Raw genomic sequence first — 144179 nt, 5'->3', positions numbered from 1 at the left:
CGTGGGTATATTTACTATCTATTTAATTTATTCAAATTATAATAAATATTTGCAGTTAAATTTAGATAGGTATCAAATATTGACCCCAAAATTTGAATGTGTTATGTTATTCAACTAACAATTATTAGATACGAGGGTAATTATTCGGAATCGCTGGACAAGGATTATATGAAATATTTTTAAATAAAGCCTTCTGATTTACCTTAATTACTATTAAAGGAATCTGACTGCATTTGGGATATTTTTAATTTTAGCATTTTACTTTTTAATTACGTAAATCGAAAATTCACTCTCGTTGTATGGGATGACAGCTGGAATGGTTTCTGTTGATAAAATTTTCTTTTGTTGATATTCCTGATACGAGTGGCTATATTTTTTACCATGTGCAAATACTAGGTAGGTACTATTTTAGCCAAACTCGAAAAATAAAATAAAGATATTTAGGTATGTTTTATAAAATAGAAAAATTAAAAAAAGGTGAGGTTACTATAGGTTAGGTTGGATTATTATAGGTTAGGTTGGTTTATTATTAGGATTTAGGTTGGGTTAGGATAGATTGGATATTATAGGTTAGGTAGGATTATTATTAGGATATAGGTTAGGTTGGATTATTATAGGTTAGGTTAGGTTGGATTATTGTAGGTTAGGTTCGATTATTATAGGTTAGGTTGGATTATTTTTAGGATATAGGTTAGGTTAGGTTGGATTATTATAGGTTAGGTTGGATTATTATAGGTTAGGTTGGATTATTATTAGGATATAGGTTAGGTTAGGTTAGGTTGGATTATTATTAGGATATAGGTTAGGTTAGGTTAGGTTGGATTATTATTAGGATATAGGTTAGGTTAGGTTAGGTTGGATTATTATTAGGATATAGGTTAGGTTAGGTTAGGTTGGATTATTATTAGGATATAGGTGAGGTTAGGTTGAATTATTATTAGGATATAGGTTAGGTTGGATTATTATTAGGATATAGGTTAGGTTAGGTTAGGTTGGATTATTATTACGATATAGGTTAGGTTGGATTATTATAGGTTAGGTTGGATTATTATAGGTTAGGTAGGATTATTATTAGGATATACGTTAGGTTAGGTTGGATTATTGTAGGTTAGGTTCGATTATTATAGGTTAGGTTCGATTATTATTAGGATATAGGTTATGTTAGGTAAGGTTGGATTATTATAGGTTAGGTTAGGTTGGATTATTATGGGTTAGGTTAGGATATAGGTTAGGTTAGGATTTAGGTTAGGTTAGTTTAGGTTTGATTATTATAGGTTAGGTTACTATAGTTTAGGTTAAATAAAACAATAATTATTATAATACCTAAATATAAATAATTTAAGTTTTTTAAGTAGCAAAAAATATTTTATTTTTCGAGTTTGGCCAAAACAGTACCTAACTAGAATTTGCATTCTGAAATGATTCAAATTCTAGCTACTCGTATCAGGAATACTAACCAGAGAAAATTTCATCAACAGAAACCATTCCAGCTGTCATCCCATACAACGAAAATGAATTTTCGATTTACGTAATTAAAAATTAAAATGCTAAAATTAAAAATATCCCAAATGCAGTCAGATTCCTTTTATAGTAATTGAGGTAAATCAGAAGGTTTTATTTAAAAATATTTCATATAATCCTTGTCCAGCGATTCCGAATATTTACCGATACGAGTAGTTTATCATTTTTCTTTTATGTACTAGCAGGTTAGTTAGTTGCTACCCGGCTTCACTCGTGATTTTTTATTCATTGCAGGCAACGTTGGCTTCGATTCTCCACGAAGTCAGAGTTTTAACTTTGACGTATGTAAGTATGTACCTTCGACGAGACACAAGAATAAGAACGTCGACCAATGTATGTACTTTCAACGGCGATTGCGAGCGGCCTGGATTGGAAAATTAATATTCAGGGCTATCGGTAATACATTATGATGCATATGTATATCCCCACCTCCTAGACCAGAGGTTCCCAAACTTATTTGCCCCGTAGACCGCTTGCCAATTTTTTTTTCCGTAGACCCCCTGCCTGCCAAATATTGAATTTTCCTAAAACTATTAACGTCCCATGTGATAATCATTTCTCTTTATCGTAAGAAGATTCCTTTCCCTTGCCTGCCCAACAACCGGGTGGCGGTATGGTTACTCTGTCTTTGCATTGTGCAGACAGGTGCGCCATTGTGAGGGATTACACCAAATGAAAATGAAGCAGGATAAGCAACGGGAATTTCTTGCTGCTCCTTTAGTTCTTTGTTAGTGCTTATTCCGGACATTTCTTCTTGTCACATGATTTCCGATTCTTTAACGTTTCATTTCCATAGTTCATTAAAATGTCCTCAAACTTAGTTTTGAAGTCTGTGTGAAGTGCATTTAAATGTTGAATGTCATTATTACCCTGGACGTTTTTCAAAAACAAATTGGGGAACTAGGAAAATTCGCGGCTTCCAATGTGCAATGTTTTGGTTCAATATAGTACTTCTGACGAGAAAAGAAAAGTAGACTCTATTTATATATCTCAATAAACCACTTTACGATACAAATATCAAATAAGTAATTTCTCAGTCTATTATTAGTATTACGTAAACTGTGTTATTTGTGTTAGGTGTATTTTGTCATTTACGGAACTCCTAAATATTGAGTTGAGGTAAATGGGGGTCCGCTCGTATGTACCCCCATTTGAATCTCGTGGACCCCCAAATTTTTTTCTCGCTGACATAGACCCCCAGCAAGCCGATATCGACCCCTGGGGGTCCATATAGACCACTTTGGGAACCTCTGTCCTAGACGATGTCTGTTCTGTAATGAGGACAAGTATTGGGCGTTTACTGATTAATTATTTTTACGATACATATGCATATATGTTTCCCGCCTCACTAGGCGATGTCTGTTTTGAAACTGAGACGAGAATACTAGTTTGTTGAAAAGCTTTTTATAAAAAAATTGACTGAAAACTTTCTTTTTCACTCAATTGTAGTTGAGTGCATTTATGGAAACGATGCTGAAAACAGTCGTAACACGAACATTTGCGTCCTGAAATTAGCACATGCTTTTTCTGTCTGGAATTTCCTGGTCGACAGTTATTTTCTGCTCACAAACAACATCATTCGCATCAAGAGCAAGGCCGACTAGAGTACATGCCTAAACGCTAATTTACGAAGTCAGTGCTATTGCTAAACAAACTTTACTAATTAAACAACACACAAATCAGTAGTAACAACAATCGCCACCATTTGCAAAATAATGTTGCTCGATGGCACTGACTTGATCACGTGACACGTTAATCTTTCAAAATATCTAAATACCTGTGTACGTATTTTATTCCAGATTTGATGGAATGGTTCCAGGGTACCAGCTGCGAAAAGAGATTTTAAAAAGGAGTGACAGAAGTTACAAAGTGAAATCGAATAAGAAGCTCGAAGATCCGATATCAGCTAAATATCCAATCCATGTGACTTGGTCATGTATAAATAAAATTTAGAGAAAAAATAGTATTACTGATTTATTAAATTTCTGTTAAAAACGGGATTGCAGGCCGTTTCCTTTTAGTACATTCATAATATGTCCGAAAACGTATTCATGCACCTGTGTTTATCCTGACAATATACAATGACGAAATGCGAAATACGTATTCCGACGTCGCGACGTCAACACGTGTTTTAGTGAAAGGTTATTAGGAAACCCATCAATTCATTCGTTAAAGGTCTGCAATCCCGTTTTTAACCGTATTATGAATAATTTGAAGAGATTCTCAATAAATTAGCAATATTTTATATCGGTAAGTTTTCTCCGTGTTGGGAGAGACAACTCCTGAGACTGTGCAAGGAGATGCTTCATCTGCTATAGACGAAGGCGCATCCAGGCGTCCTTGTCGTTGTGAAGAATACCTGAATTATATTATTACAATTGTACAATGAGGAAAAATTGTTTTGTAACTCGGGCGAAACCAGCTAGCATCTATTGGTACACCAAAGTAATTGACAATATTTAATCCTCCAAGCGTATCATTAGAAAACAAGGCTGCATGATTTCACAATTTGTGCAGATATTGCAGTAGACTGCGGTACGACGAACTGAGGACCTCGTGGCCATTTGGTATCTCCAGAAATACCGCGAAAAGTGGTGCAATAGAGACCAACTTTTTCTCTCGTTGGAGTTCAATGACATCTATTAACCTACCTACTGAGTACTGAGCAGGTGTCGGTAACATTGTGCTTTTGACAGTCGTGATGATCGATACAAACTCAAAATCCCGCCTGGGGCGCGGCGCACCTTCTACTCTATAAATAATATATAAATATTTATATTTTTTCTAACTATGACGATTATTAATCTGCTCACTCTGACACTCTTAACATCTGGGAAGATAATTATAAAAATAATCTTGAGGCTACTTAAAGAGGAATTTCATTCAACAGCACCATTCTTCGTTTCGTGCCGTGTTGTGCTAGAGCATTTGTTCTGATAAAGGGTATTTTGAATAAATCATGGCGACGACTACGGTTGAAGTAATCGGGCACGTATAAGCCATGGCATTCCAAGAGGATTTTTTATTTATTTATTATTTTTTTTATATTAACTCCACATAGGAGGCCCTGAAGAAAGGACCAGAGCGAGAGCTTTTCAATCACACTAAGAGCGTCAGAATCTTTTGTTGATCTGTTGATCTGATGATTTTGTTGATCTTCCCCTGAATAATGAGGAGTAATTTTTGTGTTTGGTCAATTTGGGCATTTTGAGAATACGACTAGGTATTATCATACCTAACAAATATAATTTTCTTTTTCAACTTCTGGGAGAGAAGTATATGTAGGTATATTACATTTCGTAGTTAATGGATTGCTTGCTGTGTACAGTATCGTGTTTGTATGGTTTTTAAATGTACGTAATATCATCATGTTTTTTGTAAGGTGTGTGTAACTTTTCTTGCTGAATACTGTGTGTTTTAATTGAATACCCCACAAGAGTCCCTACTGCTCCCGACCGTTTGGACCCAGTGAACGATTCCGAATATGGTGTTTCACGAGGGTGATACTGAAAGTATCTAACACTCTGGAAGTGCCGCAAAAATAAAAAAATATTACATTTATGTGTCCCTTTCAATACTTCGTTTTGTATCCAGGAGGCGGATTCCAGTTCTTCATCCTTAGCTAAGGAACATACCTATCTCACTAGCTCTAGTTTATGCCAAAGCTAAAATAAGGGGGATAGGTACATTCCTTAGTTAAGGATAAGGAACGTGAATCCGCCTACAGATTTTAGCGCCACATTTAAATAGAGGATTGCTTTTATAATTAGTTAAATGTATAAGTTCAGTTGTTGCGGACCCCTGATATGTATTATGTACACGTTTTTAATGGCTAGCATTTGATTTATAAATTATACAACTCTACACTTCGGTTGGCAGTTTTTTGAGTCACGATTTTACAACGGCGAGACGCGAGACAGGCCGCATGCAAAACTACGTTGGTATTCGGAGAACCGAAATAATTATTGGCCTGGAAATAATAATGCCTTCATATGGTTAAATTTGTGTTTCACTTGTTCATCTGGACACAATGGCGTCCTCTGTTTAGAAGCAGAGCAAAGAAATGCTTTAGAAATAAATAATTAAGTAGGTACTTTATTTTGGCTTTGGGACTTCTGTTAAAATTGTATTTAGACTTGTGATTTATGGACATCACGAACTTTGGACAAATTCAATATGCGTTACGTCGTTATTAAGTATGCTGACCAACTGCTCCCAATCGTCTGGAGTCAGTGAGACTATGGCATCTCCAATTGGGGTATATTGTGAGGCTGAAGGTTGTGGGGGGGGGGGGGAGAGGAAGGTGGGAGAGTACCTGGCTCTTTTTAATTCTGAATGGTGGGTTTACACCATGGCGATACTGAGAGTATCTTCCACACTGGAACGTACCGCAAGTATACTAGTAAATTATGAAATAACAAAAATTAATCAAATGAATTATAATTATAATAATAAAAAAACTGTTTAAGACTAAACTAACTAACGGTTCCATGACAAAGAACTCAAGAAAGTGGGAATTCAACACACCAATAAAAGTAATATAAAGTCATAAAAGTTATGAAAAAAAACCTAATATACAACCTAACCTAACCTAACGAACCTATCAAACCTAGTTTTCTCAAAACTTTGTATCACTTTTCAAAAGCGTATTGAATTGCCAATTTCCTGAATTGTCTAACTAACTAATCATAATACAATAAACAAAAGAATGATGAAAAATAATCCATGATATTTTGTGTAATTTTCAAATAGAATTTGTATAAATTTTATATTGATCTAGGTAGGTACCAAGTTGAAAAGACACTATTAATTTATGATATATTAAAGCATTCATAAAACCCTTAGATTTTTTGTCCATATCTGACGGAATTCTTAAACGTCACAATTTTTGTTGCATCGACTTCTCATAATAGGATTATTTTGATTTATAAATGATAAACCATATAGTACGAGAGCCCACGACCAAAACCATCTCTCATAGCAATACGGCAAAAACCCTATAAAATCGTTAGATTGTATGATTCTGAACCCGACTAGGTGTGTAGTAACGGTCGAAAGTGTAGCAACTGCGTGGGAGGCCATTTCTGCTGTGTCAAAAAAAGAGACAGTCGGTATTATAGCAATACGTCTGATAGTGAAAATGTACATAGATTTTATAATTGTATTACGAAAAAGTTTGTTTTCAGACATTTTGCGCGTAGCATATAGCCTGAGCGCATTTTTGAAAATGTCAACAAATTTAGCCGACCTGTATCATAGCAATACGGATAATTTTTTTTTTCAACTTTTCGTATTGCTGCCATGATTACCAAAAACCTGTTTTCAGACACTTTAAGTGTAGCATATACTCCCAAAAACGAAAATAACGTTTTGGAGTCGCCTGGCCGACGCCTCTGTTAAATGTTTTTTTAAATTTACAGCCTTCATAGATATTCAAGAATCTCCCTTGTCTATTATATGTACCTACTTTGACAGATGACAGATGTCATTACTTATTTCTTTTGTAAAAGTTACTCAAGTGTGCTTTAAATAAAACCAAAACTATCAAATCAATCAGTATTTAATTTCAACAGCCTCAGAAAATTCAAGATGCCTCAATACGATTTTTAAATGATATCTGAGTATCGAAAAGTTGTCTGATAGAGAAGGTGCTACACTTAATTTGTCTGATATAAATTTTTTGCACATGTGGACAACTTATTTTATCATGTCCAACAATTTTCAGACATATTGCTATGATACCGATCGGTAAAATTTGTTAACATTTTCAAAACGGTCTCAAAATTTAATGCGTTCACATTTCCGTCTGAAAATTGTTTTGTTCGCATCAAATAACCAAAATTTACTAATAAAAAAGATTTTCAGACGTATTGCTATGAGACATTTTTTTTGTCTCATTTTTAATTTTTTTAAGTGATTTTACGGGTTTCCGCTACACCACTAACGTCTGAAAAATATGTTTCCGGTATCTCAGAACTATCATTCAACTACAGTCTGCAAATCAGACATATTGCTATGATGCAGTTCGGTAAAATTCTTTGACAATTTTGAAAATTCGGTCAGATCAAACGCTACGCGGAAAATGTCTGATATTGGTATTTTCGAGTTCAGGATAATCGTATCTATCGATTTGATGCGGTTTTGGCCGTATTGCTATAAGACAAAAATTTTGGTCGCGGGCTCTCGTACTAATAGACTAGAATGTCAATACCCCACATTGGAATCAGTTTTATAAAGAGTTCCCACTATCGAGATCCATGTGGTAAGTGGAAGGCCCACACTTCCAGGGTCCAATTAGGGACTTATTGCATTCATTTGTCAATTTATGTAAAAAAACGATATACGAAAAAGTCGGTGTAAAAACTTCTAAAATTCGTAATACCTGTTCGCAGTAAAAAGCCAAGCGTTGTTTATTGTTTTGTGTTTATTTTGACGAATATAATAACTTAATCAAATACTGTAAGTTTTATATTTTTTCTAACCTTATTTTCTATTCGTTATCCGTGTCCAAACCAGGAACGCCTCCCCTTCTAACTCAAATTGATTAGGCTAACATGGACCTTTCGTGTTTTTGTTTGTTCCACAGTTGTTCTCCTGTCTTCAAACCTGTTTAAGGCCCCGTAGTAAGCATTCAAAGATGGTTTGAAAGGGGATATGTAAATATGAATGTTGGAGTTAAAACACGGCTCATTTGAAATATAGTTGGATTTAAAGATGCACTATGAATTTTTCATGCCCATAACATAATAAACAACAGAATAAAACGTGTTTTAAATAATTTTCGGAGCGTACCGTGCGATTTTTTTTTATCGAGGGAATCATATATTTAAATATTCGGCATAACAAATAATAATATTTTCTTCAAAAATAACTAATTTTTTTAGAACTTAAAAACTTAAGGAGTTAACGAGAAACTTGTTATAAATCGGTAGAAATTGGGTATGCAGGAGCTTAAGGGAGAGCGACTTAACGGACGTAAATATTAATTTATTTATATATTTAGAATTAATAGCGCTAGAGCCATTTGCATTCATGGTAGATATCGACAAAAGAAAATATGGAAAGAAGAAAGAAGAAAGAAAGTAAAAATTATAAAATTTTATAAGTGAACAAGAACAAAGTTAGTGAAAGAAATGAAGAAGACAAAAAAACAAAAACACCTGTTATTCAGCGACCTCGTTAAATGTTTAATTCGTATAGCCTTATATTTCAACAGAAGCATTATTAAAAACATCAGCTAACATAGCGTACGAGTTACTAATCGTGTGAATTTAAAAAAGAATTGTAGGCTGAAACCGTAGTATAATTGTTACAATAATACATATTAGGTAACCTTTATCTGATGAAAGTGAATTAACATTAATATATCGGGGCTACATAAATATCTCTCCTAGATAGCATAAAGAGTAATTGATTTTATTATACCGGCCCATAAAGTTGTATCAATCGTAAATATTAATAAAATAGCAACTTCAAAAATTATGCAATGTACAGAGATTTTAATATTGTATCTCTTGCGTGCAAAATCGTATCTCCTCCAAGCTTAGGGCCCCGTAGTAAGCGTTCAAAGATGGTTTGAAAGGGTGGTTGCATTTAAAGATAGACTGTGATTTTTTCACGTCTATAACATATTAAATAACAAAATAAATTGTGTTCAAAATAATTTTCGGAGCTTTTTTTCTAGCGGGGGCTTAAAATTTCTAATAAAAAGGGTTCAAAGCAATGTTTGTACAGTGACCTTGAGGTGATTTTTCAAGTCGTCCTATTATTATTAATATTATTATATAAAAGCACAAACCCACCCTGAACAGCGCAGGCCTTTAGCCTTATAGCCTACGTGCGCAGAGAGGCGTAGCGTATCTGTGAACCTGAAATGCAACTTGGGACTGGGGGTACATCGTACATTGTGTCCCATTTCAAAGCCGCCACTAATTCCAAGAATGCACTGCTCTATTGTGCCCCCGGTAGGACCGGTAGAAGTCATAAAAAAATGGTTTGATTTTACGAATGTGTACGTGCCTACCATTTTTGAGAGTTTTAGAAGAAATGGAGCAAAGGACCTTTACCGAACTGGATAATAATATACATATATTAAAACATCACTAAACGCTGATTTTTCAATTGCTTTAAACTCGCCCTGATAGATATTATTTTTATAATCGGAGACTAAATATATTGCAGTCTAATGATTGCTAATTGTGTATCTGTTGTTTCAATCCTAATAAGAAATTTAATTAATCCTAGTAAGACATATTTGTACAGCGCCCTTGAAGTGATTTTTCAATAATAAATGGCGCTGTATAAAATATGTATTTATCGAAATATGATCAGGATCAGGACTCTAAAAAAAGCGTACTACAGATGACCGCGAAAACTGTTGGGAAGGCTGTGATGAAGGTATACCTTAGTATGCATTAGTATACCTTAATATGCTTGTTAGCATACTATAGTATGCAAACAATTTCAACTGTCAGACTAGTTCTAGTTATTATTTTTTTATTTATAAGTTAGAGTTAGAAAGGAAAGAGAATTGAATCTTATCACTTAGGGCACTTAACGTTCTAAGTTTTCGTCTGATAATGATGGTAACTTATGAGGCCTTACTGTCTTTTTCATAGAAAATTTATTTTGGGATTTGAGGCCAAAATACTAGATCAAACTAAATAATATATTTTTTAATCAAAAGGAGTAGCAAATACCTAGTAAGGATATGTGCTATTTAATTAATTTGTATTTCAAATTATAAAATATAGGCCGTTAAAGAAATCTATTTTTCATGATTTTGGAGGCATTTTTGACAATTGAGTGAGTTAATGGTAATAACTTAAAAAAATTCCTTTTACCTTAGCTTAGACGGCAAATATAATTGAATATATATTATTAATTTTAGAAGCATCTTGATGGGCTTAAATTTAAATTACAAACGACCGATTTTCGTTGGAACACCAATTATTCGTCGTAGGTACATAAAAATTTTGACCCAAAGAACTCTTTTAGAAAATATTTAATTTTTGTATTTCATTATACATATTTACATACTAGGTTGTGCAGGATTTTTCTTTAATAATTGCTGTTAACTCAAAAAATTGTCAAATTTACCCCTGAACTCATAAAAAAATATTTATAACAATAGTATTTCGATGATTTGTATCGCGCCGTTTTTGTGCAAAATCACCTCAAGGGCGCTGTACAAATATATAATACATTTCTACAATGATTTATGTTATTACTAACTATATATGGAGATAATATACAATACCATACTTACCTGGTGGGTCACTTAATATTAACACTTAATTAAAATTAACTAATTGTTTATCAACGGTATATTTAATTTAAGGGTATGACAGCTTAAAAAGGTATGTTTTTAGTTTAGCCCTGAATTCTGTTGGACTTGTTATAGTTCCGGAGGGAGTTTATTCCAAGCCTTCGGCCCAGATACTCCGAAAGCGAATCACCAAGCTTAGTATTTGGCTTGCGCTTAGGTTACATCAGTCTGTATATTTCTTAATGGATTTTATAATTTCAAAAACTAATAATTAAAATAGCACACATTCGTACTAGATATCTGCTACACCCTTTATTAAAAAATAATTATTCATTAAATAAAAAAAAATGCTTTGTTTAAAAACCACGAGTTGTAGTACCTAAATTTTATTAATACCGACCGGTTTCGCTTCGTAGAAGCATCTTCAGGGTTCAAATTTTAACTAATCAAAAATACAATGGGTGTTCTTATAATATATACACAGCATAGAGTGAGACAAAACATTAAACAAAGTATTTTATTTTTATTTAATAATTTATTTATTTATTATTTATTTATTTTTCATGTTCTCCGTAAAACGGTTATTCACCAATACATTATGGAGAAGATTACAAATTAGACAAAAAGTATAGCAAAACACATAAAAAGGTCAGTTTCACTACTTTGTGACATACGTCAAAAGATAATTGTTAAACTGCCTGTAGGTTACGTTAAAAATGTCGATGGTCAATGCAGACTCGTTGAGCAGTTCAGTCGCTCTGTTGACTGGGGCGTTCTGATAGGCAGAAGTCCTCGCTTTTGGAGCATAAAAAAGGGTATGGGACCTTCCACGAGTATACTTGTCTGGGACATATAAGTTAATCTCTTTCAAAATAGATGGATTATGTATAGTTCCAGAGATTATCTTAAAAAAATGTTTTCCTAAAAATATTTTTCGGCGGGCTTCTAATGTATTAAGATCGAGCATTCCTGCTAAGAATAAGGATGGATACAGGAAAGGGTAGTACATATATTCCCTCATATATAGGTAACGCATGAATCTCTTTTGTACTTTTTCTATTTCGAGAATATGGTTTTGCTCAGAAGGGGCCCAAATAATGGAGCTATATTCCAAGATACTGCGAACAAGTGCTTCATACGTTCTTCGGATTGCGATTCCGTTGGTAAATGATCTTGAATTACGAAGAACAAATCCAAGCATTTTGTTGGCACGGGAGATATGTCAAACCACAAAGTAAGATTGTTTTTTACCAAAATATAAAAAAAATAGAGTTTATTCAAGTATTTTGACCTCAAAACCAAATTTAAGTTTTGTATGAAAAAAGCCGCACAGGCGTTCTTCTCATGCTTTATGTATTCTCGAATTGATGATTGGCCGCATTCTTAACAGTGCAATTTAATACTTATAATAATTTTGTATGAAAAAAGCCGCACAGGCGTTCTTCTCATGCTTTATGTATTCTCGAATTGATGATTGGCCGCATTCTTAACAGTGCAATTTAATACTTATAATAATTTTCGGGTAGTCCCCTGTATTCGTTATGGTATTGACCTTGCTGTATGACATTCCCCTTAGCCGATAACAGTACTGACATTATAATATTATTAGACACGCCATGTGTTGCTAATAAAATTTTGAATGTAATATGATCTACTGATATATTATACAGAAGAGACAAAAGAGTAACCAAATGCTGGACATAATATCGAATGTCGTTTCGTCATTTGATGTCCCCAGTGACAGAAAGTGAAAAAAAATCTAACCATTTTAGGCTATCCATAGTTAATTGTTGTACCTACCTACTTGGTGTTCGATACTAATTGGATTAAAAATATATAAATCGTATTTGTTGTATTAGATACTAATAATACAATTACAGAATAATTAAGCTTTGACTGTCGAACTGGGAAGGTTTCCCGTTTCAGGACAGACAAATTTATTTATTTACTAACGCCGATTATAGCGGCTTTTACTAAAGAATAACAATTGTTTTACATATGAATACAGAATATAAATAGATAAAAAATAAATAAATATAAAATACATAAAAGAGAACAATAGAAATAGTAGTATCAACATAAAAAAGTACAATGATTAGGTTAGTATAAATACAATACAACCTATTATAAATCCTGGATATTATGTGGTGAGTGTTAAGAAATTAATACTTTAAAACTGTATTTGATTATAGTCAATCTGAGAAGCGCTGACAGAGAGTTTTGATTAAGTAGTGTTTGTATGAGGTTAAACTAGCAATGTTTATAGGTTCATCCAAAACATATTTATTTCCAAGTACATGCAGGATAGGATCCCAATTGATAGGTTTAATTCATATCAGGTAAGTAATAACTTAGTAAAGTTAAAGTAAACTTAGTCAGTAAATTAAGTAAGTAATGTAACACAAATACATTACAATAATAGTTATTTTTCGGAATAACTTTATTGAGTAAAACCTCAAACTGTAATATTTAATTATTGGAGACAATATTAGCGATTTCTGGGGGTCCTGGGTTCGAGTCCTAGATGTGACCGTATCCTTTTCTGATTTTTCTGTTTCAGATTTTCGTTTAGAAATCGCTAATATTGTCTTCAATAATTAAACATTACAATAAATTCATAAAATTGGAGAAATTACTTTTTACATAAGATTAAATTCATAAAGTTGTGGAAATTACTTTCATGTTTACAATATAAAAAATAAGTTAGGTAAGCACCTTAATTTTTTTCACTGTTCTATGATGTGTATAATATAATGTGTAAGAATTATTATTTTAACTGATTTAAGACGTGTTTATAGTACATATTATTTGAGTTTGTGAGAATTTTAGTTCTAGAGGCTAAAAATATGAAATAATTATATGAACGAACTAAACATTTTCTTCTTACTAATAATGGATAATACATAGGAATAAGAACAGGTTAGTAGTTACTGCGTATAACGGCCGTAATACCGCAATATTAGTGGCTGACATATTTTTAAACCGCCCGACCCTCAGGATTGGGGATGTATTACTATCGTATTAAGACTTTGTTAACAATCTGGATGATTTGTCAAATTTGACAGCACTATCATATGAATATTTTAAATCGATATATCGAAACGTGAAGTTAGCAACTAAATGCGAAGTGCAAAAATTACCGTGTGTTTTGAGGATTGGAATAAAGATTGTCTCAAATTGATTGTCTCAAAAAATTTACATGATTATTATCATGGAATCTTAAGTTGGCATATGTTCGCTCTCGACTCTTTCAAGCATAGACATATGAATATTAGTAGACCTGCCCTAAGTGATTAAAAGCGTATTATCCCCACTCCCCATACCGGTTCCATTGAGCCGGCTGGGCTCGCATATGGCCTCAAGTGAAATTTGAAAACGTGACGTCATCATTCTTGTGCGAACTATGGTCGAGGAATCATCGGTTCATTTTACGAAATAACACGGCAAAATGTTGACTTGTGATATGAAAACTTGTAAAAATAGATGTGAAAAAGAGAATAAACCCAATTGTCGTATTACATTCCATAAGTAAGCATTATTTTACTTTATTTTAAGCTTATTCACACCGCATTATATGGATCAGTTTTAGAAACATATACTATCACATCACAATGTAGCGATTCTCAAGTGTGCTCATCGTTGTTTACTGGGGTAAGTAAATTATGAGACATTTGTAAAAGTGTCTTAACTAAATACTCTGAAACTAACTACGACTCTGAAAATAGAAGCTGCCTTACTTTGCCGAATTTGGACTTCGCAAATTAGTTCATAACGTGGCGAGTAATTTGCGCTCCCATGTAGAAATGTCTATTCATTCAAAAGCAGATTTTACTTTTAAGAACTAAATGGTGATATTATAATGCGAGATGCCTATTTACTGTCAGATTGATTTATTGACGAATCACAGTCAGCCTTACTCCCTTCGTTCTTCAACAGTTGATTTTACCCCTCGCCATTATCTTCTCGTCTATTAATTCCTATGTCTGTGCTTTCAAGCCAATTGTTATCCAATTTACGCAGTATGCGTGGACTTTTACATTTCCATGTATCGAGTATAAGGTTAAACATTTTTGGCCGTAAGTAACAGTATTGTTTTTGAGCAAAGGATGCCTCAGTAGTATGTGGAACTACTGGATTCCTCCTTGCATGACGGGTGTCGTGAAGATGGTCGATGGAAGGGTAGTGGTGACCATGTTTTCGTGTATGTAATATAATTTTTCTGATGTATACTTGCCTTACATCAAGAACTCGCATCTCCTCGAATCTCTGGGGTACCTAAATGGTTTTTAAGGATGACTCTTAGAAGAGATTTTTTTCTAAGACATCTAGTATTATTTTGGTACATCCGACCCAATCTAAGGATGCATATATTGCATATTCTAGTAAAGAGTTACATGTGGCACAGTATATTTGTTTCAGATCTTTTACGCCCAGAATATTTAGCCATGAATAGGTGAGTAAGATTTCTGATCGTCGTGGAAATGAATATGTAAAGCTGGCTCTACACTCGCGCGCGAAGTCGCGCCGTGAATTCACGCCGTGAATATACGCCGCGATCCGCGCGTGAACTGTGTCCATCCACACTCGCAAAGCTTCAGTCTTGTTCGCCGCAAACCCTTTGTCGCGGGCCAAAAAACCGACAAAAATCGGGGAATGGCGCGAAGCGCGAATGCGAAGATTGCGAAGGCGTGAACAAGATCCACACTCGCGTTTCGCGGCCTTCGCGGCCGTTCGCGCCGCGAGTGTAGAGCGCGCTTAACAAGTTTAACAAATGATACACATCGTGGTGTTGATGACGTCATTACAAATCATCATCCAGATGCTCATTCAAGTAATTGCCAATAAATTCTCCCGGCCAGAGGTACGAATAACAAACAGTTCTCAATTGGCTGCTCGTGGCTGAAGCGAATGACACAACCATTATCCTCGGCAGATTCACAGATTTGTCAAACTACTGAGCCCGAATTGCAGACTTGTCGCCACTCGAACTTTATCTGGGACGATGAATTGAAAAGTGATCTGCAACTGGGTTCTGGACTAGAGAAATTACTATTACCAAAAGTAGTCATTTAGGTCGTTCTGTCTGTGAGTGATTGCAAATACCCTATAGTGATTGTAACTCTGTTTCGTTTCAATGAACACGGATTTGTTTTTAAATTAAGGCGACATAAGACTCAAATAACGGAGGTTTTCTAGACGCTCACATATAAATTATTTCTGATGAACGTATTACTAAATTCTCAAATATTTCTAGAGAGTTCCCTGAGGATGTAAGTTATTTATATTCAAGATTAATAAAAACAGGACCTTACGATTAAAATATTTTATGTACTTTCCAAAAAAATAGTTTCAAAAAATTATAAAACGCTTTTTAAGTATAAAATTAACGATAAGCACTTGATTTTATTTTTCTAGACGATGAATCAGTAACTTCCCGAGGGATCCCTCAAGAAACATTTGAGAATTTAGTAATACGTTCATCATAAATAATGAAAATAAACCTCACGGAAATATTGATTTTCTAGGCCTGCTGGGGCAAAGTCGACCATAGATCTGAACATTACGCCGGGCCGCGCGCTAAATATTCTTTTTACTCGACTTTATCACTTATGTCGTTAAGATTCCAACATTATTTTATAGATTTGATGGGGCAAATTAAACCCCAGGTCTGTCCAATACACCAGGACAGCGCGTCGCATATTTTTGTCCACGGCTGTTTCACTTACGTCGTTAAGATTCTGGGTTTATTTTAGGGTATTGTCTCGTCTTAAGTGTCATTTGCAAAATTACAACTGTTTGCGCCGAGAATTCAGACGATCAATAAAGTAGGTACCTACCTTGTGTGCCTAGATACCTATAGTATAATAAAGTAGGTACCTACCTTGTGTGCCTAGATACCTATAGTATAATAAAGTAGGTACCTACCTTGTGTGCCTAGATACCTATAGTATAATAAAGTAGGTACCTACCTTGTGTGCCTAGATACCTATAGTATAATAAAGTAGGTACCTACCTTGTGTGCCTAGATACCTATAGTATAATAAAGTAGGTACCTACCTTGTGTGCCTAGATACCTATAGTATAATAAAGTAGGTACCTACCTTGTGTGCCTAGATACCTATAGTATAATAAAGTAGGTACCTACCTTGTGTGCCTAGATACCTATAGTATAATAAAGTAGGTACCTACCTTGTGTGCCTAGATACCTATAGTATAATAAATTATTTTTATTGTCATTTTCAAAATTGAAACTGATGTGTCCAGAATTCAGATATAATTTTATACCTTTAGATAATAACATAGCAAATATTTTTTCTTGATCATTCTACAGCAATTGTCCTTCCTGTGTATATAAAGTTTCGGCTTCACGGTAACCGGATAAATCATCACAATGATAAGTCATCACAGCTTTAAAAAGTTATATAAAGTCATGGAAAGTGATGAAACAAAAACTATTAACTGGGTTATGTAGGTTAGGTTAGGTTAGGTTGAAAAATAATTTTTTTCATCGTTTCTAATGACTTTATATCACTTTTTAAAAGTGTGTTGAATTGTCACTGTGTTGAGTTATCATGGAACCGTTCTGTATTTATTTTTATTTACGTTTAGAACATATCATATTTTCTGTATTTATTTTTATTTAAATTTAGAACATATGATATTTTCCGTATTTATTTTTATTTATATTTAGATTATATCATATTGTGTGTATTTATTATTACTTATATTTAGAACATATTATATTTTCTGTATTTATGTTTAGAAAATATCATATTTTCTGTATTTATTTTTATTTATATTTAGAACAAATCATATTTCTATATTTATTTTTAGAACATATCATATTTTTTGTATTTTATTTTCGATCATTAAGCATTTGTGATTTCAGTCTTTCTATTTTAAAACTTATTTGTGCTTAAAGTCAAAATAGATTTTTTTAACTAATTTTACTATTCGAAGCGAGACAAACTTTAACAAATGGCATTAAAATCTTATTTTACAAAAAAATCGGAGATACGTTGTCTAATTATGTCATTAAAGAAGAAGATAATATTAATAAATCCAAAGAAAACATGAAATAGAGCAAGGCACAGAAAAATAAAACGGTCACAACTGGGAATCGAACCCAGGATATCTGTCTTACCGGGACAACGTCTCAACCAACTCGGCCATAGGGACTTAATTATTTTTACTTAATTTTTGTCGATTTCATATTTACCTTTTATCTTCTCCTTTTTATTTTTCTGTGACTTGTTCTGGCTCATGTTTTTGTTCAGATTTATTGGTTATTATCTTATTCTTCAATAACTGAAGAGTCGTTCGATTCAATGGAATGGTAGAATGTGTTTAGGACGCCCGAGAAAGACATGGCACCATCAAGTGAATCAGATACGCCATGTCAAGAGTCAGAATAATAGAAATATATGTATGAGACTGACTGCAAAAACAGAGTTGAATGTGGTGTGATCCAGTATAGTGTCTAGTATCCGGTGCATCGAACTAATGTAAGGCAATGGTGTTGTGTTCAAAATTGAATTGCCCGGAGTTAGGTTTTATTATCGTTTGGGCACACACGAGTACGAGTATAATGTATTATATGGGTCTATGAATTTATTCCACAGTGTTTGTTAGCGCTGGAATGCCGTTACGTGTACAATCACTAATCATAATGGCACCAATAACACGCACATCTTGTGACAATCTAAATCTCTCACCAAGGCGACACTGAGAGTATTTTACACTATATATTCTATAATATATGTAGGGTTTGCTCTGAAATACATTTGACCGGTTAGTGGCTGAGTTAACAAATGCGTCTGGTTCCCATCCCGGTGTCGTGGTTTCAATTCCTCTTCTAGCTAAGTCCTCCATCATTGGACTGACATTGGATGGGAGTAGGAGGAAGTTAAATATTGTCAGCATTATTCGTAACACGGAATGTTTTTCAATTGATCTTAAAAATAACCTACTTCTCATTCAAATAATTATAAGCAATAATTAGTCATCCAAAATACTAATACATATTGAAAATATCTCCCTAGTAAAAATAAATGCCACCAACGGGAATTTATTTTAAATCAGGAGATATTTTCAATATGTATTAGTATTTCTTATGACTAATTATTATTGATTATAATTATTTGTTATCCTTTATGCCATGCGTAAAACCTTGTCTTATAAACTTTAGTTTATCATTAAAAAATAATACATCTCATTCATTTTCCATGTGACAATATCTTCTCTAAATATGTATATATATAATATTGTGTTTTATGTACTTATTGTATTATTTTAGATACTTTGTAAATACTAGTAGTACACTATTTACATTTATACCACATTTACCAAACATGTAATATAAATATATTTTTTTACTTTCTCACTGCAATGTACTTACTACACCACATAACCTGACACATGTAACTATTATATTATTAATAACCAATAAATAACTAAGTACAGTAATGTATACTGGACACTTCTCTTCAAACAACAAGCTAGCTCTTCCATAGAATAGTGTCAATTTAGATTCGGAATTTTCGTTTAAACGTCAAATAAATAGGACTGTAAGCACCGGTTTTTTTCATCTAGGGCCCGTTCCCACTTCCGTTTTCAAATCGGGGGCGGGTCCCGTTTTAAAATCGGATGCCCTAGTGGCTGTAGTGGATGTATGGAGCTGTTCACACTTGTCCGACACGATTTGAAAACGGATCCGACATTTTTTGTCGGATGGCTCGCCTACGCAGCGCGTCCGTTTTCAAATCGTGTCGGCACACGCTCGCTCATAGTGTTGTATGGAGCTGTTCACACTTGTCGTCCAGTCGTTCCGGCAGAGTCCCCGCCAAACCCCGACCCCTCCCCGCCCGCTCCCTGTCGCAAGGAAGCAGGCACGCTGCGTGCTTGTATTTGGTTATTTTGTTAAGTAAATAAATCAAAACTACAATAATGGATAAGGAAATAAATCCCGAAAATTTAATACCACTGGTCGAAGAAAGAGTATGGTAATATTTTATCTTTAACTAAATAAAAACAAAACACTTGGTGTACACAACTTTTGTACATCAAAATTTTTATTTTATTTTATTTAAGTTTACTTTTTTTTAAATTTTAAAGCTTTAATGAGATGCACGGAAGAGCGTATTAGTTAAATAAACACATAATAAAAAATATTTGAGTGTTTATTGTTTTCTTACTTTAAAATATCGATAGCCTTTCTTCAGGACAAATGCACTTTCTCAATTTTGTATTTTGATATGTTAAGCTCTCTGAAACTCATTCCAGTAGATGGTTAAAGGAAGTGATAGACATTCTCTTAAGCCATTAAGCGCCCTTGAGGTGATTTTTCATGGTGAAAACGGCGCTATATAAATAATCCATTCATTATTATTCTAAAATAATTAAAGAACTTTAGTTCATCACTTCTTAACTCACCAATTAACACTTGGAAAATTCCTACAGAAAATCATTCGGCTATGATTGGGTGTACTCAAAATTTTCTTTTCACTTTTTTCCTTCTATTTAATAAGTACCACATGACAACAAGAGCTTCATCGTCGTCCATTGCGCACCATTACAGAATAATGAGCAAATAACATGTTTTTGTTGAATCGACAATTATTTTTTTTCGTAGAGTATGGTCCGTTTTTAAAACGGATCCGTTTTTAAAACGGTAGTGTGAACAGGGCCATTGGCCGTCCGTTTTTAAAACGGGACCCGCCTCCGATTTGAAAACGGAAGTGGGAACGGGCCCTAAGGGCCCGTTCCCACTTCCGTTTTCAAATCGGAGGCGGGTCCCGTTTTAAAAACGGATGGCCAATGGCCCTGTTCACACTACCGTTTTAAAAACGGACCATACTCTACGAAAAAAAATAATTGTCGATTCAACAAAAACATGTTATTTGCTCATTCTTCAGTAATGGTGCGCAATGAACGACGATGAAGCTCTTGTTGTCATGTTGTACTTATTAAAAAGAAGGAAAAAAGTGAAAAGAAAATTTTGGGTACACCCAATCATAGCCGAATGATTTTCTGTAGGAATTTTCCAAGTGTTAATTGGTGAGTTGAGAAGTGATGAACTAAAGTTCTTTAATTATTTTAGAATAATAATGATTGGATTATTTATATAGCGCCGTTTTCACCATGAAAAATCACCTCAAGGGCGCTTAATGGCTTAAGAGAATGTCTATCACTTCCTTTAACCATCTACTGGAATGAGTTTCAGAGAACTTAACATATCAAAATACAAAATTGAGAAAGTGCATTTGTCCTGAAGAAAGGCTATCGATATTTTAAAGTAAGAAAACAATAACAACTCAAATATTTTTTATAATGTGTTTATTAAAATAATAAGCTCTTCCGTGCATCTCATTAAAGCTTTAAAATTTAAAAAAAGTAAACTTAAAAAAATAAAAATAAAAATTTTGATGTACAAAAGTTGTGTACACCGAGTGTTTTGTTTTTATTTGGTTAAAGATAAAATATTACCATACTCTTTCTTCGACCAGCGGTATTAAATTTTCGGGATTTATTTCCTTATCCATTATTGTAGTTTTGATTTATTTACTTAACAAAATAACCAAATACAAGCACGCAGCGTGCCTGCTTCCTTGCGACAGGGAGCGGGCGGGGAGGGGTCGGGGTTTGGCGGGGACTCTGCCGGAACGACTGGACGACAAGTGTGAACAGCTCCATACAACACTATGAGCGAGCGTGTTCCGACACGATTTGAAAACGGACGCGCTGCGTAGGCGAGCCATCCGACAAAAAATGTCGGATCCGTTTTCAAATCGTGTCGGACAAGTGTGAACAGCTCCATACATCCACTACGGCCACTAGGGCATCCGTTTTTAAAACGGGACCCGCCTCCGATTTGAAAACGGTAGTGGGAACGGGCCCTAAGACAATTCAAGTCTGTCCCAAGAAACCTTCCCACAGAAGCAACAAAACTACTTATCAACTCTTACGTAGTCTCACGTCTCGATTACTGCAACGGCATTTATGCCAGCCTTCCAAAATATCAAATTGAAAAACTTCAATCAGTGTTTAATGCAGCAGCACGGCTCATAAACGGGGTTTCTAAATATTCGCACATTTCAGACCACCTTCGTAACCTTCACTGGCTCAAGTGCCCTGAAAGAATCCAGTACAAACTGTGCTAGATGGTGTTTAAATCCATCAATGAAATGGCCACACCCTACATCTCTGAACTATGCGTCCCGTAAAACACTGGTCTGAGGCAGTCAACTCTTAGATCAGCAACATCATCAGCTGTAGGCAGACTGATAGAACAAAACCTAAGCGCAAGCCAAATACTAAGTTTGGTGATCGCACTTTTGGAGTATCTGGGCCGAAGGCTTGGAATAAACTTCCTCCGGAACTAAGATCCATGACAAGTCCAACAGAATTCAGGTCTAAACTAAAAACTTACCTTTTTAAGCTGTCATACCCATAAATTAAATTTACCATTCCTGAGAGAAAGTCCAATTATATCCAATTATGTCCTAAATCCTGTATCTAAATTTCGCTAATAAACAATTAATTAATGTTAATTAAGTGTTAATCTCTAGTGACCTACCAGGTAAGTATTGTACTGTATATTATCTCCATATATAGTTAGTAATAACATAGATCATTGTAGAAATCATCAAAAATTATTATTATTATTAATAGTAGTATTCAAATGTCATAATATATGTAGAAACCTAACATAAATACTTAAAATATAGATAAATATAGCCATCAATTCTGTTTTGGCTAGGTATTTTATCAGACTAGTATTATAATATCTATAGAAGCAAGTTCTTGCATTCTACAACCAAGATCATCGACTTGTAAAATGGCTGTCTTTCTCTATGAGATAAAAATATTAACATTTCCCAAAACTGGAGCACTGTTCTATTCATGATAATCAAATATTCCATGTATAGACTTAATCATGCAAAGCCAGAAACAGATTTATTACATCCATTGTGTTTGTCCGACCTAGAAAGTGGCCTACATTCGGTAACTAACTACAAATAATATTATTTCTCAGTCTCCATTATCCTGATAAATCTGGCAACACCGTATATCAAATGATTACAGCACGGTAGCCAACAAATTAAAACATAAACTGTTCAACAAGCAAAAATCTAACACTTCTCCAAAATGTACTACTAAACTCATGTAGTTTATTACATGCAAATACATTTGATATGAACTTTTTTAAAATTTTATAATGGAACATGTTTTACGAGGCTTGCTACTGAGATAGATCCCTCCTTTCAAATTCAAAGTAGGTACATTTCGTGCAGCTGTCCCAGAATGCATCAGTTGAAAAGGCCTATAGTCTTAAACGCCGCATACCATTTTAACACTTCATGCAAATACAAATAATGTTTACAATTGCTTGAATAAAATTTACTGTTGGTAGGTTTTGTTCATTGTTTAGTGAAACGATTTAGGTTATAATTACAATTATAAGACCTAAAATTGCTTGCACGTATGGTGGAGTTATGCTGTGCTTTAGATATATCAGAAAAGTACATAACTAAATTCCATAAATTTGGAGGGAAACGAATATAATGGCGATACCTTCAAATTAAATCATTTTGCAAAGGGCCGAAAAGGGCGTTTCGTTCTTTTATTATTTAATCAAAATTTCATCATAGAAGCATATATCATTATAAATCGGCTTTATTTAAAAAAAGTGCATAAGAAAAAAAATCTCTGTATATACTTATTTCGGTAATTTCAAATCTTCGAGAAGACCTAATAATTTAATGGGATCCCGCCAGATCTATTCTACGGTCTATTTCACACAATCTATGAAATAAATCAGTGAGGACAGGCTTTCCATGCGATAGAAACTCAAAATTGACGAACTTCAACTTTCATTCCATGAAATAGAAAAATAATCAGGAGGTATTTCAGCATCACCCCATCTCAATCTGGTAGCTAACAAATAAAATTACGATTGGTGGCAATGTAAAAGTAAATAATTATAATAAATATATTTTTTTAGAGATGTTAATTTTAAATTATCGCTCTGGGCGTCTAAATATTACAATTCACTATAATAATATATTATGTGTGTAAGCACTTATATAATTAAACTTGTCTAGACGAAAAATAATTGCATCATGCTTTGTGATCTTCTAGCATAATACATTATATCTTTAATTCTGGTACTTATTTATGTCAAAACCATTAGATATATCATTATAGCGTAAAATACTCAGATATTGCCGGAGAAAGTCAGAAACAAATCAAATAAAAGTTTTTTTTTTCAAATCTCACCATTACCCCACGTAGTGGCGCTAGTATCGAGCGGCCAAATTCCAAAGCATACTATTCAACATGGCTGTCATTTTTAGTACACAATTTTAGTTTGCGTTCGTGCGGACGGGGCTCGCTCGCTTCCGAGATTACAAAATATAAACGGTTTAATAAAAATTATATTCTATGTCGGACTACGGCTAATTAATCTGTAAACATTTTCCAATTGTTTAAAAGCTTCTGTGGTAATCCGTATGCATTTATTGGCTGTGCTAAAAATAATCCAAATTCGCCGCGAAATATTAGATACAATAAATTCTTCGTGCATTTTGTGTTGTGATTTTGTGACAAAAGTTGGTTAATGTGTGAAGGATATTGAAGATTTATCGTAAATTCGGATGAAAAACGATTCATCCTTGGATTTTAAATGAAAAGGTAAGGTTCTTTCATTCATTTCTGTCGAGGACATTTACTTTTAAGAATGCATTCATTTTGACGTTTCCATAACACGCAAAATAAACACAAATTAAACTTGCTAATTTTACTGTACAATGTACACCTCCGCATGACCAATACCATCCTAGGAATTTAGAAATCTGTAATTGAAACAGCGTATTGAATCATTTTCATGCGATCATCATTATTCTCCCGCTAGATCTAGAAGGCACTCCTGGGTCACGTAAACATTTTGTTCAGAAAAGGGTAGACTCGTAAAATAAATAAAATGCGTGTTAAACCGTTATATTTTTATTATTCTCTGTCGTCAAGTTTAGTTTTGATAATATCATATCATCTTAATCAATGTTATTCGTATTTTAATTAAAATTTGAAACAGAAATATAAAGTTTTTGTCCTGTGTTCAGATCTAGTCACTATATAGGTGGTATTGCATCATCGTAGACTACTTACAGGGGCAAGAAGGCAGGCGAATCTAGGACTGCTAGATTTATAATAAATAATAATTATCCATTGATGATGACTATTTTTTTGAGAAATATCAACTTAAGGGCGACTTACAAAGCTAAAAGTTACCTTGTTTTACTCTTACTTTACTAAAAATCGATATTTTGGGTTAATATTTTTGCCTAACCCCCGGACTTTTAGGCACAGATTATGGAAATGGCACTTCGTTTCAAAATAATTACTACAAATAACAACTATTTACATGCACATAATACGTTATCAGGTTCTTAGTTTAGGTTGATTTAGTAATTTGTGAGCACATGAGATTGAATCGAAACTTTCGCAAAAGTCAAAACATACTTTAAAAAAATACAAAATGGGGCAAAGGGATCGTTTTGTAAGGGAAGTGTTGAATTTTGAATTTTAATGCATCTTTAACCATTTCTTCCGAAGTAAATAGTTGTTTCTTGTAGTAATTAAGTTAAATAACCTGTGTCTATTTAAAGTGTGGCGGTTAGGAAAATATTTACCATTATTATTTACATTCAAGTGTTCCACAATTGACTCTTGACTTCCGAATTTTACATTCGATTGGAAAACAACATTAAAATAAAATAATAATTGCATTGTCCTTGAAATTCCAGCTACTCAAAAGCTTGATTTTTGTAAGAAAACATGTTTCTCATTTACGAACGTATGGACGTACTATGGGAAAATCTAATCCAATTTTAAAACTCATATTTTAGTTACTTTTTGCTTTGTGGAATATTATTATTTTTAACAAAAATAAGGAACTTGTCACCCATGCTATTAGAGGGAGGAATTGCTAATTATTCCACAGTCGTTGTGCACTAGAACTAATCGTAAAAGCGACCCATTCTTAAATATCTGGCGCTTCCCTCAATTAAATTAATGGTATCCTAGGTATATCAGCTTCATGCAAACACTGCGTTGGGACCCCAACCAGCATCCACAAAAAGTGCACGTGTTTTTGTCGGAGAAAACACGCCTTGAGATCAGTGGCGGCTCGTGACTTTTGGGTGTACTAGATTGCTAATATGACAAAAATAGCATTATTGGTGTTGTTACTGTGATCGCTCTTTTAGTGTAACAGGCCCGCTCATCTGGAATAGACTTCCCTCAGCTCTTACTAATCAACAGAATTTGGCTGAATTTAAACGGGCTTGAAAAACAAAATTATTTAAAAAAATCTTACCATTCAAAAATCTTCTTTTCGATATTTTATAATAAGCCATATTCTAAAATTCTTGTCTCCTTATTGTACCCTTTAAAAAGTCTGCTCAGAAGATTCTCATTTCTGAGCACAAACTACCTCCTGTTTTATATTATGTTTTTAGTTTTAATATTCATGTTTTGTCCTGTCCTGCTGTTATTGTTATTCTAAGTTTTGTCATCACTGTATATTTAGTGTTATAATATTAGATTTGTACTGGGTAAGGCACACTGTAGGAATGATTTTAAGAACATGACCACTAATACTAAATTACCATTTTTAAGTTTGTTAAATAAATGCCATGTTATTATTATTAATAGTTTTGTTTTTGTATGAAGATTTTCAGGAAATCTTTGCGGCGCACGGTGAAAATGAAATTTCCTGATAATCTTCTCATACAAAAAATATAATTTTAGAAAAAAAAATCGTTTTATACTAAACATCATCTATAATATCGAAAATTTCAAACTTAGCACTCTATCACATCCAAAAGTCATGAGCCGTCACTGGTTGAGATGCATTTTACAACTTATACAAATAAATATTAACTGTGACCAATCAAAAGGGCGATGTAAATTATGAATAATTCAAGTGTGATAATAACTTGACGGCCGGCATAGTCCAGTGGTAACGCATTGGACTGCCATTCCGAAGGTCGCGGGTTCGAACCCGGCGTGCGCAAATAAATTTTATTTGATTAATTTGTGTTATTTCACAATTAATTAATTAAAATAATATATAGTATATTTGCGGCACGTTCCAGAGTGGAAGATACTACCAGTATCGCCCTGGTGTAAGACCACCATTCAGAATTGAAACGTTGCTCCAAATGGCTTTAGCCGTGTTTAGTGACTAGATCTGAATAGCCAGGTACTTCCCCACCTTCCTCTTTCCCTTCCCCACTTACCTTCAGCCTCACAACATCCCCCAATTTGGGGATGCCATAGTCTCACTGGCTCCAGACGGGAGCAGTTGGGACTCTTGTGAGGTATTCACTATTAAAAAAAAAAAAAAAAAAAAAACTCAATGAGTAAAACTTCAAATTGTAACCGAATGTATTTTTTCTTACATGCACACTAATCTTTATATAATTTTTTCTTTGTTCCATAAAACACCCAATCGGGCCTAATAAATGTTTGTTGATTACAATTTGCTGTACAGCAAACCGTATATAAATATATAAAACATATAAATATATAAAACTAATACTAAGCTATGTTCTGTATAATACACAATCTGGCATTATAAAGGTGTGCTAAATACTAACATGCTCAACAATAAACATTTCATATTTATTTTTACCAACATCAACATTGTTATTACATATTGTTCTGCTACTACTTTCATAGTATTTATCTTGTACGCGTTATTATTTATTGAACAACTATTACTTGAATGCACAACAACTCTAAACGACAACTAGTATTGTACCTGCTTATATTGTCCGTACTCGACCTGTTAAGCTATGTAATATACGCTCATTATTGTACTGCTTACCTCAAACATTGTTCACATGTAAAAGCCTTCATGGCATGAATAAATAAATAAATAAATTTAATAATTGGAGACAATATTAACGGCTCTCAAACGAAAGATGTAAAACAGAAAAAGATTCAATCGCATCTAGGAACTGAACCCACGACCCTTGCTTTGCCGGGGCACTGCTCTACCAACTGAGCTAATGGGACCCTATCTCCTTCGGTCATGTTGAACTGTATCATACTTCGAATAAGAACTAATAACATTGTTTTCATTTTTCTCAGTGCACATTTTCATTGACTGCTATCTTTATGTATGATTGCAAGATTCTACCCGAACTAAATGCAATCTAGATAGTGTTTTGGATAAATATAGCCATTTTTTTTTAATAATCGATATGTATTGGCTTTTCCACGAGTCTACGGTGAATATTTTTATTTTTGGATGTGTAAAAACCCAAATTATTTACTGAATCATTACAGACAAATCTTTATTTGATTTTTCCGTTTTACATTTCCTTCCTTCTTCTTCTCTTTTCCTCCATCTTCCTTCCCAGAACTTCCTCTCTTCCTTTCCTGAAAAAGATCCTTCACACAGCATCCCCAAAGATGGCATAGGTTCTGTGGATAATTATTTAGAGTGGAGTTAATGTAAAAATAAATAAATTTGCTGATTCTACAATTATTTATGCATCGGTGAATTATTTAATTGCTTACAATTAAAGACAGGTTTATTGTACCGATAAAACAAAGTTAATTCCTTTTTAGTTATATACTTAAGGAAACGATAATATAAGAGGTCAACGAGCGTATCATTTAAAATTAAATAAATAATGGGAACGTAATAAATTTAAAACAGTGTTATTTTACATTTTTACAGTCTTTAAATTGAGTAGAATACAAAGAGTAGTTGTGTAAAGTTTGGTATTTAAAAGATGAATTAGTTTGTGGATGATGCAGTCAGGAAACACGTCGAATGCGCGCCCAACATTTATACACGGTTGACATTTGGGTCATTTCTACGACCTGTTCTTGAGTTGAACAGCTCGGATGTGCAATGATTTGCCGGTCTCTGTGTTTCCTCCCTCCTATATTCACATGTTCACTCGTTTCTTTCCTCAGAAAGACCTTCCACACGGAGATAAATTAATAGTGAAAATCTCTTCAAATTATTAGTAATCCGGTTATAAACGGAATTGCAGGCCGTTTCCTGATAAACTTTTAAAGTAAATTCCCAATATATCGGAACACGTGTTCATGCATACGCATTTGCATTGATGATATAATGACGAAATACAAAAGTATTAGGATGTTCATGAACACGAACTTATTCGTCATTTACTAAAAGTTTATCAGAAAACCTCCCTTTTTCTATTTGTGTACTGTTTCGTATGTGAAACGTATAATTTTGATATCAAAATACCAATGTAAAATTGTACCTATTAACTCCCACCTATGTATCGTAAGTTCCTCTCGTCCTACAATGAGTTTTGTAACTCATCGGGATTGCTCTAGAAAAAAAAATATATATATATTAAAAAATCTATTAATTCATTCGTTAAGGTCTGCAATCCCGTTTTTAACCAGATTACGAAAAATCTGAAGGATTCTTATTAAATTAGGAATACTAATTTTTCTCAGTGCACACAGCATAAAGATAACATGGCCCCAGAGCAAAATTATTATCCTCAGGGCCCCATTGTGTTGTGTTACTGCAAAATCATAAAATTGTGTTGATGTTATCTGTAGCAGAGGTGTATTTTAGTTTTCATTTTAATATCCGACCCCAAAAAATGGCCTCGTAGAATACACTTCACAAGGCATACAAGCCAAAAAAATATTGTCACGATTGTAGGTAATAGGCATTAAAATCGCTTGACAAACGGAATCTAGAAACGTACGATTTCAAGCACGAAAGTGGTTTTTATTTATTTTGTAAATAATTTTATAAGAAAGCGAAAAAGTTAATCAAAGGAAACTGTCACAGATAATCTTAGCTACAATACTGTATTTTTTAAAAGTTCTTTACTTTACGCGTCATACATTTCTATAGAAAAAATTTTTTTTTAGTAGTTTACATTTATATTTTTTTAATGAGTATTTTTTTTTATTTGTATTCTACTCAAGGGAAACAATAAGAAAATATTTTTTGGTATTCATAATGTACACCAATTCGTTATAAATATTAATCAAAATAGTGATTTAGCATTAGTACTTACTTACTTGTCGTGCGGGGCCCAGATAATGCAATTTGACTCCAATGAACGAATGTTATAACTACTCTCTCAACTTACGCGTGGCAAGTGAGCGGAGAACAAGTAATGCCAACTACAAAACGAACAATTTGTAATGTTCGCTGCATAAGTTCTTCATTGGCTGTCGTAGGTAGTGCCCGAGATCTTCGATCCGATTAAGGCGATGCACTCTCTAATTGACCTTGAAATTCAGCAGAAATTATTCACTCGCTGTAATTGTTCACGTTAACTCCTCAGGCATATTCTGTCAGAAGATCGCGAGTATTTTCGCTTTGCAATTAAATCAAAATAAATGGAATATTTCCTTTCACCTTTCCATAAGAAAAAAACATATATAATTTAAAAAAAAATAAAATTTAGAATGCAAACACATAAAAGGCTCCCTTTAGGTTTTTGTAACTAAAATTACTAATAACGAAAAAAATGTACCAAACTCTTTATATTAGGCAAATGTATAACAAACATTAACGTAACCTCACTCTTTTATCGTTTCATATAAAAATAATTAGTAAAAAAATTCACGTGCACAAGTCTCACATGCACATATTAATTATTCTGTGGTTAACTTCTAGATTTGAATATATCGCGTGGTGTTTTCTTTTTCTAATACCGTTTAGATCATATTTTTCACCACAACAGAAAGGGAGACAACGATCTCTGTGAGATAAAATTAGTTTTTCTCAAAATTAGCCTCAATGGTTAAAAATGCTTATAAAAGCCTAAAAGCTCAATTTGTCGTATATAATATGATATATTTTTATAGATATTATATATTTTTATAGATATGATATGTTTTTATAGATATGATATGTTTTTATTTGTTGTTGTACCTCCAAATCTTCAAATATTCTTACATAATCATTCTCTCGCACAACACGATACTAATCACTGCCAACAAAAATGTTCACTTCTGAAAATAGCGGATAAAATTACATATCTTGGAATAATCATAGATAAAAACCTAAAATGGAAAGATCACATCGACCATACAATAAAAAGAGTTAGGAAGTTAATTCATATATTCTTACGGATACGAAACTTTTTATCAACGAAAAACCTATACTCAATATACTACGCATTAGTACAGTCTATTCTTCAGTATGCCATTATCAGTTGGGGAGCAGCTTACAAAACTAATCTGACCCCCATAGAAATTGTTCAAAAACTAATAATAAAAATTATACTAAAAAAACCTCCAGACTTCCCAACTGACAGCATATTCGAAGAATTCAAAGTTCCAACATTTAAAAACTTATTTATAAAAAATTCAATTATACAAATTATAAAAGAAAAAGATAAATACGCATTCATAACTGAAAATCGTACTAGACTTAAACATGTATTTGTGTGCCCCAAATTAAACACTTCTTTTGCACAACACCATTATACTCACCAAGGAAAATTCTTTTTCAATAACCTACCAATAGAAATCAGAAGCATTAGGAACAAAATTCAATTGTTGAACTCCATCAAAAAGTATTTTAGAGAATGTCACACTAAAAATCTTACTTGTTTTTCTTCTTACTGAATACATATATGTTTACATATTTTAGTTAACGGGTCTGATTGCCATGTGTCTATATTACCTACACATACATATATATTGAAATACATGATTATAGTAAATAGTAATTATAATTATATGAAATGTATTAACTGTATTAACTGCATTGTATTAACTGTACAAGTGACTTTATTTGTACATAATATGTGAAATGTTAACTCTTCTTCCATCCACAAGCTAAGGCTTTTAATGGAAGACTAGTAAAATTATAATAGAAAAAATGTAACTAATTATAGATATGATATATTTTATTATCTGATAATATTATTACTCCAGCGTCTGGACGGTGTAGGCCCTGTGATTGGTCAAATTCAAATTGTGTTTAAATAAGACTTTAAAGATTAAGACACCATTTCATACTGAAATAGAATCGCCACATGTAATACGATATTTCTTAAAAAATATCGTTTCTGCTTATACAATTTTTGGATAATATCGAAGAAAATATGTCTTAGAAAGTTCATAATCCATTGGATTAATTACATTACAGTGAAAATTATCCACAATTACGTGATTACGTTTGACGTTTGACGAAAAAAGCAAGCGTTAATTCAATATGGCCGATACCCGAATACGCATCGCGGCTAGGTGGCCGACAGAGCGCCCCTCTGGCGGTGAAGAAACGAATCAAATGACTGGCGCGTATATTTAAATATGCAAAATTACTTGAACATCAAGTGTTTAATAATAAGATTTCTTCTGGAAGTTTAGTTCTACTTTGCAATGGCATTTTTCATTATTATTTATAATTTTTTTTTGCTTATTAATTACATCTGATTTTATATTGACATGTTTTCTAATTTCTAAAATTTCTAAATTATTTATTTGCGATGCTTTAATCCTGAGTGAAGTATTTTAAGACCTGAATTTTTATCGAAAGTGTGATTCAAAAGATGATTTGCAAACTCATATTCACTATTTCCATTTAGAACCCTGAGATGTTTTTTAGTTCTGACTTCAAAGTTTCTATTGGTTCTACCTTTGTAAAATAAATTACAATCCAGCCCAATTGAGTTTATAAACTCCTGATTTTTTTGTTTGATTTTCGCAATCTATATTATTAAGAATATATTTATTCATTCTGTTATTAGTGTAAAACGCCGGTTGAATAGTACCAGGAATGTTTATATACATATATAATTTTAGAAGTGTCGTTATCCACAAACAGAATTCTACGCCGTTGTTTATTTATATCTTAAGAACTAGGGTAAAAATACCGTTTGAAGATAATATGTTTAATTATTTTATTTAGTATTTCAACTATCAATTTATTAGAATAACCGTTATTAAATGTTAGCTGGTCCAGTTCCTTCACCACTTAGGATTCTTGCTGCAGAGTCTCCATCTTCTATCTTCGTAGAACGTCACAGCGGTGCTGCCAAGGTCTGGTATCTGTGAGAGGATAGTGTGTCAGCGCTTTATTAGCAGCAGACACATACCTGGACGGATGACGAACCTCGTGCTGGCACTGTTGGCGGACGCGGTGGACTCTTTCGCTGCAGCAGCTGGACCAGTTTCTTCACCACCTGGGATTCTTGCTGCAGAGTCTCCATCTTCTATCTTTGTGTCACCTGTTCCTTTACTTCATTTTACTTAACTTAACTTCACTCTATTTTTGTAATATTTATATTTTCTGTAATACCTGCATCAACTGTAAAGCGCCCCTGAGGTGATATCTCACAAAAGCGGCGCTATACAAATTATCCAATAATAAATAATAAATTTGTCTTATGAATATATTGTTTTATGGTTATATGCAAAAAAAAATTTCAGGTCTTAAAATACTTCACACAGGATATAAAGCATCACAAATAAATAATTTCGAAATTTTAGAAATAAGAGAACATGTTTATAAAAGTAGATGTAATTAACAAGAATTTTTTTTTATAAACTCTCTTTTAAATATTTTCCCACTTAACTGGTCTTTCATATTGTAATTCCTAATTCTTATAAACCCAGCCTACTCTTACCCCTCCCCCCTCCTTCCACTTCTTTTTTCCAATTGTAATCTATATTTAATTTTTGACTTCGGTGTATACTTCGTTCATGAAACATGTATTGGTTGTATATAATAAAGTGAAGTTAAAAAAGTTATTTGTTTTTTAATAAAATAAAGTTTAATCGGATAACATTATTTTATCTATTTCCATTGTATATCAATGCATACGTACATAATAAAATGTAAACATTATATTTATTTATTAATTGGACAATTTGCATGGCGTCGCTTTTGTGAGATATCACCTCAGGGGCGCTATATTGTAATAATCTAAATTTATATATAGATTTTTACTCTCCTGATGAAGGTGTATATATAATCTAACTCTAAACTTTATTAGATACAGTAACAGTTTTAGGAAAAGAATTACCACCAGTTGGAGTAAAATTCACACCTTTTAATTAAACCGACTGCTAATCACATTGCACAATTACCCTCCTTTTATCCATAAACACGGGTACAATTAATCAATATGTAATAATGTATTATTTCAGTCAACTTTGTTGTAACTATCTTTAATTGTTGTGACAAACTATACGATATTGATTCAACTTATAGACATTGACGGTTGTAACACATATTTAAGCACTGCAAGTCTCCTATGAGCAAATTATATTAGGTACCATAACAGTTAATATCAGTTGTAGACATGTAGTCAATAATAGTGTTTCATTTGAAATAATCCATCACAAATACGTAAAATTTCATTTATTCAAACAACTGTCATTCTTATTATGCCTAAATTGAGCATGTTATTATTCATTAACTCCTTCCTGTTCCGTGTTTTAACAATATATACTCACCCTCTCTCTGTGAATGACCTAATATCTATCTATTAAATGTAACTGTTGTTAATATCACTTAAACTGGGCGCAGCCCAAGCAAGTGCCGCCCGCAGGGCCTAGCAGCAAAAACCCGCGGAGCGGGTTTTTAACTGCTAGTATATAATAAATTTTATTATATATAATAAATTTTGCTCGTTCAGTATTTTATTTAATCTTTAGTATCTCTATGAATACATATTTAATATATAAAATAATAATTTTCGACGAGTTAAAAACATTTAGATCCCTGGACCCCGTCATCTGATAGTTTTATAATAATAATAATAATAATATTGGACAATTTTTATAGCGCCGCTTTTGTGAGTTATCACCTCAGGGGCGCTTATCTTAATGTCTGTACAGTTTAGGACTGTTGTAAACGAAAGTGGCGCCATCTGTTATTTTCAAAAAGAAAATTAACAGTTTTCATGCTTACACATTTTTTTATTTTTATTTATTGAATATACAAACACATTACAATAATTTACAAATGTAGATATTTCGAGGCTGATTGCGAAAAAATTAGAAATTTTTAACAAAAATTGCCCAACTCAATTGAGAAATTATTTCTCGTGTTTGAGTTGGGGAGTGTTGTGAGTCATTATGGTTTATAGGTTGTAAAATTTCACTAGTTGATGTAGCTAAAAATTAACAAATAGCTATAAAACTAGATGATAAATTTGATAACACTATATAATTAAGAAAATAAGAAATTTAATTACAAACTAAAAAATATAACTTAAATAATATAATAGTTTTTAAACTTAGAAAAAATAAGATATAAAAATAAAAATGTACTTATTAGGTACGAAATAATAGAAGGTAGGTACAGTACTGGTAAGAACCCAACTTCATGTACATCTCCGACGACACACCATATGCAAAACCATTTTGAACGTGAAGTTTCCTGACAAAACTACTGCCGTTAATTGAAATGTAATTCTCATAATATGTGATCTATCAGAATGCAGAATTCTTAATATTATCATTAACTTGGATGAACAAGATTAAGTTTTCCTATCATTGTCCGCTCTTTTCATAATCAGAATGTCTACCATTTTATATCTACCCATTAAATGTAAGTGTTCTGTATTTATATGTTCACAGTTGTTAGTTTTGCAAAAGGGCATCAACATTTAAATCAAGAGCCGCCCGCAGGGCCTAACAGCAAAAAAACCCGCTCCGCTCCGCGGGTTTTTAACTGTTATTTGGGATTATTGAATGTTGTTACGATGAAGCTACGATTTGTATTGACAATTAAAACATGTTTCGATTTTTATTACTTATTCCGGTCTTGTAGATCGATGATTCTTTTCGACTCACGATTCTTGGAATTACATTTTTTTGGCTTCCAATATTGATTGTAAGTCTATTGTCACAATGCCCGGGACTGTCGCTGTCGGCTGTTTTATAATATCATCATTCAATATCACAATAAAGTCAACTTAAATATCGGCAGGTCTGTATTTGGGTGGGTGACTAGCGCGCCTCTTGTATCTGCCGTACATGGGAATGTTTTTTTTAAACTGCCTACCACATTGACGAAGATAATTACATCAATGGCCTAATGTACTGTCCATGCTTTGTCAAAATTATGTATTTAATTTTTATTATACAACTAGCGCAGAATAATCTGAAATGTTATAAAATCAGTTCCAATTTCGAAAATGAATCTGTTAAACATATAATATATGGTACTTCATCGCTTGCTTGAATTCTTTCACGCAGACACATCACATACCTATATCAGGAAAGAAGTATGTTTGATAGTCTCACAAATTTTAAAAAATCACAGACTGCAAATGCTACAAAATTATTGTGAGGTACACGGACACGGGACGAGAAATGCATATTGCATAAAAACACCGCAAGGAAAATCAACCGTATAAAAATAACGTTCATACACATAGGAACTAATTCGTATGTATGTAATTTTTATTGAGTATTTCAGTAGAAATTAGGACGTGTCCAATTCGGTCGTGAAACCGGTTTTTTTGACACCTGGGTGCTTCCATTTTAAAATTGTAAAATATAGACAGCAACATAAATTTTTGTGGTAATTTAATTGCTTTGCTTGATTTTTTTTTAGATACGTACCTAATTGCCTATCAGCTTTTTATCATCTACTTTGTAGAAATTAAATATTATATGGAACGCCATCTTGAAAAATGTAATGTATTGCATTCTGATTGGTGCATTTGATAACAACAGCTTAAAAATATAAAATTGAGAGTACATAGATAGTTATCAATCGTATGTTTTACTGATTTTTAATTAAAATTATAATTTATATTTAATTTTGCAATTATTAGCGTATGGGCATCTGTTTTTCTGTACACATATGTTTATAATTTGAATGTTTATATTAAGTATGGTAGTATTCCCGAAATTATTGAATGTATAAAACTCAGGACGATACTCCCTTCCTAAACACGTGTTATTCTCAATTAGCGAGGTATAGAAAACAGCAAGAAACGTGTATTATACAGGGTGTATCGGCACGTACCCGACAAACTTTAACCAGCTATTCCTTAGCATATTTGGAGTAAAAAATCTTATGTGCACTTTGCTGTCCGGTAACGTTTTTTTTAATAAAAAAATTACTATTCATATTTTCACCACATGTCATCACTGTTTTATCCTTTGTCAATGTTTGAAAACCCATCTGGTAAATATTTTATTCGAATTCCGTTGAATAATGCACGTTTGTACCTATATTAGCGCACTTTTACAATCACAACGAAATGGCACGGCACCATTCGTCTCATTTTTAACTATTATTATTTAGTGTGTGCGAAAGAGCGAAGACGCTTTTTGACATACTTGCTTATAACAGCTGTTGAACACGAAACGCAATGCCAATGACAGTGATGTAGTGTGGAAATTTTATTTTTTTTTTGTTTTTAATTGATAAAAAATGCTACCGGACAGCAAAGTGCCCATAACATTTTTACTCCAAATGTGCTAAGGAATAGCCGGTTAAAGTTTGTCGGGTTATTGCCGATACACCCTGTATATTTACCCTAATGCAGATTGTTTAAAATAACGTATTGTTGTACACCGTTATCGGACGGTTGGTATTTATATTATGTTATTTTCTTAATGTTAACTCTCCGTCTGCTGTACACTTACATTATCTAAAAAAAGGTAGATTTGTTGAAAAATATTTTGTCTACGGACACCATAGGAGATTTGACTATTTTTCGTTTTGCTCATACTTGTATGAAGATTAAAAAAATAATAAGAATGTTGGTGCTAAGACCCAGTTTTTTCGCAGAAATTCACGTGAGATAAAGTCATCTTTTGACATTTTGTTTTTGGTCAGTCGAAGAGTACCAGTCAAATGCCGATTCTAGATCCGTTTCTGCTTTTGAACTAAATGTGATCAGCAGAAGAGGACAACTTTCGTGTTGTTTAACTTTAATTTACTTAAAAAACCTAAATTGTTCACTGTTTTGTTTCTATCTATCTATTTATATAAATAAAAATCTAAACGCGTTTGCTCAAAATCTTAGAACTCCGATAGTTTTGACTTTTGACTTTTGACGGCCGGCATAGTCCAGTGGTAACGCATTGGACTGCCATTCCGAAGGTCGCGGGTTCGAACCCGGCGTGCGCAAATAAATTTTATTTGATTAATTTGTGTTATTTCACAATTAATTAATTAAAATAATATATAGTATATTTGCGGCACGTTCCAGAGTGGAAGATACTACCAGTATCGCCCTGGTGTAAGACCACCATTCAGAATTGAAACGTTGCTCCAAATGGCTTTAGCCGTGTTTAGTGACTAGATCTGAATAGCCAGGTACTTCCCCACCTTCCTCTTTCCCTTCCCCACTTACCTTCAGCCTCACAACATCCCCCAATTGGGGATGCCATAGTCTCACTGGCTCCAGACGGGAGCAGTTGGGACTCTTGTGAGGTATTCACTATAAAAAAAAAAAATTAAAAAAAAGTTCTTCACCGATTGCTTTGAAATTTTGACGCGACGTTGCATTCGAATACGCGTGTGTTTTTTTTATACATATGTTATCTGTGACAGGTAAAAACAAGCTGTTTTGAAAAAAAAACGTAATCTGTTGGACAAACATGCATATTTTGATAAAAACACCTTGGACGTAAAAGCAACACGCGTTATTGTTTTTCTATCTGCACAGACAGACTAAGCCTCAGCAACGCCTGGCGGGTACAGCTAGTCAAATAAATTACTACATTATCACATTATCCGACACTAGTGTAGATTTCTTTGTTGGGGTTGTCTTGTTCTATTACAGTATTACACCACAATAAGCCACGTAAGATTTCCAAAGAAATCCAAATTCCTCTCTCCCTTGTTGTGATTTTATCGCAGTGTCTACAGCAGTAGCAGGCAACCAAAATACCTCACCTAATGATAATTTATTGAGCTTTTAAAAACGTTTTATCGTCGCAGGCCATCTTCTGTCAGGAGATTAAATGCCTCCACTCTATTTCTAGACGTAATTCCTCAGGCCATTGTCAAGTATAGGAATTCCGCTGATAGCTCCGTTGTGAACCCTCTATTTCTTTTAAAAACAACGCACCGATAGTTATAACTACAAGTTGTCGGTGGTACGGTTGGTCTATTATGCTCCAGTATTTCTGAAGTTCCCCACTTTAGGCACGAGTCATGATCCTGTTTGGATTTAGAACATTTATAATTGGGACAAAAACTGTGGAATTCCATTGTTTTACGGTGAGATCAATTGCGTAAATATGTCGTAGTCTTTTCATTTTAAATAGTTGGGAGTGCTTTGTCTACATTTTTTTATTTCTCATCTTATATCTAGTTTGTTTTTGATAAACTAGATATAAGATGAGAAAGTTGCCTTTTGAATGAACATCTTTAGAAATAACGCTTTAGAAAATATGTATACATTTTTATGAAATAGGTACATATTTTACACAAAGTATAGATTTAAAATAATTTTCTGGTAAAAAAAATATTACTTACTTACGTTATAGATAGGTACTATATTGCTTATCTGAATTCTTGACACTATCAGCTCAAAAACGTCGGGGACCATCATGGCACGATCAAGCGAACCAGATACTTGAGTCGGAAAATGTTAAGAATTGAAATAATAGAAGAGTATGTATGAGACGGTGTATGAACGAGAATGAGACAAGCAGTGTGTGTCAAGACCGAGTTATTTGGATGTTTTTAGTTTATTTTAGTTTTTCAGTTCCAATTTTGAAAATAACACTCACATTCAAAATAAATCCGAGTTCATCGAACAAGAGTTACGATGACATTAGTATTTCTGATTATTTAACCTTCCAGCGGGCGCGCCGTCGTAAAATTTACGACAGACGCGCCTTTTCGCTTCCCCCACTCTTACCATTTAGTCGTCAGCATCAAGCTTCGAGCTATGCTAGAGTCAAATCAAATGTCAAACATTTACCGCAAGATTTAAATGTTTTTCTCAAAGTGAATTACGGTCGGGCAGTTGAACTGATAACAGAAGAAGAAAACAGAAGCTTTACAAAACGCGGTGTTTGTCGGTTATGTTCACTGGATAAGAAAAGATCCTCAGCATCAATGAAGCGTTGCCGTTGCCAGTCCTTTACATTCAAGAACCATTCTTCAGTTGAGGTGGTTTGTAACAATTGTAAGGATGAGAATATTGATTCTGACTAAATAGGTCGATAAAATATTTTGTTTTGAAATATTAATATGTTTAGAGTGTTGCTTCGTTTTTTTTTAAGAAAGTCAAATAATTACTGCCTTTTATCATTTTTCGTATCCTTAAAAAAATTCCCTAACATTTTTGTAAGAAAATACCACTTATATGGAGAAAACTCGATGACGTAAAATTTATGACAGGCGCCCGCTCAAGGGAAATTTCTCAACGCGCCCGCTGGAAGGTTAAGAAGGGCTGTAATCGTACCTTCGTGCAAAGGTACATGTGTAACGCTTGGAATGTGGAAACCATAGAGCTTTTATGATACGTTTTACATTTGTGAACTGAAACGCGAGGCGAGCCTCGAATTACAGGAAAGGAACGAAGCAACTGCGTTCGCGTCATTTGCGGTTGCTTCGTTCCTTTCCCATTAAGTTGAGGTTCAGTTGGCAACGCAATTCGGCTCGCATATATAGGTATACGTAGCATTAGTTATCCTACTTAGTTCATTTGGCAAATTGTAGAATTTTGATTGAAAGGAAACTGGTAATAATGGTTGGTTTTATAACAAATCGAACGCATCTCGAGTCCATCTCAAACGAGAACAGATCACCGTTGTGTTTGCCCTTTTGAAGAGATGTGTTGAAATTCTCACAATACACTGACCACAAAGTAAGACATTACAGATGTAGTCTTTGTGTCATGGCTTCGTATCACAGGGAAACTGAAAGATCTAGCGATGGGAATAATGGAACTCTGCCGATAGCTTCATTTATTTATTTTTAAGAAAGACGCTTTCCTTGACAATATTTGAAAATCTCCCACTACCACCACAGCAAGCCGAAATGTTGCTTCTGTCGTGATGAAGGATTTAGTCAGCCGAGGAATTGAACGTACGACGCCTGGGTGGGACCCAAATGCGATCTTTATCGTAAACTATATCTGAATAAATATTTTTAAGCACAGGGAATATTGTTCACTCCAATTCTTTATTATAATGAAACGCACACTATTATCTAGATATTTCTTATTACAGCTTCTTATAAATATGTATGTTTGTCTTTCCTAGAAAATCATAAATAAGCTTTGATAAAAATAAATATTTAGGGTACTTTATTATTACCTTTGTTATCTTATCGTGAGTCGGGAACGCCCGAGGTAGACGAAGTGAAGTGAATCAAACATCTGAATCGGGCCATGTCAAGAGGGTATGTATTAGACGATGTAGGAACGTGAATGAAGCAAAGAGTGTGTGCCAAGACAGACTTGTTTGGCGGTCAGTCCTATCTGCCTACACGGCGTGGTGGTAACTAACTAGGTTATATTTTCCATAAATTTATATTTAATTTTCACTCAACTTGCACTGAGAAAAATAATTTGAATAGACATTTAACCCTTCAGGTTTTAAAATATTTTTACCAACAAGTCCCAACCATATGGTGAAATTTTATGGAATTTCGAAATGCTCCCGAGGTATCTAAAATGTGCTACATATTGCTTATTTTTGAAGTTGTCGTTGAAAGAAATACCATTTTAGAAACTGGATAAAAGAATCTTTGCAATGTTTGTATTTGAAATAAACATTGATAGTTATAAAAATTATTTTACAATATCAAACATGAAAATATTAAGAAAAAAAAACTTACCGACACATTTTGACTCGGAATGTCCATAATTTTGTAAGCATTCGATATTTATAAAACATATTCCTTATTTGTGGGTAATTAGTAAGAAAACTATAACATCACTTTTTATGCTGTTTATACAATAAATAAAACAATAAAAAATAATATTTTACTATCAACTGTCATTTAAATAAATCCCGCCAGTTCGTAATCGTGCACTTTGACATTTTTTATTTATTTCATCCATGTAATTATGTATAAATATTTTATACAAACTGAAAAGAATAATTATTTATCTTTCCAATGACGAACAAATGACCTTTCTACGTATTATAGAAAAAAAGATAAAAATAGTTTTATAATGTATTGACGCCCCGGTCAGATCTGTCCTTCAGAGGTTATAATGGAATATGACGTTTGTGGCTAGTAATGTCCTTCCGACGCCTGAAGGGTTAATAAATTGGCAATACTCATTTTCTCCGTGTGTTTTCTTGTGTTTTTGACAGTATTTACTTTAAAAAAGTTACTTCATTATTTGAATATGGCTTGAAATTTTGGTGGTTTTTCGGGGATCCAAAATTACTAGCTATAATATAGTCACTTGAATATTAAGCGATTGTATACAAAAGCACTTGGTGTATTAAACACCGAATCGTAAAGGGTTTACATATTCCACCAAGGCACAATACGAAATTTCAGTTATCTGTTTGTACAGCTGCCCTGACATTTCAATAGTCCCCTATAAATTGGGCACAAATCGTCTAGTTTTAATATGTAACCAACGCTAAAAATACTGCCAATAATACAAAACTACCAACCTCCATTACTCTATGCATTCGATACATCGTTACCTCAGTTGGACAAGGTGACATTTTTTTTCTAAAAAATGACCTTTGAAAGCAAAACCATTTCTTTTGCTGATTTATATTACCAAAATAACTTTCAGAGCCATCTGCGCTGTACTGCTTTAGATAATTGTATGACGAAGTTCTAACATCAAGTATTTGAAGCTTCAATTAATTTTACAAGGTTCCAACATCGCTCTGAACTTTTTGCAATCGTCATTTTGTTTGTATCTGACAGATGATCGTTTTTACGAGGCGCAGTGTAGTTCGTTACTTTAGTTGGATAAAAGTTAGAACCTTGTCCCAATTTAGTTTACGACAAGCTAGTAGTATATTGTAGCCCTCTCTAGTTTGGCAAATTTGTATCGGTTATCAATTCCGTATCAATAGAGTTCCCACACCGTTTATCAGTATGTAAATTTAAACCATAAAAAAACTCTTCAGGTTCAATTTTCTCGAAGTCACTGCAAAAGTATAGCGATTACGATACGCGATTATTAAAATCGATATTTACTGAGCCTAGTAGCTAATTCTTATTTAAACTCGACTATTTGGTATTTCATCTGTCTGTAGATTTATTTGTTACGTTCCGCTTCCGGTTCAAGACGGTGGCCGTGTTGGATACTACATTTATTTCCCGGCAGAGTTCGCATGATCGTGGTTCCTACCATACTTTTAAAAAGTGATATAAAGTCATTAAAAGTGATGAAAAAGACCTATAAACCTAACTTTTTTCATCACCTTTCATGACTTTGTATCACTTCTGAAGAGTTTTGTATTGAATTCCCACTGTCCTGAGTCGCCCCTTGTACATCTTCAGTGTTTGCGGTCAGACCTTATTCGCAAAGTTTGATAAACCTTGCAAAAAAGGATTAAAAAACACTTTGACCGTTGAGTTGCAAGATTCGAGTCAACGGCCTTTACGACAAAAAAACAACTCGTAAACAGTCATTCCTCGTCCAGCTAACCACGTAAATTATTTCATCTATGTACAGTCCTTCAAATAGGACATAGTTTAGGTTTTTTAGAATTTGCCGAACACTAATTTAATTAATACCGATCATACTTTTAAGGCGAAGATTAATGCCAAATCATTATTTTGATGAATCTTAGATGAATTGAAGGTTTTCCTATCGTTTCGCTTGAGTAGAATACAAATAAAATAATAAATTACTCAATAAAAAATATAAATGTAAACTACAAAAAAATATTTTTTTTCAGTAGAAATGTATGAACGCGTAAAGGAAACAACATAAAAAATACAGTATTATAGCTACGATTATCTGTGACAGTTTCACTTGATTAACTTTTTTGCTTTCTTATAAAATTATTTACAATATAAATAAAAATCAGTTTCGTGCTTGAAATCGAACGATTCTAGACTCCGTGTGTCAAGCGATTTTAATGCCTATAGCTCTACAATATAAGGTATACCAAGAATATACATATTTTTGGCTTGTAGCTTCCCCTTAATAGGAATACAGGAATACGTGTTCTGCAGACTTGTAACTAACTTTCCATTGAATTGTTTGTTTGTGAATACCGTACAAGATACCCAACTTGCCAGTGCTAGTGGGACTATGACACAATTTATTAGGTTGTGTGAGGAAGATTTTAAAGTGGCAAGTTGACAAACAAACCATAGATCGCTATAAATATTCCTCAAGAACGTTGAATAATTGTACTTGCTTTAGAAAATCGAGGAAGGACTTTTCCATGAAATGTATTATTTCTTTCCACTTTACACAACTGACCGAAAGTGAATGGCAACCTTTCTGTAAATAATGTTATCTTACTATAGACGAGTGTATCTGATGGAAATGTATGCATGAATAAATAAACAATAAATGCATGTTTACTCAAGGTTATTACATAGTTTAATGAGAAATCATCTGAACGATTGTTGTTTTGTCATCTTGCTTCAAATACACGTCTCGCATTTCATTCGCTTTATTATGACTGCATAATACGTCGTTGAAACCCTCAACGTTTTCTGGTCAAAATATACATTGGCCACACTGACACGACAACAACTCACCTTTTTCGGTTTATCTCTAACCTGTAGGTACTTACTAGGTACTCGAATTCGAAGCAACAAAACTAATGCGCTTTTAGCGATCCTGAACAAATTAACCTGTTAAAAACTATTATATCTATTTTCAATTTCTAATCAAGTTGCACATTCTCTTAGTAGCGAATTTCACAATATTAAAAAATAAAATTTTGGTTTGACTGAAGATTGGACTTCCTCCCCTGAGACTGGAATCAACACCGCTAAAACCTAAGCCAAATCCTAATTGGATGGTACCCAAATTTATTTCTTATATTAACTGCTGCTATTATAGAATGCATTGTCATCAACAACGAGTCTATCTACTGAGTTTCAGCACGATTGTATGACATTGAAGTGGGTCAATTTTCCCCTCCAAGATTCCACTTCATTCATTCATTCAATTAAGAAAACAAAATCGAAATTTAAATTAACGTATTTAAAAATGTATGTTTCTCAGTTAGCTACCAACGAAAGTCTAAATAATTTAATAAATTACATTTTCTATTTAAAATAACTTTTTTAGCGAAAAATCACGGGTTAGTTGACAAATCAGTACCAATTTTGAAAATGACACATGATTTTAATTTTAACCAGATTTCACACAGGACTAACGCACATCACAGACCAGTAAATTACCTGGGAAACTCATTGTCCGAGTATTTTGATCCCCTCTTCCTATATTGCATTATCGCAATTATGACACCATCCATCCAATGACTGACCAATTAATTACCCAACCTTTTACAATGTTTCGCATGGAGCATGATTCACGGTGATAATTATTTCCGCCATTAATGTCTTGATTGTTTCTTTGTTTCAGAATCAAAGGACGGCCGTGTGAAACGAACATCGACAGGTGACGGCAGAAGACGTTCGATTCTTAATTCAAATTTAAAATAAGAACCTTCTAGAACAGAGAAGGCTTAGTGTCAATTTAAACGGAAACCAGTAATTTGAGGGAATGCTTTGAAGAAAAATCCATTTAAATTAATTATCAATAAATAACGGATAAAATAATATAAAAGTAGATCCGTCCAAGTTTAAGCAATCTGCATTTTCTCGAATCGAATTAGACCAAAAAAACTTTGAAATTAAAAGGCTGATTTTTGTAGAAATTTTTAAACTTACTTGGAATTACAAAACTGACAGTCGAATCTCGAAAACAAATCGAATTTTCATAAAAGTCAGTAAAAATTTTTGTAGAATCTGATCTAACTGATTAAAAATATATTTTAAAAAAAAAATTGTGGTTTAAAGTGTTACGAATTACTGCTATACTGTTTGTGTAGCTGAATAAAAAAATTGAAGACCATCGGAGAATAATTGTGGACTACAGAAGAAGAATTGCACGATGTATAAGTTACTAGGGGGTTTGCAAGCCTACTTCAAATGGCAAGACATCCAGACGGACAACGCGGTGTTCCGCCTGCACAACGTCTTCACGACGGTGCTGCTGCTGACGTGCTCGATGATAATTACGGCCACGCAGTACGTTGGCAGACCTATCCAGTGCATCGTCAATGGACTGCCAACCCACGTGGTGAACACCTTTTGCTGGATCACTTCCACCTTCACGATGCCGGACGCTTTTAGAAGAGAGGTGAGAGAGTAAAATATATATTAGTACACATTTTGGACACGACTTGTTCAAATATTTTATTCTTTGAAGGTAATTTTCTGGCGCTACTGACCAGGATACTTTTGCTTGATTTTGGTTGCTATTGTGAAGGTTTTGTTAAAGTTTGATATTTTAACGGCTAGTTTTAACCTACGTGAAATTGTTGTGCACGAATCCTTCAAATTATCCGATTAAAACAGGATTGCAGGCCTTTAATGAATGAATTGATAGGTTTCCCAATGAACGTTAAATATTGCATGAAGGTGCTATCGCGATGGCGGAATACGTGTTCACAAAGATTCATTGTATATTATCAGGACAAATGTGCATGCATGTGGAGTCTGCATATGACACGTTAGCTGCAGTGTTACAGTGAACGAGGTAGATATTTATTAGGTAGGTAACTACATTAATTGGGTTAGATTTGTAAAAGATAAGCAGGTAAGTAGCGCGAGTGAACATTAACCTCTATTGGTTATCTAGTAAGTATTGTTTACTATGAATGTATTTGTTTTTTGTCAACTTCTGTTTCGTTCAGAAGAATTCATTTAGTCATAGCGTATCTCAAATCTCAGATCGAATGGGTACCATTATTACACCACGCAGAAACATCCATCGACAGGCCTCATTAATAAAACATCAATTTAAGAATGTTTTATCGATTTGCCTTGATCAAGACGATATTTCGGCGATTTCGTGACGATTTTCGTTGTAATGCAAATAATTCTGATTTTCATAAACACGTTGTCCGACATCATGATAATACACGGTGTCCGGAAACTCGTAGTACAAGCGGGAAACTGGAGAATCTACACCACATGGGGAACCCAAATAAACATAAAGTTTTTTGATTTGAGCATTTTCACAAAAAAAAAAAAAAACAAAAAAATATATATTTTTCGGCTATTTTAGGGTTAAAGTTTTTTCTGGTGTTTAGGGTTGAACAACAGATGTTTTAACCCTGCAGAGCAGAAATATTTTATGATTACACCGGATTAAATGAAGGGTGATTTCAAAATAATGCTTCAAATCCGAGTTTCTTCATTTGTTTTACTTTCAAATAGTTTTAATTAGTTGGGTTCTTTGATCTTCAGTAATAATTTATAAGAATTTGATTAAAAAAAAAAAAAAAAAATCAACTTCTAACTCGATTTACTCGATAACGAAAGCTCAAATCAAAAAAATATTATATACTACAAAATCGACTCCAAATGTGATGTAGATTCACCAGTTTCCCGCTTGTACTACGAGTTTCCGGACACCCTGTATATTTTCCTAATTTACTAAAAGTTTATCAAAAAACCTGTTAATTCAAGTAAGGCCTGCAATCCCGTTTTTAAGCGGATTTATCGATAATTTGAAGAGATTCTCAATAAATTAGTAATAGTATTTTTCTTCGTGTTCTATATCAATTTCAATTATAGGTGTAGGTCTATCTACTATATTTTTTAGTCTGTTAAAACAATAGCTATTTCTTATGCTACGTATACATACGTGCCGAACTGACCCTAACTTATGGTAAATAATAATAATAATAATAATATTTTTTATTCCAGGATGTGGGGAGGTTTGTGCAATCCCACACGTCCCATATAGATATACATTTTTTTTTGTACAATAGATATAATAAATTATCAAATAAGGAAAACTATGCAGGGTGTGGTCTTGAGTGCGCTTGGGCCCAGCGCTCACTCAGGAGTGGCGCTTGGTGCTGGTAGGCTGCGGTCACCAACGTGTTGGCGGAGGCCATTAGCCGCATCCTGGCTCCAGTGACCCGGTGTCTCATCAGGCCGGCAAATCCATTCAGTCCTAGTTCCGTGAACATTGTCGATGCGCTGCTGTATCTTCGGTATCCAAATATTATTCTACAGGCGTCATTATATTGAATTCGGAGTCGTTCCATCGAGCAAGTTCGGTAGTGACACCATGTCTCACAAGTATACAGGCCAGTACAGAATGCGTTGAACAGTATTTTTTTAACGGTATTGCTGCATTTGCAAAATCTGCGGGCAATCATGTTAGAAACTATGCTAAGGCTTCTCCTTTGTCGTTCGATATCGCCATCGTCCGATAGGTTTTCATTAATAATGTGCCCCAAGTATTTCACGTTCGAACATGTATTTATTTTTGCCTCGTTAAGGTATACGGGGAGCATATTACTTGTATCTTGACTTTTTCCGTGGTGGAACGCAATCAATTCCGTCTTCTTCGGGTTGTATATCATATTATGCTGTTTTCCATATTCTTCACAAATGTTTAGGAGTAATCTTAATCCCTTGATCGACGGAGCTAGGAGGATCATGTCGTCCGCGTAGCTTATATGATTCATACATATACTGTTAACACGACAGCCCGTTCTGATGTCCAGGCAGGCAGGTAAAGGAACAAAGCAACTGCAAATGGCTCAAAACGCCGCTTGCTTCAGTTGCTTCGTTCGTCTCCCGTAATTCGTGGCTCGGTTCGCGTTTAAATTCGCAAATGTATACGTGCCATTATAATCTGCTTGTTGTTTGATAGTGGCGAGGCGACAGCTAATCACCTGCCTCGTGGGCGGGAAATTAACATCCTTTTGCACTTTTGTTTTCAAATTACTACCTACCTACCTTGTACTTCATGTAATGCCGGTTGTAACTGGTTTTAACTGGATATAATTCATCTGGATTTGATCAATGTTTCTTATCAATTACAAATAAATAGTGTATATTTATAGCTTTGATTACATTCAGTAGCTAATTATCAAGAACACATAGCACTCTTTTTAGGGTGAATTGCCTAATACAAAAAAAAATTATCAAGAACTACAATTTCACACTAGCCTATATATTATCATCTTTGGGTATCCTGTATTGAGGGTCGTTTTAGAGAGAGGAAAGAGTAAACATGGATCTTAAAGAGTGACGGGAGGACACGACTTCTTTCGCAATTTCTTCTTCAAGAGTTAAGTTTTTATAGTAGATATTTTTAGTATCGCCTAGGTCTAGGTGAATGACCAACATTCACAATCGAAACATTTATTTATTTATTTATTTACTAGCTGACGTGTACCCAGCGTAGCTCGACTTTTCTCTGCTTTAAATAAATATAATATCCATGTTTTATATATTTAAACGTTCCGGAAGAAATTCTCTAAATGATGGTGAAAACCCTATCAAACTCCGTTGCATAGTTTAGAAGAACTCAGCGCACAAACAAACAGACGCGGATAGTGACTTTGTTTTATACTATTTAGAGATTCATGCCTTGAAGGCTTTTACAATTATTACATTGTGATAGGTAAGTTGTTCAGGAGTTCAATAATAAGTGTATAAGCATGACATAATAAACTGAGTATGAACGGTAGGTTCCATGGAAAGCTGTATAAAGGAGTTAAATAATTGTATGTAATAACAATAAGTATTTAAGTACTGTACGTGACGGTTATAAAGTCTGTGCAGATACTTGGATGATTTGAGATTTTCACGTATTATAGTGATTTGTTTTTGGGGTATTATGCCGTGTTGCGCTACCTCCTTCTTTAGCCAACGTTTCGGACAACATTGCAGTGTACATCATCAGGGCAGATGAGTAATCTGATCTAATTTGATACAAATCTGCCCTGATGATAGACACCGCAATGCTGTCCGAAACGTTGGCTAAAGAAGGAGGTAGCGCAACACGGCATAATACCCCAAAAACTAATCACTATGACTGCACAGATACTGTATACGACAGGGGGCTGGACACAACTTGTCACGCAAACAGCCCCGGGGAGCGTAGCGAAAAATGGAGTGAAGCTACGTCAGGGTACAGAAAAGAATTGATTTATCGGTTTTCTATTGTCGTCATAATTCCGGACACGTATGATAAAATTACTATGAAAGTAGTGTAGTAACTTTGTTATTTAGTAAAATAAACATGAACACTTTGTTGTAAAACTTTGTTTGTATTTAGAAAACCTTTATTACTCCAGTTTGGTTGTTGTACAGAACATATAACATATAACAGACGGCCGGCATAGTCCAGTGGTAACGCATTGGACTGCCATTCCGAAGGTCGCGGGTTCGAACCCGGCGTGCGCAAATAAATTTTATTTGATTAATTTGTGTTATTAATTAATTTAAATAATATATAGTATATTTGCGGCACGTTCCAGAGTGGAAGATACTACCAGTATCGCCCTGGTGTAAGACCACCATTCAGAATTGAAACGTTGCTCCAAATGGCTTTAGCCGTGTTTAGTGACTAGATCTGAATAGCCAGGTACTTCCCCACCTTCCTCTTTCCCTTCCCCACTTACCTTCAGCCTCACAACATCCCCCAATTGGGGATGCCATAGTCTCACTGGCTCCAGACGGGAGCAGTTGGGACTCTTGTGAGGTATTCACTATAAAAAAAAAATATATCTAAATTAATACAGCGAAAAAAGGTGCTAAAATGACTTTAGCCGCGTTTAGTGGATCGTGTTTGTTAATATGAACAACCAGGTGATTCTCAACCTTTGCTCTTACTCACCTCCTTCCCATTCTCATTCCCGTCAGCCTTACAACACATCCCAGTTAGGGATGAAATAATTTCACTGGATCCGGGCGATCTATTTGGGAATTCACAAAGTCTGTTTTACGACGAGAAAATACCCTAATATAAAACCAGAATCTTTAATCAAGACGCAAGTAATGCATCCGTGCACAATATATGCGACGCGCGGCCCTGGTGTATTGGACAGACCTGCGGATGAATTAGCCCTATGAAATCTTTAAAATAAATTGGTAATCTTAACGACCTAAGTATTGAAGTCGTGTAAAAACATTATTCGGCGCGCGGCCCGGCGTAATGAAAGGATCTACGGTCGATTTTGCCCTAGCAGGCTAGGAAATCTAGAAAAATTAAATTTGGTAATTTTATAGTTGAAGAACGTTTTATAACATTTTCAAACCGTTTGATCTAATATTATATTTTAATGGTAAGGTCCTGTTTAATCTTAAATATAAATAACTTACATCCGTAGGGATCCCACTAGAAACATTTGAGATTTTAGTAATACGTTCATCAGAAATAGTTAAAATGTGAGCGTCGAGCAAACCCCCGTTATTAGAGACTTATATGGCCTTAATAACTGTCGTTACCCCCACCTCAAAGGTTTTAATAGACTTGGTCATGCCAGCTTGGCTGTTAACGCATTAAAATACTTAATTCACATTTATTTGTTGTATTGTGATTGTGTAGTACTTTTATGTGTTCACACGGAATTTTAATCGCGGTTTCTTTGGTTTAATTCATTCATAGATTAGAGATAATTATTATAATATTTACATACACAGGCATAGGATTGAAACCTATTCTAAATTTCTCACGCCTTGTGCTATAATGTTTTTTTGATTCATGGTTTTAATATCTAAATTTCAGTTTTTTGTGTCAAATGACTTTTCTGTCAAATGTCATGTGACTCCAACAGGATTAGCAGATAGGTAGATGGGATAAAGCGATACAAAATCCTAGCAATTCACTATTTTATAAAGTTTTAATACATTTAAAATAGTTTACATTATGCGCTTCTTTTCAAGTTATTTAAAATACTATACTCACCATCCGATTTGCAGGACAACTTGCAGGACAGCATGCCGGGGTTCAGCTAATTGGAATTGGTGCTTAGGCAAAACCGCCAGCCGAATTATTAGAATAATTATTGTTATTATTCCCTTTGTCGGAATAATATCAATTCGGTTGGCGGTTCAAAACGCTGTCCTGTAAGTTCTGCAAATTCTGCAAATCGAGTCGTGACGAGGGTATTTTAGAAATAAACACATTACAATGAAGACTCCCACACACACCATACTCGATAGAAAGAAAATACAGGGTTTTCCAATAAAAGGTGTTATTTTGAATAGCCCTCTATTTCGGTAGATGTTACTTTTGAAGCTGTCATTTTTTCACATTTGACAAGTAGAAACTACGACATTAATAAAAATGGAACGATAGACGCTTCAACAACGCATTGAATTTATTAAAATTCACTTGAGTGAATCAAATGCAAATCATCTTGAGTGATGAGGCCCATTTCTACCTCGGTGGCTTCGTCAACAAGCAAAATTGTCGCATCTGGGGCTTGGAAAACCCAAGAGTTATTGTTGAAAAGCCTCTCTATCCTCAACGTGTGACTGTTTGGTGCGGTTTATGGTCCGGCGGAGTCATTGGACCTTACTTTTTCGAAAATGAGGCTGGAGCAACAGTTACGGTGAATGGATTGCACTTTCGAGAGATGATTAATGAGTTTTATGGCCGGAATTGGATGGTATTGATCTGGACAACGTTTACTTTCAACAAGACGGCGCTACGTGCCACACAAGCAACGAAACCATTGATCTTTTACGATTGAATATCAAAATAACACGTCTTATTGGAAAACCCTGTATTAGATACAAAGGAAAGGAAACAAATCAGAAACACAGAATTGTTTACTGTATGTACGTATCTTGTACCTTGATTGTGTTTTTAAAGAAAAATGTATACAATAAATATTAGAAATAAGTAAACTATTTAATGTACGTAGAATCTCAAGGTTGCCTGGAATGAATTTAGCTATTTTTAGTGACTAGATCTCAATTACCGGGTATTCTGAGAATAAGTGGTTCTGTCAAACCTCCACGCAATAGATCCAACGGTCGCGTGCTCAAATCGTGTGCAAACGTAGATATTTATTCAGGAACAACTTTTTTATTTGCAACTAATTTTGATGGTTATACCCATCTATGTAATATATAACTATATATTGTTTATATGCGTGAGGATGCGTCATATGGGTGTATGTATACATGTGCTGTTATATGTATATAGGTATGTCTGCTGCTATATACACATGTGTGCTTGCATGCACACATATTAAAAATTATATACATAATTATGTACATTTTTACAATCTAATGCTAATTTACTTCTTTCTCCTTTCTAATTTCTATCTTCTACTTTTTATTACAATTTTTCCAAAATTTTAGCTTCATCTATAGTTACTAATTTCATATGTTTACACTAGATTTCATATTTCATACAAATTAATTACACTCAATTGGTCACCATGAAACAGGCAGCCGCCTAGTATGGTGATTCATTATATCTACTCTATGTAAATTTCATAATAATGTAACATGTATTAAATAAATAAATAACATTGAAGAAGAAGATAATACTTATAAATCTAAACGATGTTTTTCAAACGTTTCTTTCTATAGCTTCAGTTTATTTCTATATTGGTTTTGGATACTTCTCAACCAATTGGGGATGTTATAATAGTCCCAATGGTTCCGGGAACCGTGCTTCTTGTTTTGTATTCACGTAAAGAAATTAAAGTTTCTTCCATAAAAATACACAGTCCACGCAACACAGTATTGTTGTTACTTGGTATTTTTGTATCAACCGTTATGGTCACGTAGATTTGTTCCCTTAAGATAACTTCTCACTTCAGTATGTACGATGGGATCGCGCCTGGTTATACCGGGAGTTATTCTCAAAATAAACATGATGGTCTTTTGGATGTTTTCGTTCGGTTGCAAGTCTACCACAAACCATGGCATCCGCGTGAATCCCCTGGATTTCCTGGAAGCGGTGAGAGATTTGCATGCATTATTATTGTCTTTTTAGTCATAGATGAAGTCATTTTCGGTTGACAACAGACAATCCGTTGAATCAAAGCAGAGTTCGCTGATGGAACTACATATAGCCCAACATCTGTACACTGTTGACATTGGTATGGGAACGGATCGTTTCTACGACTCGTTCTTGAGTTTAACAGCTCGCTGTGGAATGATTTGCCGGCCTGTGTGTTTCCTCCCTTCTACAAAACGGGTGTCTTTCAAGACCCTTGTTCACTGCTTCTCACCTCAAAAACCCTCCACACAGCATCCCCAAATCTGACATAAGCCCTGAGGGAAATTATTTTCCTCTCTTCTTTCTTATTCGCATTTTTTCAACATTATGGTACCTACTTGCCCGAAGAACGTTTCAAAAAAGAATTATGATTGAAATAGTGACATTTGTTTATTTGTATAATGCCTTATTTGAAAATTAACACATTTAACATAAAATATATCGTTTATAATGAAGTACGTAGGTAATTGAGTACTTACTTACAAATCTTCTGATTTCAGAGGAAATTTTCCCCGAGCAATGCCGGAAACCCGGCATTGTTCGGGGACTTATAAATGGTTTGGGGTAAAGTTTTTAGGTTGTGAGGCCTTTTTAATATATATATAATTCCATAATATATTATTTTGATGTATCTCATAGGGTTTAGCCAGTAAGGTTTGCTATGTAAGCGCCCAAAATTACCCATTGACTTAACATTATCACTGACTTGATTACAAAACATCGATTTTTCTTTACTTTTTTATTTACTTATTTATTGCATCTCACCAGAGATGTGCAAAATGGGTACCCAAAACCATTTGAAATGCAAAATGGAAATGGGTCAAAACTTTTCCATTTGAAAATGCAAAATGGTTTTTAGAAAAGCATTTAAAATGCAAAATACCTATTTTCAAAATGCATTGAAAATGCAAAATGGTTTCTCGGGTCAAACAATTAAAATAATTATAGAATTTTTAAACAATTTTGGTATTTAATAATGGACATCAATGTAGAACACACGATGTCACAAATATTATAATATAAACACAAATATTACATGATGGTAAATCCAAAAACACCACGACTACAGATTATGAAACCACAAAAAATTGCGCGGGACTAATGCTGCCAACGTAAAAACATAGAAACTGCTATCTAACATTTAATATTACAGCGTCATGGCCCCATGTTCAGTATTTTTTGTAATGGTATCACTCAATTGCCAGGGCTCCTACAAGGGAGCAACTTGACAAATGTTAATTATCTCTCATAGCGAAGTTGAGGACCGACTGATATTTGGGGCTTATGAAAAAAAGAATGGTGGAGATAGTAGGAAGAATGTTGCAAAAAAGCATTTAAAATGGAAAATGCATTGAGAAAAGCATTTAAAATGCAAAATGGTTTTTAGAAAAGCATTTAAAATGCAAAATGGAAAATACCCATTTTGCATTTTGCATTTCCATTTGAAATGGATTTATTTGAAATAAAGCACATCTCTGCATCTCACTATACATAAATCACGTTTTTCTCATAAAAATCAACCTCACTAGGACTAAGCCTGTATCGAGGTTAACAATTTACATTTGAGTGAAGCAAACATAGTCAACACAAACATAAAGTAAATACTACATAAAAACACTAAATATTAAAAACAAAAAAAATATGTATTTGATGAGTTACCATTTAGTTAGATGAGTAATTTGACAGTATATTTAACAATATTTGAACAATAACTACTTATTGATCATTATTCCCAAGAAGAAACAAGTAGATATTATAAATATAATATTCATGTATTATCCGCGTCTGTCTATTTGTGCGCTTAGTTCTTCTAAACTACGCAACGGATTTTCACCATAATTTGGAGAATTTATTGATGAATCTTTTTATACATATTACATGATTGTTATATTTATAGAAAGATGAGAAAAGTGGAGCAATGTCGGAAATTTCTGTTTTAGATGGAACTTTCAATCAATTTTATCCTTGAATAGAGTTATTGTTTTGAACGCAGTGAGGTGTAAATATTAATATTTAAACTGTCTGAAACCTGCCTACCTGCACATTACAAACACACGCACACACACACACCTGCATCCAATAATAATTTACATTCATTACTTTAATATTTGAGTCCCGTCTCCTTAAATCAGCCTCCAAGAATTTGGTCTGGTCCGACCATACATTAATAATAATTGGCTATTCCGCCAATCAGGCGTCTTGACCTCTCGACTCTCCCGGGGGGAAACTGAATAAAGGCATACCGCATATAACTCCAATATAGCATCTCCCTCTATCTCACAAAGGATCATTGTGACAGAAGAGATCTAGCAACGGAGCTCTCAGCGGCAGGACCATAATACTGGCTGGCCCAACCAATCAATGCAATTTGCATTGGAAATGAGTGTTTTGAAACGAAGGTGCTTACCATAGAAAATCTACTTATTTAAATAAATAAGAGTTTAAGTTAAGAGAATCTGTGGCGGACACGGGGCGGGTGGCGTAAATTTATGTGTAAGGTGAGTTGGGGTAAGTGAATTTTTGGGGGAAGTTCATCCAGGCCTTCTACCTTCTTTGAATACAATATTCAAGCGCTGCTATCTATGAGAATGTAATATAATTAGCTAAATCCTCATTCTGACATATAGATGGAGCTGCTTCATAAACACAGAGAGTTGTTAGAGAGCTTCAAATTTTGGCACTTGGTTTTAGTCTGCGTGCGAGTTGTGAGTGCTGCCTTTATTTATCTATAACTTGACAAAAACTTGTGCTAGGAAGTTACAAATTGGTGAGTACTCTATAATTGAATTGAGGTTTGATGTGTATATATTTGCATTATGAATATCTTAAAGAATTGTGATTTATGAGACTAGATTCACTTCCCCCAAAAATTATCATGCTGGGGTAAGTGCTACTAAACTGTAGATCCACTTCCCCCTGATATTTTTGTATGGACGCAAATGTTACTAGTGATGTGCATACTACTTTAAAAAAACGAAACATAGTATCAGACATAGAAATAATAACTACTACTGATTTTGAAATGTGTATTGATGAGGAAAACATAAAAATAGATAAACCAAGTCACAATTGGAATGCGCAACCAACAAAAACATTACCTGAAAATCCACTATCATCAATAGAAAATATTGAAAAATTTTATGCCATACCTTCCACATCTAAAGAAGTCAAACCTTTTATAGAACAATTTGTATCACATGTTGGAAATGACCCAATTCAGTATTCCGAGTCTTCTACTTATACTACCAAAAATCACTCCCTTAACCCGTTGAAGAAGATTACAATTTTAGAAGACCGAATAATTAAAACAGCTAATTCAGATTTTCTGTGTTCTGTAAAGGTCAAACAATCATTTGAAGAGCTTATGCTGAGATCTATACAAAAAAACGAACCTGCTAAAGTAAAAAAGACGAAAGTTACACCTGGTGCGGAGGTCATAACATACGATGATGTCATAGAGCGTTTAAAAAATAAACTAAATGATTCGAAGAAGAAAATTAGTTCAAGCAAGAAGTCTAACCTAGCCTGGCGTCCGAAACATCTGTCAGCGAATCTGATTGGGAGTCTAGTTCTGAAGATGAATGCGACTATTTCCAAAGTCTATTAATGGAAGACGTGGAAGACAATACAAATAACGGACCTTTAGATGATGTTCTGTCTATTGACATTAATGGCATTTTGCAAGAACTGGATGTACAACCAAATTTAAACGTTGAGACAAAAGTTGGTGATTGGATACTTACTAAATTTATAACGAAGAAGAGCCTCAAATATTACATAGGAAATATTATAAAACATGATGAATATAAGAAGACAGTCAAATATGTACGAAGGGTTTCACATTTAACCAGAGAAAATCGTAACGTACTTTCATTCCCGACAGTTGATGACGTATCCGATATTTATAACGCAGATATTATATCTGTTTTGCCAAACCCCCTTAACTGGGAGAAGAGGAGAATTCGTTTTCAAAATGTCCTTTAATGGTTTTAATATTCAATAAGGGATTTTATATGAGATAAATTCTTACCTGTAAAAGAAATGTTATTTTTTTTATTTTTTATCATTTTAATGTCGGAAACAACAGGTTCCGCAAAGGCGTTCTTATTTCCATATACTGTGTAATTTTTAAAAATCTAGTAATCAAATTATTAGTTCCTATAAAAACATATTAAGTTCAGCTATTAGTAGTAAATATATATTATTATAATAACATTGTTAGTAAATATTGTGAAAAATAATACTAATACATAAAAAAGTTTATTTCGTTGCCCCATCACTAGTCATAAAATGTTGCACTTACCCCAATCTGCCAAATAATGTTTGATTTATGATGTATATTCCACTATATTCAATATTTTTAAATGGCGAAATTATGTGTTTAGTGCTATTGATTGGATTTGCAATTAAACATTTTTATTCTTTTAGCCAAAAATCAAAATATTATGGTTAGATCCACTTACCCCGGAGGCGGGGTAAGTAGATCTATCAAGACCTTTTTTTTTGAATACTTAAAAATCTAATAAAAACAGCAGATTAACTTCTTGCGATAAAACAATTTGATTAAGGAATAGTTAATATTCCTTGTGTACAAATTTGAATGCGATGGGATAATGCTGTGACGTATGGGATTACTTTAAACTTCATCTATTCATTTTATACAGTGCTCTTACCCCAACTCACCTTATTCAAATCTACAGTTTTATTCCGAGACACTTGATTTTCAAAACAAGGTGACTGTTTATATTAGATTTCGAAAAATACTGTGTAAAGCCCGGGTAACGCCCGGGACTTGATATAGTAGTTAATATATTTATTTATTTATTTATATATACAGGGTGTATCAACAAGTACCCGACAAACTTTAACCAGCTATTCCTTAGCACATTTGGAGTAAAAAATGTTATGGGCGCTTTGCTGTCCGGTAACACTTTTTTTTCCATTAAAAACAAAAAATAAATAAAAAATCCACACTCCGTCACTGTTATTTGCATTGCTTCTCTTGTTCAACAGCTGTTATTAGCAAGTGTGTCAAAAAGTGTCCTCGCTCTTTCGTACACACTAAATGATAATAGTTAAAAATGAGACGAATGGTGCCGTGCCATTTCGTTGTGATTGTAAAAGCGCGCCAACGTAGGTACGTACGTACATTATTCAACGAAACTCGAACAAAATATTGCCAGACGGGTTTTCAAACTTTGACAAAGGATAAAACATTGGTGACATGTGGTGAAAATATGAATAATAATTTTTTTATTAAAAAAAAATGTTACCAGACAGCAAAGTGCCCATAATATTTTTTACTCCAAATGTGCCAAGGAATAGCTGGTTAAAGTTTGTCGGGTACGTGCTGATACACCCTGTATATATATTTGCTTAAAAAGGCTTTTACATAGAAGTGATACATGATGCAGTGTACATAGGAGAATATCTGTATTATACAGGAGATACTGACAGTAAATAGATGTAATCCATTGTAAAAAAGGTACAAAATACACAATTGTAAAATTGTGATTACATAAATATATATTAGGGATAGGTATGGAATGGAAGCACGATAACGTACGGACTATCAAAGCGACTCAGAATAAGAAAGTTATACGTTTGGTGTGTGAATTCGGTATTTTCACTGTCCGCACAAGAGTCCCGACTGCCCGAAGCCAGTTAGCCTAAGACATCCCCAATTGTAGTGTGGCGTGAGGCTGAAGGAGACGAAGTAGAGAAAGCTGATGGGGAGGAGGAAGATTGAAAGAAGGAAGGAAGCCGCTGGGTAAGGCGAAAGATGTATGAAAAATGCTAAAACCTAGTTACAATTTTTAATGACATAAAAATCACAAGCCGTTATAGTACCAATATGACTTTGACGAGTGAATTTGGGAGTGACTGTTGATTGCAACTTTAAATGGGACTTGCAAATAAACAAAATTCGTAAAAGGCTGAGGGAGATAGTGGGTAAACTGTACAAATTGAAATGTTTCGTTCCTATGAATTAAAAATAATTTACTTATCACTTGCAGAATCTACTTTACGATATGGAATAACCATATGGGGACAGTCTTGCAAAACTAATTTAAATTACCTACAATTAGTACAAAATTCCATGATTAAATTACTAGTTCCAAAACAGATATTTTCACAGAGGCGAAACATATCATTATTGTATCGGAACTTGACTGTCTTGCCGGTACAGGCCTTATTATGGAACAACATATTGATTCAGCATATATATGACTCCGAATATAAGAGGAAAGTGGAACATTAACATAATAGGTACTAGGTTTACAAAAAATGAAGGAATGCTTGTACCAAAACATAACAATAAATACGGACAGCTAACCCTGGAATACAACGTGCCCAAAATATTTAATATGTTACCAAGCAATATAAAAAATTGCGAATTACCTCAGAGATTCAGATATATGCTGAAAACATGGCTACTAAGCAGAGATACTCTGTACTAGTAATACTATTGATTATTAGCTCTGCAACTTTCCGCTTACCGAACGACTGAACTGTTTCCTGTGTAATCTTTCTCACAGTTACTATTATTTGTAAGATTCAAATCATTTGTTGCAAGTTGAGAAGGTTATCACGTATGTGTCTACGGTTCTATTGTTAACAGTCTGCGTGTGTTTAAATATCTGCTTTTCGTATTTTGTTTGTGAAATAGCGCTTGCTTTGCGGGGGAGTTTGCGTGAGTCGGGTTTGTCTTTGAACAGGTCTTGAAGAAACCCACTTTAATGATAATTTATACGGCGTTGATAGGTCGTTCAATTACCGACATTTTATGTTATGTGGATTGAATATTATGTAGGTACTTATAAAAATTAAAATTAGAATTTTATAATAAGTATCTATTTACTAACGAGTACACCTTACCCTCACCTTAGATACGGAAAAAATGTTGTCGCAACTATATTCATCTCCCTTTTACCAGATGTTCCTGCGTTTCTGTAGTTCTGTAGTAAGTATTGTAGTGTATATTTTCTCCATAAAAAGTTAAGTAATAACATAGATCACTGTAGAAATGTATTATAAGTTTGTACAGCGCCCTTGAGGTGTTTTTGCACAAAAACGGCGCTGTACAAGTCATCCAAGTATTATTATTATTCTCTATTCCAATTACCTGCTCCTGTCTGACAGTGTGGAGTACCTACTTGCCTACATCAGTGACATTGCAAAAATTTATTAGGTATACATTATCGGTCTGTTAAGAAAACCGATGTGTTGAACACGTAAGCTTGATTAACTAGCTTAACCTGTTTAACTTGCTTGCTTAACCAGCAGTATCTATGATATCGATCGAAAAGACCAGGGAACCAACAACAATCGCCGCCATTTGCAAATTGTTGTTGATCGATGGCACTGACTTGATCACGTGACACTTCAAAATCTGTCGGGCTTAATAAATATTAACACTATATGGTCGGGCATTTTACCGCCAAATTGGGGGCGAAGCGCTGGTTTTTTTTTAAATTTTAGCGCCAAAATTAGACTTTCCGCAAAACATTTATATCTTATGATCTATTTGATATTTTTCGATGAAACTTTCAGTGTTTTACTTTAAAAAGATGTCTGTATTTGTTTACTTAGCAATGTATGTGTAATTATTTTTTTTATTGACAAAAACTTTCTGCTTTCTTGGGAATCATAGAAAAAACAGTATTTCACAATCGAAATAACATATCGAAATTTATTCATACAAAATTACAAGATTATTTAGAAATTTTCATTACATATAAAAAAACCATAACCTAATAGTGCTTCAATGTGTGATAGCATTTAAAACACTTTCCTTTATGCAGGGGCACATTGCAAAACTTGCACATGTACCGCGTCTCACTGCGTAGTTTGTTGAGCGGAACATACGCGACAACGATTTTATTATTTTTATGTTGTGTTTCAAACTCATTGTATTGACAGGTAGATAGATCGGGTACCGCCTACAATAGAAAACACATGACCCCGAACCAATTTAGAACCCCTTGCTTACAAGTTTCCCGCTCCTTACCGCTTTGCGCAACAAAACGAGTAAACTCGTCTCCCGCGTCTTACTGTAAAAATGCGTGTGACGAGTTTTCTCGTTTCCCGCAAAGAATGTGTTAATAACATTTCGGTGCTGAAGCGTTGCGGTGCGGTGCGGTGCGGTGCGGTGCGGTGCGGTACAATACTGTACTGCGCTGGTACTGGTAGTAATGAACTTGGTTAGCGTCCTCTCGCTTAATCCTCGTCCATGAGTAAGGCCACCTATGAATTTTGATGATCGCATTAATGTCTGCTCTATGGTCATGTCCGTCCAGATACCGGTAAAAAATCCATCTGTACGCCGAACTGTAAAAAAACCTTTATTGACGAACCTTTCGAAGTCTTCATTTGACATCTTCGATTGTAGACTCAACATTTGTTGTAAGTATATGTGTGCGGATTTGGCGTAGAGCAAATGTCCAGCAGCATGGAAATACGGTATCATTTGCTTGACTGTATTAATGTGCAAATTCCAATCGCCGATTCTCTCTGCCAGAATAAAGTCTAGAGCCAAATTCACCAATTTAAACTCTTGTAGCCACAGTTTTGAAGTTCTACTAGTTTTAACCAAATCTTCATACACTTCTTCTAGTCTTGTCATTATTTCATTTGTTTTACACTCTCTCATGGCGTCTTCAACAGTTGTTTGTTTGTTAATTGTTTGGATATGAATATCATTAAAGTCGTTTGTAATCATTTCTTTAAGAGATGAACATTCCTCGAATAGCAGTAACATCAAAGCTGCCTGGGTCATCATGTGAGCTCTATAAGACCTTGCGTAAGCATGTCCTGACATAAGGTGAGGAATCGTTGATTTTCCATAAACAGAGGTCCACATTTCTTCGATTCCACTACCTTCCATAAACTTTCCTAAGCAACCAAGGAAACTCATTAGAAGATGGAATCCGTCTAGTCTGACGATTACTCCAGATATTTCACTTTCTGTAGAAGAACTTGCAACAATGTCTACTGCTTTCAGGAAAAGTGGTTGGTCAAAAGTGACAATACACGGCTGGCCAGCTAACTTGCTCTCTTTAGAAGCGTAAGCTGTGGTGGATCATGCAGCAATGTAACTTTGGTTGAAGTCGAGGAAAATGAAGAACCTCTCATGGAAGTTTAGGATATGATCAAATTAAGATACCGCAATTATTTTGTTCTAAAATAACATCTTTAAAAAATATTACATGCATTTTCAAACCAAAAACTATTTAAAATACCTATTTTCGCTGTATACAAGGACTTAATATTATTTGAAACAAATTTAAAAAGTGGGGAATTTAGGTTTCACCGAGACTCGATTAGTTTTATTTATGGAAAATGCAATAGTGTACCTTGAAGATAAAAAACACAATCACTATACAACAATATCTGCATTGCAACGCCGCGCCGGCCGGCCCCACCTCGACCGAACCCGCCATGATAATCTCGCTGGATCTCCAACAAAGTAAGTACTATTTTATATCATTTTAAAGGTAATAATAGGGGCTACAACTTTTGTAGGAAATATTTTTTCATAAAATGTCGGCCTGAAAAGTTCTGTGACAAAATGTAAAATTATGTGCCAAAAAATATACAATTTTTTACCTTATCATACGAATTACAAACAAACGGTAAAAGTTACGACGAAAGTTAACTGAACTTTTTTTGTAGAAAACGTTACAGCAAAGAGAATAAAAAAAATTGCAATCCGATATGTTGTTTAGTAATTGAGATAGACGCGATTTACGAAACCCTTACACTTTTCATGTTTGGGGGGGCACAGGGGGGGAGGCAAGAGGGGTAGGGGCGGGGACTTTTTTCTAAACACTTGTCTAGATGATAGTAGTCGATGGGGAAAAAATTAGCTTTATACTATTTAGTTACATATAAAAACACAGGCTGACTGGACTATAAACGCTACACAGGCCGGATACGCTGGGTGGAAGTGGCTTATAATGGCGACAATTCTAATTACCGCAGCGTGTCACTGTATATTATTAGTAGCGTGTTCGTACCTAATATAATGTAGGTACAGCAGTGGCGTGCACTCCAAAAATGCTTAAAAGTTTTCCCTGCCCTGAGATAAATGAACGCTAAAAATATATTAAAAAAACAGTAAATTCGAAAAATTTCTCAAAAAAAATGAATTTTTAATATTGAATATTCAGTTTTATGTTAAAATAAAATGTTTCTGTTTGACAAATTTGTACTTCTTGGTTGAAACCTTCATTGTGCCCATACAATTTGACTTTCTCGATCAAGTTTTTTTTTCAAATTACAAGCTATTCGTGTTTTTTTTCAATACTAGGTACCCATCTCAGTTGAAAATTTTAATTCTCGTGTTTGAGATGGGGAGTATAGGGATATTTACATAATAATATTATATTATAGGGTATAAACCAAATAACAATAATACACACGATGCTAAGAGACATAGCAGTGTTATAATACCACATTACCCAGTGATTATTTGGGGTAAATACGTGCATATGAAAGTTGGTGATTGTTTAAATTTTGTTTTTCTTTTCAATAATATTATTATTCAATTTACAAAAACAGTAATCATAAACAAGTTCTGCTGTGCAATTGTTATTACACGTGACAGCTGTTTCGCCCTTTGGAAGCATTATCAAACTTTCTTATAATGATTTCTGTCAGTTTGATAATGCCTGCCGGCGAAACAGTTGTCACGCGTAGTAACATTATTACACAGTGGAATTTGTATAAAAATAAACTGGTTTTCGTAAATTGAATAATAATATTTTTATCTAATTTTTATTCTTCAATATACTGACCCGCTGAAACCAGTTTGTCAGCAGGTGATGTTAACAATATTAATTAAATAACGATAAACATAACGAGAAGCCACAATCCAATGATATGATCTATCGATATATTTATTTATTTATTTATTTATTTATTATTTTATTTACGCCCTAATGGGCTTTTACATGAAAATATACATTTACATTGATTACAATAATTGAACATAAGAAGATAAATGGAGTTAATTGTAAGAAAGCAACACATATAATAAAATTTTGTGCATCTATGATCCATCCACAAATGATCTATCGAATTTAAATAACAACTCTTTCAATATACTACACAAAAACATAAGAAGCATAAGAAAAATTTTTGATGAATTGCAAATTTTATTGAAATATTTAAAAGTTAATTTTCAAATAATAATACTTACTGAATGTTGGATAAATCATAAATACATGAAATTGGAAATTGCTGGATATACAACCTACTTAAGTATGAATAACAAAAAACAAAATGATGGTGTAATTATATACATTAAAAACGAAATAAAAGCCGAAGTTGAAGAAATTATTATCTCAAATGCCAATTGTTTAAAAATTAAAATCAGTAAAGAAAAAGCTATATTAGCAATCTATCGATCGCCCTCAACAAGAAACATCGACCCATTCTTAAATCCGTAGACGAGGAACTCTGCCTTCTTAAAGAAACGAAAAACATATTTATTATTGGAGATGTAAATATAAATATTTTAGAAAATGGACACCCTAAGCGAATTCAATATCTGCAGATGCTAGCATCCCATGGACTGGAAAGCTTAATAAATGTTCCTACTCGAAAAGTGGACAACAGTGAAAGTTGCATAGACCATATAATGAGTAAAACAAAAGACATTACTCAAACTGTTGTATTTAATTCAACTATAACCGATCATTATACAACTATGCTTTCAATAAAAATAAACAAGTCAAATAAAATGAAGAAAAAACCATTAACAACAGAAATCAACTGGAATATCATTAAACATAATCTACAATGTACCGATTGGAAAAAACTGCAAAGTATGAACAATACAAATGATGCATGGAATTATTTCATAGAACTTCTTCAGAATAATATACTATCTAATACCACAAAAATTACTAAGAAAATCTCACACAAAAATGTACATATTAAACCATGGATTACACAGAATGTTATAAACTGCATAAGAAAAAGAGACGAGTTACACAAGAAACTTAAAAAAATTCCATACGATATACACATGTTAAGATACTACAAAAGATACAGAAACATTTGCAAAAAAGTTATTATGTGTACAAAAGAAACCTACTATAAGAAAAAAATTGTAGATTGTAAACAAAATCCCAGGAAAATGTGGCAAATAATAAATGAAATAACCAGTTCTAAATCTGCCAACGTTACATCAATTGACGTGCTGAATATAAACAATGTTCCCAGGACATACGCTGATAATCCTGACCAAATACTTGAATACGTCAATAATTTTTTCATAAATATAGGATCAAATCTAGCAAAGCAAGTTACAAAATGTAATGAAGATGTACAAATAAACGAACCACCTGAGCAAGGAAATCAGCTCAATTTTAAACAAATTACAGCTGACGATATCAAAAACACAATTTCTTCTTTAAAATCAAATATTTCTTCGGGGGAGGACACAATCTCAACCAACGCAATAAAATATCTCTGTAAAGAACTTATCGAACCACTTACATACTTAGTCAACATGTCTATAACGAATAGCATATTCCCTACAGCCCTCAAAAAAGCGATTGTTATACCAATATTTAAACAAGGATGTAAAAATGACATAAACAATTACCGACCAATAAGCCTACTAAATGCATTTTCAAAAATATTGGAAAGAACACTAAAAAAACAACTCTTATCCTACTTAGAAGACAATAAAAAATTATCAAAAACTCAGTATGGATTTAGGGAGAACTTAAGTACTAGTGACGCCATAGAAAAAAATACCGATATGATCACTAAAAGTTTAGACAGTGGAGAAAAAATTTTGGCAATCTTCATAGACTTACAAAAGGCTTTTGACACAATAGATCACAAAATACTTTTTTCAAAACTTTCAAAAATTGGTATGTCATGTACAACACTAAACTTACTAAAAAGCTATATGATGGAGCGTACACAGAGCGTCCAAATTAACAAGAGAAAAAGCAAACCTCTCCTAATCAACCATGGAGTACCACAAGGAAGCGTACTAGGTCCGATATTATTTTTAATATACATTAATGATATCTGTAACCTAGAAACAAGAGGAAAAATCATTAGTTTTGCTGATGACACAGTAATTTTATTTAAAGAAAAAGATTGGATAAATACCTACAAAGAAGCTGAACACGGACTTGGTCTCCTGCAAAACTGGCTTAAAAGAAACTCCCTGACGCTTAATGTCAATAAAACAAAATATCTGACATTTTCTAAAACAGCCAGAGGGCAGCCGTCAGAGGACCTTAATCTCAAATTACATTCATGCCAAGGAATTTATCAAAAAAATCAAGGCTTATCATGCCTCTGTCCCACTATAGCACACTCCAAAAGCATCAAATATCTTGGAATTGAAATTGATGATAATCTCCGTTGGAACTCACATATAGATGTAATTACAAAAAAACTAACCAGGTACATATACTTCTTTAGAAACATTCGCAATATCCTCAATATAAACGATATTAAAAAAGTATACTATGCTTTGTGTCAATCAGAAATAGAGTACGGAATAACTGGATGGGGGTCTGCCTTGAGCACTCACACAGAGCGGCTCAATATAGCACAAAAAGGAGTATTAAAGACTATACTGAAAGTTCCGCTTAGAACTCCGACAGAAGAAATATTCAAAAACTTCAATGTTTACAATGTACAGAAACTATATTCAAAAAATATTTTATTTAAACTGAAAAAAAACATATCCGAATACTCCACTGCCCAACATAAATACACAACCAGGGCAAAAAGCGAAAATATCCTGATTACTCCCAGTTTGAACACATCCTTTGGACAGAGAAATAATAAATTCCATGCTATAAAATTGTTCAATGCTCTACCAAATGAAACCAAAAAAATAAACGAAATGAGTATATTTAAAACAAAAGTCAAAACATGGCTTAGAGATCAAAGTAATAATCAACTTACAAACATTATGAAGACAATGTAAAGACAATTCAAAACTAAATACAAAAATTTAAGAAAAACTACAGGCCGCCTCAGAACAGGAAACCCTAGTGAGGAGGACTGTGAAAAAAATACAAAAAATATACTTATATTATACTTTAAACCTACATAATGTACAAATTTTGCTATTGATATTAATAAAAAATAAATAAAATAAAAAAAAATAGATACAGAAGAATAACATTAAGAATAAAGAATAACAGTGAGTGTTATCCCCAAATATACATACCTTTGTACCAGTTCAATGGTTCCACGTTTACAGGGCTGTGTAAAATTATGTATACACTCAAATGTATGTGATTAGGTGTGATGGTATATTTGGCATGTGGAGATCGTATATGCATTAATTTAGTTTTTTTGAAATTTATTATAGTTAAAGTTGATTTGATTTGATTTTGGTGAAATTTTCTACAATTCTCAGAGTGCTCGCAAGCGGCTACCACATCAATCTCGATAGTTTTAAATTATTGTTAAACGAGACGCGACAAATGTACATCAGTCTTTATGGCTGGTATTATATGCCTAGCAGTGTTCACAAGGAACTACTTCACGGGTGTGAAATAATCGACGCATTTTCCTTGCCAATAGGACATTTATCCGAAGATGCGCTAGAGGCGAGACACAAGGAGGTTAGAAAAAATCTCATACCCGTAAATGCTCGAGAGAGAGCTCCAACACAGACCTGATCAGAATATTGCTGTTGACTTCTGAACCTCTCTTATCATCCAAAAGGAATATAACTACAAATAAAGCGTGAAAATGGATGGAGAGGTTCAGAAGAATATTAAACAAGTACACGAACCTTCCGCCACATCCAGTCTAAACCTACATCTAGATTTAGAATTTAGTAGCGACCAAGAATCTTCGGATTCAGATTAGTTTAAGATCCCATACATGAACTTATATCACACTTACCAATTATGTAATTTTTTTTCTACTTTCTCTCTGCAATGTACTTACTACAACATAATATAATACATGTAACTATCGTATTATTAATTACTCAATAACTGCAATAATGTACTGTTCACTCCTCTGCTAACCACAAGCTAATGCTTCCTTGGAAGAGTAGTATAAAAATATTTTACCTTAGAAAACCAATGTAAATCGTATTTGATATGTAACTTTATTTTTTTATGTAAAAAAATTATAAATAAAGAAATATATCAAAGTTTACAAAAATACTAATATTAATATTTATGAAATGTGTTAAATTGTGTATAAATATGTATATTTTTAATATGCGCGAACTAACTATGATGCTAATGACTCAGATTTAGAAAACGGCATTTTTTTTTTTATTCTACGCGTAACCGGTTTTATGATTTTTGTCCTCTCCACCATACACTTCAATGCACTGTGCCCCGTACACAACCCGACAAATTGATGCATCCGCAATCTGCTTGCACTATATACTGCGAAATATTCCGCCATCTTTGCTTGTAATGTCTAATGTAAACAGTAAAAAATGTTGGTTTTTAAAATAATTAGATACAAAATGTTTTTATTCAATTTCAAATATTCAATGCACCATAAATCAATGAAAAATGGCACACAGCTTACCATTGTCAAATAACAGTGCACGCCACTGGCATACACGTGTACAACAGTCAGTATAGTGTACACGACAGCGGAATGCATTAATATGCTAATAAAACAAGCGGCATTGTTCTTTTATTGTAGTGTCATCTACCTCTAGCTACATATATCGGTGGACCAGTGATGTAATGTCCCAGAAATTTCCCTAGATCCAAGGTAAAATATATTACAACCTATTTAAAAAAACAACTATCTATTTAAATTTCAATTTAGTTTCCTTGATTGAATGAATAAAATGGAATTTCGGAAGCGGAAATTAACCCACTTGCCGACATCCGATCGAGCTGAAACTCGGCAGATATACTCGTAGACAATGCATCCTTTCATTACAATCACGCATGTCTCTGAAATTGGATGACATTATAGCAGGTAATATACGAAATAAATATCGGTCCTACCCAAATATAACTCGGGATTTGGCGCAGTTTTTAGCGCGGTTGACTCTAGTCCCTGGGGAGAAAGGTTCAATTCTGAGACAAACCATGTTTTCTCTTTAAAATTGGCTGCTAGACGGCCCAAGAGATGGCGCAACTTGGTAAAAAATTGAAAATAGGTGTAATACAGTAAAATAAAATATAGTCAAATTATTTTTAACAAACTGTCGGTTATCAATCAGTATTAGCAAGAGGGCGTACGGATTATATAAAAACGTTTTTATTTCCTTGTTCAGTTAAATAGAGGTGTATTTGATGATTTTTCCCCAGATGTAGGGAAATTTTCCCAGACATCGCTTCACTACACTTTGCGTTTGTCTCTATTCACCATGTTTATGGTTAGTTTGGTGACTGGTGACGCGGCAGTGCGTTGGCAGCAGGATTTCCACTTAACATAAACACTAACATTAGTGCAGCACATGTGCGTCTCATGAGTTCGTCCGCGTTCTGGATGATTGCCGGTTGAATTACCGTCGTCCTCGGGGTTAAAGCTTTTACCGCTCTGCAACGAAGCTCGTCAGTATAAAATAATTAATATTTTAAATATTATAAAAAAGTCGCTAACCGCATCTGTCGGTTTGTGCGATTAGTTCTGTAGTTATATTTCGTGTTCTAAATATTAATAAATAACTACTGAATTTCGGAACACATCCGAAAAATAAATAAACGTAGAAAATACAACAGAATGTTTTACGAAAGGAAGGTTCGAGAATGTTCTGAAGCGCCTCACGTAGGAAAATAATTCGATCTCGATGACGGTTGCTGGTACTGTACTGTCGATTTCCTTCCCGCTGTCGCTTATATAGGTGAAAAATAAAATTAAAAAATCCAAGAAGCTTGTTTGAAAAAGGCCGAAACTTCTTCCGGAAGGTTTATATATATAATTCATGCATATTATATTTATAGAAAGTATAGAAATGTCGATGTCTTTTAATCAAGTCGTAAAAATATATATTTACGGACGCCTACATAGCTAACGCTGGATAAAACTTATGAGACACAACAACATAAAGTACTACGGAATTGTATATCTTAAAAAGGTCTACAGAAAAGACCGCAATGGTATATGTTTATCTCCTAAGGATAACCCCCACCCAACGCCGGGTACACGTCAGATAGTAATCTAATAAATGAATCACAGGTTCAATTAAATTCGTTTTTGTGTAAGGTCGGAATAGGGAACCACTTAACTTAATACCACAACTTTGATACGGTTACCGGCCTATACCATCGCTAAACCGGGGCGTAAGAATCTAATAAGTAAAACTTCGCTTAAGATTTAAATTAGTAGTCGTATTTATGAATGTGTATGTAGCTAGAATAGGTACCTACAGTAATTTGTTAATAGTATAGTTTATATGTTTATAATGTGCAATTTGAAACAGCGGTAGTCAGAAGTCATTAGCCACATCTGAAGGTGATAAAGCTGTTAGTATAATTTAAACAGGTGTTATATTGCAATGCAATGCAAGCTTCATTAATTATAATTAAAACAGGTAGATTTTGTGTTTGTAAAAATAACTAATAAATCGTGCAAATATGCACCTATTTAAGCATAGCTTCATATTACATTCATGAAATTAATATTTATGCACCGTGAATGGGTATTTTCCTAGTATCGCCCTTACAGGAATATTAACCGATTATATAAATATATACATATTTTTTAAATGTGAAACTGCACAAGAGTTTCAACTGCTTTCAACCGTTTGGAGCCAGTGAGACTATGGCATCCCCAATTTGGGGTATGTTGTGAGGTGAAAATAATAGGAAGGGGGGGAGAAAGGAAAGAGGAAGGTTGGGTATTCAGATCTGGTCACCATACACGGCTAAAACCATTTCAAGCAACGTTTCTATTCCGAATGGCGGTCTTACACCATGGCGATACTGAGAGTATCTTACACTCTGAAACGTGTCTCAAGCATACTATATGTTTTTAAATGAGAAATTTGTGAAATAAAACAAATTGATCGAGTAAAATTTACTAGCGCACGCCGGGATTCGAACCCGCGACTTCCAGCTTGCTAGTCGAGAGCATTAACCCTCTACCACGGAGGCCGTCGAATGTATCCTAACATTTATGTAAAACCAGCAATGGTTCCTCGGACGTCTACGAATTCTTCCACCATTCTCTGCAGTATACCACAATGTTACTGTAAAAAAACTACATTATGTCAACTTTATTTCGACTCCGTATCTCATTCCAGCGCAGAGATATTACCTCTCTACCTAAGTATTCTTCGGGCGTCCCCGACTTATTTTTCTTTCCTTGTCGAAATGGTCTAATAGTTTTTGAGTCTATAGGACACAAACGTACGATCATTGCCTTTTATTTATATAGATAGATTATAATAGAAAGATATGTTGACGCAGTGACCAGACAAATCAAAACAATGATAAATTGTACAGCACCCTTGAGATGATTTTCCACAAACACGGCGCTATACAAACCATCCAAATATTATTTTTATTAATAAATTAGAACACTTTTGAAAAGTGATGTTAAGTCATGAAAGGTAATGAAAAAAAACAACTTGGTTAACAAGTTTAGGTTAGGTTAAGTTAGGCTCTTTTCAAATATGTTCTGATTTGTCATGGAAACGGTGATACATGCACTAACAATTCAAAGGTATAATTCTTCCATTTCTGATGAATTTCTGATGAATTACTGATTCTTTGAAGTTCTAAGCATAACTGTAATCGATTTAATATGAACAATATAACTATGTAACAAAATATAATCAATCACGTGGAAAAGGTTTAAAAATTAATTTAGCCGAACAAAGTTCAACGCCTTCTCTTACTGCGCTTAAATACCCCTTATTCTTATTGCCTCTAAGGTAACCAACACCCCCTGAACCTCTCTGCATCCTGGCAGAGGGAGGGGGTGGATAGGGGATGTTGCCTTCATTGTGTATCACTGATCTAGTTTGAAAATATAAATGTTTAGAAGTGTTGAAGTAAAAAGGCACTGCCACACGTACACTTCGGAGCGGCGGTACCACGCGTCACTCCAATCCCCCGCGCAGAAAAGTAAAGTCCCTAAGTAAGGTAACGGTTTACAGCGCAGTACATTGTGAGACTTTTCTGCGCGGCGGCTTTCACGTCACCTACACACTATTGTCCTGCCACTGAGAGCTACACCGTAACCCTTAGTTCTGTTTCATGTCTCGTTTACGAGAAAACCTTGTATTCGCAGGCTAACAACACGTCCGGGCCAGCACAACGTCACAGGCCGAGCGACGAACCTGTGGATGGATCTCACCGGCAGACATGCATGCGGAAATGCACGTCGCTCGGTTTGTGACGTCAATAGTCCCAGGAGAGGACGTACATAACGTTATCGTTCTATTATCTTCTGTATTTTCGTTTTCATACAAGACGTGAGAAGAAAGAGGATGGTTGTTGATGACGTGCTTATGACGTCTCTCTGGTACTACTATAAACATGCAAGAGGTTATCAGATATATCAGCGCATGGTATGCTTTAAACTTAGCAGCTGTGCTGATGACCCGTATGACTAAATAAGTCAAGGATAAACTGAAGCAAAACAACAACAAAGACAACAGTAAATAATTAACGCATTTCTTCCCACACGCCCATTTACAATTTAATAGATTTTTTTTTACCAATTTTTTTCTGACTTTCAATAAAGTTTGTGGGTTAATAACACGATTCGTAAGGAGGTTAATGTGGGATGCGATCCTTAAACATCTGCAGATTGATGATGTAGTGTAAGTGGGATGCTGCAGTATATACGTCATGTACATATTTAGGTGAGACATGAAGCGAAAAAATAGGTTTCTCTTTTTTACCTCCAATTGACCTTCAACGCTCAATTGAACTGAAACTACCGAATCCGGTCTACGCGCACCGCTTATCACCTTATAATAGTGGAACATGTTTCGATGATATGTTAGTACGCAATAGCGCCTCTTAATTGTATAGCTCTATGGTTATGTATAATCTTCTCATTAAAAATTTAGAAGGTAACCCAATGTAAACGAGAAAATCTTTTCATGTTTGATTTTCAGCTTCAATTCAAGCCTGTAGCGCGAAGATTGCACGATGATAGTAAACCTCCGATAAGAGAGGGACTATCAATATATGTTGTGAACATTTGAAGGACCCGTGATCTAATGGTTAACGAACTTTAATTTATTTGATGATTAATCATAATTAATATGATTAATCTTTACAACGAAGTGGAATTATGAATTCCAAAATTTGCTTCAGAAAAATTGAAGGTATTCCTATCGTTTTCCTTAAGTAGAAAACAAATAAATAAAAATTACTCCATAAAAAATATAAATGTTAAATACGTAAAAATACTGTTTAATAGAAATGTATGAACGCGTAAAGGAAACAACTTTAAAAAAATACAGTATTATAGCAGTATTATAAGATTATTTGTGACAATAACACTTGACACTTGATTAACTTTTTTGCTTTCTTATAATATTATTTACAAAATAAATAAAAACCACTGTTATGTTTGAAATCGAACGTTTATAGACTCCGTTTGTCAAGTGATTTTATTTCCTATTACCCATATTCGTGACAATATAAGGCATACCAAGATATACACATTTTTGGCCTGTAGCTTCTTCTTAAGCAGTTTAGTCCCTCTGTTGATTTTTATTGTACAATTTTTGTGAAATATCATCTCAATGTTGCTTTACGTAGCTAGAAAACAAAAAAGCTTGTCTTGAACCAATAGTTAAAATTTCCCTTCAATTGTTGAAATGAAGATATTTTGAGTTTTATGAAAACATTGTAATTAGAGGCGGTAATTCTTAGTAAAGAACAACTATAGTTTGGTTTCACGCCATACAAACAATACAGTTTTAACAATGTTAAATTTAGTTCACAGTGGCCTTACAGCTTACAAAATCAACATCTTTCCATGTTTTGAACAAAACTCCTTTTGTGTACCTTTCGACTTCTGTTTTCAGACAACCACAGCAAATATACGCAATCGTCAATTCACACAAATGTTTATTGTCCTCTTTCCTGTCTGCAGCGTACAAACATTCACCTGGTATTGCTTTATCACCTGCTAAGTTATCATATTGAGTGCATTCTCTATTATATACGAGTATGTTAATTCTCGCTTAATCTTGGCTACACGGAAAAAAATGACAAATATAGAATTTTGCTAATTTATTAAGAATCTCTTCAATTTATTCGTAATCCGATTAAAAACGGGATTGCAGGCCTTTAACGCTTGAATTGCTAGGATTCCCAATAAACTTTTAGTAAAATACTACGATGTCGGAACATGTGTTCATAAAAATCATAATATTTCCGCACTTCGTCATTGTTCGTCATCAAGGCAAATGCAGGTGCAGGAACACGTGTTCCGATATATTAGAAATTTACTAATAGTTTATCAGGAAACGGCATGCAATCCCGTTTTCATCCCGATTACCAATAATTCGAAGACATTTTTAATAAATTATTTATTATATCTTATATTACTTCTCTGGATATTTTACAGTTTCATTTTTGAAAATAACACTTAAATTCACAGCATTTCGAGTTCATTTAGATTCAAGCAGGACTAACGCCCAGCACAGACCACCGAAATTTCTAAAGTAGGTCCACTTGACCTAGTTCGGTGAAACCACGCGCGTTATCTCAGTTACATAAACATAATAGTTCCAATTTTTTATTAAAATTTCATTGAACTCGAAAAATGTTACGCATTACGCAGGAATATTTCACATTAATCACCAACCTACCCATGTACCGAAATTATTATATTTAATGTAATTGAGCAGTCGAGCAAATGATTTCAACCGCGATAATAGACGATTTCACGAGATTCACATAGAATTCAGGGTACCATCTTAGTATGTACTTGTAGGTGCTAAAGAATACGGGTTTTCATATTTCATATTTTATTTATTTGCAAAAACAGTACAAAAACCAATACATTGCAAAAGCGGTAAACAAATTATGGAAGAAAATTTTATACATAAGTATACAGTTAAAACATATGCAAAAGCGGTAAACAAAATATGGAAAAAAAAATTATACCTAAGTATACATATACCTAAGTATTAAACTCGTTGTAGGACATATGGAAAATATCCAAGTTAGCTGGAAGGGAGTTAATTAACCTAGTGAGTCTTCCCAGGGGCATCACCATTGGTAAGTTAGTTCTGGACCTGGGAAGAATTAAAAGCCTGTGTTGGCGGCCTCTCGTGAAATTATCCGGGACATAAAGTCCTATTTTTGACAGAATGTCAGGAATTGATAGTAAACCATTCAGAAGCTTGTAAGCCATCAACAGTTTGTAACACATAATCCATTCCACAAGTACGTGTTTTATTATAATGGTGACCGATGACTTGGCTATACGCAGTAAGCCATGACTACTCGATAATAATGATGATTATGGAAGATGATGGGAAAATTAAAATTAGACATAATTTTACGTGGTAACAAGCTTGTGTGACGTTATTACGTAGGTACGGCACCTACTTTTAATGTCATCGCTTCGGTTCGACAGTTGTAAGGCAAAATCATTTATCAATTTGGGAGACGCGATGGGTACCGCCATCCCGGGAACCATTCATTGGATAATCAACACCTCTGCCATAGGTCACTGCAAGTGGTTCGCTACGTTTAGTGACTTAGCAGGGGTAAGGATTTTTAAGAAGTTCATGGGGTAAGGATTGTCTGGTTTTTGGCGGCTACAGTGAAAGGTAGGCTGGTTGAGAGAGATCTTTTGACTTCTCCAGCAGGACTCTCTCGACCCATCGCCTTGCACCGCAGTGGGAGGGATGCATTCACACGTCCGTCACTCCTGAACACTAGATTCAAGCTGTTTTCCTTCACAGATCTTCCTATCCTTCCTTTCATTAAAAAAACCTCCATAAAGCATCAGAATATAGTAATTATTTTCCTCGGTTCCTCCTGTGTGGAGCTAAGAAGGCCTCCCTGATCAAAGGGTAAGGCACTAACAATACGAAGGTCGCGGGTTCAAATCCCGGCGTGCGCAAGTAAATTTTATTTGACGAATTTGTGGTATTTCACAATTTATTCATTTAAATAATGTATAGTATATTTGCGGCACGTTGCAGAATGGAAGATACTCTCAGTATCTCCCTGGTGTGAGACCACTATTCAGAATCGAAACGTTGCATGAAGTGTTTGGTGACTGGATCTAAATAGTCAGGTACTCCCTCACCTTTCTCTTCTCCATTTCCTTACTATCCCCACTACATTCATCTCCACAACATACCCCAATTGGGGATGCCATGGTCTCACTAGCTGTAGACGGTTAGGAGCAGTTGGGACTCTTGTGCGGTATTCAAACGTATTATTAAAAATGTATTTGTTTTATTATTAAAAAAATATGTATCCGTTCCTGTTTGGAATTAATATATATTTTTTAAATAAAATTCCCCAATGTTAACAAACGGACTGCAATCTTTAGAGCACAGGCGTCAGGTAGGTATGCTGTCCTTGTTCTATCGGTATTACAATGGAAGATGCTCTGAGGAACTAGCGTCATTGATCCCTTCGGCACCGGTGCGTAGTCGGGATACACGCCAAACGCGCGCCCAACATTTGTACACAGTTGACACTTGTCACATGAGAACGGGTCGCTTCTACGATTCGTTCAGTTCAACAGCTCGGCTGTGGAACGAACTGCCGGCCTCTGTGTTTCCTCCCTCCTACAACATGGGACTCTTCAAGACCCATGTTCACTCCTTCCTCTCCACAAAAAGACCCTCCACACAGCATCCCCAAAGATGACATAGGCCCTGAGGGAAATTATTTTCTTCAGGGCCTCCTGTGTGGAGTAAATATAAAAAAAAAAAAATTAATAAAATCGGTTACTTTAGTACATGCATTAGGTACCCAATTATAACCAGGGCGATACTAGGAAAATACTTCATATTATGAAGCTGTGTTTAAATAGGTGCATATTTGCACGTTTTATTAGTCATTTTTACAAACACAAAATCTACCTGTTTTAATTATAATTAATGAGGCTTGCATTCCATTGCAATATAATACCTGTTTAAATTATACTAACAGCTTTATCACCTTCAGATGTGACTAATGACTTCTGGCTACCGCTGTTTCAAATTGCACATTATAAACATATAAACTATACTACTAACAAATTACTGTAGGTACCTATTCTAGCTACATACACATTCATAAATACGACTACTAATTTAAATCTTAAGCTAAGATTTAATTATTAGATTCTTAAGCTTCGGTTTTGCGATGGTATAGGCCAGTAACCGTATCAAAGCCATAGTAGTAAGGCAAGTGTTTCCCTATTCCGACCTTACACAAATACACAACATCATTTAGTAAGTTAGTACATTACGTAATGGTTAAGTTTAACAAAGGGACGCTTAGATGGAAGAAACGATTATAAGGAGATGTTAATATAAGAAGTCGGGGACGCCCGAGGAATACATGTCGCTTAGTCGGGTCATGTCAAGAGTTAGAAAAACAGAAGAGTATACAGATGAGACGATACAGAGAGTCTGTGGCGAGCAGAGTCATGTGGCGTTCTATCCTCTCTGCTTATCGCGTGAAGGTTAGTTGGTTAGCTTATCTTGTGTTTTATCAGTTTCAAATAACAATCACAAACTCAATAACTCGTTAATCACGAGTAAGATTAAGAAATGGACGGTTACATGGTTTGGGCTTGTAGAACGAATGAGCGAAGAAAGGAGTTTAAGGAGAATGTATGATGAGAATGCGAATGGTAGCAGAAGTCGGGGACGCCCGAGGAAGACATGGCACGATCAAGCGAATCATATACTCAAGTCGGACCAAGAGTCAGAATGATATGAGAGGATGTATGAATGTGAATGAGGCAAGAAGTGTGTACCAAGACAGAGTTGTTTGGCGGTCCGTCCTCTTTGTCTACCCCTGCGGAGAAACGGCGTGATGGTTAGTTTGTTAGTTAGTCTGTGTCAACAAAACCAAGTCTTACTGTAGTTTTATATTGTAGGCTAGAATGGTGGTCTGCTATCATTGAAGGTAACTGTTCCATTATCCAAGTCAAGCCTTTGGGCTACAATAAGTTGTAATAATAATTGATTACATCCATTTAGATTATATTATAATAAATATTTATAATTAAATTTTATTGCACTCGTTTCAAAGTTCTAAAATGCATAATATACATATGTGTTTGATTTGATTTGTGATATATGGACAATAAGTAGAATATTATTGTTGCCCATTTTTAACTTACTGCCCAGCTGTAATTTTGGTTTAAATAACTGTAGTGTTTATTTTTGTAATAATTTTGTAGGTTGTCATATTTTCAATGTATTTTTTTTACTATAATTGTAAAGCTGCATATTTCTACACATGAATTCTCTAGTGAGATTAGGAGGTTTATTGTAATATACTTACCTGGCGCAGGGGACCGTGATCACTGCGGCGGTACCCCCAGGACGAGGCTGTTCTACTGCACTCCGGTTCGGCTGACCCTTGCGAATTATCCCTAATCCGGATAACTCGGGCGCGTAATTTTTGGTAGTCGGAACTGCGTACGCGCTGTTAAGGCGAAGCTTAATGCTAAATCACTATTTTGATTCATCTTTATAACGAATTGGTGTACATTATGAATACAAAAAAATATGCTTTAGATAACTTGAAGGTTTTCCTATCGCTTCGCTTGAGTAGAATACAAATAAATATATAAATTACTCAATAAAAAATATAAATGCAAACTACAAAATTTTTTTTTTTCAATAGAAATGTATGAACGCATAAAGGAAATTAAAAAAAAAAAAACATTATTATAGCTAAGATTATCTGTGACAGTTTCACTTGATTAACTTTTTTGCTTTCTTATAAAATTATTTACAAAATAAATAAAAACCAGTTATTTGCTTGAAATCGAACGTTTCTAGACTCCGTTTGTCAAGCGATTTTAATGCCTTTTACCTACGATATAAGGTATACCAAGAATATACACATTTTTGGCTTGTAGCTTCCTCTTAATATTTGATCACCCCTAAGGTGATTTTCTCACGAAAACCGCGCTATACAAATAATCAAATCATTATTATACAATTTTTCGAATAAAAATAATGAATTATTAATTTATTTGCAATCGGTGGTTTTTTTATTGTTACAATGTCACTTTTGTGGTAATATTAAAAATTAGTATTTAATTATTGAAGACAATATTAGCAATTCCTAAACAAATATTTGAAACAGAAAAATCACAAAAAGATACGGTCACATCTAGGACTCGAACCCAGGACGGTCTTACAATTAGATTTTCTGACTAATTATGCTGATTTCCATTCTTTTTCGTGCAATTAAATAGTTACCCATATTTTAGTTCTCAAATATTATTTATTGAGAGGCACCATTGGCCCGCATTCCGCTTACGTGTTAGCTATATTCATAACATATTATCGTACCATTTTGCCTTGACCTTCGCTATGTAAAATTTCTAAACTAAATTACGGCAAATAGCTACCGAGTATACCATAAGGCCACTGCATATTCTAATTGGCTAATAAACTAATCTCGAATAATTAAACAATTGATGTGCAAATAAAGCACGCACAACAACAATAGAGTAGTTTTAAATAAATGGTAGAGTGGGCAAGGTCGTCTGGTTTCAGACTGGTACATTGTGATTTGTGACGTCACAACAGATGGAAAATGACGTCATTCTATCGTCACTTCGTCATCATCGTCTAATGTCAGACCGTAGATAGTAGAAACAACGAAGATGACCCAATGGCCCAGTATTAGTATGCAACCTGCACATATAATGCTGCGTATACATACGCGAGCCGAACTGCCGAACTGACCCTCAACTTACGGGAAAGGAACAAAACAACTGAAAATGGCGCGAAATTCCTCTTGCAGTTGCTTCGTTCCTTTCACGTAATTCGTGGCTCGATTCGCAATAGTATAAGTACCATCAACACATAGCGGCGCTCCACCTTTTGTTTGTGACTTCACATCAAACACGTTTCTTTTTTAAACTTATTTATGTGAATACCGCACAAGTGTCCTTCTAACTGTTTCCTGTTAACCGGAGCCGGGACTGGCGTCCCCAGTTGGGGTATTTTGTGATGTAGGCGGTGAAGGGTTAAACCTTAATGAATTAAAAAATAAATATATAATATAATATGCCAAAATAATGTTAAAACTATATGGACATAGGAGCATATAAAAATAAAATAATAGTTACTACAAAAATCATCAACAAATGACTTCTTACACGCGCCGCAGTGTACTGCAAACAACTTTGCGTTGACGAATGTCGGCGGACGGCGAATGTCTGGCGTGGGCAAAGTCTACCGAAAAACTCGGAACACCCGTAGCGTTGGCATAAATAACCAGATGTACCAATTAAGCGGAATTATTATTTAATTGTCTCCCTTTCTCCCCTTTATATGTTAGTTACATAGACATATGAATATTAGTAGACCTGCCCTAAGTGATAAAAAGCGTATTATCCCCACTCCCCATACCGGTTCCATTGGAACCGGCTGTGCTGGCGTATGGCCCCAAGTGAAATTTGAAAACGTGACGTCATCATTCTTGTGCGAACTATGGTCGAGGCATCATCGGTTCATTTTACGAAATAACACGGCAAAATGTTGACTTGTACTATGAAAACTTGTAAAAATAGATGTGAAAAAGAGAATAAACCCAATTGTCGTATTACATTCCATATACAGTGGTGCCTCACACAACGAACTTAATGCGTTCCAGGAGCAAGTTCGTTATGCGAAAAGTTCGTTATGTGAAACGCGTTTTCCCATAATAATACATGTTAAAAAAAATAATTCGTTCTGTAGCATAAAATATGGTAAGATGACATAAAAAAAAGATAAATTTTTTGTTATTATTTTTATTTAGATACATCTAAAAACATAATGAAAAAAACACACATTTTTTAATTTTAATAAATAATCGAATCTTGCACATCTTCATCCATTTTCCGCCGATGGTGCGCAAAAGAGAAATCACCTTCCTGCTTTTTTTAGAACCCATCATATAAAAAAATGTTGAGTTTATCTTAAAAGGACGACTGCCGTGATACGTGTGCGATTTAATTCGTAATGAAGAACGATTGCTGCGATACGTGCGTAAGTTAAGCGTACTACGCAGTGACTAACGAGTCTAACGACTGCCTGCGCGGGAGGATGCAATTAATCGGCAGTGATCGTAGAAGATCGGGCGACTTCGTTGTGTGAAGCGAAGTTCGTTGTATGAATCGTGAAATGAACGAAAAGGAAGTTCGTTGTGTGCAGCATTCGCTGTGCGAGGCGTTCGTTGTGTGAGGCACCACTGTATAAGCATTATTTTACTTTATTTTAAGCATATTCACATCGTATAATATAGATCAGTTTTAGAAACATATTATACTATCACATCGAGAAACGTCTGGACGCGAAACACAAAGCTGGTTGGTTGCTGGGAAGTAAATTATGAACATTTATAAAAGTGTCTTAACTAAATACTTAAACGAAATATTCGACTCTGAAAATACAACCGAATTTTTTTGCCGAATTTGGACTTCGCAAATTTGTTCATAACGTGGCGAGTAATTTGCGCTCCCATGTAAAAATGTCTATTCATTCAATAGCAGATTTTACTTTTAAGAAGTAAATGGTGATATTATAATGCGAGATGCCTATTTAATGTCAGATTGATTTATTGACGAATCACAGTCAGCCTTACGCCCTTCGTTCTTCAACAGTTGATTTTACCCCTCGCCATTATCTTCTCGTCTATTAATTCCTATGTCTGTGGTTAGTTATGTTTGATTGATTGATAACGTGTTTTTGTTGTTGTTCCCAGCACATACCTGGCATCCACGTGGCGCAGCCGGGCATCAGCAATGACTTTGACGATGAGGACGCCAAGAAATACTACACCTACTACCAGTGGGTGTGCTTCGTACTCTTCTTTCAGGTAAAAGCCTTTTGTTATGTTTTCATTTGCCCATCATTTGATGGTAATTGTTGTGCAGCCTTATTGGACCGTTGGTAATTATTATTGGGAGCAGCAGATCAAACTCGTCGAGAAGTACGAGGAAGCAGAGGCGGTTCTGGTATGTGCATTTGTGCATTGATATACGAAAGTACGCTCCTGACATAATTTCCGCCAGGTCATTTGAACTATCTTCTAGTACAAGACTCCCGTGCAAGCGCAAACGAATCGTGCATATTTAGTTGTGCACAAAACTTTGTTTTATCATACTACACGGGGAGAGCATCGGGCGGTATCGAGACAGCTCGGTCAAACGGCGACGTGAGCGAGACAGTTTACCGGCAATTCACGTGTTGGAGCAGTGCAGATACAATATAACTCATCGTCGTTTCGCGCCATTTGCGGTTGGTTCCTTACTTTCCTATAATTCGTGGTTCGAATCGGCAGTTCGGCTCGCGTGTGTATACGTAGCACAACCGAAGACCTTCACCCATCGGTGTGATTTGAAGAGATTTTTGCAGACTTCTAATACGAACATCAGTTTGAGTTTGATTCTGAGAAATTATCAGTCTCTCAAAACTCACTACTCGGACAAATACGCATTTCTCTGGAATATGATGACAATACACCAGTTAATATACGAAATAAATGTCGGTCCTACCAGATCGGCATTTGGCGAGGTTATTAGCGAGGTTGACTCCAATCCCTAGGATGAAAGGTAAAGGTAAAGGTTAAGGTTTTATTAAATATTTTCACCATTTTCGCTTTTTTGTTATCATTTTTTTTAATATTAGCGCGCTCCCTCTAACATTCGTATTTATTTCTCCCTTTCAAACCATCTTTGAACGCTTACTACGGGGCCTTTACAGTCGCAATAGGTAAAGTTCCTTTGTGTGCTGTAAAAGCTACCAAATCCACCATTCAAACATTTCAAGCACACGCCGTAAAATACTTCCCGCGGTTGACTTTCAAAGGAGTTATATTATTGCTTGTCGCTACCGGGCGGGGCACGGCGCAGTTGCGCACGGCACACGGCGCACGGTGTGCCGCATCCCAATCTAGCTCCCCTTTAATACAAAATTGGTGTATTTCAAATATTTTTTAAATATTCAGCATTGAGTTGTTAAATATCCCAGGTAGATAAAACTGCAAAATATTTTTATTTTTACTGTCTTTGGGGTAGGTTTGATCACATTTAAAGTCCATTGTACTTGAGCCGCGGCGCTGTACCCCAATAAACAGTCTGTTTTGAACGTCTGCGCTGAATGGTTGTGGTTTATTTGTGTGAAATTTTATTTTTTTTCTGTGAAATGGAGGCGACAAATCAAGGTATGCATTAATTTTTTTCATCGTGTTAGACCATTTTTTATTTTCCAGATTGCATGTAAGATTTAATCAAAAATAACATAAAGCAATATTTATTCATTTATCTGGTTTCAAAAGTTTACATGGTCTGAAAGTTTATTTCTATGCATTTCTATGATTCCAAAAAAATTTAGTCTAAAGGTTGACTCATCTTTATTTCATTTGGCTGAAATTTTTCTGCATCTGTTTGCGTTTTCATGCCATTTCTTCACATTCCAGTGATACAGCCATCAATTTCTAACCGAACGATATTCGATATTTGGTTACGAAACCCGAAGGAAGACCGAGCAAACAAGATATTACGTCATGTTATTCGACATTTTGGTTTTGTAGATCCTACTGACGATATTTTGAAATCACTTAAACGTTCGATTAGTGTAGTGACCATTGGAATTCACATGCGTTGGAAGAAAAGTGGAAGACGTGCTCATAAATTTGTGAATAATTATTCCGTTTGGCTCAACAAAGACATTAATTTTAGTGATATTGTTTATGGTGCAATACCTTCTTGTAGTTACAATACGACGTTAAACTTTACAAGTGCTTCCAGACGCGGTCGCCCAAAAAAACTTTTTGCGGATTGTTGCGAAAAAACCAAAGCAAAAGAAGTGAAAAAAATCCTTCAGTTCTCCAACAAAACACAAATATCCATGGTGGCTCAAGCATCTCTACGGGTTTCTGGTAAAAAAGATGCTGCTTCAATGGTGGGCAAATTATTTTCATCATCGCCGCGATATGCACACAAGCAACATTGACGGCAAATCAAGCTCTGTCTTTGATCGTAAATGCTAAGTTAACTACTAATCAATATAAACTTATTAGGAAACAGGCAAGAGAACTAAATAGTCCACTTTATCCTTCATATTATTTAGTGAAAAAGGCTAAAACTGCTTGTTATCCTGACCCTGGTGATATTATTATAACCGAAACCTACGCTGAGGTAAAATTGCAATCATTACTTAATCATACAGTTAACCGAATTGCCTGCTCTCAAGAAGAAGTAATAAGTACAGCATTGTCAAGACAATCAATTGACTCACTGACTCTAGTTTCTAAGTGGGGGTATGACGGTAGTTCCAGCCAAAGCACTTATAAACAGAAGTTTTCAGAGGAGGGTGAATATAGTGATGAGTGTCTCAGTGTGATTCAGTGTCTCATTTGTACCGCTACAACTCGTTAGTGATGGTAATGAGATTGTTTGGCAAAACCCAAGGCCATCATCTACCCGCTATTGTCGGCCAATAAAGTTCATATATGCAAAAGAAACAAATAAATTAATTGAAGACGAAACTGGGAGCATAAATTTACAGATAAAGTCTCTGGTGCCTACAAATGTAATAGTTAATGGCAAGGAAATGAACGTTAAACACAAATTATTGTTCACAATGGTTGACGGTAAAATATGTAACACATTGACAGCGTACAAATCTTCGCAGAGGTGTTACGTATGTGGTGCATCACCCAAAGAGATGAACAATTTAGAATATGTTTTAAAAAATACTCCAGATCCTAGTACCTATTCATTCGGATTGTCGCCATTGCATGCGTGGATTCGGTTTTTTGAGTTTTTGCTTCACATATCGTATAAATTAGACGTGAAGAAATGGCAGACAAGAGATACCGAAAGTAAAGAAAATGTAAGAAAAAGAAAATTAGCAATACAAAAAAATTGAGGAGTGAAATGGGTCTCCTTGTTGACATGCCAAAACAAGGTACTGGCAATACCAATGATGGCAATACGGCACGGCAGGTTTTTTAGAAACGCTGAACAGACAGCTAGTATTACCGGTATAGATGAAGAATTAATCAAACGATTTAGAATAATTTTGGAAACATTAAATTGTGGATTTACCATAGACGCTGATGCATTTGGGGTATATGCAGAGAGAACTCTACATCATTACATTAATTTGTACCCCTGGTATTATATGCCGTCAAGTGTACACAAGGTATTGGTACACGGGAAGGACATCGCAACCTCTATACTGCCTATTGGACAACTATCAGAAGAAGCACAAGAAGCCAGGAATAAGGACAACAAACGTTTCAGGGAGTTATATACAAGGAAGACTTCCCGGATTGACACGAATATGGACCTCTTGCATATATTGCTAATTTCGTCAGATCCACTAATATCCAGTTTGCGGGAATCACCCAATGGAAAAAGTACGAGATTCTCACCAGATGTGTTGGCATTGCTGTCAACTCCATCCGCTCCTTTGAGATCCGAGACTACTTTATCAGAAGAAAGTGACGACCAGGAATCTGATTGATACCAAAATACACAGATAGGTAAATATTTACATAAATATTATACTAAAACAATAAAGTTTTTGTAGGTACAAACAATATTTAAATTGATGCCTGCCAGTGTAAAAAATAATTAGAAATATATTATTACACAAAACTCCTTCTTTTTAAACTACCTTTAAAATGACGTAAGACTCGAACATGCTAACTTGTTCACAAAAACGACAATGGAGTAGAAGGGTAAATTATTGAAAGGACATAAATATTCTAACGTGTATTAATATTAGTATAGTACTTAAAGCGGTGCCTACACTGCCTACCTATATAATATTTTAAGTAATTTTTTTTCTTAAACACTTTCATATTTAATTACCTTCAAAATGACGGAGGTTTTAAGGCTATAAGTATCTTATGTTGTTCAATTGAAATTGGAGTATTGGGAAGATTTTTTATTGAAAAGACAAGAAAAATTTAATCTCTTCTTATTCATGCGAAAAGCTTTAAAATTAATGTTTATATACGTTTTATTTTTTAAATACTTTTGTATTTAATAATCTTTAAAATGATCTAAAATGCAAAGTAGTATTAATGATATCTTATTTAAAAATCATAATTCTTTAGAAGTTGTGAAAGAGACTTCAACGCACTCCAATACGTATTAATTTGTTCAGTATTAAAATTGAAGCCTTTCTACGAAAATATTTTTTTAAATTATGCGATTTCTGTAAACTGTTCCTTATTTAATTACCTTTAAAATGACGTATTTTGTAATTCTGTAAGTTTGGTATCTTGTAAACAAATGATTTTAGAGTATGGGAATGAATAAAGGGGAGCTAGATTGGGATTCGACACACTGTGCGGCGGTGTTCAATCTGTGTTCCGCGACACCAAACTAACGACTAACGAGGGGTAGGCAGAGAGGATAAACCGACTCTGTCTTAACACACGCTTCTTGCGCTATTCGTTCGTCGTCTCATTATTCTGACTCTTCACAAGACCCGACCCAAGAATATATATTTGTATGAAAGACAATTCTCCCGAATTACCCGAAAACATTGACAAACTTCTAACTTCTGTTAATTAAATATTAATTTATTACTTTTTATTTAAGCGTTTTGTACATCCAACTATACAAATACCCAATTTATTATTACAGACATACATACATACGTTAATTATTAAATTTTCTTTTGATTAATATGGCTCCTACAATCGAGCCTGAATCTATCATTTGGTGCAGACTTTATAGTTTCCTTTGTATAGTAAACTATATTGTGTATTTGCCCTTGAGGTGATTTTGCACAAAACGGCGCTATACAAATCATCCAAATATGATATATTATCATTATTGGCTGTGTCCTTTTTTGGTAGCCTAATTTCATTACACGTTCTTGTGTTATGTATGAATGTCTGTTGTATATATTTTATTGGTAACTAGTTGTTTATTATTGTATGTATAAATATCATCGCGTTAAAGGCCAGCATCTCTTTCACTGTTAGCCAATTTAGTTCATTTAATACTTTATTTATTTATTTAATTATAGTTACTTTGACGCCATTAAGTACTCCACTATATTTACCCGCGATGAAAAATTGTTAGGTTAAGTCATTGATATTATGAACTGATGTTGGTCGATTTTAGTAAAGTCAATTTATTGTTTGATCCTTTACTAAAATTGTAATTTTTTTACTTAAACTAACTACTTAGGCACCGTAAGTAACTATATCACATAATAGACTAATCATTATTGTTGTAATATTAATCACACGTTAAAATAAATGCATCAAGCGATAAATCGCATTAAACTTCATAATACACAGTTGATATATACATCAGTTCAAGTTACGCACATATATATAACGTTCCAGTTCACTTCTTGCCTCGTTGCCATGCCTAGGTAAAATTCCCTAAATATAGGGAAAAACAGGAAACCATAAGCACCAAGTGCAGTAAGGAAGTTTTTGACAATTCTAGAAACAAATGGGTATTGGCATTTTTATCTGCCCTTTTTTACAAAATTCCCAGCAACGATGTCGAGGGGTAAGGCTCTCGATTAGTAATCCGGAGGTCGCGGGTTCTAATTCCGGCGTGCACAAGTAAATTTTATCTGACAGATTTGTATTATTTCACAATGTATTCATTTAAAAAACCTGTCGGTGGCCGAGTTGATATCGCGCTTGGATCCCACCCAGGTGTAGGGTGTTCAATTCCTCGGCTGGCTAAGTCCTCCATCACAACACAAGCAACATTTTCCGTTTTCTGTGGTGGTAGTAGGAGATTTTCAAATATTGTCAGGTTATTCGTAACCCGGGAATGTTTGTCTTTCTTTTAAAAAAAAAAATAATAATAATATATAGTATACTTGTGGTGCGTTCCAGAGTGGAATATAATCTCAGTATCGCCCTGATGAAGGGTCGTCATTCAGATTTGAAACGTTGCTTGAAATGGCCGTGTTTTCTGAGCAGATCTGAATAGCCAGGCACTCCCCCACCTTCCTCTTCTCTTTCTTTTTCCCCTCCCCGCTATCTCCAGCATCACGACATACCCCAATTGGGGATGAATGGCTCCAGACGGTCGGGAGCAGTTCGAACCCTTCTGCGGTATTTACATTAAAAAGTTTTGTTTTGCACCCTCTCCCGTTAACGTATTTTAATTTTCAAATATGTATTATATAACGTGAATGTCTAAAATCTATATTATTACACACATTACAACTCAAGTAACCATTATAGTCAGATGTCGAAACGATTGTGTCGTTATTAACGTGTTTAAAATGCTCAAATCTTGGAGTTACAAATCCAGAGACCAAATTGTCTACAAATAACTCATGGTGTACACTAACAATTTATCGATATCCATCAAATGAAATCACAACATAGTGAGGTTTTTTAATTTCCTATTGTTGGGCCTTTCTAGGGATTTTGATGACTTCGTATAGGGAGTTTCTATCCCTTGACCTGGCAACGCACACCGCACAGAAAATCATAAATGCGACCCACAGTTAGCTGTGCGCTGTTCAAATAAGTGATTTTAGTAATTCTTCTAGGCCTGCTTCTTAAACTGTGTTAAACATTCATAATGAAATACTGAAAACTATGTAAAGTGTTTTCGGGATAATTTTTCTGGTGGCTATATCCGCAGCCCGCCCTCGTGTCATTACCATGTTTTATAATTAAGTGCAATTTAACGTTACATTTGACCATGTCTGCGAAATTGTGTGTTGTCTAACTTATTGTAAAGAGCTCTATCCTTAGGGTTCTGTGTTTAATCCAGTCATACTTACGCAATATCAAGAAATTAAGTTTTAATGCTCACACAATAACTTTTCGCCATAACACGAAAACCGCCTCTGGGAGACCTCGTCGAATGCCCACGATATTATACCAAAATTGTGTGAAATTGTAACATCTGACTTGGATTTCATTATTCAATCCACTTCCCGGTTATAGCCTGCGCGCGGAACATCCGAAATTATGCTGTGTTTAGGTTCTACCCACATCGGCATTTCGTGTATTTGACGATCGTGTGTAGATAAACACGTTTAAGTATAGATAAAAAAAAACACGGAGTAAAATAGTGTTCACTTCTATAGTTTTCAGGCCGGTAGGCTGTGGTCTCTCGCAATTAAAACTTAACTAAGTTATTGATAACCAATCGGTATAATCTTTATCGAGTGCTAATAATTGTGCTGTGGAGGACTTACCAATGTGTTAGTAAATTTAAAAAACGTCTGCTGTAATTAAAAATGTATGTAAATGAAAAATTAAATCCACGTGCGGTTTTATTATTTGTAACATGGTCGGTTACTTATACCGGCCACGTTGGTAAGTACCAGCGCTCGTCTGGTTCATTTTAACTTATTTGCCTTCCAAGAGACATCCCAATTGGGAAATTTCTTGGAGGCTTTTTATTGAAAATTTATTTTTCGATTGCTAATACAATTATTTCTTACATTTCTATATTTATTCCCAAAATGTTCCACACGAGTTGATGACAACCGTATGGTAATTTATGGATACCATTTCAGCCACCATTAAGACAACAGGGATGAGAGAGCAACTATCTCCCATGCTATGGACGATATTAAAAAAATTGTCTTTTTATTTCAATAAAAATAAATATAAATAAAAGCCTGGCTGTATCGCACACGTCGGCGGTGGCACGCGCGACTGCATTATCTGACATCCTTGAACAAGAAGACGGCCACCCCTGTCCCATCAGCACCCAAATCATATCCAAGTGCCGCATCCTCGGGACCTCTGTCTAAAACCATTAATGTGGACGGTATCCCTAGGCAGCTTCCTCCCTTCCAGCCAACCATCCTTTTCTATCCGACGGTGCCGGAAGTTCAGTTCAGTTCTTCAGTTCAGTTCTTGCCTTCAAGGTTAGAGCACGCCAAAAATTCGCTCCGCATTTACCTTTTTTAAAATCGGTATCGGTTCAAGTTTTCGCAACCCATCCACCCAGTGCCATCCGGTGTAGTTTTTTACGGGCTTCCCGCCTGTATTTATATTTTAAGTGTTTTGTTATTTTTAGTTCTATTAATAGTGATTCTATTGATATTTTTTTGTCCTGTTTTGTCCTTTTTCCCCATATGGGGTTGGACAATGGGCCTTTGTCCCTGCACACACCATTGGAGTTTTGTTTTTGGGGGACGCTGCTAAGCACCTGCGCCACCCCTGAGGAGGGATGGTGGTCAGAGGGACGACTATGCGGATTGGGGTACCCTCCGCCCTGCCTCCGACTTCTTGACGCTTTTTTTCCCTAGGGTCTTCAGGGTTCATCCCTTATTTTCCCATAATCCATCTTCAGGGCACCACCGGGTGGTCGGCTTAGGGGCGCGGAACTCCTGACCTGTGTTAGCCTTCCCAACCACCACCAATCTCTCAACAGGACTGCCAGTTGTGGGGGCGGCGAACCTCCCTCTTATTTTTGTTATTCCTTTTTTCTTAATTTGCTTACAGGTTTGGAGTGTGGGTTCCCTCTGTCATTCAGCAACCTCACGACACCCGTGTTTGTTGCTGATTTCTTTCTTTCTTTCTTTTTGTTGTTTTGGCATTTTTCTTTAAACCAGGTAGCTGTCGTTTTGATTATTTTTGTGTCATTTTCTTTATTTGTACTTCGTCATTTACTAACTCTTAGTTTTAGACTAGTATACTAATACCTGTAAGCGCTTGCATACCGCTTCCTAACACCGTATGCGGGGACATTGAGGGTCTAGTCGTTCATTCAAAAAAGATTCTTGCGAGAGCTCCGAAGGGGTGACCTATTCCGGGGTGGGACAGCGGTGGGATTCTTCAATGTCCCTTTGAGTTCTGCGTTTTTTTTAAAGCGGATGTGCGGCGGGAGTAGGCTTCCTTCACACGGGACACTCTGTGTCCGGATTCTGTGTCCCAAGCCACCGTCTCGATATAGAAGTAGATGGGAGCGTTCAGACAGAATTCAGCGTGTGGTGGCGCTGAATTCTGTGTCCCGGCAGTGTCCCGTCGGTGTCCCGATTGGCGGTGGCTGGGACACTGTCTGATTCTCTCGGCCCCTCTCCTACATTCAGTTCTATGAGAGCATTCACACGGGACACAACTCTTCATTCGCTTCTCTGTTATATATTTATTTTGTTTTCATTTTATTTATTTTATTTCTACATTATGGCGAGTTTCGATATAGAAAAGTTCATTGAAATGGTTCGGGAAAGACCAGCGATCTGGGATAATAACTTAGCTGAATACAGCAATAAAATAGTTAAGCAAAAGTGCTGGCTGGAAGTTTTTGTTGAGATGGAAGAAGGTTTTGAGGAACTCCCACAAGACAAGAAAGTGGAAAAAAGTAAGTAATAATAATTGTACACTTTTTTGTTGATTTTTTATTTCAATATAAGTAAATAAACTTTAATAATAAAATGAAAATTACATCAGGAATATTATAAGTAAAGAAAGAAACATTTTTTTAAATTAATTATGTGCATAAATTAATTTACTACTTAGTGAAATTATGTGGGCTAAATAAATGCAACATTTTGAAGTAAATATATAAAAATACACAAAAATAGTCAAATTCTGTTGTTCTGCCATGGCGAACTCCCTTCACCAACAAAATAGTCAGCAAACGATTCTCTGATTTTCATTGGTTGCACCCGGCGGTTACCATTGTCGGGTTCATCTGGAATATCTAATAACCCTGGGCAGGTTAGGGTATCATCAAAGTTAAACCCATCTCTTGTTCTTATAAAATTGTGTAAAACAACGCATGCTTTAATTATATAATTAGCGAAATCTACTTCTACGTTTATCGGCCGGTGAAAAATGTGCCATTTATTGGAAAGTATTCCGAAGGCACATTCAATATGTCTTCGTGCTCTACTTAAACGGTAATTAAACACCCTTTTCTTCACACTTAGGCATTTTCCAGGATAAGGTCTCATAACATGTTTAGATAAACCAAATGCCTCATCTCCTACAAAAACAAATGGAATTTTTTCATTTTGATTACTTCCTATAGCTACTGATGCAGGAATATTCAATGTATTTGATTGTATTTCTCGCCAAAGATGGGATTCTTGAAATATACCTGAGTCCGAATCCTTTCCATACGATCCAATGTCGACATAAGTAAAAAGATAGTTGCTGTCACAAGCTGCGAGTAAAACAATTGAACAATATTTTTTATAATTATAATACAGAGACCCTGAATTAGCGGGTTTAATTATCCTAACGTGTTTACCATCTAGTGCTCCTATACAATTTGGATAGTTGGCATTTCGCTTGAACCCCTCTGCGATTTTCCTAAACTTTTCTTCAGTTGGTAAAGGAATCCATTCAGATCTTAAATTCCAGATCAGTAGACAAGTGTGGTGCACAATTTTGGAAATTGTTGATAAGCCAATTCTGTAGGTGTAGAACATGTCCGAAAAGTAACACCCGACAGCCAAATATCTGAAACAAAAGAATTGATTGCGTCAAAACGCAGTATTTTGTTTAAACTTTGTATAAACATGTCTTAATTATAATTGTAAACAAAATTCAATATTTTTTAGGTGCTGAAATACAAAGAAAGTGGAAGAGTCTGAGAAATAGTTATTCAAGGGAACTAGCAAAACAAAAACAAAGTAAGTCAGGTGATGCAGCATCGAGCCGAAAAACTTATGTATATTTCTATATTCTAAGCTTTTTAAAACCTGCCATTCAGAAAAGTAGTACTGAATCAAGTTTGGAACCAGTTGACGAAGGAACTGATGAGCAGTCGACACAATTTCTTCAGGACGACGCTGCAACTAATCCTCAGGCAGGGACGTCTACAGATAAGCCCGAAAGCTCTTCTGCAGGAAGTAAAAGTAGAAAAAGGAAACAAAATGTGGTTGAGAGCGAGGATCAATTAGCAGCTCTCAACAAAACTTTGAGGGAGTCAATGAATTTACGTTTGCGGAAAGACGAGGAAGATGATGATAAATTATTTTTGCTCTCACCCATGCCCATTTGAAATCTGTTCCAGAACATAAAAAAATTTTTGCTAAGTCTGATCTCCTTCAAGTTTTGGCAAAATATAACGCACCTAGTCCCCCCCTCCCTCCCACACAAACACATTTTCCATCTTTTCCTATGAATTCACCTCCAAATTTTCATTATCCTGCAAGAGTGCCTCATCAATCGCAAGTTGCGCCTTTTGGTTATTCTAATGAAACTGGAAATATGGTTCACTACTCACAGACTGGTGATAACAGATCTCTTCAGTCTACATGTACACCCTCACCAATGACTGCTGAGTCTGATGATTCTATAATTTCCCTACTTAATTAATGCACAGTTTTCAATACTTATGTATCTAGTATTCTATTTGTTTATTATTTTATAAAAATATAAGTTTTTAAATTAAACAAGTATTTGTTTTTTTACTTACCGAATAGTCACAGCTAGTCTCTCTTTTCCAGGGATACATTTTCTCATATTTGTATCTTGAAATGTCAGCGGAATCCTTAATTTCTCATACAGTTCAAAAAATGATGAAATTGACATTCGAAAGTAATTGAAAAATTTTTTTTCGTCTTCCAATAGATCATTAAAAACAGTATGAAAAATCCCTTTTCCCTGTCTGCTGGATATAATTGGATGTACCCATAATTTTCTTTTACGTTTTATTTTCTTTTTTTTTAAACAATTTGAAATTATACATACAAGTGCAACCATCTCCTCTGGCTCAAGCATGTTGACTGACGAGTGAAGAATACAGATAAAAAGGATGGTTTTGGATGACGTCAGAGCCACAGCGTGTCCCTGCAGTGTCCCGCGGATTTGGGTGCCCAGTGGCTCAAGATTCTGAGTCCGGACACAGAATCCGGACACAGAGTGTCCCGTGTGAAGGAAGCCTAACTGTGGCTCTCTCGAGGTGGCCGAACGCCTCGTCCTCCGATTGTGAAGCTATCGCGCGGATTTACCACATTCTCATCTGTCCCTTTGATCTTTCATCTTTCAGTTCAGTTCTTGCCGCCAACGCAACAACACACTTAAATCTCGCTCCGCAATCAAAATTAAATAACTCGGTTACGGTACAAGATTACAAAGTCATTTTAGCACCACCAGGTGTATTTTTACGGGCTACCCGCCTGTGTGTTTACTTTTCTGCTCACAGTGAATTTTTAGTACTATTTAGTGTTTTTTAGTGTTTTTGTTTTGTTGATTTTTTAAAATCACCAGAAGTGGTGGTTTTTTACCACATATCCTGTACCCACTACCGGTACAGGGTGTAAAGGTTGCTTGCGCACCTGTGCTTAAAAAAACAGTGAATTTGACACTTATTTGTGCGATTTATAACAATTTTAAAAAATCAGCCCGCGGTGTTCCTCATCGAAACGCGATTATCTTGTGTTTATTTTTGTGAACTATCAAGTCACATAGTGCACTCGACGCAGAATTTTTTTCTACGTCGGGTGATCATCTTACTTTTTGTGTATGTGTTATACTATTAAAGTTATTAATGTTTAAAGTTCAGCCACGTGCTCCAGTTTTCTAGAACCTTCCACGCAAAAATTTTGGAACAAGACAATAAAGCGGTTTAGAGGACCGACCTAAAACTTTGAAAATCTTTAACTTCTATAATTGAATTTTGAAAATTTGTATGTGTAAAGATTTGAAAGGACAAGTTACATATCCATTTTTTTTTACAAATTTAAATATTTCATCCAAACGCAGAGGAGGACTGATTAGGAGTCGGCATTAGCCGTATTTATTTATTTTTATTTTTTAGTTAGGGGAGGACTACTAAAAATTTTAAATTTTGGACAAAATTATTCTAAGTGTCAGAAAAATATTTTCTACCCTTAAAACTCATTTTTTGGACCATCTGAGGGCATTTTGACCAAAAATTTTCCCCATTTTTTTCCCCATTTTTGGGGAATTTTTTTGAAATTTGGGGTAAATTTTCATTTTCCCCATTTTTTTTTTGGTTTAAACCATTTTCCGGCCCAGTTTCGTGTGGTGATTCGTATGGTGCCTTTTATAAGTTTATAGGACCTCTGTGAGACAAAATAACGCGTACTTTGCTCTTTAATTTTTATCTTTAATCACACTTTTTAGCATAGATTCTTGTCTGGGGTATCAACATGTCGGAATCAGAGGATTCGGATGGTGGCACCCACAGAAGGGGTCCCTCTGTACAATTTGCTATTCTACAGAGTGAAAACGAGATGCTGCGACAAGCTCTAATTGAACAAGAGGAGCTTTCACCCAGGTCAGCGGCTCTCCTCAAGTCGTTGTCGGTAAGGAAACCTGTGCCAACTCACAAAAGCGCATCCCCTTTCACGAGCATCCAAAGCATGCGTCAAAGTGATTCCTCGAATAGAGGCCCGTCACAGGTAAGTGCTGCTCCCGCTACACCACCAGTAGTCAGTGCGAATCAAAGCGAGACCTCCAACAAGGCTCCAGCGCAGGTAAGTGCAGCTTCTGTACCACCATCTGTAAGTCCCATGGAACGTGTTGCCCTGTTTGGTAAACGTGATGGCCCAGGAATGAACATGATCGTTACCTGTCATCCTGACGCGAGGAAGGTCCTGATCGACAGCGGCCTCTGCTTCCTGGGGTGGAATGCCTGCCGGGTTCGCGACTACCTTGGAGCGACGAGATGCTTCAAGTGCCACCAGTACGGGCACATTAGCAAAGCGTGCACACAACCAGCCCAGGTATGCCGTCACTGTACAATCAGTGGGCATGACGTGGACACCTGTCCGAACAAGTCGAAAAACGCCATTTATGCAACATGTAAACGCTTTAACAGGCCATCGGACCACCCAACTGGCGACAGGACGTGTCCAGCTTATAGAGCAGCTATTGAAGCCCAGGTTAAGATGACCGACTATGGATCTTAATCCGCCCCTCACCATAGGTCAGATCAACCTGCAGAGATCCAGGGCTGCCACAACCGAAATCCTGCGGGTCATGTCTGACCGAAATATTGACATTATGCTTGTTCAGGAGCAGTACACTTGGCAAGGCAGGACGCCTATAAGTTATCCAGGTGAGATGCTTGCAGTGGGTAGTAATCCAATGGCGGGTGTTCTGGTGAACGTTTCGTCCATCAGCCCCCTCCTTCTGGTGGGTCTATCCAACGAGTATCAAACCTGTGTTGTGGTTAATTCTGGTAGACATGAGATCGTCCTCATCTCAGTCTATTTTAAATATGGTAATTATGTTGGTCCACATATATTAAGTCTGACACGCGCTCTAAACGCACTTAAAGGCCGTAACATTGTTATTGGAGGAGACTTTAATGCTCGCTCGCCTATGTGGTTTGATCATATTGAAGATAGGACGGAACGCACAGACGCCGTCATTGACCTCATTGCGGCGCAAGGTCTTAGTTTACTTAATGAACCCAACAATTGCTACACTTTCTCAAACTTCTCAGGCGAGAGTAACATCGATCTAACTCTCTGCTCTGGATCCGTTACTGGCTTAATATCAAAGTGGCATGTACATGAATGCGCAGTAAATTCTGATCACAGGCTAATAACATTCGAGGTGGGTGTTATTAAGAACGAAGCTCCAAGATCCTCCTGGAACTTTAGAACCTGTAAGGCGAATTGGGATAACTTTGGGGAAACGCTACGCGATACCTTAAGGGGATTCCATGACGTAGCGTGTTGCGATCCGGATAATTTGGGGAATTTCTTTAACGCGGCAGTGGTATCGGCTGCAGAATCATCTCTGGGAAGAACAAACCCTAAGAGGATTATTAGGACGCCGTGGTGGTCGAATGAGCTGACTTCGCTGAAGAGTGCTTTTAAGAAGGCAGCTAGAACTCTTGGCCGTGCAAGAAAGGACGGTTGGATGCCCGACCAGCTGAATGCGACTGAGTTAAACCTTAGACGCACGCGCAGCGCCTTCAAAATAGCGGTCATCACAGCAAAACGAGCTACCTGGCATAATTGGGTACAGGACGTGGGTAACGCCGACCCGTGGACTCTCCACAGCGCCATTGAAAAAACCGGGAAAGGATCTGAACGGTACTTAACTAGTATTATTTCCAACAATGATGGAAGGGATGCTGAGAGTGTTGATGTTACTACCACTCTCGAAACGCTTCTGAGCAAGCTAGTCCCAGTAGATTCAGTAGTTGTGGAAAACGACCACCACAAAAGGATCAGAGATCTCTCACGGCTCCCACCCAGCCTCGCTCAGGAGGACGTAATGGTCATATCTAAAGCTGAAGTGGATGAGATAATTAAGGGCTTTGGCGAAAAGAAGGCACCAGGCTTTGACAGACTGAATGGAATAATTGTGAAGAAAGTGTGGCACTACGCTAAGGATGAGATGTTCCAGGTATTCCAAACGTGTATGAGGAGGGGTGCTTTCCCCTCAGAATGGAAGAGAGGTGTGCTTCGGGTCATTCCCAAGGGAGGAGACAAGCCCAAGACCGACATCAAGGCATACCGGCCAATCACTCTGCTTCCAGCCTTCAGCAAGATCCTGGAGAAATTAATAAGAAATAGCCTGTGAACCACCCTGTCCCCTTCATACGAGAGGCAATTTGGCTTTGTCCCCGGGATGTCTACGGAGCACGCTATTCAGAATGCGCTTGACTGGGTGAAGGTTTGTAATAAGAGGTATGTTATAGGGATCTTTTTAGATATCACTGGTGCCTTCGATCATGCGTGGTGGCCGATGATACTGTCTAAATTAAAAGCGCGTAACTGTCCTAAACCTCTTTTCAAAATATTATCTGATTACCTTTCAAACAGAACAATTGAAATTTCATATGGTGACGTAACCATCTCTAGGCATGTCGACATGGGATGTCCTCAGGGGTCGTTACTTGGACCTGAACTCTGGAACATCCTGTTCGATGATTCCTCTAGGTTACCCTTGCCTGAGGGATGTATCTCGGTAGACTACGCTGATGATAAGTTGTTTTTGGTCTCTGGGGACAGTAGGTATGAAATTGAGCGTAAGGCTGCTGAAGGTTTGAAACAAATTTTAGAATGGGGAAGGTTAAATAGGTTAAACTTCGCTCCCCATAAGACCGTAGGCTTGCTCATGAAGGGTTTCCTCAGTAGAAGAAGAAACCCCTCGATCAAAATGGGCAACTCTAGCATCAAGTTTGCGGAAGACACCAAGTACCTAGGCGTTACTTTGGACCGCTCATCATCTTTCCTGGCACACGTGAAAAATGTGTCCAGCAAGGCCCAGACTCTTTTTATGAAATTGAGGCGAATCTCAACTGCGGAGTGGGGATTACGTTCTCCGGCTCTGCGTGTTCTGTACAGAGGTGTATACATATCACAGGTGGCTTATGCCGCATCTGTTTGGGAGCACCGTCTGGATAACGTCCTGATCCACTCTGCACTTAAGAGGGGTCAGCGAGTTCTCTTGCTGGCACTTTCGGGTGCATACCGTACAGTGGCCTCGGACGCGTTGCCTGTTCTGGCGGGCATTTTGCCCATTGATTTAGAGATAAGAGAAATACACACTAAAAAGAAGCTGACCAGAGGAAGACCAGCCAACCACCTAGGGGTTGAACTAACCCCCGGTGATGCTGTGTCTCTCCAAAGCCTTCTTCGAGCGATGCGAGAAAGGACACTGAGCGAATGGCAAATGCGTTGGGATAGTTCGAGAAAGGGAAGATGGACTCACTCCTTCTTCCCATCAGTTAAAGTCAGAATGGAAGGGGCACACATTAGGTTGGATCACCACACAACCCAGATTCTAACCGGACATGGTGAATTTAGAGGGAGGCTACATAGTCTTACCTTGTCCCCACACCCCACCTGTGCGTGTGGTGTCCAACCAAACCGCCGAGCACATTCTGTGGCATTGCGAGATACTGAAGGACGCTAGAGAGGAAATGCTTAATGGTTTGAATGTTTCAACGAGACCGATCTTGAACGTAGATCTCGTTTCGAATCAGAGTAATTTTGAATGCCTGAAGAAGTTTGTAAAGGTATGGGTTGAGAGGTGGCCTGTGTTGAGAGTCGATGTTATTTAGTGTAAATTCATTTGATTTAGTTTAGCCGGATGTACTGCTCCTGATTCCCCGGTTTTTGATCTTGTACATTCTCTCTCTCATATACTTTCATTCTTATTAAGCATTTATTTATGTTATCTGTGAAATGCATATGTTTCATTATGATCTGTTCTATCTTATCTTACTCATGTATTGCTATACCATACTATTTTTTGTATTCCACACACTCTTATTTTGTATTTTGATGTTCATTTCTCTTTGTATTATCGTTGTCACTTTTCAGATAAGAACTGAACTATTTTCATGTCATGTCTTGTCCTAGCCCTTTTCTTGGGCGTGGCATAAAGACCCCAGTCCCTGCATCTAGTTCGATGACTCATGACCCTTGGATTTGGCACGTGCTGATAATCGGCTTTCCCCCATATGGGGTGCTCCGGTTCGTCGTGACGTCTGCAATGAACTACATCACCTTCCCCACTTCCCGTTGACGTATGACGCTCTCCACTTACAGTTACCTTCTTCGGTTGTTTACAACCCAGTCTTACTTCTTCTAGGGTCTTCGAGCATAATCATGCCTCAGCGTGGGGTGGGCGGTGGTGGAAACTCATCTGTGGGCTGATCGGCGACTGGCTGCGCCCCTATGGGACTGCCGAGGACCTGAAATACTTCTAATGCATCACTGTTTATATATATTTTGTTATGTGACTACTGACACCGCATGTGCACGTCTAACATTACTAACTCGAGGATCCTGCATAGTGCTCGCTAACACCTCATGCAGGGACATTTAAAGGTCTAGAGTCTTTTTATTGATAATCAGAATTCTTTAATATAAAAAATTAGCTTCTTGCGAGAGTCCCGAAGGGGTGACAATAAGTCGCCTATACCGGGATGGGACAGTGGTGGGTGCCTTTAAATGTCCCTTTGATCATTGAAGGTCTAACTTCACTTTAAATTGTAGAGCCGTTTATTCAAAAAAATTAGATTCTTGCGAGAACTCCGAAGGGATGACCATAAGTCACCTATACCGGGGTGGGAAAGCGGTGGGTAACTTCAATGTCCAGTGTTGCCAAGTTAGCATATTATATGCTAAATTTGGCTTAGTTACTCCATGTTTAGCATAACTATTATGCTTTTAGCATATAGCATATTTATTTGGCTTATTTTTACAGAAACATGAAAATAATAAAACCAATTTTTTAACTAACAAAAATGATATCGATTGAAAAACTGGTGTCTCAATGGAGAAACATAGTTCACATTAAATGGGAATCCTTGACTTCCACTGTAGAGTTTTGGAATGAAGTCATGACAGGAAATGGAATCAATCAGAGACGCTCAGGATGAAATGGAGCAGCGTAGCAGAGTGTGTAACCTAGACATTCACGGCATTCCCGAGGCAAAAGGTGAAAATCTTTTAACATTACTGGAGAGAATGGGGTCCATTATTAACGTCCCGCTTCCAAGTGGCGCTGTGGTGGCGGTGCACCGCGTCGCTCGCGGTCACTCGTCGCCTTCCAACCGTCCACGCAACATAGTCGTCCAGCTTACGACAAAGCGTCTTCGTGATGACGTCATCGCTGCGGTAAGGACTCGCCGCGGCCTCACAACAGACCTACTAGGACTTGGCGCTCCCACCACTAACTTTTATGTTAACGAGCACCTGACAATAAAAAATAAAATACTTTTTGGAAAAACACGTGCCGCCGGAAAAGAAAATGGCTACAAATACGTATGGGTGCGGAATGGCAGTATCCTGGCAAAAAGGAATGATCTCTCTCGAGTGATCACCATTCGTCGTGAGGGAGACCTTAACAGAATTAGGACTCACGATCAACAGAATATGTGACTTCTACAACACACTCGTTACTGCTGCTATCGATGCCAACTCTCTCTCACTATCCTGTACCCTTGTTCACTCGTTTGTTTCATAGAAATTTACTTAATATTTTTGTTTACAGCGCAATATCTCCATTATTATATAGCACTATCATGTCTCTTTTATATTCATTCACATTTTACAATTTTAACATATTTTACACTAAGTAATCTTTGTTTCATAAATAATTTTGATGTTTCATATGTCCTACTCAATGTACCGCTCTCGCGAATGTGGAATAAGTCGAAGGGCACACTTACACTAATAAAATGACCTCATCATCTTTATCTGTTTATTACCAGAACTGCGGTGGTATTAAGACCAAAACTCAGGAGCTACTTATTAACATTTCATCGAATAACTATGATGTTATAGTTCTAGTTGAAACGTGGCTAGTAGCAAGTGTTAATACGGCCGAATTCATAGATTCACGGTACACGGTGTTCCGACGAGATAGGGACCGTATACTTACTGGTAAGATGGACGGAGGCGGTGTGCTAGTAGCAGTGCGCAAGGAGCTCTCAGCTTCCCGTCTCGATGACTGGGAAAAAAAATCAAATTGAACAAATCTTCGTATCTATTCCGGTAAGGTCTCTCAATCTCATCATATGTGCTGTATACATACCTCCTGTCTCGCCAACAACGTTTTATGATATTTTCTCCAAAAACCTAGAATCCGTTTTTTCATCAGAACCAAATAATATGTTTTGTGTTCTAGGAGATCTGAATCTACCTACTCTAACATGGTCATTTTCTGAAGGCTACAATCATGGTCTTGCCTCCTCGAACACGGCTACATCGCATACCTTGCTTCAAACAATGGCATTGATGAGCTTACTCCAATATAATAGTATACCAAACCACAACGATAAATTCTTAGATCTTATATTTTATAGTTGCGAAACAAAAGTTACACATAGCGACGACCCTCTCCTTTCAGAGGATAGACACCATCCAGCCCTGAAATTCGAAATATCCTCCGCGATTCAATCAAAAATTAAAAACAACAAAGAGCGTAGGCGAAATTTCAGGAAAGCTGATTACACGCAAATTAATAATGACATTGACTGTATTGATTGGAAGTCTGAAATCGCAAATTTATCAGCAGAAGAAGCAGTAGACCAATTCTATGTAATAATAAACAATGTAATTGATAAGTTTATTCCATTACTGGCACGACGAAATGAAAAATTTCCCATATGGTTTACCCCCGAACTTATTAGGCTATCACGGAAAAAGGACAAAGTCTGGCTCAAATGGAAGACATACAAAGGTCTTTCTGACTATCGTGAATTTTCCTTCTTACGTGCAACATACAAGAAGTTGTCTAATGAATCTCGAAAGATATTTTTCGACAACGTCGAAAGTTCATTGCAAAACAATATCAAAAGTTTTTGGTCATACATATCCTCATTAAAGTCGTCCGACGGATATCCTGCTGCTATGTCCTTTGACGGACGTGAATCTAATAATGCCCAGGAAATCTGTAATATGTTCTCTGAATTCTTCAAGTCAACATTTGAACCCTCCTCCGTCAATGACACAATAGACATTGATCAACTTGAATCAGTTCACGACTCAGGACTTGCACATATTCACACGATTAAACTAACGAAACAAGAAGTGAAATCAAGTTTAAAGTCGCTAGACATAAACAAAGGTGCGGGTCACGATGGAATTCCGGCGTTTTTCCTTAGATCTGCTGCGTCGTCACTGTGTGTGCCGCTTACCATAATATTCAATAAATGTCTGAGTGATGGGGTTTTCCCTGGCAGGTGGAAGCTGGCCTACATCATACCGGTCCACAAGGGTGATTCGCGTCAACGAGTGGAAAACTATAGGCCAATATCCATTCTCTCAGCGATCCCTAAACTGTTGGAAAGACTTGTCCATACTAATATATATCCTCAGCTTGCTGCCAAAATTACAGACCAACAACACGGGTTTGTCAAAGGCAAATCTACCGTGAGTAATCTACTTATTTACTCTAATTTTTTGTTTACTAGCATGGATCGAGGCCATCAGGTAGATGCAATTTACTGCGATTTCAAAAAGGCTTTTGACAAGGTTGATCACCTTATTCTTATCAAAAAAATTATGTATAACGGAATTAGGGGAAACTTATTACGTTGGTTCATCTCATATTTAACAAAAAGACAGCAAGCTGTATCGTTACGAGGACATACTTCCGTATGGGAACCAGTTACTTCTGGCGTACCACAGGGATCAATCCTAGGACCGCTTTTATTTATACTTTTTATTAATACAGTTTCTGAATGTTTCATGCATTGTTTATTTCTCTTGTACGCCGATGACATAAAAATATTTGCTATTGTTAGAAATTTAAATGATTGTCTGCTCATCCAACGAGACTTAGTAAGGTTCGAAGCGTTTTGCAATGAAAACAAAATTTACCTAAGTTACAATAAATGTTAACAAATAAGCTTCACTAAAAATCATTACGCTATTATACACAATTATTATATAGGCAACTATTCACTAGATCGTGTATACTGTATAAGGGATCTTGGCGTACTTTTTGATTCCAAACTTCATTTCGATGCGCACATTAAAAACATTGTGAATAAAGCTTACTGCATGTTAGGCTTTGTTATCAGAAACAGCCGCGTATTTCGAAAGCCTGAAACCTACCTTCTGCTTTACTATACGCTGGTCCGTTCTCAACTTGAATACTGCACCTCCATATGGACTCCACTTTACGATATCTATAAAGAAAATATTGAAAGTATCCAGAAGAAATTTCTGCGTTACCTCAACCACAGAATGAGCGCACCTAAACGGGGATACACAAATATGCTCTCGAAATATAACGTCTCCACTCTTACTAACCGGCGAACTTACCTTGACCTAATGACCTTGTTCAAAATCTGTAACAACTTTATCGACTGTCATGGCTTACTCAATCTAATAAACTTTAAAATACCACTCAGAACGACGAGGCTTAACGACTTATTCCATATTAGCCGGACGCGCACAAATGCTGGTGTCAGAGATCCAATCAGAAGAATGTGCGAATTGTATAATAAAAACCAAAACCTGAAGGATTCCGACATATTTTTTGATACATATAGTACTTTTGGCGGGAAATTGAAGTCTGTTTTACTATAAAAAAAAAGAAAATGTGTACTTACTTCATTCACTATACTCTTTAAGTACTTTTTATGATCTATCTCTAAACTTGTTTACAAAATATGTGTACACTTTTATTTGATACTGAGCATTATCTATATAGAAAATTTTTACCTTATTTACATGTAAAAAATATTTAAAATTGTTATCTACCAGTCAATCAGTGAGAAATAGTTAGGATGCAGGCGAATTATCAAGTTATTGTTTTACAAAATTATCTTTTAATTACTGTCTGTATCTGTGTTTTCTCCTTAAATAAATAAAAAACAAAAAAAAAAAAAATATAAAGATGCAGCAAATAATAACCCCTTCGGTGATTTATGTCAGTTTGCAATGTCTATTTTAACATTGCCGCATTCAAATGCGGACATTGAACGTGTATTTAGCCAAATGAGTCTGGTCAAAACAAAACTCCGAAATTGTTTGGCGGTGAGAACCCTGAATGCCATTTTGTACGTGAGATTTGGCCTAAAGAGAGCAGGAAAGTGCTGTTATTCTTACACTGTTCCTGACGAAGTACTACGCTGAATTGGGACCAAACAAAGTTACGACTCCGTCTCTCAGCCTTCCACATCAGCTGCTGTTAATGAAGAAGATGAAGATATTGATATTTTATTTCACTGATTTTATTTCTAAATTAAATTTATGGTAGCTTTTTTTGGCATTTTTTAAAGTAATTTAGCATTTTTCTGGCATATTTTTCTCATCACTCTATTTCTCAACAAATACTAAGTTAAATTTATGTTGGCTTTTTTGGCATTTTTTAAAGGAATTTAGCATATTTCTGGCATATTTTTCCCATTACTCTAGCATATTTTGAAGTAGTTGAGTTGGTAACACTGTCAATGTCCCTTTGATCAAGTTCAGTTCCTACTCTCGAGTAGAACGGTCGCACTGAGCTATTGTCCCCACGCATAAATTTTGTAAAAAAAGTTTTTCGCGGGAATTTTCCCATTTTTCACCAAAATTTTCATCACATACCCTCATAGTGATCATAGTGCAGTGAAATTTCACCTTACGAGTGCTGTGAAGCCAGGTTTTTGACCTGCAGAGTGTCGTTTAAACATTTTATTTTCTCAAGTGAAACCTTTTAACGTGATATCGAGTGAAACAAACTAGTTCCGGTCAAACGGATTCTGACAGTGGATAGAGTTACACTCTATCCGCAAAGTTTTTTTTTTTTTTTTTTATTATTTATTGAGTTAGTTTATACATTTGAATATAAACTAATATAAACAAGATCATATTTCATTTTGTAATTTTACATATTTTTACAATAAATATAACATTTCTTTTTAAATACATTCATTCTTCCTTCATTCTTCAGACTTTCAGGCATTTCATCATACATTTTTAGTCCTTTGTACATTAGGCAGTTCTGTGATTTTGTTTTTTTCATATGTGGCAATCTAATCCTATTTACATTTCTGGTTTCGTAATTATGAACATCTCTATTAAAAACAATTTCATCCTTAAAATATTTTGGCATTTGGTTGTTCATGATTTTATGTACAAAAATTAACACATTAAATAATAGTCTCTTTTTTATAGAAATCCAATTTAGCTGTTCTCTCATTTGATCTATGCTTGCGTATTTTCCTTTTCCTAGTATACATCTCATAGCTCTATTTTGTATAACATCTAGCTTGTTCAAGTTTCCTTCATTGGCCAAATACAACACAGTAGAGCAATAATCTAAATGTGGAGCAACTATAGTTTTATAAATCAGCTCTGTAGTGTTTCCATTTAGTTTATTTCTTAATCTTCTAAGAAAATTGACTTTTTTAGATACCTTTTTTAGCACATATTCAAAATTTGCTGCGAAAGTTAGTTTTGAATCTAGTATCACACCCAGGTACTTAATTTCATTTACTTTTTCAATTTTTTCGCCATTAATTGTCAATTTTAACTCTGTGTTATGTGTTTTGTTGCCTATTTCCATATATTTTGTTTTGTTGACATTCAGTTTTAATTTGTTTAATTTCAGCCATTTCGCTATATTTTGTAGGTCTTCATTTAATTTATTGATTGCATCTATGTATTCTTCACATGAAATATAGATTAATGTATCGTCTGCAAATAATCTAATTTTGCAATGTTTTATGGTTTTAATTATATCATTAATGTAAATAATGAATAGAATTGGACCTAATACCGACCCTTGTGGAACACCGAGGTTGTTTTCTATCGGTTCTGATTCTGAGCTTTCCACTTTTGTTACCTGTTTTCTTTCATGGAGATATTCTTTGAAAAGATTTAGAGCTACTTCAGAAAGACCTATATCTTCTAATTTTTCCAAAAGTTTTTTCCTTTCTATCGTTTCAAATGCTCTTTTAAAATCTAAAAATGTTGCAATGGTGATTTTTTTATTATCTGTTTCTTTCTTCCATGTATTAATCACAATGTTTATTGCAGCTTCACAAGAGTTATTATTACGGAATCCTGATTGTTCGTCACATAATATATGATGTTTTTCCAAATACTCAACGAGTTGTTTCTTTATTACAATTTCTAGTACCTGTTCGTATTTTGGTAACATATTTATAGGTCTAAATTCTTCGCATTTTCTGGTATTAACAACTTTCGGAATCGGGATCACAATAGATGTTTTCCATGTGTTTGGAAATTTTCCACTTCTTAACGATTCATTTATTATGTTCAGTAGATGAGGTCCTATCACTGGCATTGCATCCCTTAAAACTGTAAAGCTTATTCCATCTGGACTCTCTTTTGATTTGGTGCTGTTTAGAATCTGTAAAAGATATGTTTCATCAATCTCTTTAAACACAAGTTTTTCTCGGTTTAGGGGAACATTTCTCACGCGGTTGTCTTCCTTCAGTATTGGTATACTCTGATGTAATTCCGTTATGCTGTTTACAAAATATTTGTTGAAGCAGTTCTGTATGCTACCCTGTATCTGATGTGGAAATTCAATGTCATGTTTCATCCCTTTATCTTCAGTTTGCATTAATCCTTTTATGGTTTTCCACATTTTTTTAGTGTCTCCTTTTTCACAGATAATTTTATTTTTGAAGTAATCGTTCTTACAAACTTTCAGTTGTTTTGAGTATTTATTTCTTGCATTTTTGAATGCTTTCCAGTCTTGTGTGTTTCTTGAGATTTTTGCAATTTTGTACAGTCTATCTCTTTCATATTGTATTGATTGTAGTTCTATGTTATACCATTTATTTGTTCCTCTTATTTTAGTAGTTTGGATTGGTATTAACTGGTCGATTACTTCTTGAAGGTTATTTATTAATGATTTAGCCTTTTCATTAAATTCCATTTGATGAAGTTCATTCATATCACCCAGAAGTTCAATTAACCTTTCACTGTTATATTTTTTATAATTTCTGTATTTTATTACTTTGCTGGTTTTCGTATTAGTTCTTTTTGTGTTATCTGTAATGTGGATAAGGTTATGGTCGGTTATTTTTGGCTCATCTAGAACTTTTACATTCAAATCTAATCTGTTGGATATGACAAGGTCAATTAACGTCCTGGATTTATCCGTTATTCGTGTCTCACTTTTAACAAGTTGTTTCATTCCCGATGCTTGGATAATTTTTTTAAGTCTTTTAGTATATGTATCATTCAAATTTTTGAAATTTATATTAAAGTCACCAGTTAGGATATTATCTTCTTCCTCTTCTAGGTTTTGGGTGCACCAGTTCTCTATAAATGATAAAAAGTCTTTTGTACTTGCATTTGGAGAATGGTAAATTACTCCGTATACTCCTTTCTTATATCCAGAAGTTATCCTGATCGCTAGTATCCAGCAGTTCTTTTCGTATTTTGTGTTAGAAATAACTTCAAATATTATGTCTTTTTTGATAATTATTATTGCTCCCCCTGTGTGTCTACTGTAGGAATCACAGCGTATTGTTGAATATCCTTGAAAAGTAACTTCGCTGTCTTCAATATCGCATGTTATGTGAGTCTCGCTTAACATTACAAGTGCAGGATCATTTCGTTCAATCAAAATCTGTATTTCTTCATTGTTCGCTATCAGACTCTGAATATTTAAGTATATAATTCCTTGCAGTTGGTTGCTTTTTATAAAAAAATTACCTTTTTCTTCTCCAATTCCAATTTCCTTTTGTATACTGGACATTCGAAGCTCCACGCTGGATGATTTGAGTCCAGGTTTATCTTCAACTTGTTTTTAGTATTAATACAATTATTACACTTTTCTGTTCCTCTAATAGCCTTGCATTCTTCACTTTTATGACCACCTGTACATTTAGGGCATACAAAGGAGTCTTTTTTACATTCGCTCCCTTTATGGTTGAACCCGTAGCATTTATAGCAGCGCTTAATGTCAAATGCATCAAATACTCTGACCCTTTCCCATCCAATATTTATTTTTTGCATTTGCAACATTATTCCATGTGTTTGTGTATCTACTTCCAAATATATTATATATTCTTCTCCTGTTTTTAATTTCTTGTTTTTTATTACAGTTACTTCCATTTTTTGTGGTTCTTCTGGAAACTCGTTCTGAATTTTTATGTTCTGAACGATTTCTTTTTCATCCATTTTATGTGTTACTCCAACGACTTTTATTGATGGGAATCTTTTATTTGGGATCTTCGTTGTATATTTTTCACAGAACTTTATTTTTATGTCTTCCTGTAGTTTTTCAATATGCTGACTATTTCTACATGTAACAATTATTTTACCATCCTTTGCATTTTTTATTCCCATCACTCCTGTTTCAATTGGATCAATTTGTTTTTTAATATCCTCTTCGGTTTTCTCCGTGGTCTGCTCTTCTTTCGGAGTGATAATAATTTTTTTCCCCAAATTTTGGTATTGCTTATTGTTACCCGTAATTTCCTTAAGTATTCTATTTTCTCCAGAAATATCGGCCATTTTTGCTGCCATTTCGCTTATTAACCCCAAAATTGTAATTGTTTTCGGGGTTAATTTATTAATTTGTTCTTTGTTTAGTTTTGTCGAAATGTCATTAATGCAATTTTGTAGAATTAGAACTGCATCTGTGGCTTTATCAATAAAACTTTTAGGATCCATCTTGAGTTACTTTATTTATTTCACTATTCACGGCAAAAATCAAGTTTTATGTCCGTTTATCTCAGATCACCTGTCTATTTTAATGTTTTTCTGTGGTTTTCTTCTGTCAAAACTTTTAATGTAAACTTTAAAGATATATTGCACCTTGTTTACTCAAGACAACGAAAAACCAATTATTTGAATACATTCATTTACCACTTCTTTTTAAAACGATATATTGCTTGATTATTTTGAAACACCAATATAGCAACACTTTAACATAATTTAAGGACAACTTTATTGTTATATTCAGAGTTTAATTCCATAGATTCCAATCGTACAAAAAGTGTACGTTTAAAATTGTGATTTCGGATCAGTGCAAGTGCTATAATCTCCAAAAACAAAAAAAAATGGTCGATAGTGTGGCGGGCACCGCGGCGTCAGGGCGGCCATCTTGTTTCCTCCTAGAAGGTTCTCGAACAATCTGGAAGCTTCCAAAGCTTCTACGGACCACCCACACACAATCTTCCACAGTAAGTGACTGCCATTTTGATTTAGAACAATGTGCCTTTTATTCCAAACAGAGTGAATCAGTGATGGGAACACACATACAATCAAATATATCCAGTGTTCTCCAGTGCTTAGTACATTTTACTATTACTTCAGTTTTCAAGGCCAAATAGTCACAAACTTTACTACGCACAGACGTTTCTATAGTTTTCCGCCCCCTCCAGTGCATCGACCAAAATAACAGTAAGATCCGACAAACTTTCAGTTCACACATATCAAATCACATAACTATCGCGCACAGACGTTTTTCCCTTTCCACTTCCAACCCAGAGCCCCTCTCACCAGCATTAATTTTCTTGAGAAAAGTTTTTACGCACCAATTTCACATCACCAACGCACTCACAGACAGTCCATTTCCCCCTCCCCTCGGGGTGTCCCACAGCGCCACCTTCAGGGGTAAAAGTTCCCAACAAATCTCATCAAAACAACTCTCCCAGACAGTTTTAGAGTAGCCTCACACACCGTTCTCGGCAGGCACGGTAATTCCCGGGCTCTGCCCGCAGGACCCTTCCACTCTACGCACAAAACCATATTTGCTCCCCGGTCGGCCTCTGTTTCCACGGACTCTGCCATTTCATCGCTCACTCGTAGCAGTTTGGAAAAATAATAATGTCGACCTCAGAGTCTTCGGACTCTGAGTCTGAAACAATAAAGAGCTACGCGGCATATGTCAAGGCCATGTCGAAGTCCCGAAAAAGAAAGTCGGATAATGGAGACAAAGGCGAAGAGACTGCCTCAACGGGTGAAAACTCGAAAACAGATTCCAACCCAACTAGCGACCAACAACAGACCATGACCCCGAACTCCTGCCCTGAACAAGAGGAACTCCTCCCCTCCCCTTTGAACCTGAGAAGAATTGTCTCCATCATCACCGAAGGGAGCAACAAGCTCAACAAAAATGATAAGAGCGAAATTACGTCTCTGGTTGACTCCCTCATGGCAGACCTCACATCCATCTCCCTAGAACTTACTGCAGTGAGGACCAGAAGCGTCACCATTGACCAGATCCTTGCCTCCCAACAGTCCCTAATCGTTAAAATTGACAAGGAGATCTGTAATCCTGAAACCAGCATCCCCATTTCCACTACAAGTCCGAGATCATACGCAAGCGCTACCGCCAGCTCACCCCCTCTGTCCAAATCCATAATTACGAATGGAGTCGAACGACCAGCCCCTCTCCTACAGCCTACCATTTTATTCTATCCGTCCATCCCAGAGGGCAAAACATCAGAGGAAGTGCAGAAATGCCTAAACGAAATCCTTAACCCTCGGAAGGACGGATTCCAAGTAGTCCGTACGCGGAAGATTAAAGGGGCTGGGATTGCTGTCCAAACCACCACTCCCGGAGGCATCCTCAACATCCAGAAGGCGATGGATAAACTGGCCGACAAGGGCATAAAAATGGTAGCTCCCCAGGGACGCCTACCTAAAATCGTGATTTACGACATCCCCCGAGGAGACTCGGAAGGAGACACCGCCTTGTTCGACGAAATTTTCGAGAACAACATCTCCTCTCTAAGGTCGACCATCTGAGAACCATGAGACGAGTCTCCCTGTTCGGGAAGAAAGAGGGAGCTACCATGAACATGGTAGTAACTTGTCATCCAGAAGCCAGGAAACTCCTCATTGATAGCGGCCTATGCTTCCTGGGATGGAACGCCTGCAGGACCAGAGATTACCTGGGAGCAACCAGGTGCTTCAAATGCCAGCAATACGGCCACATCTCCAAGGCCTGCACCCAACAGAGCTCCACCTGCAGACACTGTGCAGAGACGGGGCATGAGTTTGAATCTTGTCCGAAGAAAAATCTGGTGGCTACATGTGCCACGTGCACCAGATTCAAGAAACCAGCCAACCACGCGACAGGTGACAGACTCTGCCCAGCACTGCAGGCCGCCATCAATGTAGGCCGCCATCAATGTGCAAGTCAGAATGACCGACTATGGTCAATAACTCCTCCCTTTCCATAGGTCAGATCAATCTTCAGAGATCTCGAAGATTCCAGAGATAGCCTGATTTTTAATGTCAGTTCCATACAATTTTTTCTTAAAAAAATTATGACTCCTTCATTTGTACACGCAATTGCTTCATACAAAATTTTATAGCATATTAATGATCAGCAGAATCCATTTCTAGCCAAAAAAATACACTTGAAGATTCAAGTCTCTATGTCTATGAAAGGCGATTTTCAGCCCAATGTGCGGCGTGCCCATTTGAATCATTCAAGGCAAAGAGCCTTCATATTACAGACATTATTTTTTTATTGTCAAACATTATTTTTTTATTGTTAGACATTATTTTTAATTTGTCAGACATGCTCCCTTTCACTTCAAAACAACCACCCACTCTCACTAATCTCTAGTCTCGCCCACAATCCCACATCATGTAATATATTATATTCACCCATTGTTTTGTAATGTTTAGTTAGTATATATTTTGCTCTGAGGAAGGAATGGTTGTTCCGATCCGGTCGGCTATATAGTGGTTCAAACAATGTTACATTGTTTCATTTATTTACAATGGAATTCCACATAGTTATAGCTACTTTCAAAAGTATATTTTTATTAAATAATTATAAGCAATAATTAGTCGCCTGAAATATCAATACAAATTTGAAAATATCTCTCCAGTAAAATTAAATGCCGCCAACGGGAATTGAACCCGTGCCTTCTGATGTCCGGTCAGGTGTTCTGAAACCACTGAGCTATGTCGTCTTATTTCCAACCCGCCAAATGATTCAATATGTACTAGTACCTCAATCAACAATTACAATTATATTTTTTTCCACCTTTAAACAACCAACTTTATTTTTGTAGGAACGGCTTTGTCAGTGCTAAATTTCTCACTAGATGGCGTCGACATATAATATCTTAATTTATTGGTGAAATATTTTTTGACTGGTCTAATATTATTATTGCTTATAATTATTTGTTATCCTTTATGCTATGCATAAAACCTTGTCTTATAAACATTAGTTTATCATTAAAAATAATATATTTTTATTGTTATATGATCTTAGTGTTTTTGTTGTCCATCATTTCTTCGTGTAATCAAAATCGCTTTCTTAGGTTTAGAACCGCCGGCGATGCTATATAATGTGCATATACGTACGTATGTATGTTGTATGTTGTACAGTCGGGGTTGGTAGGGAGGCAGGAGCGAGGAATGTTCTGGACGTTTCGAGAGGCAGACCTCTTCCAGCGAGGTCGCTGACCCCTGGGCTGGTGGCCAGATGCAATGATGATTGTTACAGTGCAGTCACTGACCACTGCCCGTGGAAGGAATTTACCTGTACATTTTAATCAATTATTTATGAGCGCATCAAATAATTTTTATTTAAGAAAAAATTGTGTGTATTGTCAATGTATTATTAATTATTCAATTTTATTATTACCTATATCTTATTATACCCATTACCCAAGAGTTTCAGCTCATTTTTCGTACTTAATGTCAATCCTGATGATCAATGTGTATTGAAAACATGGAACAATAGTACTAATATTGATGAAGTAGACATTTTAATAGACAAGTATTTAAAAAAATCTGATGATGACGTGAAGCAGCCCTTTATTTCGAAGACGGTTAGTACCAAATAAGTGTGTTACTAGCACAGTTGCCAATAATGAATTGTTATGTAGGTACTTTGTATTCTACCTTATACGCGTCTTGTTTTCTTGTCTTGTTGTTTAATGTTTAATTTCATGTAATTAAATACCAAACAAAATGGAAGTTTTTATTTATGTTATTTGGAAGTTTCATTCTATTATAATTTTACTGGTCTTCCATTAAAAGCCTTAGCTTGTGGATGGAAGAAGAGTTAACATTTCACATATTATGTACAAATAAAGTCACGTGTACAGTTAATACAATGCAGTTAATACAGTTAATACATTTCATATAATTATTATTACTATTTACTATAATCATGTATTTCAATATATATGTATGTGTAGGTAATATAGACACATGGCAATCAGACCCGTTAACTAAAATATGTAAACATATATGTATTCAGTAAGAAGAAAAACAAGTAAGATTTTTAGTGTGACATTCTCTAAAATACTTTTTGATGGAGTTCAACAATTGTATATGTGTTAGGTACTCTTCATAGATTGCTATACGTTTGGTTTGGTCTTAACACTGATGGAACCATACTGGTGTTCCGGTGAAATTGGGCCCTAAATGTAATTCGACTGTTTGTTTAACCGAGTGTTGTTTGATTGCAGGCTATCATGTGCTACACGCCCAAGTTCCTGTGGGACTCGTGCGAAGGCGGCCTCATGCGGACCATCGTGATGGGCCTCAACATGGGCCTGTGCGAGGACAAGGAGAAGGAAGAGAAGAAGTCTGTCCTCATCGACTACCTGCTGCGCCACGTCAGGGTGAGTACCTGCTCTCTCGTAGCCCTATACAAAAGTCAACCCTTTTCATTCACACCCATTTCAGTTATGTGACTCTGTTCAAATCTAGTCAATAAAAACGGCCATAGTCATTTCAAGCGATATTACGTTATTTTTAGCAACCTCTGTATTCCAACCAGTCGCTTAGGCACCCGGACAAAACAGAATAATGGCGAAACAGAATAGTGACAAAACAGAACAGTGACTACACAGAATAGCGATAAAACAGTACAGTTACTTACCCGAACAGTGACAAAACATAATAATAGCAGAACAGAACAGTAGCAAAACAGAAAAATATTAGAACAGAACAGTGACAAAACAGAATAATACAGGGTGTCCGGAAACTCGTAGTACAAGCGGGAAACTGGTGAATCTACATCACATTTGGAGTCGATTTTGTAGTATATTTTTTTTTATTTGAGCTTTCGTTATCGAGTAAATCGAGTTTGAAGTTGATTTTTTTTTATTTTTTTTATTTTTTTTTTAATCAAATTCTTATAAATTATTACTGAAGATCAAAGTACCCAACTAATTAAAACTATTTGAAAGTAAAACAAATGAAGAAACTCGGATTTGAAGCATTATTTTGAAATCACCCTTCATTTAACCCGGTGTAATCATAAAATATTTCTGCTCTGCAGGGTTAAAACATCTGTTATTCAACCCTAAACACCAGAAAAAACTTTAACCCTAAAATAGCCGAAAAATATTTTTTTTTTGTTTTTTTTTTTTTTTTTTTTTAAAATGCTCAAATCAAAAAACTTTATGTTTTTTTGGGTTCCCCATGTGGTGTAGATTCTCCAGTTTCCCGCTTGTACTACGAGTTTCCGGACACCGTGTATAATGAAACAATAGGGTAAAATTCTGGAATTCCGCTTCAATGTTAATACGCATCAATTATTGAAATAACACTTCGTTTAAAAGATGGTAGAGAGATGAGCCTAAATAGATTATCGCGTTCTTAGTTTTGGGTTATTTAAATAATTTGTGCCTATTACGAGTGAAACAGACCCTCCTGGCAAACGTCACTTGGTTCACACATGGCGTCTGTGACGTCAAAAAACACGAGAAATTTTGACACTTAAATAATTTTCTTGTTCCAATTAAGTTGAATCGAAGTGTTATTTCAATAATTAGTACATAATAGGATTGAGGCAGAATTCTAGAATTTTATCAATAATGGGTTAGAGACTTTCGGGTTCTGTGAAAGTCCTATTCAAGTTCTGTTATTATATCATTATAGGCTAGTTGCTCGACAAAACTGATATAAAAACAGAACTTGAAAAAATCTTTCACAGAACTTGAAAATGAACGTTGAAATTTGATGAATTGTTCAAATTCTCCGAAACAACCCGTCCTTAGATTAGATTTTTTCCATTACTTTTTGTTAATATTCTGTTTTGTCATTGAACCGTCGCGTCGACGTCGTTTACTGTCGGTCTTGCGAAAATGGCTGAACGTTGTAAAATAAATGTTTCAGTGAATGTCCTGCCATATGACGAATATAAACCGTAAAAATAAGTGAGACCCGTTACCGTCTGTCCAAGTCTGTCTTAGCAGTCGGTGTCGGTACGTGATCAATCATCCGTCCTCGTTATGTGTTTATTGACTCGAAGGTTTTTCTATCGAGTCAACGATCTTTGAAAAGAATCTGTCCAGTCCAGTGTCCTTCAAAAGATGTGGGATAAATGTGCTGTTTTGCTATGTTATACCGTTTTGTTGCGTTTAAAAATTTTATTGCATCAATAAGTTTTATATTCAAGCATAACCATCTATCGAATCTAATGCAACGCTTTCAATTTAAATAAAACATTGACAGTAAACTAACTGTTGTCGAATGAAAGACGGACATGTCGCCACTTTTCAGTCGACATTTTTTGTCAACTTCATTATTTATAAATAAAATCACGAAGCCACGTCAGTCTTCATTTCGTGATCTTTCCATCGAACTATACGAAGAACTGTTATTAGAAATTCGGAAGTTGTTGGTTGATAAACAGGAGATTTTTTTATCATATACATTTGTGCATTTTTTTATCTTGAAATTCGCGGTCCATCGAGTAATAAACAGATTGGATACCCTAGGAAATGAAGCAGCAAGTAGAGCGCGAATTGCGGAAACTTTCTAAGTGGTAGATAGATGCTCTCAGTATCGCCCCGGTGAAAGTTCGTCATTCAGAATAGAAACGTCGCTTCATATGGTTTTAGCCGTGTTTGGTGACCAGATCTGAATAGCCAGATACATCCTCACCTTCCTCTTCCCTATCTTCTTCACCTCAGCCTCACGACATATCCCAATAAAATTATAGAAACCATAGTCCGGATTGTTGGAACTTTTATTCAATATCTACGATTTTTTTTCTGGACTTGAGTCAACACCGCTGATACCTAAGTCAAATCCTAATTGGATAGTGCCGACATTTATTTCGTATAATAACAGCAATAAATTAAAAAATATAATGTCACCCAATTTCATAAAAAATCGTGTGTGCATTAACGCCACCAAAATTTGATAGAATGCATTGTCATCGACAACGAGTCTATCTGCTGAGTTTCAGCTCGATCGGATGTTAAGTAAGTGAGTTAATTCCCACTTCAGAATTTCCATTTCATTCATTCATTCAATTAAGAAAACACAATAAAATTAAAATAGATGACTTCAGTGATAAAAATTATTGTTGTTTTTTTTTTATATCTACAGCGATATAGAGGTGATATGGCGCTAATGAAATTGACAATTTATAATTATCAGTAAAAAAAATATTTAAGTAATCCCACAATGTTTGGTCAGAGTATTGGCACATCGCTAGTCAATATCCAAGGGAGCCTGCTATGCCTCAGTACCGTACTTTTAACAATTACCTTATTTCTAAAAAAAATATATTTCCTCATATTGGACATTGTCCATGATCCATTCCTTCTTGTGCTTGACTCCTCAGATTGTACATTATTTGGTCTAGAAATGGGAACATTAAGATCACATATTTTTGGTTGTCCCTCTCTAAACAAATATCATATTAAGCCTAATCTAAAAACAGGCCTCCATTCAACATTTCCCTTTTTCCAAGTCTGAATTCGAATCCAATCTTCCATATCATTTTGAAATTTGCCAATTTAAACAAAATTTATTTATAAATTCACCTTCCCTCTCTCCATAATTTGATATGTTAAAGTAGAATACACTTGAAAGGAAATAGCCAGAAACATGTGATAAAAAAAAACCTTCAAAAGAAACTGATTTAGAATTTTTTTCATGTTTTGAATTTTTTAATAGCACTGAAAGAACTCACAAAAAAGCATTTCACATTTCTTTTAAATTCAGTTATCAGTTTTAATTTGGTTTTCTGTAACCTCATTGTCAATTTTAGGTAATTTGATTCGTAGTATATTTATACTGTGTAATTGTTTTAAAATATTTCTTTAATAAAATATTATTTATTCGGTGTTTTAAATTTAAAAAGGATATAATAAGCAGTAATTGTTGATTGAGTTACTAGTACATATTGAATTATTTGGCGGGTTGAAAATAAGCTCACATAGTTCAGTGTTTCATAGCACCTGACCGGACATCAGAAGGCACGGGTTCAATTCCCGTTGGCGGCATTTGTTCTTACTCGGGAGATATTTTCAATTTGTATTGATATTTCAGGTGACTAATTATTTAGCACCACACCTCTTGTCATGCTATGCTGGGATATAGAGCAAGTCGTGATATCGACCCCGACGGTAGTTGTTCCGTACCATCAATTTATAACATTCCAAGGGGTATGGGCTGTCAATAAAATAGTTAATAATAATTTAAAATATATTTTTTTAAGTTGCCCATTATAAGCAATCCGTGTACACACTGGTAATTTCTAGTTATAACAGATTTCAGTACTGCCCTTGTGCGTGATTGCTTTTTTCATTTCAATTTACATCAAGGATTCAATTTCAATAATAATGGAAACATTATTGCTAAATGCAATATAAGTCTCTGTAAAAGACATTTTGAAAAGAGAATTATTTTTTTGTAAAACGTGTTTTGATTTGATTGTGGTTAGCCAAGGACAAGTTTCACATGTTTTTACTTTACATATCAAATACACATATTTTTATCTACAATATTCAGATAACCTTGCTGCCCATTCACACATCAAACATTATATAATTGTCAGGAAGTAACTCTCACTATTCTTAAAAAATATAAAATTATTGGTTCAATTTTCACTTCCTTGCAATTAAATTTCATGAACACTTTTTTATGTGAAAACTGAGGTCGAGAAAGAAACACCGAAATAGGCTATTGTGTTAATGGGAAGAAGACGAAGATACCGGGAAGCCATCAAACTAACCCAACTGCTAGAGCCAGTGAATCTATGGCACCCTTTTTTATATTAACTGCGCACGGAAGGCCTCAGGCCCTATGTCATCTTTGGAGGCGCTATGTGGAGGGTCTTTTTGAGGAGAGGAAGGAGTGATAGAAGCGACCCGTTCTCACGTGGTAAATGTCAACCGTGTAGAAATGTTGGGCGCGCGTTTGACGTGTTTTCAACTACACCAAAGGGATCAGTGACGCTAGTTCCTCGGAGCATCTTCCACTGTAATATCGGTAGAACATGGACAGCATCCGATGCCTGTGCTATAAATATCGCATCCGTTCAATCAAAAGATTGCCCGTATCTGCACAGGCTCAAGGGTTTATTTCATGAATTTTGGGGCTCCAGACCAAAGGTGGCTGCCGATTTCAACACTGGGGAGCACTTGCGATTTGTATAGGGTCAGCAGTTGTTTACTACCTGCAGTATCTGCGGACCCTGTACAAATTGAGTTGAACATTATATAGAACGATTTGCTGACCTCTCTGTTTCTTAAATATTGAAGACAATATTAGTGATTTCTAAACGAAAATCTGAAACAGAAAAATCAGAAAAGGAAACGGTCACATCTGGGACTCGAACCCAGGACCCTTGTCTTTCCGTGACAGTGCTCTACCATCTGAGCTAATGGGACCCTATTCCCCTCGGTCACTTTTAACTGTATCATACTTCGAATAAGAACTACTAACAACATTGTCTTCATTTTTTTCTTTCACCGCACATTTTTATTGGCAACTATCTTTATGTATGATCGCAAGATTCAACCCGAACTAAATGCAATCTAGACAGCGTCTTTTTAGATAAACCTATCTTATTTTTTTATTTTTTAATGTGCGACATCTGTTGACTTTTCTGCAAGTCTAGAATGAATATTTATTTTTCGGAATAACTTTATTGAGTAAAACCTCAAATTGTAATATTTAAATATTGAAGACAATATTAGTGATTTCTAAACGAAAATCTGAAACAGAAAAATCAGAAAAGGAAACGGTCACATCTCTGTTTCTTCCCCCTTCCGTTGGGAGTATCATGTTTATGATACATATACTCCGCAGATACTGAAAATAGCAAACAACTGCTGACTCTACCCTTCCCTACTCAGCTTCTGAGAGGCTAACTTGACTCTGGCTTTGATGGAGCCCCATGCTGGAGCTGGTCACATAGAGTTACACCATGCATATCAAAAAGGCATGTTGGGAAGATAGCTTCCGTTGAAGGAGACTAGATTGTCATTTCGGTCCTTTTTAGATATAATCAGACATGATTGTTTCATTGGAAGACGATTGAGAGAGAAGAAGTGACTGTTACAATAATTATATCCCACACCTTTTTCCAACTGGGCCAAATTTTCAACACTGAAACTAACTTATTTTTTCTCTTTTCCAGTGCCACAAACTCTACGCATTCCGCTACTGGGCCTGCGAACTCCTCTGTCTCATCAACATCATCCTGCAGCTGTGGATGATGGACTCTTTCTTCAACGGAGAATTCATGTCCTACGGCCTACGCGTCATGCACATGACGGAAGAGCCGCAAGAAGCTCGCGTGGATCCCATGATATACATCTTCCCCAGAGTTACCAAGTGCATCTTCCATAAGTATGGTGCGTCGGGATCCATCCAGAAGCACGATTCCTTGTGTATTTTACCCTTGAACATCGTCAACGAGAAGACCTACATCTTCTTGTGGTTCTGGTACATCATTCTGGCCATCATCTTGTGCATGTTGGTTATCTATCGATGCATCATTATCTTTCTTCCGGAGGTTCGCCCGCGTCTGCTGCACGCTCGCAATAAGATGGTGTCACGCCAGATGGCCGAAATCATCTCCAAGAAGTGTGATCTCGGAGACTGGTGGATTCTGTACATGCTGGGGAGGAATATGGATCATATGATCTATTCCGAAGTTATCTCGGAGCTCTCCAAGAAGTTGGACAACGAAGATCCTCCGATACGTGAATGAGATAAGTTAAACCGCGACGTAGAGCGGTTTTAAAAGGGTTTTGTGACGGACAATTTCGTGGACTAAACAATCAAGATTATAACAATTTTGTTGTTCAAGTCCTAATTTGTGTTGATAAGGATAATGTTTCATTCATATGGTCGAATGTTAGTTCATTGCTATCTTCGGTCCCTCGTTTGGTGTTAATAAGTAATAATAATTGTGAATCACAATGCTGTGTTCTATATAATTATGTGAATTTGTGATTTGCAAAGTATTTTGCGCAATGATAATTTTGAAAGGTAGCACATCATTTTTATTGTCAAGACTAAATATTGCCTTTTACAAAATGATATTGTATTAGTTAATAATGATAAGTAATGAAAACGTTCCAATTAATAATTAATAATTGGAAAGTTTTCCAAGAATGTTCTGAAATGCATTCTCAATTATTTTTTCCTCATTTCTTTCTTGGAATTTTTGGTTATTATTTGGTAAGACAGAGATCTGTGATCACACTAACCACAGGCAGACCTGAATAACCAGGAAAACCAGAATATTGGTATGAAACGGGAATATTATTGGGGTGATGTAAGAAAATTTATTTGATTGTCTAAGGACGGGTTGTTTCGGAGAATTTGAACAATTCATCAAATTTCAAAGTTCATTTTCAAGTTCTGTGAAAGATTTTTAAAGTTCTGTTTTTATTTCAGTTCTGTCAAGCAACTAGCCTATAATGATATAATAACAGAACTTGAACAGAACTTTCACAGAACCCGCAAAAGAACGTTGAAATTTGATGAATTGTTCAAATTCTTCGAAACAACCCGTCCTTAAGAGTTCTAAATTTGGAATAATTGTATTCTGTTTTGGTTTAGTAATTTTGGCAATTTCATGATAATTTCGTAAACGTCATATTTGCTGCATCCAAACATAAGTTTGGAATTATCAATGTAAATTTCAATTGATCTGAAATTTATACATTGAAATAAATTTATCAATGAACGTTATTAGAAATCAATTGCTTCTTTATGATGGAATTGAGGTCAAAAAAATTGTACCGACGACTGAAGAATGAAGAATGAGCCCTCTGTGTTCTGATTTCATTTAAAAGTGCTATCAAATTTCAGTTTCAAAAAAACAAATTACTTTGCTTTAAATAAAAATCTAAATTTGGCCCTTTTATCTCAATTATTTGTGGATATACTATACAAGAATCGCACTTTCCAGGGCCACAAATTTTTATCACCCTTTAGGTCAGCATTTTGTTAGGTCAGAAAGCCCGTCAATCAAAAGTATTACAAATAATGATCAATTATATTTTGAATTTAATATTTTTTCTGTTATCAGGCTAAAGTTATTTGGTGGCAATCATAAAAAATTATCTTGACAATACATGTGTAGAATTAAATAAATAAAAATTGACAACTGACTAATTATTCTAATAGATGACTAAATAATAAATATACGATGCTACTATTGTAATAAGTGATTAATTAAGTTTACATTTATACTTTTGTATTGAGAAATAAGTATTATGTAGTAAGTTTTTCGATTGTGTTTATTTTTGATGTTCTGTAAAATGTAATTTTTTATCTTTCGATGTAACACTTGTTGTTGATTGTGATTTTGGAAGAATTTTTACATGTGTTTTGTATACATTTTTTGCTCTCTTATGTGCATCGATTAGCATGCTTTATATATACATATTTTCTGATATGCATGCTCAACAATAACTTCCATTATTATATGTATGTAGATTGGCCTATCATTAAGGCGATCTTCACTTATCTCTTCCTCATCTCCCCTGTATTGCCAGTTAGGTGGTTTTGTGTCCAATGCTCATAATGGTATAACCTCAAATATCACTTGCAAAACCAGGATCATTTATTTTCAGTATTTTTTTGTAATGTGATTATTACATTCCTAGTTGCCAGGAAGCAGTGGGACTATGGCATCTCTGTGGCGTGCATTCCATAAATGCTGAAAAGCTGTGCCTATCCTAAGAAAAACAAAACTTTCATGAAAATAAAAGATTTGTGATCAAAAAATATATTTTTCCATAAATTTGTCAATATTTTGAGGTCATGTGATGTGACGAATTTACACTTTTAGTAAGATAATAAAATGGTAATTTCCAAATATTCAATGCACAAATTCATACACAAACATTAATACTACATATGAACTGATTATTGATCAATGCATGCCACTGGTTGCGAGACTGAAAGAAGAGTGGAGGTGATGAACATTAGATAGAGGAATGCAAGAGTTAGAATATCTGACTTCAGATCTGATCACCAGCCATTTTAAACAAGTTCCATCTCTCTCTAGGGCTATACGGAATGTACTAATCTACCACCACTCTATTATGAAGTCTCTTGAAAACATCGTTAACAACAACACCTCTTTAACCAGTGGAACGCCCAAGGCTAAATCCTCCATTAACAAGCAATGTTTTCCGCTCACTGTGGTGGTAGTAGGAGATTATCAAATATTGTCAGGTTATTCGTAACCCGGGATTGTGTGTTTTCTTTAAGAAAAATAAACCTGGCATTTCAGCTCTGGTAACTAAACGTGGCTAAATCCATTTAAAGCGTCTATTTCAACTGTTAACACTGATTTTTCTGTAGCAAGCAGTAACTGTAACAGTCAATATTCCTTTTTTTATCATAGATTTAAATAAAGACTGACATTTATATTCAACTGGAACTCTCACAATCATGTTTTTATAAATCATAATAGTAATTGCATTGTTAAGAAATACATTTTGTATTGTTACTATAGAATGATATGATAAGTTATTCCGCAGACATATAAGTAGTTCGGACTCTTGTGCGGTATTCACATAAAACATATGTCTGTGGAACAACTTATAATATCATTAATAAGTTGTTCCGCAGACACATCATTTCATCATTTTAACAAGTATTGTTTTAATTTAATTTTCGCAATATTGGTGCTGAAAATGTAATTTCAAATTATTATCATGAGCGTGTTCTGACTTTTATTTCAAATTAAGTTTTTAGTAAATAAGATGTTTTTTATACATTTTTTATACAATGCATGTCGTAATCTGATATAATAATAATATGTAAGGTGTTTTCTATTGAATTTTAATATGAATAATTACAATAGTTACTACATTTTGATATAAGAATTAAGTTGCTTTGGCATTATGGTCAATGCATTCAACGGACAAATCCATATATTTTTTTCCTTCCAAATGTAATTTTTATTTCCAGAGCTGCCATCTTAGATGTAAGTAAGATACAGTTTTGTGTTTTAGTTACTTTATTTTTTTTTTGGTGTCCATTTTGATGTTTGGAAATGATTACAATTTTGATTTAATTTGTAACTTCTGTTGAAAATTTCCTCTTGAAACATTATTTATTGACTGAAAGCAGGGTTTGTTTTCAAAGGGTTTAAAAGTAAGGAGTTACTTTTTACCTTAGTTTTTATGGGGTCGATTTCTGAGAATTTTTTCTTTTTTTTAATTTATCCTTGGTTATAAATTTAAAATAAAGTTCACAATTGTAATTCCAAACTTTGGTCCACGATCGACTGCTCGGAAAACCTTTTTGATGCTGTGCTAGTATGCAGCGAAATTCTTTTCAATACAAACCACAAATAGGACCAAATTTTTTCAACGTTTGGAATATATTATATTTTAAAATCCTAGCTATAAACCTAATTTTTTTTTTAAATATTATATTTTTTAGCCTATGAATGATAGTTAATTTGGTTTTGAGTGAGGGTTTTTTTATAGTTGTTTTTAATTGCATGATCATACTTTTAATTCATTCTTATTATTTTAAAATTTTTGTTCATTGGAAATGAAAAACAAATGAAATTTTTATTTTTAGTAATCTCATTCCATTTTTTCTAAAAATAAAACTGGTTTTGAAAAATAATGTCTTTTATTTTTTAGCATAATATTTATTTTAATATACTTTTATTTATTATGGGATCGAAAAAGAATCTCGAAGATGGAGATGAGCCAAACGTCGAATCTCCACCACTCTTCATAGAAAACTAGCAATAATTGAGGTGGCTGTGTTATGTATTAAGAATGCCAGATTGGATGCTGTTCCAGAGGGAAGACGGTCAGTGAGACGCCACACACATAGTTGGGAGAAACAAGTCAAGAGGCTGCTGAAATAGTTCAGGATAAGGACGCCCGGAGACAGTTCGTCGATATGATGACATGATATATACATATTTCAACAATCGCTTTTGAAAAGTTTTCGAAAAGTGAATTAGAAACTTGAGTCGGGCCATGTCAAGAATCTGAATAATAGAAGAGTATGTATGAGACGATGTATGAATGTGAATGAGGCAAGGAGTGTGTGCCAAGACTGAGTTGTTTGGTGGTCCGTCCTCTGCCTACCTCTGGTTAGTAAGTTGGAACAAACAATATGCTATCATGGTTATTGTTTATACAGATAAGTTTTATTTCAAAATTCCATAGTTTTACAGCCAAAAATAAACTGACACTTTGACAACTGACAAAATTTTTCCTACCTCGAATTCCAAGACAGACAGAAAAAAAACAGTTTTTCTTCTTTATACCAATGCTTATTGTAGAGTTAAACCTCATTTAGATACTAGGAAAAATTTATTTGAAAAGGAGATGACTGCCATCTGTTGTGTAAGTCGCGTAGCTAATTAGGGATTATCTTTAACAGCCTTCAACAGAATTAAATAGATGTCGCTGCAATATTTTCAGTTCTTTTATTATATCTTAACACGTTCACGCCCCGTACTTTGGCACTATTTTTTGTATTAGATTTTTGCGATTGCTCTAGCATTTCCGTCATGATACGTAAACACTGTTTTATCTTTGTGTGCAGAAAAGGTCTCATTTGACAGTAAGCGATCTGTGGTTGTGTCAGCAGTGACAGTAAGAAATAGACTACCTATATTTTATAAGGATAAAGCAACTGCTCAAGCATATCTGACAAAAAAACTCAATAAACTTCGAATGCTATAGCATCCGCGACATAATAAAACTATCCAATGCGAATGCTATAGCATGCTCGTCCGGGAACGTGTTAAGCGGCGTTTCGCGCCATTTGCGGTAGCTTCGTTCCTTTCCCATAATTCGCGGCTCGGCTCGCGGAAATTTGGTCCTGTTTATACGGACCCTAATAGCACCGTATTGGAGTCAAGTATTGCATGTTTGTTTTCGGTTCATGAAGGATTTAAACGGCAAAACCTTCTAGACCGCAACGATTCTTTTGACAGTACTTAACATTTTCTTATTTCTAAAGCTGCTAAAATAAGAGCTCAGTTCGTACCATCGGAGTAGATTTTAATGTATCAATCGAGGGAACGATGTCTAGTTTTTTCCTTGCCTGCGGTATACCTCAAGGATCTCTTTTAGGACCATTATTAATACAGGGTGTCCTGGGTTAAATTGCGCTAACTTCGGGGGGTGTTTCTTCATGATAGTAGACGTAAAAAATATAAATAAATTTCCGAAATTCCAACGTTTCAAGGTAGTTTTTATGTTAAAAGTTAATTTTGATGTTTGTATGTGTAAATAAATATTTTGTATATACTTCAAGAGGACCTCAATCGTCTTCTCGTTTACTTGATTTGGACTAAGTTGTTATAAAAATACAATAAAGTACCATTTTCCCGTAACAAAAATAAATTTTCCTTTAATTACTTCTGCATATTTTTTTATCAGAGGCCTTGGGGTAATAGTGGCTGATAAATTAAACTTTATCCAATACTCTAATGAAGTCATCAACAAAGCCAACCAAATGCTGGTTTTTTAATTCGTATATCCACATAAAGACACTGTATTCTCTTTACACCGCAACCGCGTATATCTGCCCACTCAGAACACTGAACAACGATCTGGACTACTTACTGTTCGTTACCTACTGCCTACTAGCTGGCATACTAAGTCCATATTGAAAGAATTAAAAAAAAAAACAAATATATGTAACTAACCAAATAGACTATTACACTTTTAAAACTACATAAAATCCATTTAATTTCACAATTTTAACTTCCTTCATACAAGAAGTTTAATTTCTGATGAACTCTTGTTATTACAAATTCTGATTAATGGCCTGTACCGAAACCTTCTAAATCACAAGTACGGCAACCTCCAAAAAATATACTTCTATTTATTAAATCAGAATAAATTGAAAAAAAATATTTAATCGATTTTTTTTAAATCTTGTACAAGTTAGGAGGCTGCTTTGAATGAGTGTCCCGGTCTTGTGATGTAGGAGGTTTTGCCTGGACTCGCCAGAGCTGTTAAGATAAGTCAAGTACATCCCTTAACACCCTGTATAAAATCCTGTACAAGTTAGGAGGCTGCTTTGAATGAGTGTCCCGGTCTTGTGATGTAGGAGGTTTTGCCTGGACTCGCCAGAGCTGTTAAGATAAGTCAAGTACATCCCTTAACACCCTGTATAAAATCCTGTACAAGTTAGGAGGCTGGTTTGAATGAGTGTCCCGGTCTTGTGATGTAGGAGGTTTTGCCTGGACTCGCCAGAGCTGTTAAGATAAGTCAAGTACATCCCTTAACACCCTGTATAAAATCCTGTACAAGTTAGGAGGCTGCTTTGAATGAGTGTCCCGGTCTTGTGATGTAGGAGGTTTTGCCTGGACTCGCCAGAGCTGTTAAGATAAGTCAAGTACATCCCTTAACACCCTGTATAAAATCCTGTACAAGTTAGGAGGCTGGTTTGAATGAGTGTCCCGGTCTTGTGATGTAGGAGGTTTTGCCTGGACTCGCCAGAGCTGTTAAGATAAGTCAAGTACATCCCTTAACACCCTGTATAAAATCCTGTACAAGTTAGGAGGCTGCTTTGAATGAGTGTCCCGGTCTTGTGATGTAGGAGGTTTTGCCTGGACTCGCCAGAGCTGTTAAGATAAGTCAAGTACATCCCTTAACACCCTGTATAAAATCCTGTACAAGTTAGGAGGCTGGTTTGAATGAGTGTCCCGGTCTTGTGATGTAGGAGGTTTTGCCTGGACTCGCCAGAGCTGTTAAGATAAGTCAAGTACATCCCTTAACACCCTGTATAAAATCCTGTACAAGTTAGGAGGCTGCTTTGAATGAGTGTCTCGGTCTTGTGATGTAGGAGGTTTTGCCTGGACTCGCCAGAGCTGTTAAGATAAGTCAAGTACATCCCTTAACACCCTGTATAAAATGTTTGTTTGACAAAATATAATTACAAATAAATGATATTATAAGCCATATTTTGTAATTAGCTGAATTTGAAGTCAATCAAATAAGTAATTGAGTCGTGAGTCATGAATCTTGAATATGGAGTAAGGTATACGAGTATGTTTCGACGGCCTCCGTGGTCGAGATGTAAGGATTTTGGTTAGCAACCCGGAGGTCGCGGGTTCAAATCTCGGGGTGCGTAAGTAAATTTTATTTGATTAATTTAATAATACATGATGATTTGTATAGCGCCGTGTTTGTGCAAAATCATCTCAAAGAAACGTAGCTTAAAATGGCTTTGGCCTTGTTTGGTGACCAGATCTGAATAGCCAGGTACTTCCTCACCTTCCTTTCCCCCCATCTCCTTCCTCTCCACACTTCCTTCAGCCTCTCAATATACCCCAATTGGGGATGCCATAGTCTCACTGGATCCAGACTCTTCTGCGGTTTCACAAAATGGTTCGAATAATTTTATATACCTAGGTACCTGAATTTAACATTTGCTGTATGAATGTAACCCATATTATCGTAGGTATTTTTATTTAAACATTTCTAAAAATGACGAGAGACCGTAAGCTCCAGGGAATACGAAAAGGCTGTGAAGAGTGGGCAGCTTTCTGCTCCTAGATAACCTTGCAAATTGCAAACATCCAGGCCAATCATTCCTTCTCATGCTAATACTGAGTTTACCAATACCCTTCGGACTGTCAGGAGAGTGTAATTGTAGTGTGCTTATTTTTTTAATGATAAACTAATGTTTCAAGGACAAGGTTTCCTATGCATAGCACAAAGGATAACAAATTATTATAACCAATAATTAGTCTAGTTTATTTTTACTCGGGAGATATTTTCAATTTGTAAGGATATTTCAGGCGACTGTAAATTATTGATTATAATAATTTGTTATCCTTTAGTGTACTTCGTCACATTTTTGTCATCGTCAACAAATGTCATAAATAATATGACGATCGGTTAAACAACAATTAAAAATAACACAGAAAATCTGCCAAGTACCTACGGACCACATTTGGTCGTTTATTTAGCGGTGAAACCAATACAATATAACTGGTAACTATAGCCCACCCCTCCAAACTCCAATCACATAGGTAAATAGTATCTATTCTCCTGATTGATGGCCGGGAATATTTGGTATGGTCGATAGGTGTGCGGCCACTTAATTAATTGTTGTCGCTCATCAATCATTCGTTTTTATTCGGAATCTTTCCTTTCCTGGCCAGGATCATACCTACCTGAGCTACTAACTCCCAAGGTTCGTAGAAAATGTTTTAAATAAGGTTCGTTCATACACTTTTCGGGAAAAAAACGCGGGGCCGCTCGCGCAAGCTTTTTATGTAGCTCTAAGTCCAGTTGGAGTCTGAAAGTGAAAAGTGAAAAGTCGCTATCATTGATCAAAGTTTTGAAAATACGTGCCGTTTAGGGCAATGCTTGCAACGCTTCAGATCAAACATGTCACTGCATAAAGCACAGAAAGGTTGAGCACACCATTCATAATACATTTTACCACAATTTATAATGCACCAAATATTAAATTATTTATAGTAATATACATATCACGTATGTCCAATGTCTTGGTAATTTTGTCTTGTAATGAAAACAGTAAAGAAACATGCAATAAAACCAGCGACGATATTAGCTATGAAACATGTTAAGAAACTAGTGCTGAAAGATGACATGAAAACAGTGATGAAACATGCGATGAAACTAGTGATGAAACGTGTCATGAAACATTGATGAAACATACGGTGATACTAGTGATGAAACGTCTCATGAAACATTGATGAAACATACGGTGATACTAGTGATGAAACGTGTCATGAAACATTGATGAAACATACGGTGATACTAGTGATGAAACGTGTCATGAAACATTGATGAAACATACGGTGATACTAGTGATGAAACGTGTCATGAAACATTGATGAAACATACGGTGATACTAGTGATGAAACGTGTCATGAAACATTGATGAAACATACGGTGATACTAGTGATGAAACGTGTCATGAAACATTGATGAAACATACGGTGATACTAGTGATGAAACGTGTCATGAAACATTGATGAAACATACGGTGATACTAGTGATGAAACGTGTCATGAAGCATTGATGAAACATACGGTGATACTAGTGATGAAACGTGTCATGAAACGTGTCATGAAACATTGATGAAACATACGGTGATACTAGTGATGAAACGTGTCATGACAACAGTGATGAAATATACGGTGATACTAGTGATGTAACATGTGATGAAAACAGTGATGAAACTTGTTATGAAACTAGTGATGACACTTGTTTATTTATTTATTAATTAATTAACGGACTTACGTCCAATGTATTACAAAGTGAAACGAGATTTAGGACAATGTACAATGCAAGAGTAAAGGATGGTATATAAAAGCAGAGACAAACAGGAAAAACATATAAATGAAATAGAAGTGTCAAGTCAAGTCAAGACTTGCTAAAACTATAGTGACACAAAATATCCTCAATTGCATAGTGAGCGACAAAAAACATTCTGACTTATACCAAAAAAATCAAGGTCTTGACGTGAGTTGACCATTCTACATATTCTGGACAATGGTGAATTAATTATAAGCGTAATTAGTCGAATGTTGATTGAAGAACAGTTCTTTATTTGAGTCTACGAGAAGGTATATTGAATGAGATGAGTTTTAGTAATGTAGGTGAGTCAATAAAATTGTTGATAATTATAAAGAAACAAATGAGATCAGATTTTTCCGACGGTCTTCTAAAGGAGAATGGTTCAGAATTTGTTCAATTTCATAATACTTGTAATTGTCTCTTTCTAAACCTACCCTCCTAGCAATCCCTTTTAGGAACCGATGTTGAACGGACTCAATGTGACGAAAATGGATAGCATAAAAAGGAGACCATATTACACAAGCATATTCAAGATGGGGGCGAACCAAGGAGCAGCAAAGAGTTCTAAGAGTTTTATATTTTTTAAGTCAGAAGTGATTCTAGTTATGAAGCCAAGTAGTTTGAGGGATTTATTAACAATCACATTTATATGTTCCCAAAAAGAAACCTTGCTGTCAAAAGCTTGTTATGAAACTAGTAATTTTATTTATTTTTAAATATGCGATGAAACTCTTTATTAAACACGAGTAAAAATAGTGTGATAAAAACATAGTGATGAAACATAAGATGAAAGTACTGCTTAAACTTTTGTTTGAAACAGTGATGAAACGTGTCATGAAAACAGTGATGAAACATACGGGGAAAACTGGCGATGTAACATGTGATGAAAACGGTGATGAAACATAATATTAATCTAGTGAGGAAACTTGTGATGAAACTAGTGACGAATTTTGTGATAAAAACAGTGATTTATGTGTTTGCTCTCTACAACACGGGTCTTGTCAAGTCCCAGGTTCTCTACCCTCTGCACAGCATATCCTAATATTACTGAGGCCCTTAGATAAACAGTGATTTATGTGTTTGCTCTCTACAACACGGGTCTTGTCAAGTCCCAGGTTCTCTACCCTCTGCACAGCATATCCTAATATTACTGAGGCCCTTAGATAAACATTGATTTATGTGTTTGCTCTCTACAACACGGGTCTTGTCAAGTCCCAGGTTCTCTACCCTCTGCACAGCATATCCTAATATTACTGAGGCCCTTAGATAAATTATTTCCCATGTCAACTCTTAGTAAATAAACCTCTTATTCTGCTTCTTCAATAATTGCAAAATTATTTTGCCGGGTCGTAAAAAAAATGTTTTTCCTGCCCCTAAAAACTATGCAGATTATCATTTGATTGTTTCATGTATCTTACAAGTGATGTATAGGTAACTTTGAGCGGTAATACTGGTTAATCGACTTAGCGAAACTTTGATATTGTGCATAAGATACATTATTTTAACTTAACAATCGGTCAATTATGATTGGCAAAGTGGTCACGAAAGATAATAATATAATAATAGTGTTACTAATGCGTTACTAATGGTGTTACTTTATTAAGTAATTAACACAGCGATCACTAAGCAGAATCGATACGATAAAATAAGCTATCGACTTTAGTTTATCGATTTTGCCAGAACGCCCTCCTTTGCTTAACACATCTATTTATTTATATATATTATACACCCATACGGGTTTTTATAAACATATGTACATAAAAAAAAGAGAAAAAAAATAAGTGGAACAGTAACAAGCAAAATTTTCTTTTTAAATTATATAAAACCCATGCAGAAGAAAAATATTATGCTAACCTTTATTGTTATTATTATTGTGATCTGTTATTATAGCCTTCTTGTAAATGTACTCCGTGCAGTTGCCAACTAAGTGTAATCTAGATACAATTGAGTATGTCAAAGACTCAGTCCGGGTATTATTGTTGCAATTAAAAAAAATCGTTCGAGTACTTCTAGTTGGTATGTTGAAGGTAATAAATCAGGGCTGTCTATAATTCCATTAAGAATTTAAAAAATATTAAGTTATGTATCAATAATTTCCTGTTAAGTACCGTAATTAGCATTTTTTATTTTTAACCAATAGCTCTCAGTAAGCCCTCCTAACTCCTGCTATCCCGAATAATTGTTATTTCCATAAGTTCAAATTTGTCTCCGTTCATAAAAAAACAGCCAATGCGTTTTTTTAAATATCTTTTGATATGAATACAAGGGACATATTGGTGGTACCAATTTAAGCAGACTTTAGTTTGTGTGATCTCATATAAGTATACCTTGAATTCTATCTTTTATCTATACTTCTTTAGTGGCAAGTGACGCAATCAGTCTGCAACAGAAAATAACCATCATAAAAAAACCACAACACCTTTGCACATCACATTATTATTATGACATTAGTTATCTGTTGCAATCAACTATCACTCTATGGGGTTAAAAGATAAAACTTTTATGTTGATCGTAGCGCGGTAAAAAATATATCTCCAGTAAACTGAATACATAATTCCTAGAAGTATAAATCTGAAATAAACTGATTCAGATAAGATTTTTTGACACCTAGGCTCAAGAAAAAAATAATGATATTAAGTCAACATAGGCTCTAATGACGGGGGTTTGCTCGATGCTCACATTTTAATCATTTCTGATGAACGTATTACCAAAATCTCACATGTTTCTAGAGGGATCCCTATGGATGAAAATTATTTATATTTAAGATTAATAAACACAGGAACTTACCATTAAAATATTTTATGTAAAAAGGTTTGAAAATTTTATAAAACGTTTGTCTACTATAAAATTAGCGGTAAGTACCAGATTTTTATTTTTCTGAACGATGAATTGGTAACTTACCGAGGGATCCCTCTAAAAACATTTGAGATTTTAGTGATACGTTCATCAAAAATAATTCAAATATACCCAGAAGAAAGATAGATTTTCTAGGCCTGCTAGGGCAAAGTCTACCGTAGGTCCGTCCGTTACGTCAGGCCGCGCGCCGAATTAATGTTTTTACATGACTGCATCACTTATGTCGTTAAGATTTCCAGTTTATATTAGGGCCCGTTCCAACTTCCGTTTTCAAATCGGAGGCGGGTCCCGTTTTAAAAACGGTTGGCCAATGGCCCTGTTCACACTACCGTTTTAAAAACGGATCCGTTTTAAAAACGGACCATACTCTACGAAAAAAAATAATTGTCGATTCAACAAAAACATGTTATTTGCTCATTCTTCAGTAATGGTGCGCAATGGACGACGATGAAGCTCTTGTTGTCATGTTGTACTTATTAAAAAGAAGGAAAAAAGTGAAAAGAAAATTTTGGGTACACCCAATCATAGCCAAATGATTTTCTGTAGGAATTTTCCAAGTGTTAATTGGTGAGTTGAGAAGTGATGAACTAAAGTTCTTTAATTATTTTAGAATAATAATGGTTGGATTATTTATATAGCGCCGTTTTCACCATGAAAAATCACCTCAAGGGCGCTTAATGGCTTAAGAGAATGTCTATCACTTCCTTTAACCATCTACTGGAATGAGTTTCAGAGAGCTTAACATATCAAAATACAAAATTGAGAAAGTGCATTTGTCCTGAAGAAAGGCTATCGATATTTTAAAGTAAGAAAACAATAACAACTCAAATATTTTTTATTATGTGTTTATTAAACTAATACGCTCTTCCGTGCATCTCATTAAAGCTTTTAAATTTAAAAAAAGTAAACTTAAAAAAATAAAAATAAAAATTTTGATGTACAAAACTTGTGTACACCAAGTGTTTTGTTTTTATTTAGTTAAAGATAAAATATTACCATACTCTTTCTTCGACCAGTGGTATTAAATTTTCGGGATTTATTTCCTTATCCATTATTGTAGTTTTGATTTATTTACTTAACAAAATAACCAAATACAAGCACCCAGCGTGCCTGCTTCCTTGCGACAGGGAGCGGGCGGGGAGGGGTCGGGGTTTGGCGGGGACTCTGCCGGAACGACTGGACGACAAGTGTGAACAGCTCCATACAACACTATGAGCGAGCGTGTTCCGACACGATTTGAAAACGGACGCGCTGCGTAGGCGAGCCATCCGACAAAAAATGTCGAATCCGTTTTCAAATCGTGTCGGACAAGTGTGAACAGCTCCATACATCCACTACAGCCACTAGGGCATCCGTTTTTAAAACGGGACCCGCCTCCGATTTGAAAACGGAAGTGGGAACGGGCCCTTAGAGGATAAGGCAAATTCAACCGCAGGTATGTCTAATACATCAGGGCCGCAGGTTGCATATTTTTTGCACGACTGCTTCACTTACGTCTTTAAGATTCTGGCTTTATTTAAGGGTATGTTCACATTTTAAACAAATATTTGATCAATTTCACGAGAAGTTAGGAAAACTGAAGCTTACTTGGACTGGACACACTAACGATACACTTCCATCGGTTTATCTGTCCAGTGGTTGGCCGGCCGCCAAAGTTTGGCCATCATCGGAGTGATTCGACCGCGGGATTTTTACTACAGAAAACCAACTTCGAAATGATTATTTAACTTCTTCCTTCGAATCTCCGGTTAAAATGATGTATTAATAAGCAGCGTCCGCTCTTACCCAAGTCCGGCGGGAGGGGCTGCCAACCTTTTGAAAATGATGAAATTTTAGCTAGAGAAGAGAAAATCTTCAAGTCTTATAAAAGACCCAATATATATAGACGCGCTGCAAAAATCTCACAATGGCATGCCAAAAGCAAGACAGTTGTACTAAAACAGTAGGACATAGGTAGTATTTCGCAATAATTGATGCCTTTCAATCATAAATGCAACCATTTTATAAGCAATAATTATTAGCCTGAAACACTCATCCACATTGAAAAATCTCCTGATAAAAGATACATGACGCGAACGGGACTTGAACCCGTGTCCTTTCGATTTCCGGTCGACCGCTCTGACCACTGAGTGTTTCATTAAACAATTACTGCTTGTTACATTTTTTCACCTGAAACAACCAACTTTATTTTATATGAGAAAGAGCTTACAGAGCTTACAGAGTTGTCGACCGGAAATCGAAAGGACACGGGTTCAAGTCCCGTTGGCGTCATGTATCTTTTATCAGGAGATTTTTCAATGTGGATGAGTGTTTCAGGGTAATAATTATTGCTTATAAAATAATTGTTACCCTTTGTGCTATGCATAAAAAATCTTGTCTTAAACATTAGTTTACCAAAAAAAATAATAAATGCAACCCGTAAAAAAACGTTGTTATATTGTCCTAAATAGATTTATTTAATAATTTTTTTTTGGTTTGACTTAAGGCGATGCACTACGTCGTGTAATATTTTAAATTGAGCCGCTATCAATAACAACCCTTACGTAGGTGGCGATGAGGTTTAAATTACCGCTTAACACCATCCGCCTGTTTTGATTTATGCAAGAAAAAAACTGCCTTTTATTTTATTTTGTGGATGTTCAGGCATAAATATTAATTTTTTTCCGATCATTTTATAAATAACTTAATTTTCCACATTATACAATACAACCATAACCGAAAATGGGTTCGTAAGTAGGAGATTTTGAACTTTGAAGTAGTTTTCATAGGCCTTTACACTATTTTTTTCTGGGCTTATAAAAAGACTTATCTAAAATATACTCAATTATTTCAAAGGCCAAGATGTATTCTACTCGCAGTATTTAATTAAAGCATCTGAAACAATTCTAGGCGACCAAATTTTCAAACCAAAAACACATGATTTTGAATTACTACGTATGGCATCGCCTTAAGATTGAACCTTTTCCCCAGTGACTGATTTTCAAATCGATCGGATGTCGGGAAGTGAATGGAAGGAATACACGTGCAGCTTCCTAAACACGGCGCAGGCTAATAATGTTCAATGCAGTTCCAAAGAGAGAGAAATCAAATTATGGTGATAATTTTGAATAGCGTAATTGCCCCCGCGTTGGCGATCTCTGGACGAGGGTCACCAGCTATCAGGAGCAGGAACTGTTGGCCGTTGCTGCATAATGTAAGGATCAATATTAGTTATGACAAGTGGAAGACGTAAAACTGGTCCACCCCAATAACTTACATCAGAACTCCTCCGTCAGAGCCTCCCTCGAGTTTTACAACATTAAACAGAATATCGTATGAAATGAATACATTATCTTTTTTAATATACTCCGTATCAAGCTGTACCTACTCGATCAGTAAACAATATTTCTTTCCAAATTGTACTTTTTAAATACGTCTATTTGAATTTCACTTTAGTTTTCGTTATTATAATTTTGGCAATAAATTTGGGAATATTGTAGACATGTTTAAAGATTCCGTATTAGTTATAAGAAGTTGTAAAAATATATTCTTGTAATATATGAGTATTAAATGAGATTTTTTAAAATCCTTTTAAAAAATCTCATTTAATACTCAGATTGCAGGACGTTTCCTGTTAAACTTTTAGTACGTTCCTAATATACCGGAACACGTGTTCATGCATATGCATTTGTCCTGATAATATACAGCGATGACATGCGAAAATATAATGATTTTTATGAATACGTGTTCTGACATCGTGATACGTAATAAATTCTTTTTTTACTCAAAGTTTAACAGGAAATTTATCGATTCAGTCACATTTTTATCCGGATTACGAATAATTTGAAGAGTTTCTTAATAAATTAGCAATATTTTATATCAGTAAGTTTTCTCCGTGTCGTTTAAGTTAATTAAATCTTTGGTAGGTAAACATAAAAATATAATAAATGCGAATATTATCGGAAAATAATTTTTAGTACAAAGTTCTCAGAGACGTCGTCCAATTAGATGCATTTATGTTAAAGCACTCAAGCAAAAGTTTTTGAAAATGATGTTTTGTTGGGTTTCGAATGAAATATTCGTCCGATAGATAAAATGTTTCATAGTATTCATAAAACTGCAGATATTTGCGGCACCCCCCCCCCCCCCACTGGTCGATACTCTCAGTACCGCCCTGGTCAAGGACCGCATTTAATGACAGTCATTTTTTTCCCCATCGTCCTTTTCCCCAAATCTTCCCCCACTCCCTCCAGCATCCGGATAAATCATCAAAATGATAATTCATCACATCTTTAAAAAGTTATATAAAGTCATGGAATGTGATGAAACAAAACTTTTTTAACTAAGTTAAGTAGGTTAGGTTAGGTTTTAAAAAAAAAAAAATTAATGTGACACCTCACAAGAGTGTCCCTGCTGTGCAGTGTACAGATAGGGGAACTATGTCACCAGCCGTTTGGGCGGCGTTGTGAGGCGGAATAAGGTAGGGGCTGTAGGAAGGGATTTGTTAATGCGGGCCTTGAAGAGGCTCGGATTATAGGAGGGAGGAAAAACAGATGCCGGTATCTCGTTCCACATACGAGCCGACTTACACAAAAACGAGTCGTAAAAACGGCCCGTTCTCATGAAGCCAACGTCAACCGTGAACGGGTGTTCAGTTCGTGTCCGTCGAGTTTCGCGCACGTGCACCGGTGCATCAGGAATCAATGCTGCTAGCTCCTTGGAGCAGGCTCCATTGAAATACCTGTAGAACAGACACAGCATGCCTACATTGCGTCTATGCATTAGAGAAGGCAATCGGTTTGTTAACAACGGATTGTCAATCAGACAGATCGCTCTCCTTTGCTTAGTTAGATTATTTGGTTAGATTAAAAAAAAAAATTCATCGTTTTTAATGACTTTATATCACTTTTTAAATGTGTGTTGAATAGTCACTGTGTTGAGTTATCATGGAACCATCACAACATACCCCAATTGGGGATTACCAAAGATATTAGAAGAACCTAATATCTTTGGGGATTACATTAGCTTCATACAGAAGGCTCGAAGGAAAAAAATTTCAGGGTCTATATCATCTTTGGTGATGCTGTGTGGAGGGTTGAGTTTTGAGTTTTGAGGGAAAGAAAGGAGAGGACGTTCTGGGAAGGTAAAAGGTATGAGGGGTGGGTAGGAATCTAGGAGTGAATATGAATACATCCCTACTACCGCAGTGCAAGTCGATGGAAATGTCAAAAGGTCTCCCTCAACCAGTTTCTCCCGATCCGACCCGCCACGTAGTAGTTGGGCAAACGCATCAGCTGCCTGAGACTCCGGGCAGTTGGCACTCTTGTGCAGTACTCACTACCTATTATAAAGAGATTGTAAATCACATCTCCTAGATACTGTCTCGTATTTCAGCTAATATTTTATTTAATGCAATTTGAAATACATTATTGATGTCATATCCACTTTCACATTAAAATTTCGATCAAAAGTTTGTATTCTTTCTGTTGAAAATGTCACGTTTCGGCCGAATCGAAAAGGGTTTGCATTACTTAATACGGAAAAAAACTTTCTACTTGTTTTCCGGGTGTTTTGGGCCAGTTAGGATTTTGGGCAAAATTGTGGCATGCAAATAAATCAATGATTTTATGTTCACGTACGTTTAGGTAGGAACCAGAAAATGCGAAGGCCGCGTGTTTGTACGCAGTGGAATAATACATTTTGAATTATTTACAATGGAAACACAGTTTCCGGGAACGTACTGAAATAAATTTTGAAAAAAGTAAATTTGTCAGAAGTTAAGAACCTGTGCTCGAAAGATTTCTAACGTAATATTAACTTAAAATTATTCATAAACTGTTCGTAAAGATGGCGTTAATTTAAAAGACGAATTGTTTGTTTGTTTGTGCCCGTACATACGGGTAAATAAGTACTTTTGTCCTTATCTAACTCAATTCTTTCAAGAACGGCATAAAAATTAATACAATATTGGATTAAACCACCGATACAATAATGTATTTGTATGCCTTACTTGAAAATAGAGTTTGTATACGGACAAAACTATTTATTAAGATAAATTATTTGTTTGCGCCTGTACATGTGTACATACGCAATATGAATATAAATAAATTGTTTTATTAGTTTAAAAACTCAATTCTTTCGAGAAATACCTTGTTATACCGATGATTCAATCCAACATTGTATTTGCATGCCTTTCTTGAAAGAATTAAGGCGATGCACTACGTCGTGTAATATTTTAAATTGAACCGGTATCAATAAAAACCCTTACGTAGATGGCGATAAGGTTTAAATTACCGCTTAACACCATCCGCCTGTTTTGATTTATGCAAGAAAAAAACATGGCCAAAAAGTGCCTTTTATTTTATTTTGTGGATGTTCAGGCATAAATATTTAATTTTTTTTCGATTATTTTATAAATAACTTTAATTATATAAAATTTGCCACATTATCCAATAAAATAATAACCATAAATGGGTTCATATGTAGGAGATTTTGAACTTTAAAGCAGTTTTCATAGGCCTTTACATTTTTTTTCTGGGCTTATAAAAAGACGTATCTAAAAAATACTCGATTATTTCAAAGGCCAAGATGTATTCTACTCGCAGTATTTAATTAAAGCATGTGAAACATTTCTAGGCGACCAAGTTTTCAAACCAAAAACACATGATTTTGCATTACCACGTATGGCATCGCCTTAATTGTTTTTACGGACTAAACTGTTTATTCATATTCGTATTGAGTGTGTACGGGCGCAAACAAATCATTTGTCTTACTATTGTAAAACAAAACCTTACAAAAAGCGTATTTTAATAAAATAAATTAATTAACGCAATCTATGAACACGTAGAATATATTGAGCGTTGCGTTTAACCTTAATGTATTTATTTCCAAGTAGGTACTAATTTATTTTTCAATGTAAATAGCGCATAAGAGTCCCAACTGCTCCCGACTGTCCGGAGCCAATGGGCTTCTGGCATTCCCAATCGGGTATGCTGTGAGGCTGAAAGGTGTGGGGAAAGGAAGGAGATGCGGAGGAGGAAGGTTGGGAAGAATCTGGCTATTCAGATCTGCACACCAAACACGGATATTGTGAGTATCTCCCATTATAAAAATATTATCATTTTTGTGGATCATTTAACTTTTTACTTCTCATTTACACACGCATTTATTAAAGAAATCAGGTTTAAATCTCGTTTATGTTTTAAATTATTAAATACAGTTTATTGAAGAATTCAAATTTGCATGATTTTAGAAGCAACTTTGGCATATTTTGTGTGTTAATTGTAATTATTTAAAATAATAATCTTGCCCTGCCTACTATGTTAATTATAATCTTTCAATAATATAAAATAAATTCGCTTTTCTTGTCTGTCTGTAGAGAAAAGTCGATATTTTGTAAAAAATTTGTAAAAAAAAATTTCGGGCCCTTACTTTTATACGTAGAACAACCTTGAAAGGTGAAAGCTAGAAACAATTGGATAAAAAATATACATCGTAAAAAAGGCGTTATTCTGGCAGAAATTTAATTCGTATATTTTACATTTTTTATAGTAAATAGAGCAAAATATTTTTTTTAATAATTATCGGCCTATTTGGCCTATATCAAAAAAAAAAAACAAATAGATAAAGAAGCAAATATCCGTACGAAATTTATTTCTTTATTTGGGCTCAAATCTAAATTAAAGTTTTATATGAAGTATGCAGTCGCTCCTTTTAAATTGATTAAGAACTGAAAAAAACTTCGTACAAAATATTGATCAAAAACTGCCCTCTCTCGCATTATTGCACACCAAAATATCTGCGTCTGGGAACCACTGTTTTTTTTTCATTTAGTAACCTTCAGAAAGTTGTCATCAGAAAGAATTGTTGGCAAATTGAGATAATTATTTATCTGAAAATTACATTTGTACGAGTATTTCTTTCAGTAAACGTTTGAAGACGGTGGCAGGACAAAAGTGAGTTTAACTGTACAGAGTAACATTTTATAATCGTATATAATCTGAAAGCACGTTCGGTTTTCAACAAATCCGTTGTCATTCATCAATCATGCTAATTTCCGTTTTCTGCGTGGTTGTTTGTACCCTTGAAATATTCTTCTGTGAAATTTGCTTCAAGAGATCTCTAATTTATTCTGAATGAGTCATTTTCAAAATTGGAACTACTTGTTATGAATAATGGTATTTTCACAAACTGTGAATAAACAATTTATTTTTCTGATTATGATTACCTTACTGAAAATATATCATTTTAATATTTTCATTAATAATTATTGATTTCAAAAACGATCTAAAACCGCACTTTCTGAAATGGTTCCAACTGTCTACAACGTCATTATGACAGAAAACACCACTTGCTAGTAAGACGACAGTCACTAAAAACGCCCAGCGTGACATCAACGTTGCCGAATTCACAAATAAAAACGAACATGTCGTTTTGGGGGCAAATGGAAAAGGGCACATTTTAAATCGTTATTGAAACATTATTCGTCAACGTAAAAATAAAATAAATACCTTTTTAAATATTTTTCCTTAATATTTTCTATTATTATCAAAAACATAAATGAAGAAAATTGACGTAACTATTGACAGTAATTGATATTGGTCGCCTCCGATATACTGTACATTAATTTGAATTTTTGCCGAACGCCACCTTTAATCTCATATAACTATTTGACGATTTAAAGAGGCCTATTTCGCCAACTGTCACCACCTGTCAATGACAATCTGACAGCGCGAGAACATCCTCCGTTCTGTCACTTTGTCAGTTCCACAGTTTGTTGTACAGTCCACAGTTCCACAACAGTAGGGATTAGTAGCACTCAGCTCTCTCCCGCGCCGGCCGCTTTTCGCCTCCTCCGCCGGGGAAAAATACCACACATTTGTATTATTATATCTCTCATAATATATATCTGTTATATATCCGTTACAACACCGCCACTAACTGGATTACATTTTATATATCATATGCCAACAGTTTCTAGTGGTATCATAATAGCGTAGCTTACTGACCACGCGCACCAAATAATAGTGAAATGATGCGCTCATCGACTGGTAATCGTGTTCAAAACTTTAAGCACTAAGTTTGACAGTTGTGAAAAGTGGAAAAAAAATTCAAAACAGTTCGACTTTAAAAAACACGTGGAAAAATCACGCCTGTAGTTTATTAAACATGTGAAAAGTTTGAAGTATTGCGTGCGCAAATTACGACAAGTTTTTGATAAATAAAGTGATTTACTAAGTTCTACTATTAAGGTAACTTTTGATAATTTATGTTCGAAATTATGTCTATGTTTTTCTGAAATTGTTTGGATTTATTTTACAAAAAGCTAATATCGGCATATGATGAGCCATGCGCTTGTGATGTCTATTGAAAACAGAGCGGAAAAACGGCAATAAATTAAGATAAGCTATTTTTCTATCGAATATGTAATGTTTGATATCTTTCTGATTTCGCCAAAATGCAACTTTGGAGCCCCGAAAACTTGAAAAAATACTTTACTCTGTGCAGAAACGGGCTCCGTTTGATAGCTTCCCCTTTCTTAACGGACGGATTTGGATTTGGATTCGGATTTGGAGCACAGACGTAATGTTGTACTTGTTCTGAGGGTATTTCAATGGAAGATGCTTGGAGGAATTTGCGTCATTCATCCATCCCTTCGGCACCGGTTCACAGCCGAGACATGCGTCAAACGTTCGCCGCACGAGAACGGGTAGCTTCTACGAATCGTTCTTGTCTTCGATAGCTCGCCTCAATTTGGGTCTCTTCAAGCACCAGGCTTACTCATAACTTTTCTCAAAAAGACCATCCACAAAGCACTCCCAAAGATAACATAGGCTTCGAAGAAAATTATTATAAATTACAAACTCATTCAGACGATTATACATATATATAGTATGATCACGTTGTGGCAATAACTTTGCATACCTAAAAGAGTGACTTACAAAACTCAAACAGTAAAAACTGTGCAAATGTCGCGAAATTTCTGCTTTATAGTAATGATAGATCTTCGTTTGTTTTTAACAAGTAATGAGCAATGTTAAAAAATACATTTTTCATGCTGATTTCGTCAAAAATATATAAATAAATGATTTAATAATACTTCAGAAAAGAATATGGACAAAAGGTTAAATGTAGGGGAAATTAATGCCCTTACTATGAACAATGACAGTGAGTGAGTGAGTCGATAGTAAGAATAGGGAAGAATTCGATGGTTACTTCAGTTATATGTACAGATTGGCGAAGAAAAAGAAGAATCGTTTGTCCGAAGTCGGAATTCTTCTAAAACAATATTATTAGTAGTATTTATTATGATAGTGTTTCATGCGAGTGTGTCAAGTAAAATAATTATTTCAAATTCAAGTGTAATTTTATTTACAATGAAAAACTAATTATATTGAATCGGACCATGTCAAAAGTCTGAATAACACAAGAATATAAATGTATTCGACGATGTATGAATGTGAATGATATGCTTTGTGCGTTATAAATGGCCAGTTCAGGCACGGGGGCTCCATCCAAGTCAACCTCTCAGAAGCTGGGCGTGGTGTACTACAGGGCTCGTACTTTCGTGTACTTTCAGATAGTACACAACTGTACTAATCGCAAAAGCCACCTCTGGTCTGGAAGTCAAAAATACTTGTAAATAAAACCACCCTTGGCTCTGTGAAAACGTGCGATCAGAT

At 35.3% G+C, this 144179-nt stretch overlaps 1 protein-coding gene and 1 non-coding gene across 2 annotated transcripts; both read left to right on the top strand.

The window, feature by feature from the left end:
* Positions 1–24162: 24162 nt before the first annotated feature.
* On the top strand, positions 24163–124930 carry ogre (optic ganglion reduced). The gene is made up of 5 exons (XM_089643271.1): positions 24163–24481; positions 45292–46071; positions 82554–82667; positions 114586–114741; positions 120507–124930. The coding sequence occupies exons 2-5, from the start codon at positions 45823–45825 to the stop codon at positions 121080–121082; spliced, it is 1095 nt and encodes a 364-aa protein (XP_089499397.1). The 5' UTR covers positions 24163–24481; positions 45292–45822; the 3' UTR covers positions 121083–124930.
* On the top strand, positions 79120–79280 carry LOC149414614 (U1 spliceosomal RNA). The gene has a single exon (XR_016303969.1). It is a non-coding gene; the product is annotated as a U1 spliceosomal RNA (small nuclear RNA).
* Positions 124931–144179: the final 19249 nt, after the last annotated feature.

The sequence above is a fragment of the Hesperophylax consimilis genome, chromosome 19 (assembly GCF_061612785.1).
Source record: "Hesperophylax consimilis isolate HC1 chromosome 19, BYU_Hcon_1.0, whole genome shotgun sequence".
Taxonomy (NCBI): domain Eukaryota; kingdom Metazoa; phylum Arthropoda; class Insecta; order Trichoptera; family Limnephilidae; genus Hesperophylax; species Hesperophylax consimilis.
Note: the sequence above shows the minus strand (reverse complement) of the source record. Positions and strands in the feature narration are given on the sequence as shown.

What these genes read in the sequence shown, in the direction of transcription:
- ogre (XM_089643271.1), top strand. Translation starts at nt 45,823, where the DNA reads ATGTATAAGTTACTAGGGGGTTTGCAAGCCTACTTCAAATGGCAAGAC. An exon ending in CGGACGCTTTTAGAAGAGAG is followed by an intron (nt 46,072 to 82,553) that starts GTGAGAGAGTAA and finishes TGTTGTTCCCAG; the next exon opens with CACATACCTGGCATCCACGT. An exon ending in ACCTGCTGCGCCACGTCAGG is followed by an intron (nt 114,742 to 120,506) that starts GTGAGTACCTGC and finishes TCTCTTTTCCAG; the next exon opens with TGCCACAAACTCTACGCATT.